At 41.6% G+C, this 111,137-nt stretch overlaps 11 protein-coding genes and 1 long non-coding RNA gene across 20 annotated transcripts; 6 read left to right on the top strand and 6 right to left on the bottom strand.

The window, feature by feature from the left end:
• Positions 1 to 3,794: 3,794 nt before the first annotated feature.
• On the top strand, positions 3,795 to 6,234 carry LOC124296765 (calcium and integrin-binding protein 1-like). Its single transcript, XM_046747111.1, has 7 exons — positions 3,795 to 4,223; positions 4,620 to 4,703; positions 4,813 to 4,916; positions 4,982 to 5,084; positions 5,171 to 5,318; positions 5,476 to 5,600; positions 5,794 to 6,234. Exons 3-7 carry the CDS (start codon positions 4,825 to 4,827, stop codon positions 5,902 to 5,904), a joined length of 579 nt encoding a protein of 192 aa, XP_046603067.1. The 5' UTR covers positions 3,795 to 4,223; positions 4,620 to 4,703; positions 4,813 to 4,824; the 3' UTR covers positions 5,905 to 6,234.
• On the bottom strand, positions 6,031 to 7,199 carry LOC124296756 (protein FAM166C-like). Its single transcript, XM_046747099.1, has 3 exons — positions 7,026 to 7,199; positions 6,779 to 6,943; positions 6,031 to 6,603 (listed from the first exon to the last, which is right to left on the bottom strand). Exons 1-3 carry the CDS (start codon positions 7,197 to 7,199, stop codon positions 6,337 to 6,339), a joined length of 606 nt encoding a protein of 201 aa, XP_046603055.1. The 3' UTR covers positions 6,031 to 6,336.
• A 134-nt stretch (positions 7,200 to 7,333) lies between these two features.
• On the bottom strand, positions 7,334 to 11,432 carry LOC124296743 (E3 ubiquitin-protein ligase TRAIP). Its single transcript, XM_046747073.1, has 9 exons — positions 11,119 to 11,432; positions 10,398 to 10,772; positions 10,128 to 10,229; positions 9,915 to 10,037; positions 9,035 to 9,248; positions 8,847 to 8,945; positions 8,551 to 8,649; positions 8,194 to 8,361; positions 7,334 to 8,070 (listed from the first exon to the last, which is right to left on the bottom strand). The coding sequence occupies exons 1-9, from the start codon at positions 11,229 to 11,231 to the stop codon at positions 7,882 to 7,884; spliced, it is 1,482 nt and encodes a 493-aa protein (XP_046603029.1). The 5' UTR covers positions 11,232 to 11,432; the 3' UTR covers positions 7,334 to 7,881.
• Positions 11,433 to 11,582: 150 nt separating this feature from the next.
• On the top strand, positions 11,583 to 17,246 carry LOC124296709 (translocation protein SEC63 homolog). 2 transcript variants are annotated; one of them, XR_006906443.1, is made up of 14 exons: positions 11,583 to 11,900; positions 12,479 to 12,581; positions 12,676 to 12,790; positions 12,881 to 12,986; positions 13,065 to 13,288; positions 13,372 to 13,533; positions 13,618 to 13,846; positions 13,935 to 14,080; positions 14,176 to 14,323; positions 14,407 to 14,905; positions 15,034 to 15,325; positions 15,431 to 15,604; positions 16,908 to 16,965; positions 17,106 to 17,246. XR_006906443.1 is itself a non-coding variant. In XM_046746996.1 (12 exons), the coding sequence occupies exons 1-12, from the start codon at positions 11,777 to 11,779 to the stop codon at positions 15,569 to 15,571; spliced, it is 2,289 nt and encodes a 762-aa protein (XP_046602952.1). In that variant the 5' UTR covers positions 11,583 to 11,776; the 3' UTR covers positions 15,572 to 16,376. The 2 variants fall into 2 exon arrangements, 1 of the variants encoding a protein (XP_046602952.1); XM_046746996.1 differs by lacking the exons at positions 16,908 to 16,965; positions 17,106 to 17,246 and having other exon boundaries at positions 15,431 to 16,376.
• A 9-nt stretch (positions 17,247 to 17,255) lies between these two features.
• On the bottom strand, positions 17,256 to 25,220 carry LOC124296717 (inhibitor of nuclear factor kappa-B kinase subunit beta). Of its 7 annotated transcripts, none has more exons than XR_006906444.1 (13): positions 21,384 to 21,956; positions 21,007 to 21,206; positions 20,719 to 20,877; positions 20,424 to 20,641; positions 20,240 to 20,344; positions 19,979 to 20,117; positions 19,705 to 19,893; positions 19,040 to 19,248; positions 18,647 to 18,934; positions 18,410 to 18,559; positions 17,899 to 18,192; positions 17,438 to 17,622; positions 17,256 to 17,326 (listed from the first exon to the last, which is right to left on the bottom strand). XR_006906444.1 is itself a non-coding variant. In XM_046747017.1 (13 exons), the coding sequence occupies exons 2-13, from the start codon at positions 21,493 to 21,495 to the stop codon at positions 17,559 to 17,561; spliced, it is 2,127 nt and encodes a 708-aa protein (XP_046602973.1). In that variant the 5' UTR covers positions 21,496 to 21,769; positions 24,792 to 25,220; the 3' UTR covers positions 17,351 to 17,558. The 7 variants fall into 7 exon arrangements, 6 of the variants coding, with proteins under 6 accessions (XP_046602973.1, XP_046602979.1, XP_046602990.1 ...); XM_046747017.1 differs by lacking the exon at positions 17,256 to 17,326 and adding an exon at positions 24,792 to 25,220 and having other exon boundaries at positions 17,351 to 17,622; positions 21,384 to 21,769; XM_046747023.1 differs by lacking the exon at positions 17,256 to 17,326 and adding an exon at positions 24,889 to 25,220 and having other exon boundaries at positions 17,351 to 17,622; positions 21,384 to 21,769.
• On the top strand, positions 24,663 to 28,239 carry LOC124296749 (bypass of stop codon protein 1-like). The gene is made up of 6 exons (XM_046747086.1): positions 24,663 to 24,792; positions 25,704 to 25,820; positions 26,334 to 26,438; positions 27,120 to 27,224; positions 27,444 to 27,686; positions 27,936 to 28,239. The coding sequence occupies exons 1-6, from the start codon at positions 24,748 to 24,750 to the stop codon at positions 28,143 to 28,145; spliced, it is 825 nt and encodes a 274-aa protein (XP_046603042.1). The 5' UTR covers positions 24,663 to 24,747; the 3' UTR covers positions 28,146 to 28,239.
• Positions 28,240 to 31,995: 3,756 nt separating this feature from the next.
• On the bottom strand, positions 31,996 to 38,330 carry LOC124308330 (uncharacterized). 2 transcript variants are annotated; one of them, XR_006908966.1, is made up of 5 exons: positions 38,251 to 38,330; positions 34,650 to 34,865; positions 33,636 to 34,152; positions 33,334 to 33,574; positions 31,996 to 32,269 (listed from the first exon to the last, which is right to left on the bottom strand). It is a non-coding gene; the product is annotated as an uncharacterized LOC124308330 (long non-coding RNA). The 2 variants fall into 2 exon arrangements; XR_006908965.1 differs by having other exon boundaries at positions 31,996 to 33,574.
• On the top strand, positions 33,733 to 37,901 carry LOC124308290 (serine-rich adhesin for platelets-like). The gene is made up of 5 exons (XM_046770911.1): positions 33,733 to 33,846; positions 34,730 to 34,846; positions 35,313 to 35,417; positions 36,840 to 37,049; positions 37,625 to 37,901. Exons 1-5 carry the CDS (start codon positions 33,802 to 33,804, stop codon positions 37,751 to 37,753), a joined length of 606 nt encoding a protein of 201 aa, XP_046626867.1. The 5' UTR covers positions 33,733 to 33,801; the 3' UTR covers positions 37,754 to 37,901.
• Positions 38,331 to 43,926: 5,596 nt separating the features above from the next.
• On the bottom strand, positions 43,927 to 58,253 carry LOC124308278 (cyclin-dependent kinase 5 activator 1). The gene is made up of 4 exons (XM_046770883.1): positions 56,630 to 58,253; positions 55,828 to 56,070; positions 44,802 to 45,098; positions 43,927 to 44,053 (listed from the first exon to the last, which is right to left on the bottom strand). Exons 1-4 carry the CDS (start codon positions 57,062 to 57,064, stop codon positions 43,958 to 43,960), a joined length of 1,071 nt encoding a protein of 356 aa, XP_046626839.1. The 5' UTR covers positions 57,065 to 58,253; the 3' UTR covers positions 43,927 to 43,957.
• On the top strand, positions 52,622 to 53,509 carry LOC124308298 (cysteine-rich venom protein 1). Its single transcript, XM_046770918.1, has 3 exons — positions 52,622 to 52,756; positions 52,982 to 53,115; positions 53,233 to 53,509. Exons 1-3 carry the CDS (start codon positions 52,702 to 52,704, stop codon positions 53,395 to 53,397), a joined length of 354 nt encoding a protein of 117 aa, XP_046626874.1. The 5' UTR covers positions 52,622 to 52,701; the 3' UTR covers positions 53,398 to 53,509.
• Positions 58,254 to 64,554: 6,301 nt separating the features above from the next.
• Positions 64,555 to 66,495, top strand: LOC124310286 (uncharacterized). Its single transcript, XM_046774098.1, has 4 exons — positions 64,555 to 64,801; positions 65,287 to 65,570; positions 65,687 to 65,817; positions 65,893 to 66,495. The coding sequence occupies exons 1-4, from the start codon at positions 64,555 to 64,557 to the stop codon at positions 66,038 to 66,040; spliced, it is 810 nt and encodes a 269-aa protein (XP_046630054.1). The 3' UTR covers positions 66,041 to 66,495.
• A 6,004-nt stretch (positions 66,496 to 72,499) lies between these two features.
• LOC124308285 (protein gustavus) lies at positions 72,500 to 77,491 on the bottom strand. Its single transcript, XM_046770897.1, has 5 exons — positions 77,230 to 77,491; positions 74,258 to 74,487; positions 73,791 to 74,121; positions 73,438 to 73,596; positions 72,500 to 73,349 (listed from the first exon to the last, which is right to left on the bottom strand). The coding sequence occupies exons 1-5, from the start codon at positions 77,252 to 77,254 to the stop codon at positions 73,210 to 73,212; spliced, it is 885 nt and encodes a 294-aa protein (XP_046626853.1). The 5' UTR covers positions 77,255 to 77,491; the 3' UTR covers positions 72,500 to 73,209.
• Between the last annotated feature and the right edge of the window lie 33,646 nt (positions 77,492 to 111,137).

The following is a 111,137-nucleotide window of genomic DNA, read 5'->3' as shown; positions in this document are numbered from 1 at the left end:
TGCGAGCAGTATATCTGTATTCGAGTGAATATTCTCCCTGTTCAGACTACGGCGTGCATGCTACCGGAGCAGGGGATCCAAAGTCACCGTCGGTCGTTCGAGAGCGATTTCCAACTCCAGCGGCAGTGCACCGCAGTTAATATAATTTGTAACGTCCGTTGCTGACAAATCTAATTGACAGATGGCAATTATTTAACACGGAGAAAGGCTGATGGTTGCGCTGAAATTGAGCTGTGAGGAACGAAAAATGTTCCGTTTTAAAATTATTCCAGTCGTGTCCTTTTTATTTCACCTGCCTCGCAGGTCTTCGTAAATGTGAAAAAACCCAATAAATTTAAAACACATCGGTCAAAGCTATTCGCCTCTATTATCAAAAACGATGCGAATACTTGTTTTGATTACGGGTAGCGAAAACTCTAGTAGGTACAACATCGATGGACACTCGAAAGCGGTATATGATCGACGTAAAAGCTGACCGTAAATTGGCTCTCCCACATTGATTGGCGCACATTCGTCGCGGAGTGGGTAGAGGTATTGAAACTAGCCTGCAACCCGATTCCAACACGTTTAATAATTAATTCTCATTCATCAATATCGGGGTGAAGCGGGTACGTCGCACCCATCAGGCGAAACTTAACACTAGACGAGAGTCGGCGGGTTGCGGAAGGAAGATAACCCTGAAGCGCCGTTTTGTTCGTCCGTTTCGTGACAGTCGGCGGTGTTCCATCCTCAAGTTGCACGACTTGCTCACGGAGATAATCTCGCTCCGCGTTTGCACCGAGCCTCATTTGGTAATGTGGCGGCTACTTTGAAGCCTGCCGGGTGATTCGAGGTCGAGGAATATGTACCTACGTGCACGCTTCTCCGTGAAGTCTTATCTCTCGGTTGGCTGACGCAGGATGACTCTTCGCCCGGCAGGAGTCCAGGTCCCTCGGGACGAGGCGAGATGCCCTGCACGTCGTTCCGGTACAGATTTCTCGCTCTAATGAATCATGCTGTTTGAAATCCTCGTATAACAAGGAACGATCATTTTTCCAGAGCCTTTTCGTCTCTTCTTTCCTGACAAAAAATTACAACTTTTATCAGGTACGACGAGAGTTGGCACAAAATATTTGGCGTCGGAAAATTAGGAGAAAACTGGCCGTGTTGATTTCTTATCCAAGCGCGTTAAAATTCGAGTAAAGTTAACGACAATCTCGAGTCGGATGAAATTTTTTTTATAGCTACATTATTTAACGTGAGACGGGTTCTTGAAAATATAGCGTGTACCTAAGCTTGAGTAAACTTCACCTTTAAGCCCGAAACGATGAAAATATTTGCAATAACCATCATATTGGTGGAATATATTTAATAAACTGACTTGTAGCTCCGTCGAGGATCTCTCCAGAGTTCTAGAGATTTGCTGGAATTTGTTTAGCTCTTAATTAGCAAAAGCTATTGAAATGGTGGATCTCGAGTTTCAAACTATCGAAGTAATATACTGGGCAGCAACTGATTTTACCCACCTAATTAAACAAAATCAAATTCAGTCTGAAACGGGTTAATTTTGTAATTTCCATCTATTTCCTATAATAATACTGATTATACATTACGCAGGTATATTTACATTACATATATATTCAGTCAACTAGGATGATTTCATCACACGATTGACTTGATATAATATCAATTAACATGAAAATTTAAGGTAGGAGACTCCAGCTTAATTGACGAGCTGTAAATACCTTAAAAATCTCTTGTCTTTAATTAAGGGGATTGTATACGTATACCGTGAAATTGAAGGGGATTATTTTTCACCGTAATTTGTATACCTCAAGGAAATTCTTCCGTAACGCAGTCTTGTTATATCAGATTATCCACCCTTTTGAAGTATAATTAGACGGTACTAAGAAACCATGAGATTTTGCCTCGAATCGCAAGGCGTTGGTAAAAGTAAACGCGTTCATATCGCGTACCGTTCGTCGAATACCTTTGAAACCCGGAAATCCAAGAATTTTATGCAATAACATCATCGCGTTGAGATCAAAGTGATGAATAAAAATTTCTTGTGCCCACAACAACGAACGCTTCTTTCCGAATATCCACTTTCGGACCCTTCAACACACTACCGGCTCTACTGACATCTACGCTCCCTTCGTATCGGTGTTTGTTCAAGGCCTCGGGGGATGACCAGAGAGGGCACTTGGTGGTCAAGTACACGGTAGATGAACACGATTCAAAGACTCCTGAGGCTGCGCTGCAAAGTCGACGGGACGCGAGTAAATGTACCGGCTTGGCTTCCTCCCATTCACATACGTACCCGCATACATTCATGTATACGTGTATACAGATATGCATATACGCGCGATAGTAAATGGACATATTCGTACCGTATAACCTGGAGAAGAACTGAAACGCCAGGAAAGTTAGATACGGAACTATCAGGCGCTAACATCCACAATATACTACACAACGCGAAATATCGCGACCGGGTTTGTAAGGATTCTCGGACAAGGAGTTCACCCTGTAGTATTACGGTGAAGGTATAGCCGTAACGTTTCGCCAACTTCTTCCAAGCTGTAATACGCGAATACGCGTTTCAATTTTGCGAAGAGTATTTTACGAGCAACTCACTGTAGACCGAAACATTTTCCCAACACCGTCATATGTTTATAAATTTTGGTTTACGGTCATTCACGCCCTTTAATCACACTTAAATCGTGCTCATTTCACGATTGCAGGACTCCAATCGATGCCGTAAATGAATTAATTGGTTTACGTTGAAGAATTAAATATAACTAAGGGCCGATGGAAAGTGCGAGAGTATTACTTATTATCGTAGGTAAAACAAAAAAAAAAAAACTCGAAAAAAGCTCTCGATCTACATCTGCCAGCCGTTGAAACGGTTCACAGGTCACAAACCAAACCGAGCAGTGGTTCGATGGGATGCAATAGACGTGCCATGACATATACTTGCCGTTGACACATCGATACATCACCCTCTATGGTTCTGGTCTCTCTGGTACCCTGCATGGTTTCCACAAATGCCGCCGTTCCGCAGCGAAGCGATATCGCAAATCGGAACGGCTTATCGACTTTGTTGGTCCGTAGAGTTTTTCCGCTTTCGCGATGATCGAGCTCTCAATTTTTATTTGTATTTTTCTTGTTGTCGTTTCCACCTCTATATGTTAGTTCATTGATAGAATTTTCGCAATTATTTCCAACAGCGAAAACCTCTCACATATTGAATGCTAAAATTTTTATGCAAAAGTAATTAACCGGATGCGGTGAATTAATTACCCGACTGATTGGACCGGGTGTGGTTTCTAACTTTCCCGCTATTAACTTCCGCATAAATTTATAAGTTATTAGCATTTGATTGAAATCCCAATAATCCCTGGTTGTTGATAAATTAATTCAAACTCCCGCGGCGATTTGTGCAGGCTGTAAACGCATTTGCCGTCTAGTGGAAAATTCTCTGTATTCGGTTACTAATAATTATTTCAAGTGGCCGTGCGGTCGAGTGATCAAATACCGCGTTCATACGATTTCCAGATAAGCCTCGGGCATTTCAGCTAAACAGGCAATTTCGGAATGATATTCCTCGGCTCCGTAAAGTGACCTTTTCAATGCAAATTAATCCGATACTCGTTTCGAGCGGTCTTTCAATTATTTTACAACTACTCGAGTAACTTTTTCACGAAAAACTTGGGTACAAGCCGAGCTACAGAGGCACTTGCGTCACGGCTCGTAGCCAGAGTCTGCAGCATGCTTCACGGCCTCGACTTTTATCCTCTTTATAAACTGGTGGCGTTCGGTCAATAGACGAAGACAAACCGGGAAACGGATTGTGAGTGTTATTCAAATCGAGCGAATGAATCGCCGGTGAGTCAGAGTAAAACACACTTGCAATCCCGCTCATCAGATATGAACACGCCGTCGCGATAAGGTCTTATCAGACACTGCGGAGCCCGTGGTTCGATTGGATAAAAGCCAAAGTAAAAAACACGCAGGTGAAACACCTCGCGTATTTGACGCACGTACTCGGGAGTAAAAACCACGTAGATTACGAATCAGCGAGGATGTGTGTAAACGTACGTGTTCGTGTGTTTCCTTTCAAGATAAATGTTGTCACACCAATCCGATATCTCGCTCTGTCGACTGACTAAGGCTTGTTGCGCATATTGTCCGGCAGTGTGTAGACATTTTTATGGGAGACATCGAGCATATTTTCCAACAGCAAGGTCTGTATCACACGCGTTGCAATGTATAAATATACTCGTGTCAATACCGTGCCTTATTGCTCCGATACACATACAAATACGTCATAACGTGTTGCGTCATAAGGTGGAGGTCCGGACGCGAACGTGCTGAAAAAATCGCGTAGATTACTGTACTTGTGAATTTTTTCTTTCTCGCAATTTCTTTGCAATCATTGCAGAGAATGGAATGATCAAATGGTATAAAATATTAGATCTGTTATCGGCTCGAATCGCATGTTAAAATGGAGAAAATTGTTGAGGATTCGTTTTACAATAAGTTTTCAACAACGATGAAAAAATAACCTTTTGACGCTCACCGCGGCGAGATAAATCGGAAGTTAAAATGATAAGGTGGTATTTTAACAATTGTATTACCAGGTGACGCATGACAATTGATTGCCCGAAACGGGGGAAAAGTTCGTCTAAATTATCTGCTCGGAACAGACTTTGAAAAATTAACAAGTAAGTGAAGAAATTATAGCTGGGTTTCGAATATTATCAACCTTTGTCCGAGAGGGTGGAGACTGTTAAACGTTAATGGTGGCTAATTTGAGGTTCGATTAATCCTCAGAAATCTGGAATCATGGGGAGCTCAGTTAGTACAAAACAAATTACCCAGGAAAAGTTGGAGGAGTATTGCCAGCTGACTTTTTTAACGAAAGCCGAAATCATGCAGTAAGTCGAAATCGCGTTCTCGTCAACATTGGAATACTGGAATAAAGAAAATGTCTTATTTTCAGCATTTACAAGCTCTTCAAAACTTTGGGACCGGAAGAATTGAATGAAGATTTTAAACACAGATTCCCTGTCGAACATATTGTCAAGATTTTTCCAGCGATACGGGTAGGAAATATTCAGCTACGTATATTGGTTTTATTTGCCGACAACAAGCCATTGTTAATTTGATCTTCTTTTTATCACATTTTCAGCATAATCCTTTCCGCGATTCAATCATGAGGGTCTTCTCTTCGGAACAAGACGGTCATTTTAGCTTCGAGGACACTCTCGACTTGTGTTCTGCACTTTCGGAAAACTGCCCGGAGGAGGTCCGAGCCGCTTGGGCATTTCGAATTTTCGGTAATGATCATTGTCGTCAAAGCGATCTTAATCGATGTGTTTAATATTTATAGTACATCAGTCTCAATGGAAAATTCGTCATGTGGTATTCGTGCATTGAAGGTTTTTTTCCACTTTAATATTTTTCAAAGACCGAATGATTTCCGTACTCTTTCAGACTTCGACGGCGATAATCAGCTGTCGCTTGATGATTTGATCGAATCTATAGAGAGATTAACTGGTTTAAACGAGAACAGCGAGCCTCGAATTGATCGGCCAAGTTCCGAGTACATTGCCCAAGCGGTGAGTACATACAGCTGCAGTATGTATACCAAAATCTAAAAATATGTGCATGTATCTGCATCGATTATCCCTTTGTGACATAATTAATTGCAGTTTAGTTTCCTTCCAAGATTTATCGAGCCGTATAATTCACGATTAAACTGTAAAAGAATTTCGATATATTCAGGGGGCTTTTTCCCCGTACTTTTTATAGGTGCTTCAAGAGATGGACATGGACCATACCGGAAGTATTGCGCCTCAAGAGTTCGTACACATCGTTTCCAGGATGCCAGAATTCACGCTCACGTTCAGATTCATGCCTTAGCTACGAGGAAAGCATACTGTCGTGGGTATAATTACGAAACAAGTCTATCAGTTGGAACGGAATTCTACGAGAGCACCGTGGTTTAAATTCCTACGTGTCAGCGAACGCCATGACTAACACACGGAATGAAAAGTACCGAAGTTTTATTGATTAAACAGTTTTAGTTCGTAATTACCGTTCAATTGCCGTAGAAAGTACATCGAATATTGCAACAGTTAGTGGATCAAAATCATATTCTAGTCAGGGTTATTCGTTACAAAATCTCTGATTGCGCGATTGGCTTTTGGATGAAAATTATTTTGTCATAAGTGTATTAAATTATTTGAAGAACGATGTAAAAATTTCTTTACCCTGTCGAAGCATGCGACTTCCTATCCCTTAGAGATTGCAAATTGTCTCGAAGAATCGACTTCTCTCGTAAACAACCAAAGATTAGCGTTTGTAGGCGATACAGTTGCCGGGAGAATAAATTCCCGGGAAGGCGAATTCGGGCATGTACGGGGTCTTGGTCGCCCTCTCAAAGGTCAGAGGAAGGACGGGAGGTCGCTTGTACTCCGTGTAGGTTTCCGGATGCTTGGAAAAGTAGGTGGGTACCAATGTCGGGGAACACTGGAACGGATACTCGTCCGCTTTGAAGAAGCTCAACGGGTGGAGGGATCCTGTATGGTCCTTGTACTGTTGACGATGCATTTGCACGCCCTGAAGAAAGAAATTCATAAATCCTGAACAGCTCGGAGACGAACGCGGTACCAAGCCTATAAATCTTCGAGTTAAGTGTCTGCGTTTTTTGGCTGTTAAACTTCGCCATTGATTTACCCTTCAGTTCTTCAAATTGAACGCCCTGAAAAGTATGTATTTTTCAAGACTGTCTCACCTTGTAGAGATCATCGATTTCCCGCATGCGTCCTGCATCAATCGTTGTGATGTTATTTCGTGGGACCGACAAGGACCTGTTGTAGTCACGAACTTTCGCGGCAGCAACTAAATCCGGTCTTGGACTGTAAGGGGTGCTTTGCAGTCCCCATTCGTAAGGTGGCATCTTTCTTGGAACATTGATTCATTAGGTTTGTCAATCGTCGTATTCGTTGAATCGTCGAATCGTCATAAGTGTAAAGGCTCACCGAAAACCTGGACAGAGTCTCGTTTCTGTAACTTTGGAAGTAGCTGACTGTTCCCCCTTCGTAGGATGAACCTCCGACTTTAATTGGCGGATGAGCGCCCATGTATGCCGGATTTAAAGAAGGAGGATAAAAGGTTGCCTGGTTCTCGGACAGATTTCGGTTTCCCATCACCATTTTTAACGTTTATTTTTGTTCAACTTGGATGAAGTTTGGTTTTGATTCACTCTTGCTCGACTTTAACATTTGATTGTACACTTAGTTTTTAAAAAAAATTTATTTAATTATCATGACCAGAATTTTATGGTAAAACTTCTGAATACGTAAAGAGTAAATAATACAATGTGTGAAAATGAGGGGTTAATTTCTAGGGTCAAAACAACGTCGTTTTTCACGTTTCATAATTACTCCCGCCCGTTCTATTGCGACCCTCTTACTTTCTGATTGCGACGAATCTGATTCGTAGAATCGCCACCAGGACGACGCCACCGCCAGGATTACCGACTGGTTGCATTTTAACTGAACACAAACTTTGGCAGATATCAAATTATGCCAGGGTAATAATCTTGGAGTATTATACGAAACACGGGTTGCATTTAATTGGAATACGTTAGCAATTCGCACGATTGTTGAAGAACTTAGAATCACCTGTAGCGCAAATTTGTTCAATTCACTTATTAAATAAATATAAATACCGATAATTGAGATTAAAAAATGATATAAGCATATTCGCTATTAGGTACAGATTGAATAATATAGATTAAGAAACATATATATCTTGCTTCAGTCTCCTAACTTCACTGGTATTGTTAAAACAGCTTGTTCATGTATGTACAGTTAAAAAGATATTCGGACCTTCCTATGTTAAGTCAATAAAAAATTTATCGAGCTTTTTATTGTTGTCGTTACTGGTTTTAGACCGTTTTACTCTGACTGACATCAAGTTATTCTTCTTTTTCTTACACTTTAAAATCGGACTCGGAAAATCATCGACTTTTGAATGTCCACCGAAACCGTCGTACTGCAGCTCCTTAGATTTTGCCCCTTTCTAAGTCCAGAAAAATTCGCAAACGTCACATCATAACGTATAAAATTCATTGGGGATAATACATGAAGCACTGAGATGTTATAGAAAGACGTATATTCGTGAATAAAAATAAATATTCTTTACCTGTGAAAGATCAAGTCTTGGTTTCTTTGCCAAAATCGAGAGACTTGAACTCGAGGGTCTAACTCTGCTACTCTGCCTCAATATTGAATAGACGCCAACACCTTGAGACTTGACAGGTAGATATGGCGACGATGCCTCATCGTCAGATTTTTTACCGCATACTGAAGGCTTTACATAAATCATACGTTAAATAATACACACACTTACCGGAACATTCAAGGCCATAAATATAAATTTCGCATTGCACATGTTGAAGATTGAAACTTGAATCCAAGATAAATCATACTTCACAGCTCTACAGAAACTGGGTGACTATCATAAACTAGTTATAAATGAAGTTTGGTAGAGCAAAATTACCGTGACGTCGGATTCAGGGGTATCAGTTATTACCAATGGTTTCCTCAATATCTTCATTCTTCTCGAAGTTGGATTCTGAACGGCATTCGATGAATCGTCCTTAAATTACATGAATATATCTGAGTTGTATTCTCATAAAATTCCACACTATTAATAAAGAATTAATCTATTCTAGAAAATTTTAATTCTGAAAATAATTGAAATCTGAATCATAGAGAGATCATACTTCATAGCTCTACAAAAACTGAGCAGTAATCATGAACTAGTCACAAAGAAATTTTGTAAAATAAAATTACCTTAAGGTTGAGTTCCGGGGTATCAGGTATTACCACTGACTTTCTCAATATCTTTAGTTTCCGTGGAGTTGGACTTTGGATGACACTTGGTGAATCATCCTTAAATTACATTATGATTATGTGTATTTTGTATTGTCAGAAAAAATCAGTCATTATTCGGTAGAATATAATTCTGTAACTGCAATTACTGTTTCAACATCGGATTCGATGCTAGCAGGTACTGTTGCACGCTTCTTAGAAGCCTTCATGCTTTCTGGAGCTGGACTTTCAGCAATATATCGCTGAATGTCTTCGCTGGTTCGCAATGTAGTATTGGAAGCAAGTTGTTTTTTGATTTCGTCGAGTTTTAATTCCAACGATTTCTTCTCATTCTCACAATGACTCAAGTTTGCCTCCAATTGTCTGGAACAGAAATGATATTTTTCGTGTTGATTAAAAATGACTAACATACATTGCTAATAATTGCAAAGTCTAATCAACGTTAACGATCATAATAGTAGATAAGTGGAAACAACATTTCATCTGGAAGGATCAGAAAATAAAAATGGTGGAGAGGAGAGGATGGAGACGGAAAGGACTGAGACGGGAGAAATTAAAAGGTAAGTAACTGTGGAGGTAATGAGAAAAGTGAAAACGAAAAAGAGTGCAGACATGGACGGAGTAAGGAACAAGACATGGAAATACACAGGTGAAAACGTCAGGAAGAGATTGAGAAAGATTATAGTGGAGATCTGGAAAGGACAAGGATGGCTGGAGGACTGGAAGGGAGGCGTAATATGTCCAATATAAGAGGAAGGGAAGAAAGCAAACACAAGTCACTGGAGCTAATGTGCACAGTATATAAGATATACGCATCGTAATGAAAAGCTTAAGTTTGAAGCGCGAAGGAAAAGAATAGAGCAAGCAAAGAAAGAAAAAAACGTGCTGTATATAGTATATATTATTGAGAATATTGTATGTAAGAACAAGTTGAAAGGCAGTGAGTAGATGCATCATTTATGCTAAAAGGGAATAATTATCTCTAATAATAAAGACAAAAAACTAACAAGTAACATAAAAATTTTATACCTGAATTTGGTTTCTTTGCGCATAAGATCGTTGCGCTCAGATTTGACAACAAGAAGTTCTTCTTGTAGCTTTCTGACTCTTTCTCGGATTTCTTTGCGCCTCTGTAAGCTGCAGCTCATTTCCCTGCAATGGCCATTTAAGTAAATATTCTTATAGGTGTTTCAGGTATCACTTGATTATTTGAATTCAGGTAGTTTTTTAGTATGTAATTACCGTTTCATTATGGAAAGATATGTAACAAGTGACTCTCTGTCATGTGATTCACTGAGCATTTTGTCTACCTCGACTTGTGAACCAGTTATGAGTGTTTGTATTCTGTAACCATAATAACAATTCATTAGGTTCAGTTTTTATTTTTTCTTTAAGGTTCAGAAGCCTGCATTGATAGAAGGCGAAGTTTATTTCATCAACTTGTGTGATTGTTGCTCAACATTTCTCTTTAAAAATTACCATAAATTGCACTCTTAAACTACATTTGCTTACTGGTGACATTGTTGAAGACATGCTTTCAACCTAACAACTTCTTTCTGAGCCGCATCAGCATCAGAGCTTTTTTCTTTCAAATATTTGGCTTGCTCCTTAAGGGCGTAAATGGCAGACCTGTGTTTCTCGATTTCAACTTCAAGTTTCTTAACTTCTGCCCGAAGACCGGTGTTTTGTGCCTTAAACTTTGCATTCTCTTCTCCGCAATTTTTAATATCCAAATCTTTTAGTTTGATTTCAAATTTCAAACTGTCAATTTTACTATGAAGCTGTCCAACATCTTCTCGATTTGTGTCTGTGTTCGAAAAATTGAAATACGCTCTGTGGATTGTTTTTTCTGTGACCTTTGTTCGGCATTGCGGGCAAGTCTTGGACCTGGCAAGGTTGCAAAAAATTAATAAACAAATTGATATAACAGTAGACAAGATCATAACAACAATAATGACCCCTATGTCCTTAGCCAAAGGACCCTGCGTTCACCGATGAAGAAATTAGAGTTAAATAACTATCTGTAGGTGTATTTAAGAACGAGAATTTTGTTGTAATAATAAAAAACGTATCTCTATCAGATTTGTCGCAAAATAGTGAATAAAAGTAAGATTGCAGATCAGCGCGGGAGACCGGTACACGTAAGGCCCTTTGTGTTGAATTATACTTGATAATATATGAGGTAGGTACGTTGAAATAACACATTATTTAATCAATTGTGAATCAATGATACCTTTCCAACCAGTGAGTAACGCATACAAAATGAAAGAAATGTCCGCATGGTGTGAAAGTTACATCGTCCGAGGGTACAAGAAGCTCGGCACAAATGCAGCACGTAATGTTCATCGTCTCGTCGATTATCAATTAAAATTCAGGCTACAGCCTAGGATGAAATGCCGTCGATCGGGTTATACATGATTGGTAAAAATACACCTTGTCACCTCCGATTTACTAAAAACGAAGTCGGACCGTTTCAACGACTTCGACACCGGGATCACAACACACCATTCAACTTTCAGATCTCGTCCGGCATTCGCTTTGCCTGAACGTAGCGGCCTCACCACTCTCGAAAGCAGAGATGCCAACACCGCAGCCAGGCAATAATTACCGCGAAATAACCAGAAATTAAATGGTTCAATGGTTACTTTGCTAGCTGATGAGTTGGCAGCTGCGTCGCTGGCATGCTGACACCCATGAATGACTGTGAATGACGACGACGAGTCGTGAAGATAGTGAAGAATTTGTACGCGGCGGTACGCGGGCGTACATAACCTCGGTCCTTATGGCATCGCGAATGTAGAGTATAGGATATTTATTCAAGTAAAGAAGGAATTAGGGTTCCGATTATACAAATTACAATAAACAAATTAAAGTAATTAAATAGATTTAAAATGAGTGGACAGAAATTTCAGTACGACGAAAGTGGCGGAACGTTTTTTTACTTCCTTCTATCATTCTTGGCTCTGCTACTGGTACCTGGGACATACTATTTGTGGCCACGTCGGCCGAAACAAGGTTAGAATATCAATTAACCTTCTATCCGGTTATTGTCTTCTCTTCGATTATCCTCATCCTTGTTTGTTTAGCCGTTTCGCACGATTTTCATCGCTCCGATTCGTTATAACGAACGGTGTTTTTCTCCGAGATCACCCGATACCATCGCGCGCGTGATTACTGGCATCGGCAATAATTGTGTCATTATGATCCCACCACCTGTATTCCTCATTCGATTTTGTAAACAGGCTTCAATGGCTTATTAGCGAAAGAACAATGACCCGCCCTTGAAATGGATTCAAGTTTAACCAATTTTATGCACGAACGCGTCTGGCGTTTATGCTTCTTTAATAGCAGCTGCATTAAGCTGCATTCCGATTTTCTCTTATGTTTTGCTCAGTTTGTTTTTGCTTTCCATAAGTGAAAAAATGTTACACGATATATCGGTAGATATTGCAACGCCTCAATTTAGCAAGCAAGCTTCTTCCATCCCAGTTTACAAGAAATCATCAAACTTTTGCTAAGGACATTTCATGTTTGCTGAGAAAAAATTCCACAATCAGAACCATTCTAATTTCACTATTTTTGTTTTCGAACAGATCCTGAACTTCTGTCGAGAGAATGCCAATGCGATGGATGTAAAAAGAAAAAGATCATCTTGCAATCAAGCGAGCCTTGGAAAGAAACTAAAGCGTTACTCACGTAAGATGTCTTTCAAACCGTTGAAAAAGAATGTATACCATATTGTTTATGTTAAAGAAGTAATAACATAGTGAAATACTTTTCTATATTGTAGGAAATCCCTCATCATCCTTGGCTGGGTCATTCTTTTATTATTGGCGTATAAAGTTTCCCAGTTTGACTACGAGATGGCAAACTTTGATCCATTTGAAATTTTGGGAGTTCCATCGGTGAATAATATTAACTTCTCTTTATTTCCTAAAACCCTAATCTATGCTATAGAATAATTAAAGTCCACTGCTAACGTCTTTTAATTTTAGGGGTCGTCACAAAGTGAAATCAAAAAAGCTTACAGAAAATTATCACTGATCCTCCATCCAGACAAAGAAACTGGAAATGAAAAGGCATTTATGAAATTAACCAAAGGTAATTAAAATTTGGTCCAGGAAAATATCAATATGTATGGTTTCAAACGTATTTATTATAAAATTTTACCTTTTACAGCCTATCAGGCCTTGACTGACGATGAAGCGAGAAAAAATTGGGAAAAATATGGAAATCCGGATGGTCCCGGCGCTATGAGTTTCGGAATAGCTCTGCCGTCGTGGATCGTAGAAAAAGAAAACTCGGTTTGGGTACTAGGGCTGTATGCTCTTGTATTTATGGTCGCGTTACCAACTGTCGTTGGAATGTGGTGGTACCGAAGTATCCGATATTCTGGTGACCAGGTAAACAGATTCTTCCCCTCACCTATTGCCTGAAAAAATAGTCCGTCTTTGAATACTCTGACCGCCTAAAAATTGTGATACAGGTGCTGCTGGATACCACACAACTGTATTATTTCTTCTTCCATAAAACCCCTTCCATGACATTAAAACGGGTAATTATGATTCTGGCTGCATCTTATGAATTCTACAAAGGGCGTAACAACGAAATTGTAGAAAGACCAGGTGACAATGAAGAGGTTCCTGCTGTAAGTTTTTCTTCTACCACTAATTGGAGAAGTTGTCACTTTTTTTAAACTATCGCCATTGTCTGACTGGTTTCGTTTTTACAGCTTATAAAGCAGATTAGTAATCTAGGAGCTAAGAACAAAGAGAGACCCTTGTGCTACCTTTATTCACTTAAAGCAAGAGCATTACTTCATGCTCATTTATCTCGGATGCCATTGAATCCGGAAACATTAGAGAAAGACCGTCAATATATTGTTAAAAAGTGTCCTTACCTCATACAAGAAATGGTTACTTGCGTCAATCAGTTGATATTATTAGCGTATGCCAGACGTAGTAAGTATAATGAACATAAAAATCCTATGTGTGATAGAAAGGTTTAAAATTACCAATGGTTGTTAACTTCGAATTATTACTCTTCCAGTTCAACGATTACCGAGTATCGAAACTATTGAAAACTGCATGAAGTTGTGCCCCATGATTGTACAAGGATTTTGGGAATTTAGAAATCCTCTTCTTCAATTACCCCATATTACAGACGATAATCTTAAGTACTTCCTTGCAAAAAAGGTATGTTAATCAGTCAAGGATACAAGTAACTGAAATTACCTGAAATTATGACATGACTTGACTACATACTGAATAACTGAATTGATTTTTTCTAGCGTCAAATCAAAAGTCTCCAACAGTTTGCGCAGTTGAAGGGGGAAGAGAGGCGTCAGATTCTTAGAGCTCTGACCGATAGTCAATATGAAGATATCATGAAAGTTCTTGGCAGCATGCCGTATATTGAATTCAAAGTTCGCTCAGAAGGTTTGTGCTGATGTTGATAATTTTCACTCACTATCACAAGAAATCCAAATATGACAATTACTGATGCTTTTTATTAATCATAGTCATCGACGATGAGAACCCAACTGTATATACAGCCGGAGCCATAGTGACAGTCACCGTGTCTCTCACACGTAAGGATATGAAACACTTGTTTGGTGACAATACTGTGAAGGAACAAACGATAATCGATGATAGCAAATCTGGTGCTGCTGGAGAAGGAAATGAAGAGCCTGTAGAAGAAGAGAATCAAACTCTTAAGAAACCTGCATGGGTGAGGCAAAGAAAGGGTCCTAAAAAGTCGAACAAAAAAGGTTCAAATAAGAAAGCACCATCACAGAAGGCGGTGCCCGTTCAAGCGCAAGCAACGGTAACTTCGGCTCAACAAAACAATACGCCAAATGCCAGGAGAAAGGATGAAGCTAAAGCAGAAAAAGACCCAAATAAGGAGGGCGTTTCAGATGCTAGTGACACTGAATTGGATTCGGAAAGAAGTGATGACGAAGAAAGTTCTCACGATAAAAAGGACTCTGCGGTTGATGATGATGATACTGAATGGGAGAGGTAAAATTTTTTGTATACACAATTATACGGTCATTGGTTAATAGTCCATTCTCGTTTTCTTGTCCTACTTTTATATTTCCGTCTGTACTGTACGATAGCTTATTTAAAATTCATGTTTGTTGTACTAGATTTCAGCAGAGAATTTCAAAGCGTGAAAAGATTCTAGAGGGCAGAAGCAAGCTCTCGCACGAAGTGCATTGCCCTTTGTTCCCAGAAGCAAAGCAGGAATATTGGTGGGTTTACATTTGTGATCGTAAAAGTCATACTCTGCTCACCGCACCTGTCCACGTGACATCATTGGCAACTTTTGAAGAGGTGCAGCTGCGGTTTACCGCACCCCGCTGGCCAGGTCTATACACCTTCACTGTATGCCTGCGCAGTGATTCCTACATTGGCTTTGATCAAGCTCAAGACATTAAAGTGAGTGAATTTTGGTTGTTTGAGGTTTTGTATTAATGCCCTGAAACGGAAAAAGAATTAAATACAAAATAATGAACTGTTAAACAATTACTTTTATGTTCATAGCTGGACGTGAAAGAAGCACCAGAGATACCAACAGAGCACCCACAATGGGACATATCTGACGAAGAAACAGCGGAGGATGTCGATGCTGGTGATGAACATTCCGAATTTACGACCGATGAAGACATCAGTGACAATGAATAAAGCTCATGATTTTCATTACACTAGTAAATTGAGGTGATGCATTCACATCTTTTTTTTAAACTTGAACCCTCTCATAGTCGACGTTGCGTCCCAATTCCTAAAACTTACCAACATAAGCAGCGTAGTCACGACAACATGCATGACACGTAAACAGAATATTGGTTGTAACACAGAGTTCTACCCGTACTCGTCTCTTCAGTTGAAGTATTAAACGAAGTTGGCACCTGGTTAGTTAGAAATAAAAGAAAATTTTCTTTACTCTTTTGTGTTTCTACCTGTCTTGGTATCAAAATCGGTCATCAATGTAAATCTAACTATACCTCCTACCAGATCGAGGAATGTCTACAAGAAGCAAGTCAATTAACTAGGAATAGCGTAATGTTAAATACGTTTATCTTTCGTTTGGTAGGCTACAAGTTTCGTTGGAATTTTAACAGATTTTTTCAAGTACTTAAATTTAAGGTAGCGTTGAAAATTTTAAATCCGTTCATGATTTTCGTATGAGTCAATAAAATATAAAAAACAAAAAATGTGTAACGAAAATAGCCGCGAGAGAATGCATCCCCTTAAATAATGCTCCAGAAATCAACTGTTCTTCACTCAAGACAAATTACATGGGAATTTTGTATAATGAATTGATTATGTTGGATGTTACGAAGGAAATTCGTATGACAACGGCATACAAATTTTCCCACACATGGGAAACAATTAGCGAATATTTATTTTATCATTGTTAATTGATTTAAATTTATTCTAGGAATTATGTGTGCACAACTTTGTAATAAAATGAAAATATCTATGTTTAGACAATGAGTTTTCTTTAAATTGTAAAAAATTAATTCTCCCAAAAAAAAAAAAAAAAAAATTCATGTCTGGTGTTTTATGCATTCATGATATTGCATCAGTTGCGGTTTTTATAGCCTTTTATTTTGATTGATAAAAAATTAGAAACTCTTCTGGTCTCAGTTATTTGAAACTACTCCAGGCAATTGGAGTGAATCAAGAGAAAGTTTAATAAAATGACAAATATATGCCTGGACCGTTCAGTTGTGTCACTTTCTATGAAATTGACAAGGCCTTATGATTCTATCAGTCGAATCATAAGTTCAGAACTGAATAGACTTTGATCGAAGAAAGAGACTTTAGATCGAATAGAGAAATGGATTTTTTACGTTTAGTAAGTGAAATTGGTCCGCCAATTTAGTGATAATTACACAATTCTCAACAAATCTGTAAAACTGAATTTTTCGTACATATATGTATAAGTATGATCAGACGTATTATGACAACAGAATTTGATAAAACTAATGTATTTACCTTTGATTCACGTTTACAGATTATCCTCGTTTGTTCCACTGCCGTTTTATTCAGCATTGCGTATGCTGCTAAAATTCGTAAGTACTGAAATTTGAAAACAAATCATAATCGTAGAAAAAAGTACAATACATAAGAACAAACAGACATTATTGGATACTCACCTAACGATTGATTTAGTTTTGAAATAAGGTGTGAAAATGTGATTCTCTCATAATAGCACGCACTCATGTTCCAAAACGAGTACGGGATAAAGTGACTAAAATGGATGCCCCGGTTTACACATTTGTCAAGACCGACAAGAAAGCAAACATCAAGTGGGGTGTACGGCATTATCTGCCCCGTAAAAACTAATGTTAATTATTGATTTGTTATAAAAACTCCATAGTTGTGGATAAATATTCACAATCATAAATCACGTCTTCTGTTTGTATACGTTATCTAGGGATAAGATATAGACAGGTGTTGCTTAAAAAAGTATTATATTTTTCGTATCAAATATCACACTGTATAAAATCAAAATTCATAACTGACAGTTTATAATAGACCTACCATCTAGCAATTATGTATTTTATGAAAAATCGGTAATAAAATATTTGAGTAAAATACAACGTAGTTTTATATACTTTTAACGTAAGTTTGAAAATTATTTTTTCTGTTTGATTTCATCTCTTTATGGATTCAGGTTCATTATTTGTTTAAACTTTTCATATGTTTCAGAAATAACGTCGAGCATCCTGTAAATAATATAATTATATCTTATTGTTGCTACATCGACGTTTTCGGTACAATAGACAATTTCCTACGACTTATTATACACGTGTCGAGGCATGAAGTATTGGGGAAAAAATGCCTGTGTGAAAAATAAATCTCAGCATGACTATTGAACAACATTTCTGACAGCAACACGATTCTGCAGCACAAACTCGATGGTTTTTTGCTATCTTTCCCTAATCAGTAATCAAGAAAATGAATACTTATAGGTAATGAATTACCACAAGATAAGTACTCACAGGTATCGTATTACCAAGTTATCATAGATAACATTATCACTGGTCAAACCATCTTCTTCATTCAGACTTCGTACGGAAGATTCCAATTCACGGTTATCATCAACGTTACATTCTACATCCATGCTTTCTAAATTTTTGGGAAAACTGGCCACTTGCTTGTAATTTTCCCATTTCTTATGCAAATTTGAAATTTGTTCTCGGTAAACACCAACCAATGCAACAGCAGATTCAATATACTTTTCTTGCATTGAGAGATCTTTTGCTGCCTGAGCCGTCGACACATGATCAATTTCACTGTAAAATTGAAAAATCGAACAGAAATGATATCAAAGATTTATAGTGCGTTAAGTGACTGACAGCAATAAACAAAGCTGCTCCTTTAGAATGAAGTCAAAAATTCACAAGTAATGTAATCATCATAATGAGTTATTGATAACATGTATAAAAACAAGTCAACTCCATTTGAGAGATTTTTCATAAATTTTTGGATTGTGGAAATTTAATAATGTACCTTTTTATATTGATGAGTTGTTCATTATTCATTAGATTTTTTCGACATTTCAGAAGTTCAAATATAAACTTGGCCATACGAACTGGTTGGTGCTTAATCTTCTCAGAGAGTATTTTAGAGTTTTCAACGATACCTTGTGCTTTTTCTAAACTGAGATGTGAAATGATATTAACGCAAAATATTTTTGCAATCCATAAATTTAATATTAGAAATAGTGTAGTGGTGTTCTTAACTTACAGTTCTCTGTATTCTGTTGTCCATTCAATATCTCCAAGCTTGGTTAAAATGTTTCGTACATGTAAAACTTTATCGCATTTTGCTTTGAGAGCATGGACCGTTTCTGAGAGAAATTGCAGCTTCTGTGTTAGATTTTGAATTTCGTTCTTCAATGTGTCTAAGACGTTAGTTCCATCATTTTGTATTAATTCACACATTGAGTGAAATTCTTCCTGGAGTAAGTTGAAGCCTGAGGCCATGTTATCTTTCTTTGATGATATAGTATCGAATTTGGAGTTGACTAGATCGCTGCAAATGATTAATAACAGGTATGGTTGTGGCTAAATTCATTGATGGAGATAGTAGGCCAAAGAATAATAATTATTTATTTTAATCGCATATGCAGTTACGAACATTTTCGTACACAGAGCCAATATGTAAGATCGAAACAGTTGAGCTTCTCTTTTTACAAAAAATATTGCAGCGGAATAGCACCGCTGCAATTCATATTTGGTCATTGTCATTCTTGGTGCTTCAATGATTTTTCTAACCAAATACGGCACTTCTGGATCAGGTATCTCGCTAAGCACACTTTCTTTTTTCGAAAGCGTTAATAACCTACCCTAAAATAAATAAAAATTCCGAAATCAGTGTAATGACTGAAATAATCGGTCTGAAAATGAGATGCAACTAAATAATTCTGGTTAAATTATTTAATAAGAAAAATATTTCTGTAATCATTCTTTTTAAATTCATCAACACAGGATCTTACAGAAGAGATTTGTCAACTAAAATTTCAATAGATTAGTTTGCGACATTATTGAAGTCAAGGGGCAACAATGCAAGCATTGAGCAAAATGGATGCGCTAACTAGTGAGGCAACACATGTTCAATGCTTCTGTCAATCTTGAAGGAAAGTGGCTTCTCCGATCCATGTGTACCTCTACTCTTTTTACTGTTTTCAAAGCCTTCAGAGAGACAACAATCTCAATCCCTGCATCATTTACAGAGGGAATCATTTAGAGATCAATAACTTTCCAATGAAATTTTGCAATTATTCTGAGCATTCAAATACTCACTCGTAGGTCGCTTAATTTTATAATCCCATCATCCTCCAGAAGATCACCATCAGGGTCAAGTAATTCTTGACTAGAAATACTTATTTGAGTATCTTGCTCGATCAAACATCTCAGTTGCTCAAGAGTGGTATCACTCGATATTTCGTAGTGATATATACGATAATGCGGTACACAGAAGACGTGAATCACCTGTACATCAAACAAAAAAATCAGCACAATTGATAAGTGGAAATCAATTTTCATTGAATTCTGATTTTTTATGTTTCAGATGTACCTTCTTGGATAAAATTTGTGCAAGCATGGAAAATACAACCACGATTTCGGTACCATTTTTCTGGCATTGCCGCCCACGTTTTTTTGGATCCCATTGTAGGACAGTTCTGAACCAATCTTTCAAAGCATTTCTGATGCATCTGATGCAATAGTATTATAAAAAATATCATTAGAACAATCTGAACAAAAGTATGCATATTATAACGAGTTAAAATAATTTCTTATTTTCATTGAAGATTGAATCACATGTGCATCATCTTACGGTGATATATCAGTGGGATCTTGAATATCTTGCTTATAAACTACGCTGCCATCTTCGTATTGGACACATATATCATCGTTTGATTTACGTGAGACGTGTCTCCTCCTGGGTATGAAAAATTGATAAATCTCAAGTGAGGAATATTTTCGAATGATTGCGGTATTTTCATTCGAAAATTTATTACCATTCTATAGGACTTGTTTCGTTTGGCAAAAATGGTCTTGAGCCAGTTATTACTTCATAAAACAGAATTCCTAAGCTCCAGTAATCAACAGAACAAGTATATTTTTCTGCCCACAATATTTCTGGAGCAACATAATATAACGTTCCAACAGCAGACGCGTGGATACTATCGTGTCCCAGTTCCTTGGCGTAACCAAGATCAATTAATTTGTAGATTACCTGTAAGGTGAATAATGATTTAAAGAATACTATCAATATAAGGGAACGGAATACACAAATATAAGTGGTAACATTACCTTATTATTCCTCTCTTGCAACACTACATTTTCAGGCTTTAAATCTCTGTGTGTTATTTTTTGACAGTGAAGGTAACTGATGGCACTAGCGACATCACCGAATATTTGCATGGCATCTGGTTCTGCCAAGCCACACCAATTTTCACTCTTAGTTAATACCTACAATCAATAATTGAAAAAGATGTCAGAAATTATTGCATACGAGTTGATTCAATTGGTCGTAAAATTTGAACCATTATTTTATTCACATTACTTTTGCAAACAAAAATATTTCAATAGCAAAATTACAAGTCTGAGATCTCCTTTTGAACAGTATTCCATGCAAAGTACAGGCAGTGGCCCTTCAACGTTTTTCAATTCATCTGGCAAAGGTCTAGTAGCGACAATATTTTGGTGTTTCAATTGATTCATTTTATTAACCTCATGCACCCATCGTTCCTTCTGCCTTTCAGTTAATTGAGCATCACCAGATTTACACTTCTTTATTGCTAAAGGTAGAAAGTCATCAGTACTAATTATTCTAATTAAAACTACGATAAATAATGTACTTATTACGCCTGATCGCTGTTAAAACTTAAGCGGCGATGCGCAATTTATACAAGTAAGTGTCAAAAGAGTATTTATCGAACATCCTTTTGTTTCAGGATCGGCAATACCGAGCTCACCTATTTTGTCCCCGGTATGAGTATTTCTCCAAAGCTCAACGATCCCAAAACCGCCAGAGCCAAGGATCGTCTCAGAGATCCAATCACTATCAGTATCCATTGCAGCTGGCATTTATTTATTTCACAAACTATGGTTTATACTATGTCGGTTAAGTGATCAGGATCGAGATGACAGGTGCACGTACAATAATGTTCAAAGAAATGAGGAATCATACTCTGGGTTACCTTACTCAAGTTTATTAATTCGCAGAATCTTTGGCGAAGGATAAATTCTTTCTTGGTTATGCCGCGCTTTTGTTTTCTATTTGACAACTCTAATCCTAGCCTGACGACGAAACGTCAGTTGGTTCAGTCATTTTACACCGCTGCAACGAGCCTTGACTAATCTACTTCATAGTCGGGACAGATTCTTAATATTAATTATTTGGTACAAGATACATAGCGGCAAAGAATTACACAGATTTTCCGAGGTTTCTCTCTATTTTCCGAGGTTTCTCTCTGTTTTCCGCAACATCTTATCACTCATTACACTACGAATGTCACTGACCAATCGTGTGACCCTGGTGTAACCGACTACAGCACCGCAGAGCAAACAGTTGAAACACAATTTAGCAGTTAGCTAGAATGGGACAAGCATATATTTTATACCAGGGTAGGATGTACGAAATTGAGCAAAGCGCTAGTCGGTAAGTTAGTAATTCAGTCGAGATTCGGTCGGTAAGGGAAAACATTGGCCGAGATTCGGCGAGTCACAGCGCTGATGCCGTAACGCGGAAATCGGCTCATCCTCGACGTTGACTGAAGAATGTGTATAAAGACGGATACCCCTGGTTAAATTTTTGTGACCAGTTTTCAAAGTTTACCACCTCCAAACGCCTCCTACCGCCTCCTTCCAGCTCCTCCCCCCTCCTACTATCTCCTACCACCTTCTACCACCCCTTAAGACCTCCTACCGGCGCCTACCACCTTCCACTATTACCGAACACCTCCAACCACCTCCGACCACCTGCGACCACCTTCGTCCTCTTCGTCCCCCTGCTCCTCCATGTATCCCATAACAGTAATATTCATAATTATTCCAGCAACTTTTCATTTGCTCTCTCGATCTTGAATTTTCGTAGGCATACAATCGAAACGCTGTTTTAGCTAATCGCAAGTGAAGTATCGAACTTTTAATACTATGTATGATGTATGATGTAGGATGTATGATGATATGATATGATGATATGATGAAAACACTCAGAATGCTAATAATCCAATTCACGTGAACAGGAACGGAAAGAAAATATCCAAAGTACAGCAAACAACAAACGGTGGAATAATAGAATATTGATGCTTCAGTGGGGTCGGTTAAACTCGGTAACTTGATTGCGAAACGAAGAAGAATATACGTATTTCATACAATTAGTAAAAATGTGACTTTACGAATGGGTGCGTAAAATCATGAAAATATTTTTAGTGTACCATTTTTTATGGATACAGAGACAGCAATTCTAGTATTCCTCGCTTATGTATTGTGTGAAATATTTGAACAAGTGGCCTCAATTACGTATTTCTTGGGGCCACGTTGCGTATTTGAATTCTAACACGCATAAACGGGAATCGGAGCGAGTCAGCGATAGCTGTGGAAAAAAAAGACCAAACATACGGATTCGAAAAACAAAATTTCCTGAAGGAGTCTGACCTCCAAAAGTTGCAGCACTTGGATTCGAATTCCGTAATTCCTTAATGAATTTTTTCAGGGAATGATAATCACAAACTAGATAGTACCCAAAAAATTGTGTCTCTCGAAATGTGATTTGCAACATCGCGTGCTTCATGGGGACGATATATCATAGAAAAGTGGACTAATTGAATGAAAAAATAAAATGTACGTACCTTGTTGTCACAAAAAAAAAAGAAAAAAAATCACTTTTAATTTAACGCCTGCACCACCTGCGCAAAGAATAACAAGTCGGGTGGAAAGTAACGTTCTGACGTGCGAATGTATAATAGTGATATTTGTCATTCGATGACGTATCACGATTTTTGGTACCATCTGTTCAAGTATTCTTTCATATAAGTTACTTCAAAACATTTGTTTTACCAATTTCTAAACTTAGATAGACTGTACATACACCAAGTCGATATGAAACGAAACATCCGTCAGAATTCACTCGACTCTGCAAAATTGTTTTCAATCCCTATTATATTACTTCTCTCGCTATGACAGGTTAGAAAGATTTTTTTGCTATGCAATTATTTGTTACATTCAACAAATAAATTACTGAAACAAAATATATTTCTCCTCTTTTCACGAAAAACAGTTTGTCGGAACCGTTTATTCCTTTTTCTTGTTACCTTATCCTTACTCAGTTGCAATTCGGCGCATCAAACTTATTTTCAGTTTTCCATTTGGCAATTATACTATCAAACTCGCTATAGAAATAATACTAGTGAAGTAAACATTCAACAGTTGAGATTATATGGACGTAGTTCGCGAGTTTATTTCGCAAACTGTTGAGAAGGCAAATGAGATTTTGTAATCTGCTACTTATTCAAGATGTGCCTAGGCTTATATATGATGTGACTGAAAATTGTCGAAGCAAAGCACGTTACATGAGTTTTGAGACTATCGTTTGTAAAACTATGTTCAATATTTGATGTTTTTGTGAATGATAATTACGTATGAGTAATGGAAAACCGGAAATGCGTTAATAGCGATCGAAGCAGTCATTTCTAGAAACTTTCCACTTGTTGCAGAGCTGCAAGAAATATCTAAAAATAATATACACTAAGCGTTCAATTAGAAAATGGACCCTATGAAAATCCCAAAGAGCGAAGTAGAAATATCGATACGCGGATGACTAATCTAATCGACCTAGAAAAAGGAAGGCGCAGCAAGACTTGAGAAATTAGCTACCCATATAGAAATATTGTGTACATCCCGATACTTCTTCTGTGAAACCTCCGAAATTCTAAAATCGCAAAATTTCCCACAGAACGATTTTCGATACCTGTTATATAGAATTGAGTAATTTCTCAGGCCAAATCTATTGTGTCCCGGGTAAAAGATTATTTATTTCTAAGAAATTAGCTATCAATTTTCTACATATTTATTACAGCTTTGAGAATTTTAAGCCGTAGTTTCAACCACTCCATTGTGCCTGCAAAATTTGATTTATAACGATCACACGGTGATACTCGAGATGAAGGGCTGTGTTTACGAGTTTATTCGCTAATTCCACGGTTTGCACAAGTGTTGAATTTGCGCACAACACCATGATTTCATTCCATATATAAGGAGTGCCGTTTTCGGCATATTATATCAAATCTCCGTCTGAATTCGATTGCCAACTATTCTGCTCAACCAAAGTCGTTTAACATGGGAAAATTCGTAACTGTTTTGTGCCTCCTGGTCGCTGTTACCGTAAGTAAAATAAAATAATGTTAATGATGGACGTTGATTTCAACAAACAAGAACTATGAAACTTTGCAAAATCGTCGCTTAATGATGAACTCTCACTTGGAAATCAATACAGTATCAATGCCTGTCATTTTTTGACAAAAATATGCGAAATTTTTCATTTATCACTCTCACTGTTCGTATTTTTTGAAGCAATCGCACTTTGTTTAGTAACATTTGTTTCTTTAACACCCATCCGAATATCATGCGATGTATTTTAGACTCGAGATTTTTTGCTGCGCGGTTTCAAGATATCGCATCACGTAGGTTAGTGTACCAGAACGTTATTAATAAACATTTTTGTTTTTTCGTCATATGTCCCAATCACCAATTATTCTCAACCTAAAATGGTGTTCAAAGTTTTGTGGCCGCAAGATGTTCGGCCGAACGCAGACTGAAACGTCGCCGATAAACACAATTTGTCCTCTACATCCGCAAACTTCATCACTGTATACATCACGGTTACAAAAACTCCTATCCAAATATGTTAATAACAGAACCTACTTTCCGGATTTACCCCGTTGAGTGTGAGATAGTTTTTTCTATCGTTTCTATAGATATTATTACTCCAGTTTTCTACCACGCGATTAGATGACCCTGTCCAAAACATTTTTTCAAAAATGTCAATGTCAGAAAAATTCAGTCGTGGATTTCGAGTACGAAACACCCGATTTCACTCACTGTCTCTTCAAAGAATCATCCTCACCAAGACGATAAGAATAATTACGACTTGACTAGACTGTACCGTAATTACATGTAAATTCACAGCTTGATCTTGATACATTCAAAAAAATATCAGTGTTTTTCGGCGTGCTTCACATCATTTGAGTCTTCGTCTTTGCACTTTTATTTCAACACCATACTTGTTTTCTCAGGGTATCCAAGGCTCGAGTCTTACCGATATTATAGCGGCGATGGAGTCAAGTGAAACGTCGTCAACTACGACGATATCATCTTTGATGTCCTCAATTACTTCAGAAATGAGCAGTGTGGTAAGTGACACTGCAATGTTGATTAAACAGTTCAAATTAGCTGAATAAACAAAAAGCTTACCTTTTTTGCAACGGTCATGATCGGATGATTGCATTCGTTGTCCTCTATAGCTCATTTTCAGTTTCGTTCATTAAATGTTCGAACATGTCGTACCCAGGTCAGCTTCATTTTAAACCAACATCAAAAATCCTGTTTAGATTTTTTCTAATAAAACCCGTTGACAAAACTAGCACAAATGTGGGTGTAATAAAAACAGTAGGACAAAAATTGTTGATAAAAAAATGTTCGTGTTCTAAGACAAATCTACATTGTTTACGTATCAGAAAGCAAAGATCATCACCGTATTGTAAAAACGTAACTAAAACATTTTGAAAAAAAAAAAGAAACGACAAATGCCGTTTCAGTTTGACAGCGATCAAAGAATTATGCATTTCGTAATTCGAGTACGATTATTTCATTTTTAAATTTTGAAAGCTTTTAAATGTGCGAATCTCGATGATTGTGATTTTCAGAGTAGCTCCACCGGCACAAGTTCTATTTTATCTACTATTACTACGACGTCAACCTCTGGAATAACGGCCTTCGCTACTGAAGTTGAGTCGGTGTTTACGGAAATGGTAAGTGACATTCTACTACAGCGATTAAACAGGAAAATCAAGACAATGACCTAAAAACTTCTGAAGACGTCAAACTTAACACGTGGCAAATCTATTCCATGGAGTCGACGTAAAATTTTATGACTTTGTAACGTCAAACTATGCATTTACGAATTGTTTTCCCTAGCGTAAAAGTAAAAGCTTTCTCGACCCGTGTACAAAAATAGAAAAAAAAAGTCACAAAAAACTATACACGTATAATGGTATCTTCATTTGCTTGAAAGTTGTTTACTATTTACTTCAACCGTTACGACTCATTTGTAGTTTCAATTTTTCGGGACGCTCGAAAACGGAGAAAAAAAAAAACCAAAAATTTTGTCGGCAAAATTAGAAAGGTTTTGAGGATTGAAGGGACCACTTTTATCAAGGTCTTCAAATCATTGCAGTGATTCCATAAAATTTAAATACAAAATCTGTATTACAAATACAAAATTATCTATCTATATATACAAAATAAATCTATAAATACAAAAACTTGGGTAGGTACCTGCAAAATAAATGTCGTAACATTCGGGGGGCTTCGCGTTATCCGAGGGTTACCTTAAATTCTTATTTCATTTCCATCGAAAATGCGTCTGATTCCAACGATTATGATGCTCGGAGTATCTAAGGCACGAATGGGATTATTTTCTTTATTCGCAGGCAACTGGGTTCAAATCTGCTTTGACCGCAGCCACATCATTCGAATCGGTAGCTAACGCAACCGCAGCCTTGGCGATTAGTGAAATGGCAACAGTTGTTGAATCGGTAAGTTGAAGAATGACTTACAAGTTGGAATAAATTGAAAATCCTGAAAAGTCCTGACGACGTAAAACCGTCAAATTTATCGCGTGGTTAATCGATTTTATAGAGTTGACATGAAATTTCAGGGTTTTAAGTTGCCAAACTGTATGAAAAATTTTTCACTAGACGTGACAGTAAAATTTTCATAAATTACTAATACGAAAAATTCATGCACCCAAACAGTATTCCGATTCGAATGTGGACTTGAGCTCGTGTACAACCTTAGTTACGGAGTTTCAAACAATTGTCTCTAATGCAATTGCTAACACAACCAGCTGCGCTAGTACCTATGTAACTAGTCTGAATACTGAGTACGACGCAACGGTAACTGCGTTCTCAGATTTCCTACAAGACCTGTATGATACGGCAGAAGAAGCGAACTCGTGCAGTACCGATTTCTGGACTTACATTTCATGTATAGCAGAGGTAAGTGCACTCTAATATTTCTGTAGTGCTTACAGAAGAATAAAAGTTATTAAGTTAATTTTTTTCAAAAACAATGCATGTGGCTGTTGTGAAGATTTGTGTGACAATGTTCCGTATGAGGTGAAAGTGGAGGCTACATGGTTCGGTGAGTGAATGTGAACGGTTTATCTCTGATGTGTGTATCTGGCGTATGTATGCGCGTTTGATTCCTACGTATGTGAGTCAGTCTAAAACAATATTTTTCCGCAGGTGGCTGCTGATATTACAGGCACGAGTGCCACTGACTTTTCGAACGTGATGATCAACGCGACCGCTCTTATATCAGATATGAGCCAATTAGAGACGGAATTGGAATCGTGTGGGCTTTCGTCTGCAGTGACGACGGTTCAGGATAATTTAGTCACATACACGGCAGAGTACGCAGAATGTGCAGTGAACTTGGGCGCCAGTGCTGCATAAACTTCTTAACAAGTTATACGCTAAATGACGATATAAAGTCCAACGTACTGTATATGTATTGAAGTCGGATGAATAAAATATAATGTCATTGCAATTTTATTCTCTCACACTCATTTTAGAACTTCTATTTTTTCTAATTTCAATTGGAATGACCGCTCGAACATTGTTTTACATTGATAAAATTTTATGCTTTTTAGGATATTGAAAATATAAAATTATTAATACTCAAAATATGAAGATAAACAAAATTCATTTACAACTGTGAGAGTTTTTTTCATCACCTAAGTAAAGATAATGATAAAAAAATCGTCATTCGAACAATTCCGATATACTTCGGCTATCCCTGTAATTACAACCGCCATTTCTAATGTATATATACATACATGCATATATACGTATATTTCACAGCAATCTAAACAACCGTACTCGTACTTGTTCATGCCAAAATGTAACAAACAATTGTTATTCTTTCAACTCTCACTAGCTATTTCATGTATTCGATAAGTAAATCTTATTGTTACTCTTTTATATGAATCATAACATATGAATCTATATTTCAATTTTAAATATACGTAATCTAAAAAAAATCCCGTCTACTAAATTTATTATTATTCATGAATAGTTAAATTGTTTAGATATTCTGTTACAGAAAAATTTTAGACAGTTAAATTGTAGAATTTAAAAAAATATTTCACTAATTATTTTTTCAATTCAACCTAGTATCACTTTATTATTATATTTGAAATTTCACGCACTTGCGTAAAAGCGTGAGATTTTTCCTCATCACGCGAGTAATGATTGGCGTACGAACGAGCTGCGTTCTGAAGGTTCAAGCGACGTGAAAAGCCATTATGTTCACCATCTGTAAAATTTCGTTTTCACGTAAATTGCTTACGTACACCGATAGAGAAGCGAGGCGGTTTGTGCGTCGCTTGAAATATTTCCAAAGCACCAAATCGACCTACTGCATACGCGCAGTTGCGGGAAATTGCAAATACTGCGTACCACGACGACGTCTTATCACGTTTCAGAATATTTTATACGGTAAATTAAAGAATATAATTTCGTCGTCACCTCCTGCGCCGATTCCGACAAATTTTTTCTCAAAACAAACAATTTCGGAACAATACAGTGGTATTTGATTTGGAAAGAACATAAGTGATCAAATTACACCGTACAGTCCGAACAACATGATTACAGTCCCAGATCACCGAGCACGTCGTTCTCCTTGCGCTGCTTGCACGCGAATGACGTCACGCGAGTCTCGCCAATGGTGAAATATTCGGACGGTCTAAGCGAGCTGCGCGTAGCGAATGCGCACAACGCTGGTTGGTGTTTGCGAAATTCCGGAAGTCAATAGCGTCGAGCGTACTATTCCAAAGACGGCGAACGGAGCCGAGAATGCAGAGGTAATGGCAGAGCCCTGCATTACCGACTTATTTACAGGATTACGAACTCTGGTTTGAGTGAAAATGCAAGCAAGAGATCAATCGAGCTACAGGACTATGCGGGGAAAAAGCTGTGAGCGTGTAGCGCATTAATTTCGTTAAAAGGATTAAGTAATTCGTGTTATTTTTATTGTGATGGATCAAAAATCACCGGGGGTGAATTTTCAAATTTACGATTATTTTTAAACAAGTCAACATTGACCTCTAATGTAGCATATTATATTATTGTACAGATATTAACGCGCAGAATTAATTAATCAATTCATTGTCTTAGGATGAATTAGCCAATTGAATAATTAAAATTCGAAATAATCGTTTTTTTCAATTGCAAATAATTTACACAAGAGTATGTTCTACAATACAATATATATGATCAGTAATTGAACATTAATCAATGTAGAATTAACTGTTTTTGTTACTAGCAGCACGAATTTACTGTACTGTACATAGCATTTGCGTGGCTTCGACTCATTATAGAATATATTAAATATTCACAAGAAAATATAACAAATTAGAGGAGCAAACAGGTGGTAGAATAATAGAATGTTTACGCTTCACTGGGCTTGATTGAACTTGGTAAATTGATTGTGCGAGAATGTATAGCGGGTATTACTAGAGTGCCTAGGTGAATATGCGTATGGATACAACCATATGCTAGGCTTACATATGTGTCAATGTTTGTGTGTTGCGAGTCTATGAGGGCAGAAGTACTCGCACTTTTCCCTTCACGACAGTTGGAATAAAAACTTCACCATGTAAGCGTGTGTTCAGTTCTTTCTTTATCCAATTGAGTGGCGACGAGAGTATAAACTTCACGCAGGTAAAAAAGATAATAAGCTGCAACAAATGTAGGATGAAATGGCTATAACTGAAAAAGCTTGGATAGCAGTACAAAAGAATATCAAGCAGTGAAATGAAGTTGAAGGAAACAGCACACAAAAGTGAGAAAGAAGAATTGGGATGAGTTCGTAGAGCGAATGGATTTGTGTTCCGGATCGAGTGAAATAACAGATGAAATAAAAGGAAAGCAATTTTCTCGACGCAAGTTGAAGCAAAAATGTAAAGTATTATCAAGAAAGGTTGTGCTTTAAGAAACTAGCTTAAATGATATTATTTGAAAACTTAAGAATCCACAAATCCGAAAGTGAATGAGACAGCATTACGGCAACGTTTTCGTGAAAGAAAGCAGAAAAAAAAATCGTGTGACAATTATACAGTTCATGGCAGGGTTACGTGCACTGGCAAGAGATCGCAAATTAGCAAACGAAGGTAAAGTATTGAGAGATTAGTTTATTACCGGTACAAAGCCAAAAACTTTGAACATCTCATGATTAAAAATAGAAATAACAAAAATTAGATGACCGAATCGCAACAGCTATAGCCACGGAAAGCGCCAATAGAGCGGTAAATGTACTCATGGAAAATAATTTGAAAAAGGAAGGCATATCTTCGAAATGGACGCCCTGAGAAAATATGTCTCATAGAATCTATAGAATACGAATATTTACTAATTTCTCACATATAAACGGTTCCCTGTCATTGACATTTACTGGGGACCGTAAGTATTCATTTTTTCGAAAACCCGATGCAAAATGGACCGCATGAAGAAATTTCGAATTAATGTTCAATTTCCTTTTTTTCATCGTACTGAAGCATAGTTAAGCTTTCCTCGTTAAGCTAAGCCAGGATTCAAAAAATTTTAATTAAAATGAATGAATTAAACAATAATGGGAATCACACCGATCATTGAAGGGAGCGGCGGAAAAAATTATTGAAACCTTTAAAAGGAAAATAAAAATTCTTCCGCATGAAGCTAAAACGGAAGAAAAAGCGATGAATATAATATTATTCGATCATGGACCGTGAAAACAACATTCTTTTAAACTCTCTTTCTCACAGATAAAATTAAATTGAGTCCACTCACACAAGTCCGCAGTCAAGCTGGGCTCGGAAGAGATTATTGAAAGACACTTAAATGAAATGCGAAAGAAACCAAATGATGCTAGCCGCGGTAACGAAGCTGCGCTAACAGTGGTAAAAAAACACACACCAACACTTATAGTAACAAGTGTGTCGAGAAGGTCACCACGTGCACACGTGTCTATTTATTTACTTAGCCAAAAATATTACATACATACTCTTTATATAAACAGAGCGATAGCGATTCTGATTCTCCAATATTCTCTGCAATATTTAAACAAGTGGCTTGATTAGTGCACTTGTCGGGGCCACGTTGCGTATTTGAATTCTTAAACACGGCGCGTGTATAAACGCGCACCGGATTGAATCGACGACAGCTGTAAAAAAAAGTAAAAAAAAAAAAAAAACAACCAACGAATCATGCTTAAATTTATTCCAAAAACAACATTTTTCAAAAGATAATATATTATAATATAAAATATAATTATATTATTGATTCGATGACGTATCAAGGATCTTCGTGCAATCTGTTCCAATCACCTTTCACATGCATGTTGTGTCAAGACATCTATTCGAATTTATAAATTCAGATTGACTGTACATGCACGAGGGTTTCAAAAACGTCACAAAGTCGACGCGTGTTCAACATATACGTCCGGATTTGCTCGACACTGCAAAAATTATTTTCCATCCTATTATCCAACGAAACTGTCGATACATATTCCACAGTGTCTCCAATTAATGTCTAAGTTTTCGCTGTGGAAAAAGTATAAACGCTAGAAATCCAAGTTTTGTGATCAGGGACAGAAAGATAATATTCGAAGTAAAGGAAAAAACAGATGGTACAATAATAGCACGTTGATACTTCAGTGGGGTCGATTGAACTCAATGTCAGTAACTCGGTTACGAGACATAGAATAATTATATGATTGGTAAAATGATGATAATACGATTAAGTGAGCAAAACCATGCAAATATTTGCAGTATACCTGTTTGATGAACAGAGCGATAGCGATTTCGATTCTCCAATATTTTCTGCTATATTTAGACAAGTGATCTGAATCAGCGCGTGCGTTGGGGCTACGTTAAAATTATACGCATCTGTAAGCGCGAACCCTATAATTAGATTCAACAGGTTTGATACCTAATTTCTCTCGCTGTTACAGACGTAAAAAATATTCCTTTCCAGTAATGCAATGGATCGCCTACTACGATAACTAACATCGATAAGAAAAATTTCGTTCTAGCCCAATAAATATATGTATATTTTTTAAGAAATGGGAAATAAAAGTTTTTGTTACCTTTGTGAAATAAATTGCTGGAATGCAATATATTTCTCTACTTTTCGCGAAAAAGAAATGCATCAGAATCATTAATTCATTACTTTTATCTTGCACCATCTGACGATCAGTCGTAATTTGGAGCATCAACCTTATCTTAATTTCTTCATTTATCACTACGACGTAACTCGATGTAGAAATAATACTAACGAAGCAAACATTCAACTGCTAAGGTTACACAAATGGCGTACACGAGTTTATTTTGCGAATTGTCGAGAAGGTAAATGAATTTTGGTGGTCTTCTACTTTTCCAAGATTCGCACAGGCTTAGATACAATATGATTTAATGGCTGAAATAAAGCTGGGAATTTCTATACGAGTCATGGGAAATCCAAAATGGATTGATACCGATCAAAACAGGAATCTTAAGAAAGTTGATAGTTATTGCAGAGCTGAAAAATGAAAAGTCAAAACAACAAAGTAGACTAATGTGATCGACCTAGAAAAGAAAATTGCAATAAGACTTGAGAAATTAGTTACCTGTGTTGAAATACTCTGTACATCTCGATTTTTTTTCTGAGATACCTCCGATATTCCTAAATCACAGAATTTTATACTGAACAGGTTCCATTATTCTCCTAGAATCGAATCGTTTCCTAGGCCAAATATCTGGTGAGCCTTGTGAAAGATTACTCATTCCCAAAAAATGAGCAGTCAATTTTTTACATCTTTAGTGCAGCTTAGAGAACTTCCTGTCGTGGCTTTAACCACTCCATACTTTCTGAAAAGTTTGACCCATGACGATTAAGCGGAAAATTTTCCCGACGAGGAACTATACTTACTCGCTGTTCATCCTCCTATTCCGGGGTTTACACAAGTGTTTAATTTGCACACGATTACGCTGGTTTCATTGCGTAGGTATATAAGGAGCGCGAATTTCGGCATATCGTATCACAACTTTGTTTCAATTCGACTACCAAGTATTCTGCTCAATCCAAATCGTTCAAGATGGCAAAATTCGCAATTACTTTGTGCCTCCTGGTCGCTGTTACGGTGAGTAAAATAAAATAATGTTAACGATGAACCTTGATTTGGATAAAGAAGAACTATGAAACTATGCAAAATGAATTATTAACACTTACTTGGAAATCAATGTAGAATTAATGCCAGTTATTTTTCACGGAAAATGCGAGAAACGTTTCTTTCGTTACTAAACATTGCCGTATTCTTTGTAGTACTGATACTTTGTTTATTTACATTCAATTTTTAACATGTATCAAAATATCAAAATGTTTTACGGACTTATGGTTTTTTGCTGTGAAGTCTTCCGATGTACCATTCAACTGATTCCCGTTCTCTCTGGGGATTATTATAATAACTTTCAGTATAATGGAATTTACTGTTTCACTTGTAAATGATTATACATCGTTTTAAATTGAGAGAACACGTGGATAAAATTAACAGAGCATAAACTAATGAATTTCTTTGCTATGTTGCCATTTACGTAATATAAAATGGGGTTCAAAGTTGTGTTGTCTGAAGATGGCCGACGGAGCTCGAACCGAAACGTCGCCGACAAAAAACAATTTGACCTTCGCGTCGACGACCTTCATTACTGTACATCAAAATATAATAATATTGGTCCCGAGATTTTTCAATTCACCCCGCTGGCGATGGGCGGAGGATACTTAATGGTATTTTTCTATATTGAGATGAGCAACATTTTCCCTTCAAACAATCCTTATTATCAAGACGTTAACAAACAATTATGACTTGGCACGATTGTACCGTAATTACATATAAGTTCACAACTTTATCTCGATGTGTAAAAAAACATCCATTGTCTTTTGGCGTACTTCGCATCGTCCGAGTCTTCACATTAGTCCCATTTTAACACCAAGCTAACTTCGTCTGAGCTCCGTTATTCTATTCTCAGGGTATCCAAGGCACAGATCTGTCCAGTATGTTGGAGTCGGGGACGTCAACTGCAACATCAGCGAATACGACGATGACTACGAAGTATACCTCAATTATGTCGGATGTTGACAGCGTGGTAAGTGGGACTGCAGTAACTGTGAAATAGGTCAAATTAGCCGAATAAACACAAAGCTTGGCTTTTTGCAATAGGGATAATCGATTAATTAAATGTCGAGTAGGGGTGTACTCAGGTTACAATCCAGCCTCAGAAAATTCATTCAGACTTCGGAAATAAAGTCCACTGAGAAAACCCACATGAATTCGGATAAAATAAAAATACTAGGAAAGAATTTGTTGGTAAAAAATTTTCTGTCGCGAGAAAAAAAAACACACACAATATTTACACATCAGAAAGTAAAAATTCATTATTATGGTATCGTAAGAACGTTACTAAAGCACTTTGAGAAATGAAGAAACGATAAATTTCGGTTTCAACCGATGCCGATCGAAGGAGTATGCATTTCGTAATCTGAGTGCGATTATTTCGTTTTTGAAACCTAGAAAGATTTCAGATTACAAATATCGTTGATTGTGATTTTCAGTCTGCGATCGATACCACGAGTAGTATTTCATCTGCTCTTGCTGAGGTGGTAAGCACGTCAGCATCAAGCCTCACTAATGACGCTTACACGAGATTTTTGGAAACGGTAAGTGACACTCTAGCACAGCGATTGAACAGGTAGATTAAAAAACAGAAACTCAAAAAGTCCTGAAAACCTTAAAGTTATCACGTGGCAAATCTATTTCCCAGAGTCGATATAAAATTTCATGGCTTCACCAGGTCAAACCATAAATTTAAGTATTTTCCCTAAAGTGTATGTAAGACTTTTCCCGGGCGACGTACGAAAATCGGAAAAAGATTACAGATAATCTGTCCATGTATCAGCGGGCATCTGTACATTCGTCCGTATGTTAGCTTATAAATTTAGAACTAACGAACCGATTTCGATTGTTTTGTTTTCTGCACATAGATACAACGTCTGGCTAGTCTTATAGGTTGTATTTTCAACCGATTTCATAAAAGAAGGTGGTTACCGATTCGTCGCGTATATATTTTTTATGTCTGTCGCGTATTACTGCTCAACGAACGGACGTATTGAGATGAATTTGTTGTCTTACTCCGCTAGTGGTCCCATGAAATTGTGAAAATGATAGTGTTCCATTAATAGCTAGTTCTGGAAAATTTGAATTTTCATCCCTCATGTGATACCCGATTCATCGAATCATAAGTAAAAATAAAGTATTCTGTCTTTTCAGGGATAAATTTTTTTTTTTTTTTAATGTTATTACCAGACCAATAGTTTTGGAGATATAACGATATGTGTAAGTCAAGTCGGAACGCGATCACACACTTATGCGAACGCTGTCTAAACTCTTACGAATAGATGAAAGTTATGTTCAACATTTTCCGAGGTCTCGGTGAGCTTTATAATAAAGTCCACGAAAACATACAGCTATGTCTAATGTTTTGCTACAAGAAGCATTTTAAAATATTCGCTGGTGGAGTTTCAACGGGCTGCTAGTTTTACATAAATAGAAGAGAATTGCAAGACCTTGCTGGTAATGGTTTCTTCGTTTCCTTGAAAGTTATTTACTATTTAATATAACCCTTATGACTTCATTGATTGTTCCAGATTTTTCGAGACGTTCTGAAAACTCTAAAAAAATTACGAAATAACCTGACGGCAAAATTAAAAAACTTTTGAGGATTGAAAAAACCACTTCTGTCAGGGTCTGGAAATCATTGGAACGATTCCATGAAATTTATAGAATTAAAAACAAAAAAACTTGACTTCTTTCAAGGGAAAATTCTCATCAACACGATAAGAATAATCATGACTTGACTCGACTTTACCGTAACATTTATACTTATTAGGGCTATAAATACAGAACTTGCGGTAGGTACCTGCAAAATAAAATGTCGTTGACTCTCTACGTGCTTCGTGTAATCTGACAATGAGTCTTTCCTTATAATCTTATTTCAACTCTACTAAAACTGCGTTAGATGTCAACGATTGTGATCCTGGGAATAACTGAGGCACGAATGGAATTATTTATTTTGTCTTCAGACGGCTGCGTATATTAATGGTTTGGACGTAATTGAATCATACTCTGCAAATGACACCTCGACGGCTGCAACCAACTGCGGTATCAGCTACGCAAATTCTACCACAACTGATTTCAACACTGCAGTAACCTACTTCACTACTTTCTTCGAAACCATGCAGGAAATGACACAAACCGCGCTCTCATGCAGTACCAATGCGTGTATGGCTGCGGTGAGTACAATCAAATTTTTCTGCACTACTCATATGAAAGAAAAATTTCGTTAGACACTCTGCACAAACGCCGAAACATATTTTTCCGCGTTCTCTTACTTGAATGGCTCAATCGTTCAGCAAGCTAGGGGAGTAGCACTTGTTTCATTATTGATCTTCTTGGAATAATTACTATTGAAGCACTGGATAAGTGAAAAAAATTACTTTCCATCTACAATGTAGATACAGAGTACTGCTAACAGAGAAACGCGATATTACGACGTTGTAAAAATATTTCATTATGCAATGAGAGAAATATTGCAAGTACATAATGTAAAAAATTTTGAAAACTTATGCAATATCCGTATGTAGCTGGTTAACAATTGTTATTAAGTTTGTTTGTTCGAAAGGCAATACGTGTGACGGGTGGCAATTTTGACGATTTGTATGACACTATTCTGTATGAGGTGAAAGTGGGCTCTACACGGTTTGGTGAGCGGATGTCAATGATCTGTCTCTTAGGTGGTGAATGTGGTGTATGTGGTTTCGTTTCTAACATATCATGTACGCCGGTCGAAAACGATGTTTTTGCGCAGGTGGGTACTAACATTACGGGGAATACTGCCAGCAGCTTTACGGCTGCGATGACCGCGGGGAAGGATCTGATAGATATCTGTGACGATTTATCATCACTATTGGAAACATGTACAGCTGATAATGACTAAGATACAACGGAGTAAATAAAATGTGCAGAGGCATTGCGTGCCTAGTAGTTCATAAACTTCTTCACAAGTCGTACAATAAATGACGTTACGACATCCAACGTAGTATATATGTATTAAATTCGGATAATAAAACACAATATCATTGCAACTTTCTTTAATGCATTTCACACGGAAACATGTCAATTGCAAGTTGACGACGTGAAAAATTGTGATCAGCATCCGAAAAATTCCTTTTCACGTCAATTGGTTACGTAAACTAGTAGATAGGCAAGAGGGCTTCTGCGTCGCTTGAAATATTTTCAAGCCGCCAAATCGATCTACTGCACATGCGCAACGGCGGAAACTGCAAATACTGCGCACCACGACAATGTGTTTTCTCGTTTTAGAATATGTTATACGTTAAGTCGAGGAATATAATTGTGTCGTCACTTCCTGAGCCGATTTTCACCATTTCTTTTCGAAACAATACAGGGGTATTTAATTTGTCAGGAACATACCTGATCAAATTATTCTTCACAGTCCGAACAATACGACTACAGTCCCAGAACACCAAGCACGTCGCTCTCCTTTCGCTGCTCGAACGCGGCTGAAGCCGCGCGAGTATCGATAATTGCGAGCAACTTTCGAACGGTGAAAGCGAGCTGCGCGTAGCGAGTGCGCACAACGCTGGTCGGTGTTTACGGAATTGCCGTTGTCCGTAGCGTTGGGCGTATTATTCCAAAGCTGGCGAGAGAAAGCCGAGAGCGCGGAAGTAATGGCAGAGCCCTGCATTACCGACTCATTTATACGATCGCGAACTTTGACTTAATTCGGACAATGCGGGAGAAAACTGTGAGCACAAGGCGCATTGATTTCGTAAAATGAATATTTCACGTCATTTTTATTACGATGGATCAAAAATGGCCGGGAGTGAATTTTCAAACTTACATTTATTTTTAAACAAATCAACATTGACCTCTCGTGTTACGGGTTGTATATTGGATTGTTGTACAGGTAATAATGCATCACACTACACAGGATAAAAATTCCTGCAACGCGCCACACCATTTAGGTTCATTTAAGTTCAGATCACAAATTATTATACTTTACTTATAATATGCGTAGAATATTATTTTGCTATCAGCATTTTTTGTTTTTCGTTCTGTTTTTTCGTAAAATAAAAAATACTAAAAAATTCAGACTAGATACGAGCTTCACCATAATAATATATATATAAGAAGCAAATTAACAATAATAATGAGAATAACGGATAAATTTAAAGACATTCCTATTATTTGTATATAGGTAATACTTAGTAGTTCTATCATCTAAAGTTTAATTGTCATTCTGCCAATTATTAATTAATTAATTCATTATCCTCGGATGAATTAGCTAATTGAATATTTAAAATTCTAAATCATCGTTTTTTTTGTTTTTTTTTTCAATTGCAAATGATTTATACAGGAGTATGTTTTACAATACAATATATGTTTGGTATTTCAGTATTAATTAATTAATGTATAATTAACTATTTTGGCTTGAGCTGAATCTGTTATGCTACAGGCAGCACGGATATACTGTACTGTATATAGCATTTACGTGGCTTCGACTTATTATAAACAATATTAAGTATTTATAACACCTCGCACAAGATGAAAATCGTTCAATCCCCTCAATCTCGCGATTAGCCTTCTTTCAAAAAGTTTCCTTCATTTTTATTTGTCAACGTTACCTCGTAACGTAACGTGTAAAATATCATAAATCACAGGCTAATTGCACCAAGCTCGAAAGCAATGACTACGGAATCGGACTAAATCCCGATCCCAAGGGACTTTCGACGACGATCGTATCCTTTTCTATTTATTTCGTTATTTTCCTTCGTCTTTCCGTTTCGATGACCCGAAGGTGCGAGTTCAAGAAACTTACAAATTTTTTGCGTCGGTCAGGAGCGGGATTTTTAATTTCCGATTAGTCGCCGTAGTCACTGGACGTTCAGGACCGAATGCTTCAGCCTGATTAAAAGTATACATTAGAGCGTAATATTAAGTTATGTACGCACGTGTACAATTTATGTATATACTATAATAATACCTACGCTCTTTCTCGACACTTAACACGTGGTTCACTATGGTAAGTAATATGTTGTTAGGTAGGTATTACAAGTACAATGTGATAAATGAACCGGACACCGTAAAAATAGAATATTCTGTTTGTGTTGAACAAGAAGGTAAGAAAACGTGGATTGTTTTCTTATTATTTGCTCTTTGTATTAGAAATTTTTTTTTTCCTTTTTTTTTATTCATCATTCTCATCATTCGATCATTAATATATGAAAAAATGTTATACCACTAAGAAGTCGTTTAATCGCGTTCGATACAGATTGCAGTCGAAAGTTTGAGAACATCGTGCAACCATCTCGATCATATATTCGCGACGGCACGGTAGACATGAGGGGTATTTTTTAACGCAATCTCAGGTTACAGGCTGCAAGTTGCCGGCAGATCACTGGGAAGAGGGAAAATGAGGGACGAGGACGTGGGCGGGTCGATAAATAAAAGTGAACGATCTCAATGTAACGTGAAATAAAAAATGGTTATAAAAAGTTTACGCCGAGATAACAAACACATATCAATCACAGATCAACGTTGAAATAAATAAATCACACTGGACAAGATCTTACAATACTAAAGTGCTTAAAATAATGAATACATCCGAAACGGAGAGAGACATGAATAACAAAACTTTGCATCCGCTTCGCGGGGCAGAAAATCGAAAGGGAAGATTAACATTCGGCAGGACTCATATCGCGTCGGAGGTTTGCCCGAATCGCATGTAAGAGTGTACCGTGCGTATATGTGTAAGTACGTGGTTTCTCGTACGGAAAGGTGAACAATAATAATAATAATAATAATGATAATGATGATGATGATTATGATAATGATAATGATAATGATAATAATAATAATAATATAAATAACAATACACCGCAACTCAGGTTGAGTAAGTAATATATGCATATATGCATCATGCTGGGCGTCATGCGTCGTGCGACAACAACCCAAAGTCAACGAATAATATCAAATCGTGATAACGCGGAATGGGAATTAGGTGTATCAAAGAATACCCTCGTTTCCACTTAATTGGCTAAAATTTATACTAATTAATATTGCACGCGCCGGCACTGGGCCACCTCGCAAACTCCTCGGGGCACCAACAACTAAACTTTACGAAACACGTGTTTGATTCGAGAACCGAACTTATTGTTAGCGATCACGACTCCGCCTTCAATCGGCATCGAATCTGCACCAATCATACAATACTTCTTTCATCAGCTTCGCCGCGTGTGCGTATAACGCGCAGTCCACGCTGCAAGCTCGGACTTTCATAGTTTCTTTTACACTTTTGTACATCGAATCGAAAACGAACAATATGGGGGTACCAATTACACTTTAATAAAGCCGGGCAGTGCCCGCTGTTCGGCAACGTTCAGCGGTTATATAATTTGCTTGATTTCTCTCTCAACGCAGTTGGATTGTTTCACTGGTTCGTGAGCATCATTGTCATTTTTTTTACTTACAAATAGTTGTCTTCTAGTAATTAATTAATTTTTCTCCTCCGTTTTCACCTCACTCGCTTATATAGTTTATTAAATTTTTGGTTGAACGTTATTTTCTTCTTCCTCTCTCTTTTTTTTTTTTTTTTTCTTTGTTCTTATTTCTTTTTTCTATCCTCATTTTCTCTTTCTCTCTTTCAAGTTTACGGGTTACATCTATACTTACGCGCTACAACTTGTCGTTATATCAATATTATCATCATTATGTTTATTTATTTCTTTGTTTTTTTTTTTTATTTTATTTATTACGAACTACTCGTCACCAGACCTTGTTTATTATACATTACATAAATATCGCCCGCAAACCGCGATCTATGCAGGACCAACCGGCGACGTGGATTATATATACCTATGATACGCGTCGATGGATTTACCGCGTGCGCGGTAAAGAGTTACAGAGATACGAAGGCAAGCACCGCAGCCTGAAAATATTCGTTTTAACGCGATATTACAGGTCGTCGGAGATTCGCCGTTGAGTCGTATGTCATACGACCATTTCACCGCATATATCGTAATAATATCGTAACGAAAATCGGGAGCACGGTGCGTGTTCAAGTTTCTGACGTTTCCGCATTTGACGCGACATACAGTTACGACAATTCGCACGTAGGTATATAATATCACGTATGTGACACGCGCATCGGTTGCGCATCGAGAGATGCAGTGAGAACTGCCCGCATCTACAATCACCTACAACTCAATGTATACAATATTGTATAATTTGGTTATAACATATCGGGTATAACGTTACACGTTTCTCGCTATGCGTAATATGTGTATATATGTATAGGTATAGGTAGGCCTTGCCGGTTGATTGCGAATTTACCTTTCTCCCGTAATTATCCGTCTTACACTCGTCGTCATAGATTCGCAATCAAACGGTAGTCACGTACTCGCACATCTCCGTCGACTCGGCGACGATGCTGTTCGCGAACCAAGGGTCCCCGTATTTCGGGCCCTCCTCGCTCCTCGCTCGGTTCGGTCCCCGCGTCGCGGTCTCGTTTTGCATTCTGTACCTCGGCACCTCCTCGCTGAGCGACCTCTTCGCGTGGTGCTCAACGGCCGGAACCTCGAGCAGGGCCTTACAGCGGATCAGCTGCGGCCGCTGCCGGCTGCGGGATTTCGCCTCCTCGGACTTGGCGCGTCGCACCGACGCGCAGGGATCGATGGGAAAACTGGGGGAGGGATGCTCCTTCCATGCACCCTGGTAGATCGGAAAAGGGGATATCTGGTTCAGGAACTTCCACCGGGCGTCGTCCTCCGGCTGCGTCGAGGGCTGCATGGGGGGCGGAAAGGAGGTCGGAGTCACGGGACCGAAGGGGGACCAGCTGTCCTTGGGGCGTTCGTCGTGCGGGCTGCGGAGCTTCGGTTCCACCTTGGCAGCGCGGACGCCGGAAACCGGCTCGTCGGTAATAGCGATTTCCGGAAATATCGGACGTCCGGTCTTCGCCGCGTCGACCGGCTCCGGGGAGAGCGTCTTCTGCTTGTTCTTGCAGATCTTTACCGCGGCCGCGTCGCCCAGCGACTTCTGAGCCCCGAGCCAGCTCGACCCCCGCTTCTCGAGCGGCAACGAGAGGTGCGTTTTACCGGCGAACCGGAACTGCTGCAGCGCCAACTTTCCGCAGCCCTCGTCAGGCCCGGGCTCGTCGGCCTGCTCCCTGAGGTCCCACCTCTTCGAGGTAGTCTGCGACTCCACCCTGGTCTGCCTCCTCAGCTCGCGACCGGCGGGCTTCGCTCTTACCTCCGGACTCTTGGCGTCCTTGACAGTCGTCGTAGTCTCCGCGTGTTTCTTCGAGGGTTTGACGTCCGGGGTAGACGACTGCGCGTGATAGACCCAGGACGCCGAGTGCTCGTGGTGCTCGGGTGAGGGGGAGGCGTTCGCCGGCGACAGGGAGAGCCGCTTGGCCTTCGAGCAGGTGCATCGGGTCTTCCCGGGGTTCGGAAAGACCTCGGGTACCTGGAGGGTCCACCTCGCGTCGCGGGCCATGCGGGTATCGTCGCTGTTGTGCTTGCGGAGGTGGTGACGGGGCGCCGCGGCGTCGGGGTGAAGCGTCCACTTGTCGGTCTCGGCGCTGTGATGCTTCCGCAGGTCGCCGCGCTCGGCCGGCCGCCTGTTTGCGTCCGAGGCGAAGCTGCCGCGCGGACAAGTGCACTTTGACCTTGAACTCCTGGCGATGTCGATGTCGGTCTGCGACGCGTGAAGCTCCCACCGGAAGTCCGCGTTCCCGGCTCTCGTTCCCCGCCCCCTGAACTCCCATCGCGGCTCCTCGGGCGACAGGAAACTGTTCGCCCATCGCGTCTCGACGCTCCGGTGCTTCCGCAGCGGCTCCAAGCAGCTGCATTTCATCCCCGAAGACGTCGCACCCTCTTCAACGTCGAGCAGCGGCGCCGGCTCTATCGCGTCCAGGTCCTCGATCGTGTACGAGGCGCCCTTTTTACGCTGCGGGGCTTGAGGACGCGGGTGCGCGGCACCTCCGGAGGTCGACGGTGACGGGGACGACAGGGACGAATCAGGCCGCGGATGCTCCTCCTCGTCGGCGACCCGGCGGTCAGAGCGTCGTGACGTCACATCCGTGCCTGGCGATGCGCACCAGCAGGTGTGTGTAACTCCGTCAAGCTGCCTTGGTTGGCACGGCGATTCCGGAGACGACGAGGCTCCGCTCCAGACCGCTGCCAGCCAGGGTTCCTCGATCTCCTGCTCCGCATGCCTGCGAATCACAGGAATTTTCTCAATTACCATCACAGATATCATTTTTCTCTTCTTGCTTACACAGAGGACACAGAATTTCGTCTGTAATATTACTATATGTATCTATATAGATACACTATAAAGGTAACAAAACTAACAGTCTTTGCTGATTGAGGAACTTGAGAGGTAAATGGACAGTCTGCCACCATTTCCTCCAAAGAAGGTTGGGTAATTGAAAAACACCATTTTAATGATAATAGCAGACATTCGAAATTGTTGACAAAGGTACTCGTGCATCGTAGGTATCCATAAAATTAATGTACGATATTTTATTACGAATGTATAAATAGGAAGACATGAAAGCCGTCAGCTTTTCACTCGAAAACTTATTCACCGATTGCAAAAGAACTGTAGTCATCTGAAAATCAATGGTTTATCATACAATAAAAATACTGAGTATTGATCACTCGCAAAAGATGCGGAATCGTTAGTTTTCAACCCAGGAGTTTGATCCTCAAACATTTAATGACTAACGGAAGTTAAAAAATTCCAACTTTCAGATATTTGAATGGGAGAATTGAATATCCGATAACAGAGACAACTCGAATAATCCAATGAAACTCGTTGAGCAAACAATTATTACGACGTTTCCCAATCTGGAATAAAACTTGCGACGAGTAAGCAATTTCGGTAAATAAGATGCAGTTGTAAACTTTGTAAAGAATATTGTCATTCCTGTCAAAAGTGCAGTGAATGTCCATACTGACCTTGAGCTCGGTGAAGATCTCCGTGAAGAATCCGGGTTCGCTGTTAATGCGAAGCATTTTAGCGCTAAGTCGATTGACGATCAGGAGACATCGGTCCCAGAATTTGTCCTTGTTGTCCTCGATAATGAAGGGCTTCAGGGGATAGCTTATCTCGTTACCCATGTAGCTGTAGCTCAAGTACAAGCACGTCAATACCGTCGCCTGGAGCTCCTTCTCCGAGGCTTCCTCGCCGTCGACCAACTCTCTAACCAGCATGTACACGAACACGACGTTCGCGGGGTTGATGAAGGCGACGTCCTGCCGAAGGTAAGAAGAAGGAGAGAATTAGAACGAGGCGGAGTCACTCTCGCCTGATTGCGAGATAAATCGTGGCTTCTTATTAATGAATTACGAAATTATTGCCCCTGGCTCAGAAAAGTCACGCGAAGACGGCTTCGTGACAAATTAGATAATTGGAAGAAACTAGTCGCGATAATTCCTCGGCCATCCATAAGGAGATACCTGGAGTAATTAAATTGATGTTGATAGCGCCGGGCAATCTAGATCCAATCCTCTTAAGAGCGGAGTGAAAAAAACGAATGAAATTTTTTACAAGTATCAAACACGGGGCTGCACTTTCTCGAATGCAAAAAGTACACGTCGATACGGTGAAATTGTACGATCCAAGGTTCACCGATCGTCTCGAAAATAGTTTCTATTTTCTCCTCCATTCATTCAATATCTGTCTAGTGGTTAAATATTTTGCAGAAACTGGGCTCTTTTCCCTTTCAAGATAAGTGTAATAATACGGTTCGCGTGCAGAGAAAGCCGAGTGAGCCCGTTTTATCGTGGCAGACAGAAGAGTGAGTCACGGTTCGTATGTCGCGTGTTTTAGAGCTTACAAGTCCAGCAGCAGACGCCTACAGCCTTAACGATCGGCTAATCAATAGCTCGGTAAACCCGAGTCGGGTTCGCCGCAGTATAATTTCAAGTATAATAATCTCCCGGCAAACTTTATCAATGGATCAAAGAATTGAAGAAACAAAAAGGAAAACTGCGCCATTAAAATTCACTGCTGCGCGTCGAATTGCGGTTCCGGCGAACCTCTTCGCCAGTTCCTCAAAGTTAGCGTCCTTGTTTCAAGAACTTTAAGGTACGGTATATGAAACCGGATGAAGATCGTGTAAAACTCGACCCATAAATTCAGGGAAGTTCGGATCGGTCGGCAAGTAAACAATCCCAAGATTCCTGCTTCGGAAGGGATCGAATCGACCCAATACATTCCACTCCCCTTCCCAGTTTCAGGTGCAATAATAATTCCGTAGAGGACATAAAAATGGTCTCTGCAACCGGCCGCACGAAAGCGGGCGAAACGATTCACGTCGCATCCGCTGCTGCGACCGCATTCATCTAGGGCATCGATCGTTCTCCAGGTATCTAGTTCATCCGGGACCACGGCGACAGGGGTATCCGCCCCACGAAGAGGAGAAGAACCGGTCTGCGCACCCAGCCTCCGGTGATCCATTTACCTGGCTGAACCTACTTAGTCTGGGAAAACACTCCGCGGGTGAAATTAACACGCGAAAACATTTAATTGAGACTCGTGCAGCGAGAAGCGGGCGACCGGAAATGCAGGGAAAACATCTCGCTAATTGGCATCGGCAAAAATAGACGGGAGTGCCCCACGTTTCTCATATACCGACGAAGAGATAGACGGGAGCAGATTTTTTTTCAGAAGATTCGTTGAAGTGTAATGGAGTGAAGAGAGAAGCTTGCGTACGATAAGGTCACATGACGAGTGCTTTCAAGCCAAAATGGAGGTGGGGCCACAAGTTTTATCGCAACAAGCGGTACACTCCGAGCTTCCATGATAGACAGAGAAATCCTGAGCGATCTTCTCAATTCGATAAAAGAGAGCCAAGGGGGGTCAAACAGAATTCGAGGTGGACCTTTCGACGTCCTCGAAGTCGGTGAGGCCTCTGGTTGACCCGACAGGATCGATGCCCCCGATACCGGGGACTCTAGCCAGCAGCCTGCTGCCGTCGTCGTTGTAAAATTTGCACGTCCTTGATAATTTAATTGCCTGTGGTGGCAGCGCCATTACAGGGTATTTTGATATCTGGTGTGATACAAAAACATTACACTTCGGAAGGATCCGTGGAACGGTGAAGTTACTGAGAACGATATCCGATGAAACATTATACTAATATTACTTGTCACAAAATTAAACACAGTCGATTAGTTACAATTAGATTCGAATACACAAAATACACGACAACAAAGAGAGATTCGTGTTGATCACTGCCAATCTGTTATGTATAATGAAATTGATTTGAGCTGTGACTTTAAACATTTGCCTTTATTACGATCAAAATTTCTCTCACGCAAAAAATTGTTTAGATTTAGGAAAACGCTGGAATCATGCTTCCGTAGTCAATGTAGAGTACGCTTCTTCTTTTTTGTTTTTTTTTTAACGACTTAAATCTACTTTGATACAGGGAAAACGATCAACAATTGATATTCTCGTTTCTTATATCAAAAACTTGCGCCTTGATCATGTTAAACTGCCGCTCTTGCGTGATCCGGCGAAATCTACTCACGTCTGTTTAACTTTGATCACCGGTACGAATTATTTCCCGGAGATAGCGGTTTCCCTGATTCAGCGGAAAACGACGCGCAGCCGGTGAACTCAACCAATCGCCAAGGAAATGGCAAGTAATTGATTTCTCGAATTCGGATAAAATAGCTTGGTATGATTTTACGACGTCTTCTCGAGCCTCGGCGACGCCGCGGAATCTATTATACGACAAACGTCCAGCCCATCGAGAACTAGTTACTGCTGCAGTTATCGGAGTATGACGTATGACGTACCTTTTGCCATGATACACGTAACCACTTGATGAGGTAGCCGCAGAACTTTATTGTCGTAGGTACGTAATATTAATCACCCTGCACTGTCGGAATGGTGACTGCGTATCGAGTGTGGCGTATTTATAAGTCATACATCGATGCCTGGGTGGTACAATTGCGGAATGCTTATACCAACGGCGCAGTCATGCTTTTCAGAATGTTTAAGGCAGGGCAGAGCGTGTTACCTGGAAATTTCCATGAGTAAATATTCAATTACATCACATCACAGCAGCTTTTCACCTAATTATATAAATTGGGTCAGCTTTGGTCACGGCTGGTGTACCGAACCCAGTCGCTTAAGAACAGCTCCATATTGCGCTGTTCTATTTCCGAGAAATCATGTATTCGCGTACTCGGAGCATGCAGGAGTCGAAAATGGAATTTAATTATTATAGATTAAAAAAAAATCACTTCGGCTTTGTTCGTTTTCTGCTGCAGGCACCTTGGTATTCTCATCCAGAAATTAGTCGGCTTTGAACTCGTACTGTACCGAAGGAAGCCAGTGAAAAGTTACCTAGGTTCAAATTAAACGACACGTGCCGGCTTCTGGATTTCAATAGTCAAAGTCACCGTCTTGGTACAAAATATTTCCTCATCTTCCAACCTTACGTCATTCGTTTCCGGAGATTATTTTTCGAAATTCGACTCCGTGTAAAAGCACACCTGTACACGAATGTACGACGTAGAGTCGATCGGTCGATATTCGAGGGGTTGGCGCCCTGCCTTTTCCCCTTTTTACCCTGCCTCACCCTGGACAACACCACCCTCGTTTCGGTCTCGAGTCACGAAACGTGTTGACGCGTTGCGTTGATGTAGATGCTATACCCAAGACGAATCAAAGGCCCGTAGAAGATGATTAATCGAAATTATCGACCGGCGACTCCGGCTTGAATCATATTATCACCCCCCTAGCTGAAGGGTGAAGGAACTAGAGGGGTTGTCGAGGAAATTGAGAATTCTTCCAAACCCTTAAGAAAACGGGATCGGGTTACAATATTTACTGCAGGGTGAATCATTCTGCTTTCGTTCGAAATAAAATAATTCAATTGAGATTCGGTTTTTACGAGGTTTCGAATCAGCGGATGGTCGGAGCGTGACGGTTCTTTTCGCATTTTTATCCTCCACCTGAAACTAGGCGGCGGACTCGCCACACGTGCGCAAGACATAACGCGGTATTTTTTTGGCTTCGCGGTTGAGCTGTCCAGCATGAATCGAGAACTGCCCTCTCGACTTTACGTCTAGCTCGCGTCCCGTGAACAGAGAAATTTGTTCCTTCACCGACGTCGACGACGTGGATGACCAGCTGCGCTGGATCGCAAAAATATTGATATGGATTCTCATAATTGGATTTTTCCCCGTGTTCCACGCTCTTTGACGCCGACCAGCGACGTTTGGCTTAATTCGCCTTACAGTAACGATGCTGCCGTCGATTTTAGTGCGCCATTCCGATCACTCATGGTGACGGGCGTGAGGTCACATACGATATATTTCCCAGGTGAATTGCAACTTTGACCAAATTCCTCCTGGAAGCCGCGTGCGAAACGTTCAGGTTACCTTGTACATCAACGATACGTTTTACATTGCTCACCGGCTATAGTTTCTTATTGTCTTGCGGCCCTGATCGATCGACTTAATTACTGAACAACCGTTGTATCGATCTGCGGTGTTTATTTATATACGCATGTACTATACTATTTTACATTATTCGCGCGAATGACGCAGGTTGGGCATACGTCATTTAAATACCTACATCATTACTTCGAATTTGAACACGATCAGGCTTTCCGACTTATATGCGAACAAAAGGTTATATCCTGAAAGGTACTGGCGTTGCAAAAATTTTTAGAAAATATAAGAAGTCTCGGTATCATTTTGGTGCCTAATAAATTCGTCAAGAATACGTTATTTGATGGAACTTGTTTTTATATTCTGCTATAAGTTTCATTACCGCTATCAATTGTGAGGGTGATATTTGACCCTGTAGCCAATCTAATTGTTCAGCAAAGTTAACTAAAAACTGAAGAAGATATAAGTGCAGTTGGATTTGTTTTCCGGCATGGTTATATACGGAAAATGTCTACCGAGAAAAAGTCTTCAGTGGAGGAATCTTGCGATTCTATTGATGGAAATGTGTTTGTTTCGTTTTTCTTTCTTCGTGTTGCAGGTATTGCAGTATTAATACAAGTGTGAAGTACATCGAATGATAATGTTTGCTTTTGATAGCAATATTTATTATTTTTCAATTATAAATTTATTGCCTTTTCGGTTAGAAAAATATGGTTTAAGCAGTATTTGAATATTTTTCTGTGGTGTCATTTTCAATCTTGATCATTGCATCATACGATTGTGTGAATACTCAAATGGTTTTAACGGATATATCGATTGTAAAAAATATTTTCATCACAAACTGTTGAGTGGCTACGACTGAAACGAACGTCATCATTCGAACTATTATATGAACAGATCTTGCACGTAGAATGTTTCGTGGTTTCCCGTGAGTTGAATGCACGTTAACGGGCATGATTATATATTTATATCTGCTTTCCAATCTACTGCAAGTCTTGCATGGACTTATACACAACTACCCAAACACCAATGTTCAAATATTGTTCGTGTATATGGTACAGATTTCAGGGAATGCCCCTCCGATGAAGTTTATCACCGTGCGCTAGTATTTACTTGGAATCATGTGATCGCCTTAAATCGGATTGCCCTATATAAAGTGGATGAGAAATGAGCGTTCTTATTATCGAACTGAAGTCATGGTTGAGGTCTATGAAAGACTACGCCTACAAATACATGCTAATCTCTGATGATTGTATCATTTTCTCCGAATAAAACTGATTCAACATAGGTATGTATCAATTTTTGGAACGCGTCGAGAGTTTACTTAATTTTAATTATTTCACTTCAGCGTCTATAAATACAGCGCGATGCGTTTGAGTTTGAGCTTTCCAGATTTGCAAAACCTTTCGGACAATTTGTTGCAAAAGTCACAGTGTTCACGGTTAAGAAGAAATGTCTTTGATCTTATGTTCGACCTATAATTGGCTGACTGCAATTACGCACAAAAAATAAGTCGTAGTAAAATGTCAAGTCAATAATGGAGGGTGTTTTGAAAGTTGACCATTACCACGTTGTTCCGGCTACGATCTGGGAATTCAGTTACGCCATCACAACATCCTATTCAACTTTAATTTAGCCCACGTATTTACTCTACCTGCGTTAACGATCCACTACCAATTAAATGATTATTCATGGAGCGTTGAATTTACACGGAACCTTGTGCGGTATTTTTATCTTATCACTTATACGGTACAATGTGTAATAGCACTGTGGAATTTAATTACGATACTCTCGTGTAAGCCATTACCCTCATAGATGTTGATATTCTACTCGAGCATGCTTTGAAACGTGTCTCTGTGAGTTATTTATATGGATGCTCACAGCGTTATTATTAATATTATTATTATTATTGTTATTATTATTATTATCAAATTTTACTTTATTCGGAATTCGACTTGACATGAACTCTTCAAAGACTATTTTCAAGTTCGAATCTTCCATTTTCCGAGAGTAGCTAGCTGGTATGAAAATTATATAACATCGTACATTCATCGTAACTGATCTTGAAAAATTTTACATCGGAATGCAAGCCAACGAAAGTAAGCCTTTTGCAATAAGCTATGCGATCATCGGGTCATTAACTTTTGAGAACTGGTATAGAAATTTCAGTAGCCGAAGCACCGAGATAAGAGAGAAATGTCCTCAAGCGACTCCGAAAAAGGACATGGAAAAAAAAGAGGCTGCGACTCAGGGGGGCGGGAGGTAGAAAACTGGTGGCTGCAGCTTTTTACACCTCCCCACCAACTCTTGGCAATAAATAAATGTATTTATAGATAACAAAAACAAATATGTACTGATTAGTAAGTTCATTTCTGTCGAAAGTCCGATAGCATTTATTACTTCGTAAGCCATCTAATTAAGTCGTATAAAATCCGACCCAAAAGCCAGAGTAGATTAGAATGAACTCAACCTCAGTCGCTACTGTGTATCTATATAGCCTGATAGCAACATTCTTTACGTTATATAGATGTAGGTCATTGTTCTGGCCTTCACAATTATCGCCACTACTTCTCATAAGCTTCGTTTCATTTGAAAAACAATTAATCTTGCAGAACGCATGTGCGTCGCCATTGTCCTAAACACTTGAACAACTTTGCGAACGAATCGTAAGGCGAAGGAAATTGGGACCGTGGAGATGTAAATTGTCACTTTATCTGTCTTATAATGTGAGAAACGATCGCCATAAATATGTGGCATCTTTAACATACGTGTGTATAATGATATGATATAAGCTAATCAGGATAATTAGGATAATACGGAAGGAGTTTGTGACTGCAGTTAAATACAATAAATAAGACGTGCTAGGGGTTGGATACCCACAATTTTCACCCGGCCTTGATTCAATAAACTTGTAAAACTATTACGTCACGTTGTTATCAAGAAAGCACATCCAGGCTGATCCAGAGAAGATTACGAACTCGTTAGTTATGTTATTCCGGCACCACATTATGTGGAAATAATTAGCAACACAACCAAGACATCTGTTTCCACTCATGAAATATGTAGATTCGCTTTTCCATCGCAAAACTAGACGATTTCATTTACCACAAAGTTTTAACTCAAAAATTTGCAACGAACAACTAAGATGCACTTGAGTGATTGTATTCGTACTTTCACATAAGTAACTTCAAGCCATGTTTTGGCACAACTGATGTTTCTGATTGTAGCAACTCCGTTGTACGTTCCGTTCGAAATGGATTGCAATAATAAATAATTATGGATGAATAAAATGGTCGCAATTGTACAAACAAAAGTAACGAAGACGACACTTCACTGTAAGTCGAATAACAGCTGCGTGGGCTGTTCAAGGAACATGTTTAACCGTGAATAAATTGAAAAAAATATCTCACCAGTATTGTCTGAACCGTGACAGACCAATGTCGACATGATACGTGGGTCATATGTTTGTTTGATTCTATTCTTACTCGACGTTGTCACATGTAAGTATTTCGCATTTTATTTCTTTCTTTCCACGCTCACTGTGTGAGAGTCGATTACTTTCGACTTCTCCGAATAGATTGGTCGTTTTTGTACGTCGAAAAGGCGACACGAATCACCAAAGAAATGTGAAAACATTAAACGATAGTTAATTATGATATAAAAAATTAATATCAAAAACGAACATGATATTGAGCTCAACTTTTTGTATTGCACAAATCTATCAGCGGCGAGTTTAGGACAAGACATAATATCGGTGCACGCCGCGTTACCATATTGCGGACCGAACACAATAACGACGAAATGTGGAAATCCATGTGAATTCACATGCGGTCAACTTAAGCCAAAATTTTGTCCCAAGGTAGGCAATCGGTTGTGTAATTTTAAGTAACAAATTATCACTATCATTTTTGCACAATCTTGATTCTTGAAAAATTACATCGACTACTAATACACGACCATGCTATTTATTCTTCAGGTTTGTATACGTAACGGATGTGTGTGCAAGCCAGGATACGTCAGACGCGACGAAAACGGTCCTTGCATTCACGAATCATGGTGTGCACTGGTGGCAGAGAAGTGGGATTGGATATACCGTCCTCGACCGAGAGCCAAAGGCGTAACAGCCGTGCGGCAGAATTAGTAAAAGCACTAACTGCGAATACTGTAAACGAAACGCATGCGTGAAGAGTTGTTGAAAATTTGTCTAAATGAATCCTTTCGGAAATGGAATTAAATATTTGGTATTTGAATAACGAACAGTCAATATTGATCAACTACTAAACACCTCTGCCACATTGATAATCACCGTGCGTTTGACGAACCGTGAAGTAAGCTCACGAGCCTCAATTAAGCTGCAGCGCTTAACAGCGACAAATAAGAGGTGGAAGGCTTTCAGCGAATGCATAAAATCACTAGTCGAAGTAGCATGATTTCCGAAGTGGTATCACAGCGAGAAAAGTAGGAACAGTAAAAGAGAGCTGCTTACTTATTCAAAGTGTAAACTTTTTGAACACGCTCCGACTGTCAGGCAAGTCTGGGCTGGTGATTCCGGCGCTTCGTCAAGCGAACGCTCATTCGCAAGCTGGTTAATTATGTGCAACTTGAAGGGCAGAAGGATCCCTCCCGCGTTTCCTAAACAACCTAAATTCCCTCAAGAATTCCCTAGCAGACGTAATTTGGCAAGTTCCAAACCCACGGGACTCGGAACGCGTAACACCCCTGCAGCTTGTACGCAGATGTGCTTATACGACTTACACAGCTTCGCGGAGCTTTTTCCTACGCACAAAGGTTGAATGCCCTTGTATCAGCTACGCATTTTTCCACACGTTCCCCACGGGGGGGCTGATCAGTCGGCTCTGTTCCACGCGCGTGTGCCCTACGTAATCGCGCTTTCTTACACACACGTACTCTACGCGCAAGCACCCGCGCTTTTGGCGTACAACGCACCACCACCCATAAGTCTAATTCCCGCGCACGTGACCCCTTCGGCATTTCTGCACACCCCCCGGAGTTTGGGGTTGCCGGGAAGGCATTGCCCTCTGTTGGGGCGAGGGTGGCGTCTGGCCCCCGGATGACGTCCCGTCGCATCCGGCGTTAACGAAGCTATCGAAAATTCGAGGAAATGCGGACGAAGGCTGCGGTTCGATTCGAAAAGCTCGAATCGCGCAACCTGTTGTATAGAAAATAAATATGCAGGTATCTACGTAGAGATTCGTGCAGAGATAATGATTGCGCTTCTTTTCCAGTTTCGCTCTGGCTTTGACTTTGATACGCAAGCTCCCCTTTCCCATGCATCAGTTTCCTCTTCGCAATATCGACGCGTCGACGTTAACGTAATGCCTGCGCCGTGGGGCGTCGCGACGTCCCTTTGCGGCTGGCGCAATACGGATGCAATTAAACCGCGTGTAACCGTACGGATGAAAGCTTCCCGCTGCGTGTTTATTCGCGTGACGTAGCAGCGCGCGTTGTAGCCTTTTAGGTGCACTGGGTAAGGGTGGCTGCACCACAGCTGCGAGAATACTGTGCGTTCGACCCTGATCCGCGTCACCTTGGTACTCGGTATGTACAACTCATCATCAAAGTCATCAAATTTTCACTTAACGAGCTCGAATCTCCCGCTATAATTCCCGAGTGTAAGTCACACCCAGCCGACGACGACTCTTGGGCTTGGACGTAAAACCTCCGAGATTTCGAGGACCCTTGTATCGGGACCGATAAGGACCGTGGCGCATTGTTCGTTCCGGCTAATGGGTTTTCGGTGAAAGGAAGCGGTGCTATGTACGAGTCGGGCTGCGGGCACCCTCTCAACGTCCGCGTCGTGTCGATTCTTCGGATAGGATTGCACGCTCCGCGAGACACGCGTCCCTTTCATCGAAACCAAGTCTATAACCAAGCGAACCGCACTAGGCCAAGAGTCCACTGATTACTCGGCGCAAGCCCCGACCACTAATCACCCCGGCTCGAAACGAGCTTTCCCGGAGCTCCCGAGCGCAGGGGATGTTGAGCTTTTGCAAATCTAATCACCGTTCGATGAAATAGAACAGTCGGCATACGGAGTGCGTTACATCAGCCGGTCTCGGACCGTCACTTCCAGTTTTACGGTCCGATTTCATCGCCGGTTTAGGGCTGCGGCCGATGAAACATATTGCTGGTCGAACAAACGCCGCGCCCCGTGTCGAGCGAAACGAGTCCAGGTCCCCGGGGATAACAGGGGGCATTTTGACCCGTCTTCTAGCGAGTGGATTCAACCTCCAGCGGCAAGGCTTGGGGGAAAAATTCGAACGACCGTTGCGCAGGCGCTGCTTTCGTAAATATTTACGATCCACCACGTCGCTTGATGTCGGACCATTAGAGAGATTGTTTTGTTGGAATACCATTAGGGACGATATTTCATCGGATTTACCGCGCTATCGACCCGGCCCAGTTCGACAATGCAAATTCAAAATGGGGTTCAGTTTTAACGAAGGCAACGCCCCCGGTTAACGTTCTCTGCACGCCGGTTATCCGCCCGGTCAATGCGGATCGTTTCGACTGCTCCTCGGATACTGTTTATCGGTTTTCTTTCACTGACCTGCCATCCCTGAAGTAGCAGACTCCGGTCGACTTTCTTTAGCCAAACGACCGCGTCGCCAGCTTGGAAGTCGCGCAACCGTGTGCATTTCCCATGCAGGTAGACACCGAGGCACTTGAGCAGCTCCGACGTCGAGGCCTGAATAACAGTCTTCCTCGGGCCGGGGGGCAGAGGTTTTTGGACCAATTTTTCACAGGTTGGATTGTGCGTCGTGTGATTGTTGTTTGTCACGGGTACTTTGATCTGTGAAAAGGGTGCCGGTTCTAGTGAAAATCGTGGTAAGCGAATCGTTATGGAACGCGATTAGTCTACGTGTACTCGTCAAGTTATTATCACAGTGTGCGCGATACGATCTGACGTTGATGAGTAATCTCGTGTCAATGTCATGCAATGTCCAAAGTCGAAGAACTAACTTTCGTTCGAGGCAATCGTTACTAGACGCGTATTTATTCATCGACGAACTAACGAAACAGTTGTAGATGCAACCTCGAATTAGTCATTGAGCGTCGACGCTGAATAATAAAAGTCTCGAGAACCGTCAATGTCGGAGTTGAGAAATTAGAGCAAGGAGGAAAAAAGAATTAAGAAATAAAACAATCACAAACACATTGCAAACGGGCTACGCGTTATCTAGACATTGATAAGGACTTGGACAACGTTTTAACGTCGCGCGGAGAAGGATGACGAGGCGAATCAGACTCATCACCGCTTATCTGATGATTGCGAGTTTACAGCGTAGGTACATTATAATACTCAATCTAAATATAATAAGAGCAGCTAACGTACGACGTAATTAACTCACCTGCGGGGTCTGTATGTTCTTGTTCTTATCAACGATGGGTATATTGTCGAGAGGCTGTCTGAAGGTAATGTTTTTATTTTTGTTGTCAAGTTTCTTCTTGTTGTTGTTGGTAGTGCTGAACCGTTTCCACGACAGAGCGTTAATGAACAGCGAGTGCTTTTTGAGGTTCTTGTCGAGGGCATTCTTCTCGGATATTATCCTCGCGTTGTCGTTGCAGTTCAGATTGATATTATTGTTCTGCAGCGAGTTGTTGTTGGGCTGATTCGTCGGCGCCGGCGCGACCGAGGACGTGCCCTTATTCTCGCGGTTCTTGGCGTTGTTCAGCTGTTCATAGTTGAAGTTGTTCAGGGTGAAATCGGCGGGGTGCTGATGGGCCGCGGTCGGGTAACCGGACCCACGCCGGTCCCGCGGACTGAACGACAGCACGGTCCCCATCTTCTTGTTTTGGGCCCTGGCCGCGGAGGCGAGCTTCGCCCGAGTAGGTACGGCGAGGGCTTGGGGCTGTTGGGGCGGGGGCGGCGGGGGTGGTGGCGGCCTCGGGGGTCGCGGGGGGCTCGGCGAGGACGCGGTTAGCGGTAGGGGCGGGGGCGGGGGTGGCGGCGGCGCCTGCCTCGGCGTCGAAGTCCCGCTGGGTCCCGTCAGCGAGGGTGCATCCCAGGGCTCAATGGCCTCCTCCACGGCGGGACCCACCACCTCGCTCAGCCGACCGCCCAGCCTGCCTTCGGTCTTGAGCTTCGGGCAGTTAATATGGCCGCCCTGAAGAACGGAGAACCCCGGCTGCTCGGAGACGATCAATACCCAAAACCCCTAAGCGAAACGGTTGCGGGCCCTCGACGTCTTGGCCTCGTGGCTGTTGCACCCTGCCGCACGATACTCGGAACCCAAGGCGGTGGTCCTTCCTTGTGCAACCTGGGGAAGATGCACCGCGGTACAAGGGCCCCGGCAAAATGGCGATCGCGCGATCGATTCCCCTTCGCGAATCTCTCGGCACCCGCCTCCGGTTCCTCCGCCTTCTTCCTTCTCCTTGGAGCTCACCGCTGATCCACTCGGCTACTCTCGCTTCCTCCCCCAACGACTGGGCGGTTTGCGATTTATTTTAGTTATACCCTCTTCTCACCACCGATGGGCTTCGATTATAACGTTCTACGGTTCACCTGTACGGTCGAGCGTTTACGACGAAGCACTGCACTTGTTGTTTACTACGGGTGACACGGTCGGCTGGTCGTTGGAAGGCCGGCGCGGTCATGCGAGAATGTTCTGCATCTTTGTTGAGTATAAGCGATACTCGTTACACGCTTATACGAGTATAACAACTCTCTATCACAGTCCTCCGCACGGTGTCAATAAAACAATAAATTACTCTCACTATATCACAGTCTCTGCAGGCGTAGAACGAGGAGATGATAATCCTTAATATGTGCAGTAATGCGACACGCGGTGATCGTCGGAATACTCTAGAAGCACCTCGTCGTCCGCTCGCGTCAACGAACTGCACTTGCTCGGTTTCACAGCGCCGATGATAGCCTCGAGGGCGCTCCTCAGGAGAGCTGCAACTTCTGTCAAACTGTCCTGTTGGTGTGGTTTCGTGTCCGCCAGCCAAGACGAACGCCCCTCGGTGTGCTCACTGCGCGCGCATTCGTTCGATAACGCGAACGGCCGCCGTCGCGGGCATCAAGGGTGGCGGGGGCGTAAGGGAGCCTCTGGGGTTGGAGAGACGAGGGTGCGGACTCACACACCGACGGCTCCTTCGCGTCCGTGAAGATATGGTTTACCTACTCACCGACGACGCTTTTTCAATCCACCACCATCCCCGTCCTCGCGGTCCGCCAGAAAGAGAACAGGGAATGTCGAAAGCACCAAAAAACCGGACGTTCCGTCAAATTCTCGATGTACCACGGATTAACGTGGATTTCAATCTTCTTCGTCCCACGCGATTCCTCCGAGGCGAGCAAAAAGCTCTCCGCCTCTCCCAGGCTCCTAAATAGCTAAAAACGACGGTAAACAAACATCGTCTGACGCGCGTAGTCTGTAACTATACGTCGGAAATATAATTGGACTGAATCACGGACAGCGACTGACACTTCCGAGGGAAACGACCAACTCAGAAATTACGCACACCTATATTCCAAGCATCGTATCGTGAATAATAATACTTCCTCGTAACGATGATCGCAATCAAAGTTTCGCCCAACAGGCCGCTCGCGTTTATCAGAGAACTCCGTCACTGAGTTTGGTATCCGAACTGAACCTCGGGTATGCGGCCGTAATGAAAACGGGCCTCTGTCGCGGGCTTCTACGAGAGATTTAATTATCCTTGATTTATTATTGATATCGTGGGAGCCCCGCCGTTCCTCCAGCTCAGCTCGCGCTCCCCCTTCTCGATCAGGGAACCACTAGAGCAGTGCTTCGTCTTTAGAAAAGACGGAAGATATCCGCAACCGGGGGAGCAAGAAGTGTCGAAAACAGACTCATAAATCAAGATCTCCCCTCGAGTCCGTTTTCGCAACGTCATTTCAGCCGTTTCGTCGCAGCGTGAAATCGGAGGACCCGAGACACAGGCGCATGTCCTCACTTTGACGTATATGTGTAACATGCACATTTCGTTTCAATTGAGCGGTTTTTTTTAATCAGTATTTTTCGTGATCCTGCTTTCAAATCTGTATTTTCCTGTGATTTTTCATCCATACGAGTACATTTACGATCCTCTGAAAACGGTATATGCTAAAGAGATAGATGGTGATTTCCAGTGATAGCAAGACACGTATAACTCTATCTTATTATCTGTAGGAAATTTGATAAATCTCGTTCAAACACCGTGCTGTGTTTGATCCGCATGTGCAGCTGTGTATCCGGATTGAAAATTTGCTGTCAAGATTTGCAACGGCCGATTAATTAGCGCGATATGCGGATCTCGACAAGCCAAATTCTCATCGAGTGTACGTGTAATGAGAAGAGATAACATAGGATACCCAGCCGGAATTAATACAGTCATGTGTTTATTGCGTGGCTCAGCGGATCGAGTACAAAATAAGCTAGACTGGGTCAGGCAAGATGGTGGCTTTCGCGCTTCGATACGGAATGTGGTAGTTTTCCGGATTAATCCGAAGCTTGACGATCCGTGAAGACCACTAAATATCGGACACGCCTCGCAAAAGGGTCGATTTTATCACCCTCACAAATTCCGACAGCACACGATGTGTTTTTTGTATTCCATTCCTGAAGCTACACGACACTCTTTACATACAGTTTTATATACAGCTTTGCTAGGCACTTCTAAACGCAGGTGTGAAATCCAATTTCCTCGTAGCACTCGAGTATTTGTGAAGACTACAATGGGGTGACGGTGTCTTCTGAAATCGAATAAGAATCATCGCCTTTGGAGTTTATCGATAGTCTTGAGTGAAAAGCTCAAGTTCGTAAGGATTGAAGAAAAATTTGAGCTCACTCACTACAGAGACCAGGAATAAAATAAACTTCGAGTCACTTTAATAAGTGAAAAATAAACTATGTAGTCTGAAAACATGTAATTGCTGGTACACGATTAGTGGGAATAATAATTTAATTTACCTAAATTCATATGAATACGACTACTATGATAACACGTTATAAATTATTGGAATGTGGCATCGAAGCTCGACTTGCTACCGAGTTTTGACTCACTCGACGAACTGGAACTTTGGACAACCATAAGGATCCGACTTATTCTCGGTCACTGTAGCGTCAGCTTAATCTCGATTATTACGGCACGTAATTTAGGTTCCACGTAGAGACGCACAGATGGCTGTCAATTTTAGGTGAAAGAGGCTTTCAATTGCGAAGTTCCAATTACGTGAAAGCAAGGAATTGAGAATTCAACTCCTTCCTTGAGTATCCTCAGCTGAAAACTTCGTGGAAACCTGTTAACAAATCTTGGCCGAACCTTGAGCTTAAGAACTGAAAGGATGAAGGACGTCCATAAGTGTTATACGTCCTTGTACTCGGACGCACGTATCTAGGTCCAGGCCACGCAACTCAAATACCCCCGTTTAAATATAATATAACCTCCTTTTTCTCGCAAGGGTTGCTCCACGCTGGAACGACAATTACGTTACATTGTTGCGCAAAGAGCCTGTCGCTCACTTTTTTGGTAGTAGGTATACCATTGAGCTTCTTTAGCCTGAATAGCTGCACGTGGCGTGCTCATCGTCGTGCCCTCTTTCTTTGCAGTCTGACGACGATTAAACCTCGAGGGAGAGAAGAAAAGGCGGTGTGGTTTATGAATTGAAAAATGAAATATGTCCAACGCGACTTTGGCCGAACATTCGTCACCCAAGGCTTGAAATAAAAATAAAATGGTAAAATTATCGAGCAGCTTGTGCGAAATTGTGCTGGGGTGGATTAATTAATGATCCCCGGTAACATTTACGCAGGATGGATAAACCCGCTCGGGCGTGATTTCCCGACGAAATAACATTGGCCTAGATCTGGAAAATCTGCAGGTAGAGGTAAGTTGGGTGGATGGTTGGGTGAAGCCGAGCTGTGATATTATTATATCCCGGATAGTTAATTACCTCCTCAGGCTGGCGGGGCAAAACAAAAACAAACCGATCAATGCTCAACTGGCTGGGTTGTCGGAGCGACGGAAGTGAGAAAAATAGGGTCGTGAAACTCGGCGAGTCGATTATCAAGAATTTTTATCCCGCGTCATATAAATTAAATCATACAAGTTAAATCGCATTAGCGAGCCTGTATTCGCATCGCACCGTGCAGAACTTTTTCACTGAAACTCGGTCATTACTACGATCGGTTATAAACCAGAATCCCGGAACTTTTGCTATTTTTTCCTCCAATCACAACTAGCGGTAATCCTGACGGTTCACAGCTATTTGAACAGCGAACTGCCTCGCGTGTTTCAAAGTGGTAATAGCCCGCTGCGATCAGACACAGGATTCAGCGTTAAAGCTGCTTCCGATCGGAATCCGTTAGTTGCCGTCGGTTATCCGACGCTTTCACTTTGCTGGGGTAAACCAGATCGGAATGATAAGAAGAACGAGATGAGCTCTGATTCCTAGTGATTTGATTTTTCAGGTTCTTCCCTGTTTTGCGGCTACGGAGAATTGGGCTCGTATTGGAAAATTATATTACACTTATTTTTTCCGGTAGCATGGTATTATACAACTGTTGAGTTCTCGAATTTCTTTTTTTTCGATGAAATTACGGGCATGCGAAAGGAAACCGTCGCATGATTTAAATAGTTCGCCAAGAATTGAGATTCGAGATCCGCGCACAGAGGTAGAAGAACAAGAGGTTCGATCAGTACGGAAATCGCAGGTGGTAGAACAATATGAAGAGGGTTGAGCACGGTCTAAAAATACACTTTTCCGATATATCGACGCATCGTGGTGCAACTTATTCCGCGGATGTGAACAGCTTCTGACCTCGATAACAGATCGGGTACACGGAATGATTTTAATGATACACTAATGACTACGAGACGAATTTCTGACGATTATAACGACATATCGTCCTGGCAGATAAATCTGTTTCATATCATGTACCACCCCGCTGATATATACGTCACTCAAACAGCCCGACAGCCAGGAATCCAGTTCAGAAGATTCCTGAAAATCTAGCGACCGTCTTGGTCAACCCGAAAGAAATAAACTCGCACATTCTTCACATTTAGGATGCTGTACTGAAGTACATCTCTGAGACGTTCTTTCCGTCCGCGGTCAAAATTCCAGTCCGAGAACACGGGTGGATATCCAGTTCGTACATCTATCATAAGCTGATCTCAGAATGTGAGAGGTCACGGTAGGGTGATTCGTAAGGAAATGGAAGTGAGCAGAAAAGTGTGTGACATGTTAGGATAGGTGTTGAAAATTTATCGAAAGACTGAGAAAACAGTTGATAACCAAAGAGATCGAATGAAGTCGTATATAAATTGAAATTTAAAACGGAACTGAGAAAGGAAATCAATATTCATGAACGCTTAGTTTTTGCCCATTCTAATGTACAATTAACGTGTAATGAAAATGGCAAGTGAATTGGTGGGCAAAAATTAAAAATAAAATAGCAGGCTGATCAGCAGGAACAGCGATAATTTTCCATACGGTCGATAATCTGATAACATCCTCCAACTTTGTGTTATATTTTCAAAAGTTATGAAAACTTCTTTCCAAAGTTAACGGAGTGTCCTATGTTTCAAGTATATCTAAATTAATAGCACACATTCATATGATTTTTGAAATCTTGACTGCTCATTGACTTTAGAGGATCAGGCGACGATTTTACGCGGTATTAATGTCTTGATTAAAAAATGAAATAAATTTCGTAAAAAAAAAAAAACCAGTAGAAATTAAGCATGGCGAGGAAAAGAGAAGTGAAATTGGTACGAAAATTGTCTAAATGTTAAAAAAGAGACGCGGACTCCACAGGGGCAGATTTAGGCATAAAACGAAATCGCGGCGATAAGGGTTGGGTAATCCTCGTCCCAAGATTTCCGCGATTCTTCATTGATTCGGAACGAGCGAAAGCAAAGATTCGGTATGCGCCGTCAGACAACGTCATGTATCAGGTCGTCGGCGTGGGCGCATGGCGTCCGTCCCTCTTGCCGCCCTCGCCTCGGCTCCAGACAGCCGAACGTTGCGTCCGTCGGGGTGTGCAGCCCTCGTCCTTTGCCGCCCCATCGCCATAGCAACCCCTGGAGTTCAGACTCCCCATCCACCGGAATCCCATTCCAGAGCGGCGAGAAACCCGCGGGTGAAAAGAAGAACTACCTATCTAACCATCGCCTTTTACAATCTACGATACGGCGTAGCCTTGAATCCCAAATCTCCGTTTTCGCCCTTGGGCAGAAAAAAAATGTGGTAATACTACCCGCGACGGATAAGACTCGGCATTTTTTTCGCCCCCCCCCCCCCCCCACTTTTTTCCTCACGTGAAATATAACGCCTGTACTTGAGACCGCTGGTCATTCTATACGAACATGTCGTTACGGGGTAAAGCTGGTTGTTAAAGGACACAGTCGGAGTTGTATAAAATTGGCGTACCGTGTCGAATTCGATAAAGTAGCGTAAGCTTTGATTTTTGCAGACTGACTTGAAAAGTAGGAGGACGGTAGATATTTGCGTATCGAAAACGCGGTTCGCTGCTTGTCTGTTTTTTGTCTTCTTCGTAATCCGCAACGTCATTGGCTGGTTTTGCGCATGATAGCCAAGATATTTATTACAGGTTCCACTGTTCTTGCCGAGCATTCACGAGCGGCGTTGAAATCATACACATGCGGTGCAATTCATGCTTGGTTGTGCTCATAAAGTAGGTATTGTCAGTTACGAGGGGTGGATACCTGGCAGCCAGACTCGGAGTTGGGTGTCTGAAATCAATACCTCGTATAGCATATAGAGAAGTTCGCATCATCGGCAAACTCTTCGAAAAGCTGAAGCAGAATTAACCCTTGGAAACCCGAGAGATGACTCATACGTGTCCAATCGTACTTTTCGATCTCTGTCAAGTCGTTTCGTAGGAACACCTGTGTCGTCAAGACACAGAGACGTGCAACTGGGCGAGGAGCCGGTTTCTCGTATTTTTAAACCGTTCGAATGAGAAAAAAAACGGGACACAATTGACGGAGAAACTTTCGATACTTCTCGAGCAGGTCCGCACGAAACCCTCGAGGAGAAAAGGCCGAGTTCATGCCCATTTCACTCAGTCTGTTCAGCGGAGTGAAAAATTCTATCCACTCAAAGAAATTATTTGCATTTACCCGAATTGTCCCAATCGGACACAGCGGAATATAACAAGTTACCTTACGGAGTCTGGAAATACGCTGGAACAAATTGACGAGTGATTAAGTGCCTCTTGAATTCTCAGAAGAAGCCGTTTGATCGCCACAGGGTGACATTCGTCGCAGTATTCTTCGAAGATCCGTACAAAGCGCGATAATCATGACTCTCGGATTCTCGTGGAAAACAGCATCGCTCAGCTGCTGCTGTTTCGCAATATTCTGCTCGGCTAACGATCAGACGCAATTTACCACCGTGGCGTCTCCGCAGGAGAGTCAACTCGTCGCATCGAAGGAAAACAAAAATCCCGACGGCGGCTGGACTTGGAGTCAACCGGACACGTTGTCATCAATCATTTCGGAAACGCAAACTCCTCCGCCAAATTTCGTCTCGAGTCATTATTTGTCAGGCAAGTAGAAGTGGCTAGTTTTGAAGGAGTAAAATCAATGAAAAGAGTGTTGTAGTTACGTATAAATTCGTTGAAAATTTTTCACCCTTTGCCGATAGTGTGACGCGGGTGTTGTAAACGGCCGTTAACGTTCAATTGGGGTTTGTTCGATGCAGTATTTATTCTTGTTTTTTTCACAGCCACGTTACAGTGCAGGTGAAAAGAATTTTCCGGCTTGATTGTAAATTTTTGCCAATTAAAACGGACGCGTTGTAAACGACCCGGGGTGTCACAGCACCGCATGGAAAAATTACGAGACTGATTAATGAGACACGAGTAATATAATTTTTAAGGTCGCGAGTGACGTCGTATATGCTAATCGCACAAGCCTCGAAGAGTCGTTATTTTTCTCTGCGGCTGTCGGCCACCCGTTCACCTTTAATCAGTTTGTTTACCCCCGTCATTTAGCACAGATTATCCTTAATCGAGAAGTAATTTAATTACAGGACAGGGCTTCAATCGAAACGGGGCCGTCGCACTGAGGTCGGAATATTTTCCGTACCCGTACGAAGTCGGTCCTCCGGTAGAAGACGCGCATCCTGTTTTTCCAACCCAAAACACTGAGAACGCTTTAGCGTCGATTAAAAAGCATTTTGCCATTGTCAGTTTCATCGGGCTTCTTCTACTCTTCGCCATAGTCCAGAACACCATATCTGCATCAAGAGAAAAAGAGGCCCTATCTTTGCGGGAAAAACGTGACGTCGTCGCAATCCACGGAACGGATCCCATGGTACGAGGATTGGGGAATCCCTCTTGACTTTCCTGAAAAATAATCTTCTCTTGAATTACGGCCAACTTGACGACAGACGATGATTACACGAAATTCAAAAATTGGTGTTTTTTCAGCTCCCCGAGATCGAAGACGTCTTGAGCGAGGATACCAAGATACGTTGCATGCAGCGTACTCTGTGTCTTGAGAATAAAAAACTTGGTCAGCATTTGGGAAGAACTGGCAAGCTTCTGGCCAAATACTTGACGTAAGCTGTAGTTTTTGCATTTTCAAACGTCAAGCGTGTACATTAATCATACACTGTTTACTCATGGCATTGCAGACGAACTGTCGAAATTTCTTTGGAAGCTTCTTCCGGCTGGTACAGACTCCTTGAGGATGCCAGCCAGGCGGGTCTTCGGGGCGAAGACTGTAGAATCCTTTACAGGGATTGCAGCCCCGCTGAGGATTCGAGACCAGAACTAGATTAGATTTTGAAGAAAACAATTTTTTATTCGACTTCGACATTCGTTATTATACGTGACTTTAATTAAACATAGAAGAAGAGATAAACTCAGTTTACCTGGTCGCAGAAGGCCGTCATCTCAGATGCTTTCGGATTTTGTCCGAAAGTATACTGAAATGATTTGAAATTGAGTGAAATGAGATAAACTGCCCCAGCAAATAATTATACGATATGCATTGTGGCCGATCTCAGTTAAGTTCTGCAGGCAACCGGCTAAAAGGTCAGATTTTAAATGAATCTACCCTATATTCAAAACTTTATTTAGCTTTCTATATGTGGAATGGAAGAAAGTGTGAATTCATTCCAACTCTCGTACCGTTGAAGTAATACGATAAACAGGGTTGGGAAAACTGGGTCAAATGCGAATTTAACATTTTTCCCAAGCGTTACGTCGACTACCTGTACGTAATACATCAATTTCACTAATGTAAGTTATCTACGGAATATACTTTAAACTACGTTACTTAAGTTTGTTTTATTTAATACAAGCATGCGTTATACGTACTTGGTTTCTAGAGGGCTCCAAATTTTCGAATATTTTTAACACTCATCCAACAATATTTGCGGTATATCTTGTTGAATAAAGTTTTCGTTTCTTTCTCTTCTTCGGCAGCTCTGCATATCAGGAAAAAATATGAATTGAAGAAAATGGGGCACAACTGTTATTTTCAGTTTCATGTAATAATTCATAGAACTTGTACTTGGGTTTTTCATAAAGGGATTTTCACATTTTCTATGCAAACAAACTTTCCTGAATGCCTATAAATTCCTTTGAACACGACGTTTTCAAAATTCGTAATCAGTATTCTAAAATACAATCAGTGAATCACTAAGAAATGGAAAAAGTTGGACGTGAGTTGGAAAAATCTTATAATTTCTTAACCTCGCGCTAAAATTGGGTCAAAGGTGTGCTGACGAGACCGATGAATGGTTTTAGCAGATGTCAAAGGTTGACTCTCATGTCCATTTTTCTCCTTGCCATGATTCGGAGGTGATCTGCGATGAAAGAGAAGATAAAATAAATAGGGCAACTAAACTGAAGGATCACACGGAATATTGAGTGCAAAATTCCGAGAAATCACGAAAAAATCAACAGGTTAAAGCATAAGTAGAAGAATCAGATACGGATGATTATTGTTTTTTTTTTTTTTTTTTTTTTTTCAATTTTAATTACAATATGCTGTGATTTTTTTCAGTTTTTTTTGTTTTTTGTATTTCTTTATCCGCTACAAACATCGACATCCAGCCTGAACTATTATACAGCAGTCTGCTTGCACTTCACACACTTTTTCATCACTTATTAAAAACCTACATTCGTCGAGCATTATTCAATTATAAAAAAATATCAAATCACGAACAGAACTGAGATAGTTGATAATAATTAACTAAAATAACGCTATTATTATTATTATTATTATTATTGTTGTTGTTGTGGTTGTTGTTGTTATTATCAACATTAAGTTAGGTAGGTATTACATATCAGTATTTGTCTCGTCTAATTCACATTATGTGTCCGTATCACTACTGCAATACCGCATTAACTAAATCGTTACTTACAGATATATACATATATATGTATATTTATTGAATATACACACACATATGTTGTTGTTGTTGTTATTATTATTATCGTTATTATTAAAATTAGTCGTGAGATCGCTTGTTGCAATAGTCCAGGCTTAATTTAAAAACATAAAATTGTTAAATATACACGTTAAATGGCGGAAGATCTTGAGAGCTCGCCTCGTCGCTTATATTATATGTATGTATATATACGTGTGCGTGTGTGTGTGGGTATGTGTGAATTATCATTACACTCTCATGTATGTGTAGTTAACAAACTTTTACCAGCCAAATTTTCCTCGGAATGCAAGCAGGAGAGACCAACTCCGAAAGAGCTGTCGCCCCCTCGCCACCTAAGGCAGGCTTAATATCTTACCGTAAATATCTCCCTTCCGTCGCTCTACTTTCGAACTTCGTCTATCTTTTGCATTTTCAAAAATTAGACACAGGTCTGACCAGGTAGGTATAATTATTGTACAGGCAGGTGTGGTATTTCGTCAATTTGATTATTACTAATAATTTATTTATTCAGTGTGTTTTTTTTTTTTTTTTTTTTTTTTTAATCATTTCTTTCCTTCTTTTCTTTATTTAATGTAGGTACGAATTTTTAAGCATTGGTATTTATAATATACGGCACTTCAGTAAGAGTAAGACGGTTCATTTATCATCAATTCATAACGAGATTATCATAGGGATTTCTTATAAATGATCATTCATCACGTAGTAATCACAGGAAAAAAGAACAAAGTATAATATGGTAAAATAAGAATGAAAAATACTTTCCGCGCACCAATTTTCCACTATTAGTATGCGTACTGAGATGGAACTTTCTTTTATCATGTTACGTGCAGATTTGTAACCACGAAATTTTTCCAAGTTTCACGGATTCCGTTAATCCCCGTAATTGTAAAAAGAAATTGGAGTAAAAGGTTTAGCTTCATTGTTTTGCTCACCGTCCAATCTTATTGACAACTCAATTCATTCGTTCTCAAGTCTATTTGTTTATCAATCTTTCAGATCTCAATATCGTATGGATCGTGATTCGTGGAAAGGGCGAGGATAAATAGCCAGATGAAACATGTGTTATCGTTAACAAAATTGAATAGAATTTTGCCAAAATTATACTTGAAAGACCTATTTAAGGCAGTGATACACGAAACGTCAGTTCACTTAACTTCGGTATATATATATATAGATGAATTAGGGTCACAGCATTAGTTTAAACACAGTTAGACAAATGATTGCATTTCCACGTCCATTACTAAACTTGATTCCTGCTTGCATCCCCTTACACATCGTGATGGGTTTTGCCTTCGCTCGTTATTATGATTATTACGATTATTATTATTATTATTAACCATTATTATTAATCATTATTATTATTGTTATCATCTATTATTAATCATTATTATTATTGTTGTTTTATTGTTATTATCATTATTATTATGATTAAATTATGATTATAAAAGTATATTACTATATGTACACGACTTACAAAGTAGTGCTCGAATTACTAAAATGCGCGAAATTCGATATTTTTGCTCTCCTCCAAAGACTCGGCAAATTCCCTGTTCGGAATGGCACTGTCATAGTTCTTCACCTACCGATTAAATGCGTATCTTGCATATCAGCTGAAATTGAATTAAAGAAAATATAAATAAATTAAACACGCACAGACATCTAAAGCTAAATAACGACGACGAAGACGACAGCGAAAACGAGATCGACGAGAGTTTTTCCTGCGAGTTCTTATGGGATATTGATTATTATCACCGATTTTAAAGGTATATATTCGTAAAGTTTTTTCACACGAAATCCGTTGTTTCAAATCGAAGCTTAGAAAAGAAATTGTCGTTACTTTGCAAATTTAAATAAAACTAAGATTACGCTGTGTAGAAGAAAATTGGATAAAGAATGAATTGAATATATACCCGCACTTCTGTATACCAAGAACTCGCAAGAGAAATAACGTATTAATCCGTCGTGAACTTTTGAATATGTTTCTATCAATATATTTAATTTCAACGTTATCACTGAAGATAAAGTCTAAACGTTGAATATTCCGTACTCAAATATTCCCCGAAGAGGCTCTGTAAAGAATTCTGGGTGAAATATATCGAGTTCACCAAGCGATCATGAACACGATATAATGCATGTACGTGTGCATTGAGAAGAAGAAAATATAAAATTATGCAGTACAAGAGAAAAGCAGAAAAAACAACATCACGAAAAAGAAAACACGGTAATTTGTTGCTTTTATTTATTTCTTTATTGATACCTTGTTTAAAGTATAGGAAGAGCGCGGCCCAGAAAATCTTTACAAGCCGCGCATTCTTATCCGTTTATGCGATTTTCGTATTTATCATGCTAATGGGTTACACAATTTTTATTTATTTTTACTTCAAATTTATCGCTGATAGTCGCATTGACACGTGTATTTCTTTTTTGTCTGATTTTAAATATACTTCACTTTACCATTCATCATTTAATCTACATAGTCGGCGTCAATCAACCCTACGATATAAAAGGAATTCATATTAATTATGCCGACTATCGTAATTACTTAATTAATTAAACTATCAATTAATATAATAATAATGACAATAATAATGACAATAATAATAATAATGATAATAATAGTAATAATATGTACAACGTGATCATGCCTATTTCTGTTCTTTTTTTTTCTATCTCATGCTCAGATCGTGAGACGCGTCGAAATATTATAAAATAGTATATTATTACAATGTGTAAGAGTAGTAATAATAGTAATAGTAGTAGTAGTAATAAGTATGTTCGTGACTTTATAATTTATTTATGCTACTATGTGCATTGTTTGTTTTTTTCAAAAGTCGTCAAATTAAAATGTTTTTCTTTCTTCTTAGGCTCATGTACGTCGGTGTCATGATGATGATTAAAATAACAATAAAAAATACGCTTAACACGTAACGTATTTTACGAATTATTATTACCATCATTATTCGATGAGCGCGTATCTCAGTATTTACCACCGTTGTCTGTTTCTTGAAGTAAGAATTCTGACAATTTCCGAATGGCTATTCGTCGCGATGCCACGAGCCGTTTAGCAATCACACGTCATTCATTTAAAAATCAAAACACAGGTTGCGAGCACGTCATACTCTCTCAATCCAACAGTTGCGATATCGCATCGCCGTCTCAAATCTGTGTTGTACAGCAGATAAAAAAAAAAAAAAAAAAAGATAAATAAAAAAAAGAATTTATATGTTCTCATCGTAGGACAGCTATAAGTTGTTGATGCTGTTAATTTTCTATTGGTATTTGTTACATTACGGTTTACGTTTTCACCGCTTAATTATGCACGGATGGATAGTCGTTAGGTTACACTGACGTAGGTTTAGATCGATGACAGTTTTAATTCGTGTTCGGAATTCTGCCAATGCCCATGTTCAGTCACTTTGTCTTCTAGCAGCAGTAGCAGCAGTAACAGCAGCAGCAGCGGCGGCGGCGGCGGCGGCAGCAGCAGCAGCAGTAGTAGTAGTTGTAGTAATAGTAGTAGTAGTAGAAGTAGTAGTAGCAATAGTAGTAGTAGTAGTAGTAGTAGTAGTAATAGCAGTATAGTATTATTATTTATTATTATTACTTTTTGTATTTTTAGTTACTTCAGTGTAGCCGAGGTAATAATTTTTTTTATTTGCTATTTCATTTTTATTTTTTTTCTATAAGAAATTTCACCGGATGGTTGATTTTTGCCTTTCGTGCAATAGTCTGTCGCCTATACATATATTTTCTCTTTCGATTTCTTTACCACTCTCTCTCCACTTTTATTTCTCTAGATATCAGTCGCTCGCTCCCTCTTCTTTTTTCTCGCTCTTTATGCCAACCATTTCCTTCAATCTCCCGTCATTTTTGACTCCTTGCTAAGATTTACCACTGCAGTTAGTTACATCTAGAGCATACTTATAAAATACTTGAAACAAATTTGAGTCCATTGAAAAGGTGGCTCAGGCGATTTCAGCTGCAGTTGTCACACTACTACACACAGATTTCATTTTATAATTTTTTTGTCATCTTCTCTTACTCTCTTCCCTCACTACTATTCGTCGTTGCTGGTCATTCCCGTTAAAATTACAAAGTTTGGTTTTATTTGGGTCATTCTGTTTGGTTTTTTCTTCTTTTGTCATTCATTTGATTAAAGAAACTCGCGCTTTGCGGCATCCGGGCTCGACTAAGTCTAACTTTTTATTTTACTGGCCAACCGTGGAGCGCCGCCGAGTTGCTGATCAAAAATGTTCGTGTGTTTTGGTATCTCTCCCTCACCTCCGAACCGGTTTTACTTGTGATCTGCCCCACACATCACCTTTACGCGAACGCGTTACAATTTTGGCTTTTCTCGTTTTTTAAATCTTCATTTTTCTTTTATAATCTAACAACGTATTAAACAAAAAAAATTAAAAAAAACGCGGATACATGTGATGTGAAGCGTCCAACGCCATCCCGTTGGTGTAATAACAATTAATAAATGCTCTACGATTTTGTTCGTAAGGACAACATAAAACAATAATATCACCTAATAGTTTAGCTTTTTGTGCATACGTTTCTTCAATTAATTCATTTAATGTTCTTTTTTTCTAAAAGTTTTTTTCTGGGTATTTTTTTTCCAACAAATTTTCATCTGTTCTTTCTTCACTGTCTCTTCGGCGAAGTGTACTAACTTCCTTCTTTCTTTTTTTTCTTTGTTTTTTTTTTCCGAAGCGTTCGAAGGAAGAAGAGTAATTCTTTACAGTAGATGTAGGTATCAATACTGTTTTCCATAAGACCTTTAATGCCACTATAATTATCTGACAACACTTGCAACTGTTGCTGATTCATTTTGTTTTCCAATTCCTTCAACGTGTATAAACCCAATTTTTGATACTATAAATTTTGGCAGAGGAAAATTCTCTTTTTCTTATTAGTTAGTTCATTTCTTCTTCTTGTTTTACTTTATTTTAACCATTTCTGTTAGATATTTTAGACAGTCGTCTGGAAGATTATATATATATATATATATATACCATATAACTGTGTATGCACGTGTATATGTATATATATATATATACGTATACACACACACATACACACACATGTATATATATTTGTGTGTATGAATATATATATGTATAGAGGATCCTACGCACGTTGTGTGCTGCTGATGCGTATTATCGAACACTATAAAGAGAAACACGACAGACTAGACTTAATATTAATAATCGATCTTCCTCGATTGACCCAACTCCCGACCCAATCCAACTCGAAAAACAGAAAGAAACAACAAAATTACAAAAAGAATAAAGAACTTTGGAATTTCGATTCAGTTTTTAGGTGCGGCGTGTGTGTCTTGTCGATTAATGACCGTTCGCGACACACGTGGTCTTTTTTCTAAGGATTCAGTCGATCAGAGGCGGGAGAGATTACTGTAAATGCTTCCCGTTGCGTATCATCGGCAATGGTACTATCATCATCTATTATCTCTGTCACTTCATGGTTGTTGGTATCGTGGTCGTAATTGCTGATGCTGATGCGAGATGAAGCCGGAAGATCACTCTGTGGTTACCTTCTGTCCCGGTAGAGGAGGTACGTTTTTATTGCCTGGGGCAGTCTTAGCTCGTTGATTCTGACCTCTAGTCTCTGCTTACCGACCCGTTTTCGAATTACTCTCCGGCAGAGGTCCATCAGGGGTAGAGGTTCGGCTGTAAATTCAATGAAAGCGCGATGAAGTTACTTCTCTTTGAAGTTCGGTAATGAATGATTTGAAATAAATATTACTCCGAGACTCACGATCAAGGCCTCCGATGTATTTCATCGTGATTTCACAATGTCCCCAAACTGCTGAAACTATCGGATGAAGTTTCCTTCCTTTCAGTCCTCTGAATGCTACTCCCAAGTACTGACCGTCTACAACGAAGGATAACGTACCTTCGTCCATGTCCAGGACCACTGAAATTGTACTCCCGTTAACTATTGTGGTAAAAGTTTGCTATTCCTTTTTATAATTACAAAATTGACCAAACTTGACGATTTACTTTCGCAAGACTCAATAAGCACGGTTCGAAATTGTGCCAGTTAAATCCTCGAAAGCTTTGAAAACATTGAGAATAAAGAAAAGTAGATTTGATAAAAAAAAAGCTCACCCAGAAATTTGTCAGGAACGATGAAAGTTTCATCCGGTTTCAAAAGGGCAGGATACGTCACTCCGTTATTGTTTTTCGCATCGTGATAGAGTTTGTTTCTACCCAGATCCCAACCCCAGCTGAGCTGATTGTTGCCCACTAGACTTTGGTAGCCGACACTATGAAGGGGTGCTTCCGCGGTCGCCACACCGACAACAGCGTGCGTTCCTCGCTGTCGCGTACTCCAGTGTAATTCCCACACGTGGAGACCCTTCGTGTACCCGATGCGCCCTCGTATGCAATCCGTGCTCTGCGCTACGGGGTGGCGATGAAACGTCAACTTGTCGTCATCCTGAAATTTTTTTTTTTTTCTTTAAACTCCGATAAAACCAACTACACTGCGGAATGTTGAGAAGAGTGAAAAGGGTCATTTTCATCCGGGAAAGACGAAGGTATCCTCTATTCTGGGAATTTTTTTCGAAACCTACCTTGACGAATATATTGAGACTACGGTCATCGGCGTTCCAGCTATGACTGATCTGCGTCTCTCTCGAAGCGGGCGGCATGTCGAGGAGGACATCCAGGCGAGCTGGACGCGAAAAATCCTGCGCCAGTTCTCTGGGTACAACAGGCTTGTACGTGACTGCTCCGCTGCCAACAACACCTACGCCGCCTCCAGTTCCCGCACCGCTGTCACGTGTCACGCTCTTCACGCCGCCTGTAATTCCACGTATGCATGAATTAGGGAGACCAAGAGTGAGGGGGGGAGAGAGAGAGAGAGAGAGAGAGAGAGAAAGAGGGATGGAGACGCAAAAAACCGGAGGATAAAAAATTGCACAGCTGCCATGATTCTGTCGCCTAGACGTAGGTCTAGTACATACAGACTATTGCTATTTCTTCGTCGCTTTAATACTGCAATATTTTTGACGAAAGCATATATTCCATGTACGTGCGATACGCGCTCTCTCTTTACCTATCGTTCCGAAGGTCCCGAATTTATGTCACACATGCACCGATCGGGAATGTCAGCATTTAAGCTACAGCGCGTAGAATATTCGTTGAGAGCCTTCATTTTGCAAACACAGTCTGCCAATTACAAGGCTGCGCAAACATCACTGTCGACATATCGGTACCTGTACCTACCTATACGCACCTTTGCACGTTTCCACGTGCCCTGCTTGCGCCGTCGTTAACGTTATTTTAACCCAACGTATTTGCGTGAGTTTCGCTGTCGGTGGAACGTGAAAGAGCCAAACGCGCTTCTATCGTTTTTCGAGACGCACTTATCGGAGTGAACTTTTGACCGAAATTGAAATATCTGACTCTCGTACGGCTGACACGCAATGCGATACTGCATACGTTAGATTTATGTTTCTTTTTCTTCAGTCTCGCCTGTTTTATGTCTCATTGATATGCCAGATATTTTCCGACTTGAGCGTATGTAAAACGAACCAGCGGAGGCATTCACGCTCGTGTCCATATTTCAAGCACCTGTCCATCGGGCGCCAAATCGAGGAAGTAGGTGACATTTCATCTACGATAGTCGTCAAGATGACGACCGGTGTTTCTGATACGGCAAAAAATTTGTCAATCCTTCAGTTGCACCGACGATGAAACGAAACCTGTACTGCCGCGATCGCAAAAGCGAATGAAATGGGAAATAATCGACAATTTCTGTTGTACGTTTGGCGAGAAATTGCTGCTGGGTAGGAAGTGTTACTGCGTTATCAAGCTCGACTTACAGACCTCGTTGTCTCCAGGTTCACGAACTTCGATGATCCGCTCGTGTCGATTTCTCATTCAGCTTGTCTAAATCAGGAATTGGGTTGTTGTGGGTCGTGCCAACCATCACTATCACTATCGTGACTATTCGTTACTCCGAGGTTTGCGAATTATGATCATGCGTTTCAAAGATATAATAGTTAAATGTGAAATTTATGTATAAGTTGCTCGTAGATTTGAGCGTCGATGTGAGCATGGTTTGTAAAATAAAATATGGTATGATCTGTGAGAATTGTCAATAGAAAAGTATTGTTAACTATGGTGTTAACTGTGTAGATCGATTTGGAAGAGCTCTTTTATGGCGATTGCACGTCAGTAAGTTACGACGCAGAGACGATACCGCCGTGATTATCGGCTGGGACGTAACGGAAGAATCGATTGCGGTTACGGTCTGAGGGTGACCAATGAAATTCCGTGGTAAAGGAACAAACAGAAATCACAGCATGATAGCTTAGTCAAAAAAGATGTGAAAAAATACCTATCTGTAGTAGAATTAATTTAATACACAGTAACAACAAACTGTTCAAGAACCACCCGAGAGAAAGTATAACAAGGATTCAAAATACCTGATATATGAGAATTTAGGGCAGGACGTGAATCGAGGAAAACTAAGGTACAGTGGCACGATTGCACAGGTCTCCGTCCGTGAGTTTGTACATCAGGAAAGTGTCTCGTAGAATCCCGCCCTCGGGGTAAAGAAGCCGGGAACTCGTGGTTCTCGAGATCCCTCGGAAACCGTAGTATAACGTATAATATATCTCTTTGGAAGAAGAAGGTCGACGTCTGAGCCGAAGGCTGCAGGGCGAGAAGGAAATACAGGGAGGCTGAAGTGCGGTACTTGCTTGCGCAGCTGTCTCTGCGGTCTGAAAGGTTCGAAGGGTCGAACCTTCGGCCGAGGAGGGTAGTCAACCCTCCGTGCAGAAGTCTCTTTCGAGGCCCCGACGAACCCAACCCCCCACCCCCCGAGCTCTGACCCCGTGGCCCATCTCGATTTCTGGGGTATAATAAACTAGGCCCTGATCCTCGCCGCAATCGTAAATTCTTCGATACGACACCACAGCTGGAAGGTGTCAAGGCAGCCCTTGATGTCGACTAAGATTAACACCGATCCTTCTTGCACTCTACATCCTCCTTCTATGATGCATCGTCTACGTGTGTATTGTTATACGTAGTACGTAACAACGAGAAAACTTTCACAAAGGTACAACTCGTCGACTGATCTCTGTTCGATAAAATAAAAAAAATAAAAAAAATTTTCAACAGTTCGTGCATCGTAAATTCAACCACAGACGTTTGGAAACTTTAATATGATGTTAGAGTCAATCGCAACTTTCAAAATGCAATCCCGTCCGTCATATATACGCTGTTTCCAATTCGAACATCGTCATATCATACATAACACGCTGAAACATATCATCCAAGTTTAATTGCGTTCCTCGATTTGCGGCAAAAAATCACATCTCCGATTCGATTCCAAACTACGCGACTTTTCAGAACGCGCGCGGGTACACACTAAATCTAATTTATAAAACTGTGATTATTTTCCGTGTTGATTTCCTCAGGGGTGACTAGCTCTTCATGATACCGCAAATAAAACCATACGTATAACGTATAAATCCGAGCCACCGTAATACGGATCGGAAAAGTTTCTTAAACCCAATCGAATATATAATCTGACCTGAAATCTTTTGGCCCATGTTCATGCCACGGTGGTGGGATCGATGGTGGGGATGATGCCGGTGATGGTGAGGGTGGTGACGGTGATCGCTGCACAGCTTCCCCGCGGGCAGCTTGTGTCTGTGGTGGCGTGTCCCTGTCGTCGTCGTCGTCGTCGTCGTCGTAGTTGTGTGGTGATGGTGGTGGTGGTGATACCCGGTGGCCGGTGGCGTAGCACCCCCGTCCAACCCGCCTCCTCCGCCTCCGCCTCCGCCTCCGCCTCCCCCTCCTCCGCCTCCTCCCCCTCCGCGGCCTCCTACCGCCCCCCCGCTTCCAAGACCCCCGCTTCCCCCGGTTCCTCCAGTTGCCCCAGTTGCCCCGCTGCCGCGGCTTCCGCCCCCGCTAACGCAACGACTCGCTTTATACCTGTAACAATGGTCGAAAAAACAAACGTCAGTATATATATCGCTATGCCGGGTTAATGTGGGTAGTTGCCTGTAATAACAGACGCAATATCCAGGTGTCAAGACGACCCGTAACCTTTATAAATTCAACCATCGCGTAAATCAACAGCTGTAACACGTTATTAACGAAGATTATGTTATAGGTCGTTTTTAAGGATGTATTGTACAAGCCGATAAAAAAATTCAAGATTTAAAATGCAAAAATGGCAACGTACTGTCATTTTTATTTTAAATGGATTACAACCTTCACATTTAGAGCTCTTGCAATTCATATATAGTACGTTGAAAATTCATTTAAGAATGTGTTTCATCGGCACTTAAACGTAGTTGACAAACTCAAGCGTATACGTAAAACTGTAGGAGACTTTTTATGCACGAGGCTGAACCTAGCAGCTGGAATTAACAGCCGAACGTTTTAATGTTCAATCGAATAAGGTAGAGTTGAAGACCAAATAATAAAATTTTGTGAAATACCATGAATCTCCGATACTTTTATAGAATTATCAGGATAAAACTGAGCGGCATTTTTATATTTACAAAAAATCCAACACGTTTGGCTGCTAACTCTAGATGCTAGCTTTGGCTTAATTTGTTATGCAATCGAGCTCAAGTTGCACGACTAAAAATTGATGATTCCAAGTTGAAATTTCATTTCCAATGATTCACAGTGTAAGCTCGCTTTAATCAATGTTACCGCACAGCATCGGTAAATATTTTCTCACTGCACGTACAGCGAAGGTGGATTCTGTGCATGCAGCACGTGTTACAAAGCACGCGGTATTTTGCCATCCGCGATTTATACAGAAGCAATTCGAGACTTTGATTACATCGGGTATACAGCAAGTTTATATCCATATCATTTCACTACGTTATACGTGCAAATTTCAACTACACCTGAGCGTTCGCAGGTTACATTGTTATGCGTTGAATTTAATACGCGAGATCAGGTGTAACGTACGTCACAGAGTTTTCATTGTTGAAAGTTATCTATTGTTGTACGGTATTTCAAACGAATCACCATATTGTCCGACAAAGTTAGCCCACGTCAGAAGGTTTTTATATTATCCAAGAGCGGAGTTTTCTCCTGGTTTCGGCTGCAACGGTGTCGAATTTTGTTACGGAAAGTTTCTTCGCAGAAAAGATTAAGACGCGAAACTTTGGTACATATAATATTACATAGAATGCCATTTGGAGAATGAAAAGACCGGGACGGACAATCGTTCTTCATAAGTTTTTTCCACTTTATATATTTCCTCTTTTAAATGATAAAAATAAAATAAAAATAAACTGAAAGCCTATAGGAAATAAAGACGAATGTTGTGAAATCGTTTAATAATTGGGTACATAGCATACTTTTGAAAAAAAAAAATTACAAATAAACTGTACCGAATGAGAAGTTTCTTTAACGAAGCGTTAAAATTTCAGTTTAATCATAAAAAATAGAAACGCTATATGCGGTGTCGAGACGGTATAGAGAAGAAAATGAATGAAGAAATAAATTGAAAAAAAAAAAGAAAAAAAAGTGAAACAACAGTCCGTGCAAAGGTTCCGTTAGATTGCTGATTGCGAATCGAATCAACTCGTCTGTGGTAAGTGAAAGGTGAGCAATTAACTTTTTTTTTTTGTTTTGTCTTCCTTTTTTTTTCACTACTCTTTTCGCAATGATGCACCTCGCTTACGATCGGTTCGACATTGTGGCATTGTACGGCAGATTCGTTATTCGGCATGTTTGAACTCCCTAAAGCATCTAGAATTTTCATTAAACTGTACCAAAAATATATGGAATAACCAAACGATCGGACAGACGAGAAAAATCTGGTGAAAATAGGATAAAACTAACATCACAGTCTTGTGTAAAGAGACTGTACGTATAATAGCAGTGAGATAAATATCAGGGACAAATGTCAACTCACTCACTCTCTATAATACACTTCTGGGCCAGATTTTGTTACCTTGACCACGTCTGGACTTCGCGTGCTTGCGACAGCCACATCTTGCACCAATATCCGTCCATAAACGGGACGGCGAGCATCTCGCAACTTTGAGAGGTCGCACAGCAAAATGCCAAATGACAAACTTTCATATAAATTTGTTACCGAAGGGTTTATAATATTACATTATACATTGTATTTGTTTTAAAGAACGAGACTAAAACTATGAATTTGCGTGTTCTGATTGAGTTTTAAGGAAAAAGGAAATAAAAAAAAAAAAAAAACTATATTCACGGACAACGCGTTACTGTAATTTCAAAAGCAAGAGTTGGTGTTTCCAGTAAATACTAACAATCAGTTTCAGAGACCCATACTATGTTTACTTCGGTCGATATTAAACTGAACTTTCCTCGCGTGTTTCATTCTAAGAGAAGCACCCGGTATGTTGCATTACGTACAGACATCGTACACACACGTCTCCGAATGAACAAGGATCACACACCAGCTGTAGGATTCCGGATTTGCACGGTCGCTCCATGGATGAAGGGGGTGAAAAATAAGGGTAAAGGGTCGATGTACCTGAGACTATTATCATAAATTAAAGGCATCGAACGACAATCACGTGGTTGAAACGCGTCGTTGCAGAATACGATTTGCGTAAGAGAGAATATCAGAGATCGGAGCCGATTAGTACGGCATTGAACAGATTGGGCTGCACCGATGCATGCGCGATTTGCAACTAACAGGAGAATCACTCGGCTGACACAAACCGGCTAGCCTGCCGTTGCTGTTACAGTGACTCGAACAGAGGTCATGCTACTTCCGTCAGCGCTCACTTCCGGTCACGGATACCGAGTGACCAGCAATTCCGGTCAACTTTGCCACAGTCAGGGGCAGGGTTTATCCAGACCGTGGCGATTAAAAGAAGGAAACGGGTAAAATCTGCGACCTCAAGGCTTGCCCTAGTCGTCGTCATCGGTTGTCTAAGCTCCGCGATAAAAGTCCCAACAGCTAACGTCATTCCATTTACAAGTTAAAACCGTTGCGCTTATATCGTTAGTTTTGCTTCAGCCGCACGAGGCTCTGCCTCAAAAGTATGCGGTGCAACCAGATTAGATAAGAGCCTCGGTCGAAACTCGAAAAATATTTTTGCAACAGTTATTCCATATAGTGTAAAGTAGCCGCGTCGTTAAGGAATATACACCGGCAATTTCCAATCACCGTTTGACCGTAATGAAATTCATGTTTTCCAATAGTCGTAAACGTATACGAGAAACGAGCCATCTTATCGGCAGATCATTTCCTCGCATATGAAGTGCGGATACAAGTGAATATTTGCGAAAGCGAAGAACAGAGTCAGACAGGATTAAATACGCGTGAAAATATGGCCCGCGTCGTGAGTTTGCATCGTGAAGTTTTCGTGACGAACTCACGTTTATTTCAAAATTTGACATTATCTTACGATTAAGTGAAATTTTTCATGTTTTTTTGGCTTCAATGTGTACAAAGTTTTCTAGGTGACTGGAATATCTGATAGAACGTAACGGAAGGATTCCAACTTTCAACTTGCGATGAACCGCACGCAGTAATCGATGGTTAATAAGTTTAAAACTATAGCGTGAAATAGTTTTGGAATAGACAAGTTGCGAACTTTTGCGAGCTTTTCTGTCATTCTCTGTCTCTCTCTCTCTCTTTCTCACTCTATCAGCAGAGTGACCAGACCAAGTATTCACCGTACAAACAGATACAGTTGTCGAATAGTTTTCGACCTCTGAACAGTACGTATGAGAGCTTTCCTCCGTACAAGGGTAAACCATTCAAAGTCAAGAGATTGTTAACTTCGCGTCTTCCATTTCTTCTTCTATTCATTGCACCAAACCAAACGCAAACGCAATCAACTTCGCACGAATACATAGATTGGATCTCCGATAAGTGTAAAAAAGTTTACACGATAACTTTCCGCGCAGATTTCCAATACGAAAATTAGATCATTATGCCAGATATATTTTCCATTTATGACGCAATTGCGGTTCCAAGAAAATTTAAAAAAAAAAAAAAAAACCATCCGATTCTACAGTCCAGCGATATGCAACCCTGCAAAATTTTTTCCACCTATCAACGAGTTGAAAGATGATTATCCGTTCCCTTCAGTTTCGCGCGACACGATGCATTCCGATAACAGCAAATTGACGATAATTATAAAAAAAAAAGTTTCTCCAATCTTGTTTTCGATGCGGATTTGAAAAAAGGCAAAAAAAAAAAACAAATAAACATATAAATAAAAAATGATGAAAAAGCTGAAAAAAAATAACAGACAGTGAAAAAAAATGCCACGGAACCGCCAGTGGGTTTTGGGCTGGGTGAAAAAGCATGGGACTGTGGCAGGGGCGCGTCTGGCTGCGGTATTGATCGGCGACTCCCCTCGGCACCGCCGCCGCGTCCCGAACCATCCAGAACCACCCCCACAACCCCCAAGCTCCCGGCGCCCCCGCCCCCCACGCGACTCGAGCGGCAAAAATACCCCGGGAAAAATCCCCGACGCGAGGCATACACTGTATAGGTATATGCAATGTACGCGTGTATTGTTGTTGAGAGATACCCAACCGTTGCGTTCGAATGGGATCGTCGCATCGGTCGGACGGTGGTCGACAGGACGCAAAAAAACCCCCATAGATTCACCACCACGTCCCTCACCCCCGGGCCGAGGGGCAGCGCTGTGCGGTCGATGGGATGTAATGAATTTGATAAAAAGCGAAGTAGAAAAGAGATAGGAAAAAAAAAAAAAGTCAAGTATTTAAAAAAGAAACGAGATTTGAAGCGTTACGGTTACGACTGACGGAATTCGCCGCGCTTACTCATAAATAAAAATAAAAAAAAAAAAAAACTCATGGGACCGACGTTTGATTTTTCAAAGATAAATTTTTAATTATTTGTACCTAGACATTAAATGCGTCGCGCACGATGTGATTAAACCAACCGTCGCTGTTTGTTGAAAGCGATATATAATACTTGCATGTTTTTACTTTATTTATACGAGCGAATTCGATCGCGAGGGGAAAATATGCGAAGGCAATTTTTCTTCTCCCTCCCCACTTTGCAAATCTTACAACTAACCCCATTTCAAATAACCCAGAGGTATAGGCCAGCGGCAAAACTACGTACTGACACAGGTGCAGAAATGTAAGAGATTAAATCTCCGTTGACAGGTGTCATTTGCGTCGATTTATAAAACTTTCAAGTAAATAAAGTACGACGGAGTTGCAGTTGTTATATATTACTATAGTCCAACGTTTGAAAGCGTAGAAACATGTAACTTTGCCGCGAGTCAATTATTCTTTGAGTTATTAAGCGTGTGTTAGTATCGGGTAACGGTTAAAAATTGCTGCTCTCAAATCTTTGCAATCAGGTGCAACATAGAGCGATTAATAATAATTTTTAAACTAACCGTAATTAGTTGTTTCAATAGAAGGTTCGTTTCAGTCGGATTTATAATATTTTTTCCGTGTGTTGCATCAGCGATTAATTGTACACAGCCGTGCGATACTCGGTCGTGTTTCATGAATCTTGAAAACAAATTAGTAATCTTAAAAAACCTCAATTTAATTCTTGCGAAAAATAAGATGTGTCCGATAATTCCAGGAAATTCAATGCGTTCATCGACGGTTTCCTTCGCTTCTTAATTGTCACATATGCAAAACGTGCTGGAAATTATCGTCGTTTCCCCGGTGCGGGGCAGTATTTTTTCTCTCAAGTATTTCGCACTGACCGCATTTCAACAATATACAAAAGCAACAATGACGTCGGAATGTCAAGAGCGAATGTAAACCGCAGAAACTCTGCAAAGCGCCAAGCCTGCAAGTCTCGCTCAATTTTGAATCGAGTTATAGGGACAATAATTGATCAAACAACATGCCAGGTATTCGAAGCACAGTTTATACACGGTGTTATGTACATATCTAATAGCACGAAGAACGACGAAGGAACGAACGAACGAACATTAGTGCCAACCCTTCGACACGCACCGTAAATAAAGGTGCAGGCAGGGACGGAAGGGGTGGAGGGCTGGTAAAGGTATACCCAATACGGTAATTCCCATAATTCCTCCATATCCTATTTCCCGTATTGGTCCGATTTGGTATCACGCGATGCGAGTGGCTCGAGCACGTCGATTTAACTCTAAATTCGTATCGCGTGTCCCCCGTTTGTAATACACGAGGTAAGGTGGTACCAACCAAGATTCCAAAATAATTTCTCCGAGAAGAAGAGTAATTTCAACATTTCACTTCGGCTTCGGTCTGACAAAAATTTTTCATAGCTTCCCAATTGAAAAACGTCAGGAAGCGGTACGTACAATGGATATTACATTGTCGAGTTCGTCGTTTTATAACAGCTGATGCGGACGGGCTTCTCGCACCTGTCAGCCGGCTGCGTGCACAAAAGGCCCAATTGAAACAACGGGGCCTGATGATGGGCCGCCTTAACGCTGTGACCGTGTAGCAATGCACGATTAATGGAGAGATTGTAGAGTTAGAAAGAATCCGTCAATCTCATCTCACCACTCCCTTAACAATAACAGCGACAGCAGAGCCACTCCCAGCACCAGACGCTTCAAACTCAATTGAAATTGACGAGACAATACCTTCAGATTAAAATACATATAATCGATATTTTTACCGTATTACATTTTACCACGCCATCCCACGCTCTGCGCGCGTAGTTTGGATAGCAAAAACGGACTTGGAGACTTTCAAGGATCAATTCTTAACTCGAAACAAAGGTGTTTCGATTCTTTGATCCAACGAATATTCGTCCCACTGCAGTCGGGGAATCACAATTTCGGGCCAAATCCGGGTATGTTTAAAAGGCTTCAGAATATGAAAGTTGGAATGCAGCGCACAGAAAGGGGTGTGTGAAAAAAACTGATAAAAATGTAAGGTGCGTGATTGCCCGAGGAGAATACCCGGTCGACTATCGAGTCATGCAAGACAGACGTCGACCAGCTGTTTGTCACGGCAAACATGCGCCTGCGTAGAAAAAAAAAAAAAAAAAGTGCATAACGATTAAAAAGGAGACTGCCGTGAATCAGAGAACGTTTCAAAACATGGTCGGGTCGGGTTATAGATATTTCGCAACATAACCGCATATATGCGGCAGCAGCGAGCGAACCACGTCGAGTTCAGCTTCAAAGAAATCGGAAAATGTACCATGTGTTTAATACATGGAAAATACTACAACTACGCCGACACTCACTCGCGAAGTAGCCGTAGTTGGATCGGTTTATCCTTCGGATAACCTCTTCTTCGACAATTACATTCGTCGTTATACCCCCCACGCTACACGTGTGTGTCTTATTTATAAATACATTAAACACATACTCGGTCCGATCGTCGTCGACATTTTTACACACCTGACACGCGCCAACGGACGACGACGACGACGACGACAAGTACTGACTTACTACCTATACGCGACCTTGTTCCGACGACTAATTTCAAGAGATTGCTTCGTAAAAACCAACGCCACGTACCCGCGTACACCAGTTATAATCACACGTATAACATCCGGATGAGATCAATGTGCAAATTCAAGTTAAATATTACAACCTCCACGGACCAGTTAGCTAGCAAAAAATGGGAGAAAGGAAAGAACCTGCGATATATCGCATTAATTAAATGTAACCCTGCCGGTGTGGAAGGATAAAAACCCGATCGAGCCCTGCGAATTTCGCAGTTCCAAGGGCGTGCGATAATTTTATATCTCAGACGTTCAAATTGTCCGCTCGACCTTAGCAATACGTTCTCTGTTTAATCTACCGACAGCGTATAATCGACGACCGACGTATTATTACAAACCCAGCGATACAAATTTGGCGAGAAACAACTTTTGTGCCGTGATGACGAAACGTTCGTCCGTCCATCCGTCCGTACGACCGGCCGCGATCAAATAGGATCCGTCCAGATGTCGAAGATTTTATCAAGGTTTCACCTTCCGTCGAAGGAAAACTGAAAGGTGCGCGATTGCGCGGGTTTCTGGCGCGTTGAATCGTTGCGACGCGGTTCCCCCTTCACTCTGTCAAGCAAGGCATACGCACATCTACGTCTGGCATCCTGTATCGTATTCGATGCACGCACGCACCTTGCGCATGTTCTTTTCCTCGTCTTTTGCTTTTTCTATACCTTTTTACCTCTCCTCGACGACGTGACTTAGTCTCGATTCCTCGTCGCGTGTAGTTCGCTAGAACTTTGAAGAAGCGTTCGAGTTGGCAAATCGCGACACGCGTATCCTTTAGCGTTGGCAACTTTTGTACAACCTCCTCATCGCGACTGGTATCGAGAGGTTGAAATTTCAGACGCGTTCATATCGCGTAAAACCGGTGACACGTACGTCGGACGAAGGCGGGGAGTCCTGCGGAACGCGCGGTCAAACACTAAAGAAACTACTTATACCTAACCGTGATGCTAGACAATGAACAATGTACATTGTTACCAACGGAATCATTGTTAATCCTCAGTCCTCCTCCTCCTGAAACCGTGTTCACATAATTAGGCTGTAAACGGTCGAAGACAATCACCATTGTCTCTCCCTTAACTCCCGAAGTGGGGAAGAGAATTAAATCGGGAGAAGACACGGGGTACATCCAGATCACGGGACTTCCAAACTTGATGTCGATTTTGGAATCGCGTCGCAAGAATTCCTCCCGAATAATTTGCGGCTGCAGTTGCCGCAGTTGCCGCGAGGATGCTTAACCGCCAACGAATTATCATCGTAATTGTTGTTGTTCTTGTTCTTGATTTGCACACATTCGCAAGATGGCGGCAACGCTAGCAGCGCTTGGTAGCCGTGACCTTGTCTGGTCCCGACCCAACAGCCTGCCGCAGCGCACCATTTATACCGGAGTAACACACATCGGCATACATATGAGGAGGCTGCCGCGCGATCGCCAAAGAGTGAATGTAAGTAAAACCGAATGAATAATGCCTCACGCAGACGCGTTTGATGCAGCGGCGAGCGTGCTTTTCGCGACGTTCGCCAAGGCTGCGGGAAAAACGGCGAGAAATGCAGTAACTGTCGGCAATAATACACCGAGGATTGTTACCCAATTTATTATAATGCCATTATGTTACGTATGTTTCGAAATGAACGTGCAGTGTTTGAAGGCTCGTTAGTTAGTCTCTCGGTGAGACGCAACAATGTGAGTCCAATTAGTCAACGCCCGATTGCGAGCTTCAAACTAACGTATCTGTACCATCGCACACATGGTGCGTGGATTATACCTACAGATGAAACTTGATTTCTCCTCGACTCCTTCGGCCAGCAAAGATCAAGGTCAATTACGACTCAATAGCTAAGAGTCTGGCACACACACGTCACTCGATCACACCAATAAACACCTCGCGTTGTCTCGACCTCCTCTCAGGATATTTGCCAACGACCGTCGAGCGACGAATGGTGCATTCACAAAAATGCACGGTACGCGGTAACATCGAATCGGATATTCATTTCTGTTGGTAGGCCCCGAGTAGCTAATAATGAGACGAACCTACAGAAATGTCCATTGTCCAGGAGATCAGATAACTACTTTCCACTCGCTCCAGTTACCTGTCGCACCGAACGATGCGTATTTTCGCCAACGCCATCAATCGCTTCTGAGATAATATCGTGTCAATTTACGCACTCATGTTTTTTCTTCTCAATCAATAATACGTCTGCCTTGAAGTGTATCAAATTCGATGAAGTTGTACAGAATTGATACTGATCAAGCGAACTATGACAATAATATGACGATGCGTGAACGGATGATGATAGTCGAAGACAAGCCTCGAAGACAAGCCTTCATCGATGTACCCTAGTTTCTTGTCGTTGTTCTTAACACTCGACTCTCGAAAAAAAAAACAACAATAATTTACAAAAAACTAAATAAATAAAATAAACAATGACAATGTGACTACCTATGAATCTGTATTCCGCCATTAATCTCCCCGTGAACATGGAAGTTCCGTTGACGATCAGTGTCACTTGGAATACGTATAGAACGCAAAATTTGAGTACCCATCAAAGTTTCCTTTGTCTTGGGCATGATTCTGCATGAGTTTGAGGAGGGTCTGTAGTTCCCTCTCGACGGTTTGAACAGTGAGAAGAGGAGGGAGACGGAGGAGTCATGGCAGAGGAGAGGGCAAGGCAGGGGCGGGGGAAGCGAACGGAAGCCACGAAGCTTTGCCGCAATTCCCCGCGCAAAGGTCTCGCGTTTCACAACGCAACGAGTGTAACTTAACGTTACGCGTTGATCGTGGACGTTGTCGTAGCACATACAGTAGCTGCCGAGCAAAGCACCCCGCATGCGACAACGAGGTACTTGTACTTCCTACAAGGGTCCTCGGTGACCATCGCGCTTCCTGGATGTGCGACCGAGGGCCAGAACTAGCCACACGTGCCAGGTGCATACCTCTGCCACACGGCATACAAAATTTTCAGGGTGGGATGGATGGGACGTTTTTACACCGCGCGTCCTTCCACCGGATGTCTGCGACGCATGCGACATTGACACTTGGCTCGACGCTTCGTTATCCTGGGCGATGATACCTCTTGATGAGAAGCGTCGCTGCCCAACGCTCGACGGCGAGTTTTCCCTGAATTAATTCTTCAGGCCGGAAATATCCTTTTGTTGCACAATGAAATTTATAAGCAGGCGAATTTTCTATACTTCAAACAACAGGACAGAACTTTAAGGAATGGAACTGGGATCGGTAAAAAATGATCGAAAGCATGTGGCTCTTCTGTTTCCTGTAACAACATTTCCGCTCTGACGAAATATTATCAATCACGACGGTCGGTTTGTTGTAGCAAACCACATCGCTTTAACGGATTTTCCGTGTATTCCCGGTCTCTCGTTTTTTCCCCGTCAGGCAATACCATGACACTAATTCTCCGACATTCTCTTTGACAGTAAAGAAGTGATCCGATCGGTAGAGAACAATGAAGCACAGCGGAATAAAATCAGCGAGATGTACGATGAAGAAACACGAGAAGTTGTTAAAAACCAAGATAATAATTCGGTGCACATGTTGCGTGTGTAGAATCGAACGCACGAATATGGTCGGTACCATCGTGTTAGCATCGTGTAACGTGTCTGGTGGCCGTGAATCCAGTGAAAGTATTCCACGATCGCTGCAGCGGAGAACAGCCACCACAGCAAAGCATCGCACACAGAGCTATGCGCAGCCAGGCAAGTGAAAATCGGTGTATCGTTGGCAAGCTGACATTAAACCCACACACAGACACACACACACACACACACACACATACAAACATACACCGAGTTGAAAACTTGGCAAGCGCGTTTGGTCGATTGGGCTTTGTCCTTAAAGTCTGGCAACGGAATATGGACTGGAAGCGAACGACGGCGAAGAGAAAGAGAAGTAGGAGTGTAGATTTGAGGACTGTATGGGCCGTAGGTCGCTTATAATTGTCCATCTGGCGGTCTAAGGCCCCGTTCGCATCTCCGTCACGATTAGAGAGACGTCTCTAGCACCGGACGCTACCAATAATAGAACCACTACAGCGCACGAAACACGCGCGCAGTGCGCGCGGCGCGGCGTGGCGCGAACAAAGTCTCATCCCCCTCCTCTTTTCGCTCGGTTGAATGTCGCGAATCGTGATCACCGCACCTAGGTTCATTCATCGCCGAAAGTGGTAGCATGGCAGTTAACAAAACGCGTTTCGGCTCACAAAGGGGGCACCAGGTATCGGAAGGGGGGACCAGTAGCCAGGCGTCCGTTAGGCGTTCCAAAAATTGCGTCTGGTGCCGCTGTTCGAGTGGACAAGAGGAGGCTGCATGGAAAGTACCAACGAGGATCTCGATCGGGGAGTCGCAGAACCCTGCAACGACTTTAACACAATCCACTCATAGGAAGCTTGTAACTAATTGAAGAGAAGTGGTTACGTCATGCTCCTCGTAACAGCGCCAATTCGAAGTAGCCGCCGTCAAACCAGCACTCTGGCGAATGTGACCATTTTACACTCCCAGTCATTTTTCATTTTAAAAACGAACCGATACCTCGACTGGTCCACGCGATGAAGACCAAGAAGCACCAACGTAAGGTCCCGTCGCGATAGGTCCAGGGCTCGTAATAAGCTCTGCAGTTACCAGCGCCGTCTTCTCCCTGCAGTCCATAGGAAGCGTGTGGCGTACCTGAGAGGCTGCTTTTGCGCATGTCAGGGGTCTAAAAGCGGTACCCTGTTCCAGGGCAAGAGCCTTGAACCCGCAGCAACGACAACGTCATCGAGGCCTTTGGAGCTTGGAGCCGGAGGAAAGAGACCAGCGGCACCCGCATCGCTCGACGAGGGGCCTGCCGTACGGGTCCATTGTGAAGCGTGAACTTCTCTCAGGGGCGAAATTGTGCGTCCGATAGCGCGTTCCGAGGACAAAGACGAGAGAACCGTGGTCTGCTGGTTCCTTATACAGTTTCTGCGGGAGTCCCTGTAACTCCTGAAGAATAAGAGAAAAATATTTGAAAACCGATCTCCTCTCCATTTCGTCTAGATCGGGACACACTGTAACAAGTCGTGAAAGCGACGAAGGTTGTCTGCGACTTGTATGACGAGCAAAAAATAATCAATTTTTATGGTACGTCTGAGCCACGAAATATTACATTTTTATCTTCTTCTTCTTCTTCTCCAAGGTGATATTTTTTGAGGCTTATTCGAACCCTCGAGCAAAGGACGAAGAACGCGATAATTTTTCACCTGCACATTTCCCACGAGTCCTCAGTTTCGCGTCACAAGTCATCGAGATTTCATTACTTCCGGGAATAAGTGGCAAAGTACTTTTGCTAACCCGTGAGCCGTGATACATTTTTTGGTATGAAGAAACAGGCGACTCGTTGTTTGCCGGTAGTGAACCACGATCGTTTGGTGAGTGTTTTTTCGTCTTTACCAAATTGTTATTTCATTTTATTTTCCACAGTTCGACACCGAGACTGCCTGGTCTCTAGGCTAGGCGAGGTCATTGGCCGAGAACGAAATGCCGAAAAGCATTGGAACGCGCAGGTATCCGGAATAACTTTCCAGTTGGTATTACATAGTCCGATTTTAACGCTGCGAGAGCGGTTTCAACATCCATACGCGAGAGGAACGGTATTACGCATACTGCACCTAATACTAGCCTCGGGTTCCTGGTCTCTGGTTTCTTGTTATCACGTATCACGTTCCGAACTTCGGTGTGTAAGGCACTCAAAGCTGCTGCTGCACGTGTCTGCACGACTGGCGGAAATGGAAAGACACCCGTGACTGAATTATACAGGCGAAGAACTGTTTACGTTCACTTAACACCTCCGCTCTTCGTTCAACAACGAACGCCCAGCGACAATCGAATCGAGTTTATTCCAGGTGGTCGACGAGGAGCAATGCTTTGACCTTGGCGGCAGATACCCTGCACCGTTGCATTCCTCTCTCTCTCTCTCTCTCTCTCTCTCTCTCTCTCTTTCTTGCATCCTATCTCTTTCTTGCATCCTATCTCTTTTTATCGGTTCTTTTGCGCTTCTTTCATCGTCCCTCTGCCCATTCGTTCGTTCGGTCCTACGAAGCGAGCGAAGAGTCCCACGACCCTTGGGTTGTCTGACAGGCAGACAGCAGGCTCGATGGCTGACTTGGCTGGCTTGAATTCCCTTCTCTCCCTCGTGGGCTACCATCAACCGTTCGAAAAACATCAGACCTCCCTTCTTTCTCCCTCCTTACCGGCCAAAGTATCGGATCAGACAAAGGAAGAACGGAGCTTGCACAAAAGATCATCAGTCTGAAGCTGGCTAGCGAGGATTCACAGGCGAAGAATAAGATTCTTTTTCGAAAGGGAGGATGCACGTACGTGTGGATTAAATGTACAGTGTAGGTAAAACTCCGGTTTGCAGCCAACTGTATCATCATCGTCTCCTCTGCAGCAGCAGCAGCAGCGCCAAAGAGAAATGACTCAGGAATATCACATACACAAATCACTCGCACGAATCTTATGGGGATAGAACAAGCTAACCGCTTTTTCATCCTCTCTTCGATTCTTGCAACAAAGAATCAGTTCAGGCGTAAATATACATACATATAAAAATACGCACATCGTTCAATATCTTCTGTTCCAATGGAATCGGCTGTTCACAATGATAACACCTGTCTTGCGTAAATATATACCGTGTATGCAATGCACGTATATATAAAATCCGCAGTGTCGATTAATCGGCGATTGACTACGATAAGGCGTGTTCCGTTCAGAGTGCAGATTACGATTAAACTTTCCGCCCGTATAAGTATACATCACTCCCAATTAATTCCGGTATTAAATCTATGCCGAAGACTATCGATGAAACTGTTACGACGATACCGCGAATGGATACCGTCCGAATTTACCAGCGTAATTTTCATCCCATAAGCGTCGATAAGATGGATAAGAGAAAGAAAGGAAAAAAAAAAGGAGAAAAACAAAAAATAGAAAAATAATCACAACAAAAGACTGAAATCAGCGACTGGGTTCTCAGGCCGGAGCATTGGAGAGGAAGCCAGTCGCACAAACACGTTTTATCGGCCGGGTTGCGTCAAGCCTCGAGCATACGGCGGCCCCCATATCGGTCGAAGCCCTCGAGCTGGGCGTCGTATTAGATACGGCGATAACGGACAGAGTGGCTGCAGCAACGGCATAGCGGCGGCGCATGTGCAGCCTGCCCCTTTGCGACATAGTAATACTTGCGAGGTTTTCTTTTGATGCTCGCCGTTTCTTTGACGTCGCTGCTGTTGCTGCTGCCGCTGCATCGACGGGGATAGAATTTCCTCAGGATCGGGATCGCGAGGTAACCGACTGCAGTTCAGCGGGAGGAAGGAACGAAACGAGTCGTCGTTCTTGCGGAGCGGCAACAAAGCCTCCGCTCGACGCATTAAACCAGCAAACCGAAGCCGAGACAAGACGAGACGAGACGAGACGAGACGAGATGGTTTAATAGTTTCGTAAAAACTGACCGTCTTGAAACTACGGTAAGAAACTGGGAGAGAATAAATGCGCTGCATGGCAGCCGGGCGTCGCGACGCTTCGACGACTCGCCTCGAGTTCTTTGCTCGCGCTTTGTGCGGACCGAGTGTGCGTATACATGTACCTACTTCCAACTAACGAGGGAAGATAAACCGCAGAGAACTTCTTTCGACGTCGAAAATTTATAACCAAAACATGCCAGTCTTTCACAGCGTTTCAACTCACTGTTATCAGTTTCTACAATGTTCACGATTTATTAGCAAATTGGTTGATAGAAGAGGAAACAAAAAATAAACAGTCGTTTCTAAATCGAAGTAGAGTTTTCTTCATACCTATTTCTGATGTATTCTCGATTCTGGAGAATAAATTCCGGCACTGAGCTATGCGTCAAGAAATTTGTCTACTGTAACGAGAAATATCAATTATTGCAAGGTAAGTAGGCGGTTTACATACGTAACAAAATAATTCCTTTTACGGGAGTGTTTAACCTGCGTTTCCGATTACGATTACGATCGAAAATTCGAAATTTTATCGACGCGTGAACAGTTTGGTTTTTCGACATCGGGGGAGGGGGTGTTTCTGTGAAAGCGGGACCACCATTGGCAGCAACTAATTAGCGAATAATTCACACATCGATGTATCGACAAATTTACGTACGTGCAAAAAGTTTTGCGTAATTATCGGCTAGTGGATTAGAATATGCGGGGTAAGGGTGATTTTAGGCGGACGAAACTGATGTGGATCGACAGCGATTGATTAGAGAATAAATCTCGCGTTGGAATATTTCGACTTCAGCTTCACTTGCACTATTTTTACGGTTGAAGCAAAAAAATTTGTTTTTCCGCAATCAAAGAGCGTTTAATAATCAGCGACGAATTCTTCAATTTGTAAGCTTAACTGAGGTGATTAACAATAAGATTAAGCGGCGACCTGCAGGTCAGCTTCAAGCGCACGTCGATATCAATATTTCCCACTACTTTTTCCCAAACTCCCAAATACGTAATAAAGTTTATCAACTGCGTAACTTTTTCGCACCGATTTGCATATTCATGAATTTTATGGATAATTTAAATAACCCATTATTATTCCATGGATTCAAAGTGTTAAAATAACCACGCGCGAATGTCAGCTGCGAAATAATTACACATCTATTAAAATTTTAGAAATCTAATATTTGCAACTTTTACCACAATACCAAACCTCACCATCTAATTTTCAGTCTCTCTCTAAATTTTCTCCGTAAATTTTTCTTATTTTATTCCACTCCGCGACACGTAGGAAGACGAAAATTATACAGCGATTATTCGTGAAACGAAAACTCGTCGTCTTCGTCGTCGCAAAGGTGTGTTTGCACATATGTATGCATGCCTGTGCGTATATGTGTGTTTGTGTGTGTGTGTGTGTGGCAAGAGTCGCGCAGTTTCACAAATGGGTCAGCGAGCAGAGCCCGGGTGTCTGTCTGTCTGTTTGGTAATATATTTGCCGTCGCGCTTACGAAAACGTTCTCTTTGCGTGCCGGAGCCAACGGCGCGTGCTGCTGCCCCGAGTCGTGTGCGTCTCGTCTCCGTCGTTTAAAAAAGTTATTAAAGAAGCGAGGACCGCCAACGCAAGGGCCAAGTCCCGTCCAATTTTCGCGCCGCGTTTCTCCGTCATCCCATTCAAACACCGGACTCCATTTTCAGCCTCCGTTACAGTTACCCGCTCCACAGCACGAGTGTTTCCCACGGTTTCTTGTTCCCTTGATTTCTCTCAACAATTTTCGTTTAAAATTGGCAAATTTATTTCTGCAAGTCTTTCCATTCATCGCATCGATAATGTGAGAATATACCTGTACGGCAACGGATAACACATGACTGGCGGTTTGCCACATAGACGACCGGACTTCGTCGCCCACGTGCTTTTTCATGCCGCGTCGTCGTTGCCCGCCAGGATAAACTTCCCGCGTCGTGGAGTTTATTTTATCTTGCGTCACGCAAGCGACGAAAATCACGGAAATTTCAAGCAACATTGGCGCGTAGGCAGCCGGTCATTTGCCTCAATTCAATTTTCAACGGTCAATTTTCTATAATATCGGCAACGGGAAACGAAGAGTAACGAGTTTTGACCAGCGTGCAATGCGATGTTAGCGTAGTTTGGTACACGCGGTAAGCGATGTTAAAACCATCAACACAAATTTCGCAACATCTTGCCCGACGCCTCTAAATACACATTACGGTCCCGTATCCATACCTGACATATTTGTTTTTCCTCTTTCCAACGAATGCAAAAGATACATTTTATTCTATTTGCTTAGTTCGATCCATCCACGGTACGTATACCGTATTTTTTTCTTCTTTTTTTTTTCTCACCGAGACGGGCGATAAACTCAAAGTCAATGGGAACAGATGAAAATTTCTTTTGCAGAAATTTTTCACGCCTGCGTGTATAATCTTTCAATAATAGCTATACAACGAATAATTATAATTTTCATATAACCGGTAGCTCGAGAGTGAAGGTAGAAGAATAAATAAATCGTTATACCTCTTGGTTAGATTATTAATTAACCTACGCAACGCTTTGCGTCGTCTCGTCGACGGCTAAATCGCGCTAAAAGAAATACTTTACGATCGACCATAGACGATGCGTTGCGAATTCTTCACACGTGGCGAAACATCTTCGCTCAAAGAGTAATTAAGTCCAACACTCGCGTAGATACACATTACATACAAACGATTTTGGCGGTCGTCGCAGCGTTGCGGCAATCAATGAGCCCGCTGCACGCTCTATTCTTCATCAACGGAGATCGTCTCGTCAAAAGTATTTAAACTCTGGCGTGATAAGGTTTGTTTCGACGATAGAATTTCAACGAACAATCTTTCAGAGAGATGGCAAAAAAATTGGAGCAATCGTATAGAATAAACCTTTTATTTTTCTTGTAATTTAGCTCGAACAAATTTCATTTCGTTCCATCACAATGATGTATCAATTATTTGTATCCGTTATATTCCATTGTAGTTATAAAGTAATGATTTATTTATCAAGAGGTTTTGTATGAGAATAAAATATCATCGTTCAATCAGAAAATTGATTGTTCAACAGGTTAGATGTAATTTGATTTTTTTTATTTTTCATCACGTACGACTGACAGCTCATCCGGCCGCGTCGATCGTACGAGTATTTAATTCGGTTAGCAAAACAAGCAAGAAACCGTGACAACTAAGAAAGCAGTTATCGTTTCTGCGGGCGAAGAGGAGAACAGACGGATCTTACAATTAGCCGCGACGCCTCCGAAATGTCTTTCACTTTAGAAGGTTGGAATGTTCAGGATAGTTGGACGCCTGCCTGCCTGTTCGCCGTTTGCTAAACCCAGTAGAACGTCGTTCCCTGGTAGCTAGGCTAGAAGCATGCCTCGCCTCACGATAATTTACATGGTAGTTCGTTCCATCAACGATCAGCGACCGTCGACGTTATCCAATAAAATAAATCCCCTAGAAGCGAAGTATGTACAACAAGAAAAAATAAATAAAAATTTACCGATACTAACGTTCGCGAGAATATAGGATCTGATAGTGAGTAGGCGTTGGAAAGAATAATTATCATTATTATTATTTATTTATTCCGGTTTTCGAGTATAGGTGTTTATATTGAAATTGTTGAATTCGTCGAAGTTGGTCAGTTTTTTTCGGCTACCCACCCATCGTAATCAGAAAAATATTGACATCCTACAGGCATTAGGCGTTTACATGTTCGCCATTGCGGAGTAAGTGATATCAGGTATTTATATCGCCATTTACAACTTTACGATATAAAACAATTTCTTTTTGCAACATAAATGTTTGACTCTGCTACGTATTCCGTAGAAGCGGTTGCAAGCAAATTGGATGTCCGAGTCACGTCCAGACTTGCGCCATGGATTCGCATTAACGGACGACCGGTTCCCGTCTAATTAATAAAGTACAACGTGCCGCTTCATAGAAGCAAGTTGCTAACTGGAAGAAGGGCGACGATTGAATTGAACCAGCTGCTGTTGGGGGCTCTGATCTGTTGTTACGACGACGAAACCACTCGTCGTCGTCGTCATCGTCGTCGATGGTTTATAGGTAGGTATAAAAGCCGATGGACAAACAGTTTGGAGTATATAGCGTTGCTATTTTCAGTTGCAAATAAAATAAAACTCGACCGCCTATACCTTTTTCCTCTCATCCATTGATTGGTTCAGAAAAACGCACCTATAATTCTTCTGATGTATGCAGGTACATGCATAATATACACGCAGTAGTATCAACATATCATTTCCGGAATTCCATCAAATTCTGAAAAATGGGAAACGGCGGCTCTGCACCCTAAAAATTATAATGTCGTCTCGTTTATAATCCGCTCCCCCCTAAAATCTCTAAAATTATCCACCGACTCGCAACTGCTCCAAGTCGAATTCTTCACGTTCTAAAGATACCGAAAATCACTTCTTTTCATTCGTTGATTACAATTTTTACAAATTCTCAAACATCTGAAAACGTACATCTGTGAATCGAAGGTTATTAATTCTACCTTCCAATTTGGCTACACCGTTGCCATGAATTTCTACAAAATGATGAAGATTTAACGGATGTAGGTACTTGGAACCGAAACAGACACCCAAGTTCGTAACGTGTCATCTGTTTTTTAAGTGCGCAATCCGCGCGTTACGTCCACCATTTGTAGCGATTTTACAAGCTGGCTGATTAGGGTCCGATTAGCGTCATCGACAGCCGCTAATCTAAATCCATTAAACTCGCGGGTGCAGAGGGAGAGGAGGGCTACAAACTATCTTGAGTTGCCACGATCAGCTGACCGTTATCTCCAGCCTCGGGATTGGTTAGCGAAATTAACGTATATCTATAATATTTTGCTCGTGCGAAAAGGTTACGCGATATTATTGTACGTATACGCCGAATTTTGGCGAGAGTTTTTCAAGCGTGTATAAAGCATTGAGTGAATGGTTTATTCTCGGAGAGTAGAACGACTCTCGCTGTCCAATCGATCAAATTTCATTCGAAAAACGTACGTCGACTGCAAAGACATATCGAATACGTGCAAAATGAATTAACCTCCCACTGTTTCTGCCCCCCAAAAAATATATATTATTACTGGTATACAGAAGTGTGTGAATTTTTTACACGCAAATTTGAAAAATTGAGATTTAGACTGTACGTAGAATTTCAGTGGAAAAAAACAAAATGATGATACTTCGATACTTTTGTTCAAACTTATTATATTCTTTCAATTCCTTGCTGCTCCGAATGGTTTCCGAACATAATCCTTGATTCGACCGTAATATTTAATTCCGAATATGTGAAAATCGCCCGACAATTAAGACTCCCATCTGCGTGCCAAATGTTTTTTAAAATTCAGCTGAAACCAAACTGCGACTACTACGCGATACGGTCGCGTGGAATTCACACATGTTTCCTTTCGTTCCCGCGTTTTTTTTTTCTTCTCTTCTCCTTGAAGATTGGATGATGAATCGAGAATATGCATCCGGTCTACGCGCGAACCACAAGACATGACGAATCTTAAAACTCGGTTAATTTAACCAATAAAATATCTGGGTTCAAAAATAAGAATTTTTTAGATATCGTTTTGTTTTTAATTATACACGTATATTGATATATGTAAAACGTCGAGTTTGCGATGTAGGTACACGTGTGCCACGGTAAGACTAGCCTGTAAGGTATTTCGAGTGAGTGTCCGTCCGTCCTTCCTCCTCCCTCTTCCCTCCTCGCTCCTCCGTCCTCCCACCTCCGTCACCGACATGCTTCGCGTCTTCCCGAAGCACAAAGCGTGCACGGATACATCCTGCCAAGCAGGCTGTCGGTGGGACTGAAGCCGGGCCGAACCAGCCTCGACTTTGTCTAGATGACGACGATGAAGACGAGGACGGTGGATATGGGTGTGGAATTCGAGGCACAGACCGAGCCTTTGTAACCAGTTACAACCGGCGTTAAAGGAAGGGAAAATGACAGAAGTAGGAGAAGAAGAGCAAGAAGAACAAGAAGAAGAAGAAGGGTGCGTCAAGAAGAAAGAGAAAAATTGCGGCGAAAAAATTAATGCGCATAAACACTTGCGGGTCGAGATTATAATTTTAAATGCACATAACGCGTTGGAACGGAGGAAAAAAACGTAGAGGTGGTTTTATCGCGTTTATTGACCTGCCACCGCCAGTTTCATACTTCTTTACACGCCGCTGAAACGAAGGTCAGTGTCTCGACTTCACCTGGGCCTTAACCCGGAGATCAAGTCGTCTGAGGCGAATCGTCGTCAAGCTTTCCGATATCGAAACTGCACCGAATACATAAATCTTGAATCCCTGAATCTACTCGAAAGCCTTTTTCATCCCCGTTTGTATTCTGATTACTCCGATCCAGATATCGACGATGTTTTACCTACTTTAAGGCCTAAAATTGGAAAATTCGGGATAATGCTTATCCGTGAAGGATATATATCCATTGTCTTTGTCAGCGGTACGATTTTTACGATCGGTGGTAAGCGATTGAATTATGAATTTTGGAGCGAGGTTCGTCGTCGTGGCAACGATCAATTTCGCGGATGATAAATAGAGGAAATGGGCGTCGATCGTGCGGGTTTAGTGGCAGACGTGTTATTGCGTTACACGTACGTGTGGAAGGAAGAGGAAGAGAAAGAGGATGTGGGGGGGGGGGGGGGGGAGGGGAAGGAGAATTGCCCGTGGTTCACAGTCGTCGTCTGTGGGTAGCTGTCGCTTGTGTAAAACGCATCTGAACCTTGAAAAAGGCGTGTGTAACACCATCCGAATAAACACTACATATATACAGTATATACACATGTCCAAGTTGCAAAATAAAATTATGACGTTATGTTATTATTTATTCTCGACATCTTGGCTTTTCTAAAGGATTCGGCCCTGGCAACGACGATCGAATAAGCCAACTTTGTGAAACGCGATATAATTCTTAATACCGTACGAGATAAAAATACAAGACTGAAGTTAGTAACGTTGACGTAATGAAACATTCGGATTAAAATTCACTACTCAGAAATTATATATGTATGTATGTAAGTGACTTTGAAGTAGTCAAGTTTTTCAAAATATGATTACGTTTTACCTTGATTCTTATTTACTGCATTTCAAAAATTTCTAAAATTGTTGAACAACGATTTTTTTCGAAACGTGAATCGTCATTATCGTTGCAATAACTTTACTAACTTCAGCCTATTATAAAAGTTCCTTGAACGGCTTTGCGTTTGAATTCAACCAAGGTATTGGCGCAGATTTCAAACAATTACAAAACAAAGTTATCGTCGTTATCGTTCGATTCTATCCAGCGTTCAAGTCACAGAACAGCCGTTATATATAATAAACAATAAACTTCTATCAACTCTCTGAAGTACCTGACCGGGTCACCCACTGAGGCTTGGTTTCGTAGGTGTACATACCACGTTTGTTTCCTTGCTTTCCCGCCAAATATTTCTTTCGCGCAATATTCTTATTAAACACCGTACAGGCAACGAAACTTTCGATATACTATTTTCAAAAACCGAACAACGTTGTCGAACACCGTAAATCGAAGATTGTGAAAAACGTAGCTTTGTCGTATGCACCTTTACAAGTTCAGATCACACTGCCTGCTGTTATCGGTTGATTTAATCTCTGCGTTGGAATAATAATAACAATCACACGTTATAACGTAAACAGAATAGATAAACTTATGGAATGAAGGAGAAACGAAAGCAGCCAAAAATTATGTATTATTTTTAACACTAATCACTTTTCATTAAAATGGAGAGAAAGGAACGACGGCGTTCATCATCTCCTACTCGCACAAGAATCACCGAGCAGAATATCATACGCTGTATTTATGAAAGCAATTTGTGGTAATGAAAAAATAACCTTTCGGTCTAGCACTTACGTTCGTCGCGCCTTCACTGCCCAATCCATATCGCGTACGTATCCAACTGTTTCACAATTTTGTTTATCGTTTTTTTTTTCTATTTGTTTTTCTCTCCCCCCCGCTCCCTTCCTAACTCTCGCCGATGCTGCTTGCGCGTTTGGGTATAGGAGTTTGTTGATTTGTGAAATAAAAAAAAAATAATTAAAAATTCCCCACTTTTTCCTTTATATTATTACAAATACCTCGTTTCTATTGCACTCGCGGAGACACATAAAAATGAACACACACACACACACACTTAGGAGCACCACTTCCTCCGTATAATCTTGTTACTTCTTGTCGTATCTGTGATTATTATTATTATTAATATTATTATTATTCTTGTTGTTACTATAATTTCTCATACAATAACAATCATTAACCACCGCTCGATACGTAAATTAACTCACGTCGCACAGAACTGATGATAAAGTTGCTATTATTACGTTCTATGATTAATAACAAAATAAAATACAATCTCAAACATAAATCACAAATATCATTTCTTCTTGTTTCTCTCATTTATTCGATTTACTATTGTCGTTATTATTATTATTATTTTTATAAGACGACGAAACACACTGCAGAATAAATCAGCTCCAAGTGTTTATAATCATGTTGACGAATATATCGATAACGTTGTTACATCTTTCCTTCCACATTGGTTGGCAGTATAAAACATGCATGAGTGTGTATGCGTGTGTGCGGGGGAATAAAAGTGAAGAGAGAATGGGAATAAAAAAAAAAAAAATTAACTATTCCGACAATCACCACGCCAAAATATCCCCCTGTCTCAGGGCCACGACGCTGCCACTGTGACGGCCCAGCGCTGACTGAAGGCTTCGTAAGAACCGCGGCGGCGTCGCGCGCGCATCCAGAGAGGCGGCTAGTCAAGGAGGGGCGGCGGAACCACGAGGGGTGGGAAAAACGGGGAGGGGGGTGGGGTGGGGGCCATGCGTTACGCACAACTCCGCGATCCTGGGACCTGGACAACTCCCGGTGCCGCGGGTTCGCCGGACGGACGGTTGCATCGGGTTTGTTGTAATCGAAGGATCTCGTGTTGGGACTTGGATGGAAACGCTGGTGTCGTTCCTCGTACCCTCGAGACCCGGGAGCAGCTTGGCCATACTTGAGGTAAAAGGAACTTCTTTGGATCTCTTGGAGTTGGTCGTAAGGCTCCGAGGTTAAACCAATGACAAATGCCTCCGCTGTTGCTGACGGTGAAGGGAAAGGTGAAAGCACCTCGTCGACACGAATCGAAGGTCTGTTGCCTCGCATGCACGCATGCATGCTGCTGCTGCTGCTGCTGCTGCTGGTGGTGATGTTTGCTGCTTCCTTCATCCCGTATCACTTTGTAGTTCGAAAGTACTTTTGTTATTGCAGAGTATATCGTATTACCAAAAGCACCTTTCGTGCAAAATTCTTGTGCCAAGTAGTATTACATATGGAGTAGAGACTACATGCCGGAAAAAATTTACCGCACATATTCGCAGTCCTTTTATATTGTTCGATGAAGAAATTGAATAGTGTACTTTATAGTTGAGGTTAAAACCAGAATTACAGCGAGAATTTTCGATTTTTAGATGCTATATTATACCTCATATTGTACGCTGAACGAATAAAATATGCTAATTACATCCAACGTCTTCACATTTTATTGGGTATCAAATTGACGAGAATGATTTTCACGTCGAGTTAATCTATTTGTTGGGTGTAATAAAAGTACGGAGACCAGTAATGACCGCCAATAAAACCGATATAAAACCATGTACTAACGCAACCGTCTGTTTTGCGTGCTCAAAACTCGTCTTCGTTGCAAGAATTTAGAAACGACTCCGAGCCGCAAGTCAGTCGTCAACGACGACTTGACTGGAGTTCGGGACGAAGAAAAAAAAATCTCGGCTATTGATTTTCTCGCTCAGCTGACGGGAGCGAGTCGGCCAGGCAGCCCGAGAACCCGCCCACCCAGGAAAATCCGATGCTGGACCTCCGCCGTCCAGCGGATGACGAAAGTTCCAAGCAATTTTTGTCCTCGAAAAGCGCGGGACGTTCAACCGTCTGGTTTCGCTCCTGGGTCGCCTCGCACGTCGACGGCTCGAGAAAATATCGAAAAACCGTTGTAAACGGTCGCGGTACCACGTGCGTTATCTCATGCGGAGTATCAGCCGGGCCGAGAACCGGGATAGGAGAGTGCCTGGGCGATAAATACACGCCGTTTGTCCGGGGTAAACAGTATCCGTATCGTCGCGTCGGAACGACACGTAACGAATGCACTTCGTGTGCCTATGACGCGTGTGTAATTTCACCAGAACCACATGATTCTTATATTCTCTCATTTCTGTATCGATTCTGATCGCCACTACGCGACGATTCCAGGTCGTAGTCTCAGGAGGTAGTTTTTTGCCTCCCGAGTAAGCAGCTTTTCTATCGGTTCGAAACCTTCGTTTTATTTTAGACGGAAACTGACTGCGTGTAGCTTGTTGTTCTTTGTCACACACATAACCAATACACATTGACGGTACACTTTGAGATCCGAGTTTTGTTTTAGACGATTAGAGGTTATTGAAGCTTGACTGATCGAGTGCGACGTCAGGGGATGGTTGACATCCAAACTGAGGATTTATGGGTGAGTCGGTGATTGCGAGAAACACGCGATTAGTACCAACACCGTAAACTAAGTAGATCAGGAAAATTGCATCAGGAGGGTCTTCTTCGGACGGAAGTCCTTTCTTTGCATTGGCCCAAGGAATCATGGGCCAGGATGTCTTAGGTATCAACACGTAGACCTAAATTCGTCGCTCTCAGTTCCTCCTTATCGATTTACCGTATTCCCGGTGACATTCAAGCCCGACCCGAGTCCAAAATTTGAACCCAAAACGGTTCTGCAAGATGTCATTTGTGAGTGGAAACAAAGACGCATATACGAAGTAAGCTTTTGCACCCATAATGCCCTACACAACACTACCGATAGTGCGTCGAACAATGGAAATTTGCTATCGGCGGGATTCGCAATCGGCATTGTCGTCCCTTCCAAAATCCATTTGCATCTACCCACCGACGTCCGACCGGGGGTCCGTTCTCCGGCGATGGTAATGGACTCGTACTGATTGCTCGCAACCCTCATTATCTCTTCTGGATTATTTTTATTGTTGCTTGCGTATTTTATTTTTTTGTCTTTTCACCTTTTTACTTTTTTGCAACGTTCTACGAACCTATTAACTGCACGTGCAGGAATTTAATTAGCTGGAACTGAAAAACCAACGCTCGACGCGATAGTCTAGGTCATTATATCATCTACCTTGTATTATACGAATATTATCCCTCTAAATATAAAGGGCCTAATATCTCGGTCGAATAAGACTCGAACAATATCTACTCTATACTTTCTCCTTTTCCACGTTTTCGTTGTATTTCGGTGTATATTTCACCTACAAACCGTTGTTGGACATGTTCGAGAGAATCGGACTTCATTTGTAGTACTTTACGTGACGGAAATTGAACAGCAGGAGGTACCGATTTTCTAACGAATATGTCGATTTTCAGGTTTCGGTTAGCGTATAACGCTCGATGTGTGGATAATAGTATTAATGGATTATTCTAGCAATTCTCCAAACGGTTTTAGACTCTCTAAATATGAGTTAGTTATAAGTCTACCGCCGCTGGAAAACCAATCTGTGTACGTAAACTGAAAATGAGTCGAATAATTGTGTGAAAAGTCACCGACTCGTCAGTGTGTATACTTACACTAATAACCAGTGATTATTCATTGATTTAAATTTACCAACCCAACAAAAGTATGAATTTAAAATATTTCAGATCCATGTGATGAATTTGCTAAGAAGTGCAAGTTTAAATGTTTCCTCGAAATAAAGAATTTCCAACACTCTGTTGCAGTATCGCCAAGTACGACAACTTTTTTTCATAGCAACTACCGACCAGATTTCAGTGGTCGTAACAAAATCTTTACGAAAACTAGTCGAAGCCCGGTGTCATTTTACCGGTTACCAACAGCGTTGCGGGGTCAAAAACCGAGATCCGGAAATTAGGAAATACCAATCCGAGGACGCGGCAGCGGATGCGTGGATACACTTTGATGCCTCGGAAGCAGAAGAATCCCAACAAAAGTGTCTCTCGCGATTCCCACGGTGGTTGGTTGCCGCGCGGCGTCGACTGACGTCGATGAAACGGCCGAAGCAGACGTGCGCTGAATCCGAGGAGCCGAATTTCCGAACCTGGCATTCGCCATCGCAGAACAAGGATCGAGAGGCTCGCTCCGCGAACCAGGACTCCTGGAGGTTCGCGGTCGCTCGGTCCGGTTTGGTCCCCAGTCTCCGTTGGCGTTGGGAAACGGCAGAGTGAATGTCAGGCTGAAGGCCGGCTTTTGTCAGCTCCCGACGACGCCGAGCGTCGGCCAACCGGCTATCCACGGTGGGTGGATCCGAGTCGTGCGCTCCTTGCACGTCCGATATGAGATGGTCCACGGCATCCCGCAGGTGAGGGACGAGGGTTAATGTCGCTCGAATTTCTCGTTACCCAGAGCAGAATCCAGAACAAGATTCGACGATGAGACACTCGTCTCTTCCAAAAGTGAGCGACGAGAGTTACGAAGAAGTTGTAAACCTAATCGTGAACGACAACTCGCCTTATCGGAGAGCATTGGAGCACGGAAAGCGAGGTGGAGTCCCTCCGTCCGCAGGTGACGGTGCCTCGTTGGCGGTACGGTGTTAATTGGTTTCCCACGTTTCGCGCTCCGCAGTTCTGAGTTCAGTAATGGCCAAGGTTTGCTCATATGCAGTTTCATCTCGTTTCTTCGCATGCCACGAAGGAATGTGCAAGGAGCTGTCGTTTGACTTGAGTAGGCAAGTTTCCTGGTAGCGAATGCGTCATGGATGGTGCAGGTGCCGCGCGTATTTTGTCACCGTGTCGCGATGTGAAAAATGCCGGAGGAGCCTGATGGGATTATTACCAATGTTGGTATCAGCCGGAGACTTAGAAGTGGAAAAAATTCAACGATCGTAATTGAGCTGCATTGAATAACCGATGGTGAAATGCTCGGTAGTGACGGAGAAGTGAGCTGCTCCATTCAGAGTCTCGTATGTCTGAAATCAATTTTTTGTTTGTATCTCATTGAGATTCGTTCGTTTCATCTTGATATCCCATAAACACGACTTTGTCCCGAAGATCACAGGGGCGAAGGAAGAACCGTTTTTTCGCCGTAGATGAGCGAGCGAAGGCGACGGAGCCTCTAATTCTAATAATTGGGTACCTGCATCGGTCGATGGGTAGTCGAGGATACCGAGGGGTGCTCATCCCTCCCTCCCCTTTCCCGCTGAATTCAACCCCTATTTCCTGCTAGGCTGTTATAATAGACCGAACAGTTTTGCGCTTTAAACTGGGTGTATAGAGCAGCTCGCGTTACTCCGAACCCTCCAGTTCTACAGCGTGAGTTCGAGCTGTGTCGAGATATCCGTCGCATACGGGACGTACCTACACGGCACACACTCGCACCTGCCGTGAAAGTTTGCCCTTCCTTCGATCTTACATCGCGTACCCGGTCGGCCGCCTCTCGCTTCGCGGGTACAGTCGTAGACAGAAATTACTATCGAGTCTCCCGTGTCTTTGGCTCCTCGGCCAACTTCTGGAGGTGTCAGAAACAGCTCAAAGTGCCAAAAGAACGCGGCGATGCCTAAATGCAAATTTCGCATTGACATTGAGCGACAGGCAGCAAGGAACGTAACTCCCGTCGTGGTTTGTATGGGTCGACGTTTCCTAGCAGGAATGAAAACCGACAAGGCACGGAGTCGATTGTTGGCACCAAAGGCGTAGGTACATAATACGCGGCGTGTAGTTACGTCACGTTTACTGCACGCAGACGTTTAAGTTGAAAAGGCACTTGAAAAAGTCCTCCAAGGTCCCAAGTTATTCGATTGTGATCGCCGGCTCGACGCGTGGAATATTTCCTTTCCTTTCCTTCTCTCTCCTCTGACACTTCTCGTTCCGTTCGTTTCTTCTCCGAATGTACCGCCCGAGTACATTACACGTACACCTACATACCTATATCTAAGACACATCGGTCTCTCGCTTACCAGTTCATTGTCCTAGTGCTCCACACCGTTTCGGTCAAGGCCCAAGGTCAAGTACTTCTAGCAATAATTTCATATCGGCACGTTGTAGATCTGCGCTATTTGAGTGAATACTCGGTCAATTTCATGCATTATTAATCCCGCTAAATGCACGGGCAAGCGTGACATACTCGGTACGCCCGATTTGCTCCATGTGTCAGTCTGGCAACCGGTTGAAAGGCTTCTTGTACCAAGCCGCGATATTATTGATAGCCGATTACTGTTGAGTGAGCTACGCGATAGATTTCAAACTCCAAAGTCCGATACGTGTCTTCTGTCGGTATTATTTTTTTTCTCCTTCCATCATGCTGGGTGCTCTCGTCGCAAATCCGGGTTCGACACATTCATCCTCAATTCTCCGGGAGGATCGAAAAGCGCGGCAACCGGTCTTACGAGGACGTGAATTACGACCGTAAGCCCGAGTCAGTTCGGGGTGGTTTCCCATCGTCCCAACGAACTACAACGACCACCACCCCAATTTTGCACATCCGACAGCACGGAATCGGCGGCGCACACCGGGCAGTTAGATCGGTAGCATCAGCTGTTCCGTATCATCGATTTCTTCATCCTGTTTCATCATCATCCCAGGTGTACGCACAACGTACGTCACGGCACGGCACAGATTGTCTCTCGGAGAAGAGGTACAAATAAGCCTTCCGATCGCGGTTCACGACGGTTCACGCGAGCGAGGTCATTCGCATACGAAGAATAGGAGGAGGAGGAGGAGGAGGAGGAGCAGAGAGGGGCGGGAGGCGATGATGAAGAATGAAAAAAGCCGAGGAGGAGAGCACAACAGCTGGCGCGTGTTCGTGGCTCGTACCAACAAGGCTTGTGCGAAGCGAGTGCTCTGCACGTTGTACCTACCTGTACGTACAACGTACTTGCCGAGAGAATTGCAGGCATACATACGTACATACGTACGTACGTTGTATAGAGGGAATAAAGAAAGAGCGGCCGTCTTCGAGAAGGTGTTGCGAGGCAGAAAATGGAAATATTGTAGTGAAACGGGCGCATGGCCTCGCCGAGGAGACTTGGTTGTTATACGGTACGCGCACCTCGCCTCTGGAGGCTCTTTGTTAATTCTGTGGTAATTGCTGGTGAGAAAGGGTAATGGGAAGGAAGCCATTGTCCGTTTGTCTGAGTGGCAATAAGCGCCACAGTTGCCGAGCGAACGACGTACAGGCGGGCAGAGCTTTCGTCGTTTAATAAGAAAAATAAAAAAAAAAAAAACAAAAATACAATCCGCACCACGCGACAATGCGGCAAGTATGCGGTGCGACTCTGAACAGTAATAATTATCCCTGAAACGTGAACGGAAATTTCTAATTTCGTCGGTTTCCAATTCCGGAACGAATCGTCAAGTCAACCGCGACAATGCAGCCGGCCATTTTCCGTTTTTCTTGTCCAATGCTCTTGAAAGTCGATATCGTCTACCGGCTCACCGAAGACTGGCGAAAATAATCAAGCGGTTCGAGAAAACGAATGCGCTGAATATTCACCCAATCGATTACCGTTGAGGGGAGAACCTGCGGCTGGGGGATGCGAAAAGTATGGAATCTTTTATATACGCGTTACTTTCATTTTAAATTAAAGGCACTCAGAGGCACGTTCATCATTGTTCAATTGCTTGGTGAAAGACGTAAAATGCCGCTGTACCGATGGCGCTTCGTCCTGGAACCATGGTCCTTGTGAACAGAATTGGCGCTCATTTTGTTAATTCAAATCGCACGCAGAGTGCCGATGTGCAGAGCCATTTGGATCGGTTCGCGACACTTTCTTCGTCAAAATTTGAATAGAAATTACTAGGTACGTATAAGAATCTCGAAGAGGCTGGCGAGTGTTCGCAGAGTCAAGTACTCCGAGTACACTGTACGCATCTGACACCAAAGAATGGTCTGTTTATCAATTTTCTTCGGTAAAGCAAAGCGTCTGTCAGGTAAATTATGCGAATGTAGAAATGACTGGAAGAGTACTTTCGCAGTGCGTGATGCTGAGTAGTTCCAACTCTGACGGTGGAGTTTGATGTTTGAATCCATGCATATATGGATGTGTTTACAGATGCCTGTGGAACCCGTTATTGCGAGAAAATTAATTCCGCATTTCGGCAGAAGCGGCTTCATATTGCGCGGGTCGAATATCGGCCGAACGTGCTTGAAATATGAAATTGAGTAAACACTGAACGATGGTGACTGTGCAGTATGCGTGTGTGGCGATTGGATGACTCGCTGTCGAGACGACGAGTGATCGCATCGCAATTTGGGCGAGATGCAGCGTTGGATGTTGAACAAGCTTCTTCTCAAAAAGAATAAAGAAGAGAGAAGAAACGGAGATAAATAAAACATTTCTTACCGCCAACGTCACGCTGGGAAAAAACATCTGCTTACCTGCAACAAAGAGGGGAATATCGTCAATAACAGTCGTTAAACGCGCCGCAGTGTGTGAAAATACGAAAACACTTTACTTATACGTATTACTGTGTCGTAAACACTAGGTGACAAATAGAAGCTGCAATGTAACGCCAATAATGCAATTCATTATTGCTGCAACGCCAAGTTATCCGAAGACGAGATATACGTGCATACGATTTGTAGCTTCGTGCGGAGAAGCTTTAATTTTATAAGAACTTGGGTAATAAATATTTTCTCACGACTCGAAGTTCTATTCGGCTGCGGATTTGAAAAATCGACAAAGCTCGGGGAGGATCTCTTTGTCGCGGTCTTTTCTATGTTCGACTATCCGAATGTTTTTCTTTTTCCAATTTTTTCCCCTCATGAAAGTCCGCTCACACTTTTGTCAGTGGATGCGAGGGCGTAGGGTGCGGACGCACTTCGGTAGGTTCGCAACAAGATGACCAAATCCTAGGGCCCTCTTCGATTGATTGTGAGTGCTCATCCGCTGACGCAGGTATAACAGGCGGCAGCTGTTGGCTGGGGTAGCGGCGCGCGAATAAGATCGGTTGGTTGGAACCACCCACGCCTTCGGTCTTCGGGTGACAGAAACCTCGGCAACAGACAAGACGTCCAACAGACGACGGACCACTACGGGACATCGCTACGGGAGAGTTTTGCACAGCTGTCCTTTCGCCGGAATTTCGAAAACTTTTCTCTTTATCTTTCCATCCCCTCGTTTCGTAGGGTCGCCTTCAAGATACCTGGCTGATGTAATCCAGCCTCGAAAGGTTCGTCAAAAAAGTAAGGTAGATCCAACACCGAGGGATAATATCACTTTGCTACCACCCGAGTCGACGGGGACGTTGCCGTTGACAAAGAGTCTCCTTGGACTGCAAATTGCGCGGCAATTTATCGGAAATTTTGGAAAACGGAAAAAGCTTCGTTCGCTTAACGGGTACAGACTCATTGGTAGCTAGTGACAATAGAAATTATTCATTGAAACGGAGAGCTGGGCAATAATACGGGTTAGACTGTTGCTAATGGAACTGCAGGCTGAAGGAGGAGGTAGCGGAAGTCAGGAGGACCGGTGGGTGCGGTAGAAATGCGCGTAAGAGTTAACACGTGTGAACTGTGATGAATAGGTAACGAGAAACGTAGCTAGTAGAAAAGCAAAACACACAGTGTTAACACTGGGAATCCCTGATAAACGAAGTCTATTATATCATCTTCTCTGAAATAAAGCACGTCGTTTCGAACCCTGCGCACGGACGAAATTTCTCCACATAGAAAATGATTCGACGTCCGTTGATCGCGAGCTTGAATCGTCTTCGAATCGATAAATAAATTACAAAAGCGTTTACAGCGACGAGCTCGCATGCCCGCGACAACCGTTAGCCGAAGTTGCGGTGAAATCGAGGATGCGTTCCGAACGAAAAGTCCCATTCGCAGGACAGGAGCGATCCTCCGATCGGGGGTTCGTCCTATTTTAGCATCCTTTTTACAATTATAAATTGGCATCGATGCTTGGTGTAACAGGAGAGATGATGCTCGTATCAGTAAGTATACAAACCGTGTATAATTTGTCGTTACGTAAACGGGAAGTGGGCAGTCACGAAGTGGTTATAAGGAGATATAGGTGCTTTGAACGCGTGTCGTTTCTGGACAGGTAATCTCTGCAGCCGGTAAGTGTTGTCCGTAATGACACCAAGGTCTTGGCAGCGCCGCGGTGTCCTTCGGATGTTGTTTCAGAAAAACGCCTATTCGCTTCTTTCGTACGAGGAGAAGCGGAGGAAAAGAAGACGGAGAAGGAGAAGGAGAAGGAGAAGGAGGAGGAGGAAGAGAGGAACCCAGCAGTGTTGTATCACGTACTCGGTCGTTGCGACATTGCATACACGTACGAACCCAACGTATCGCTGCACAGAGTCAGGCCGCAACCAGCGTCCTATCGACGCACGGTTCCATTCCCGCTGACCCTGCAATCACTGCTTTCGTCTGCTGATGTCATACTCTGCACACCGCGATTTCCCGTGGGATTTTCTCGCCCGAGCTCTGTGTTTGACGTCTATATGCGCAGCGGATACCGTACGAACGAACC

This window comes from Neodiprion virginianus, chromosome 1 (genome assembly GCF_021901495.1).
Source record: "Neodiprion virginianus isolate iyNeoVirg1 chromosome 1, iyNeoVirg1.1, whole genome shotgun sequence".
In the NCBI taxonomy this organism is placed as follows: domain Eukaryota; kingdom Metazoa; phylum Arthropoda; class Insecta; order Hymenoptera; family Diprionidae; genus Neodiprion; species Neodiprion virginianus.
Note: the sequence above shows the minus strand (reverse complement) of the source record. Positions and strands in the feature narration are given on the sequence as shown.

What these genes read in the sequence shown, in the direction of transcription:
- LOC124296765 (XM_046747111.1), top strand. Translation starts at nt 4,825, where the DNA reads ATGGGGAGCTCAGTTAGTACAAAACAAATTACCCAGGAAAAGTTGGAG. An exon ending in AGATTTTTCCAGCGATACGG is followed by an intron (nt 5,085 to 5,170) that starts GTAGGAAATATT and finishes TCACATTTTCAG; the next exon opens with CATAATCCTTTCCGCGATTC. An exon ending in TTGGGCATTTCGAATTTTCG is followed by an intron (nt 5,319 to 5,475) that starts GTAATGATCATT and finishes GTACTCTTTCAG; the next exon opens with ACTTCGACGGCGATAATCAG.
- LOC124296756 (XM_046747099.1), bottom strand. Translation starts at nt 7,199, where the DNA reads ATGGTGATGGGAAACCGAAATCTGTCCGAGAACCAGGCAACCTTTTAT. An exon ending in AGACTCTGTCCAGGTTTTCG is followed by an intron (nt 6,944 to 7,025) that starts GTGAGCCTTTAC and finishes GTTCCAAGAAAG; the next exon opens with ATGCCACCTTACGAATGGGG. An exon ending in AAATCGATGATCTCTACAAG is followed by an intron (nt 6,604 to 6,778) that starts GTGAGACAGTCT and finishes TTCTTTCTTCAG; the next exon opens with GGCGTGCAAATGCATCGTCA.
- LOC124296743 (XM_046747073.1), bottom strand. Translation starts at nt 11,231, where the DNA reads ATGAACATTACGTGCTGCATTTGTGCCGAGCTTCTTGTACCCTCGGAC. An exon ending in TATCTTTCCATAATGAAACG is followed by an intron (nt 10,038 to 10,127) that starts GTAATTACATAC and finishes TGGCCATTGCAG; the next exon opens with GGAAATGAGCTGCAGCTTAC. An exon ending in CCCCGGAACTCAACCTTAAG is followed by an intron (nt 8,650 to 8,846) that starts GTAATTTTATTT and finishes ATGTAATTTAAG; the next exon opens with GACGATTCATCGAATGCCGT.
- LOC124296709 (XM_046746996.1), top strand. Translation starts at nt 11,777, where the DNA reads ATGAGTGGACAGAAATTTCAGTACGACGAAAGTGGCGGAACGTTTTTT. An exon ending in AGTACTTCCTTGCAAAAAAG is followed by an intron (nt 14,081 to 14,175) that starts GTATGTTAATCA and finishes GATTTTTTCTAG; the next exon opens with CGTCAAATCAAAAGTCTCCA. An exon ending in GATGATACTGAATGGGAGAG is followed by an intron (nt 14,906 to 15,033) that starts GTAAAATTTTTT and finishes TTGTTGTACTAG; the next exon opens with ATTTCAGCAGAGAATTTCAA.
- LOC124296717 (XM_046747017.1), bottom strand. Translation starts at nt 21,495, where the DNA reads ATGCCAGCTGCAATGGATACTGATAGTGATTGGATCTCTGAGACGATC. An exon ending in CACAAATTTTATCCAAGAAG is followed by an intron (nt 19,894 to 19,978) that starts GTACATCTGAAA and finishes TTTGATGTACAG; the next exon opens with GTGATTCACGTCTTCTGTGT. An exon ending in TAAAATTAAGCGACCTACGA is followed by an intron (nt 19,249 to 19,704) that starts GTGAGTATTTGA and finishes TATTTATTTTAG; the next exon opens with GGTAGGTTATTAACGCTTTC.
- LOC124296749 (XM_046747086.1), top strand. Translation starts at nt 24,748, where the DNA reads ATGGGAAAATTCGTAACTGTTTTGTGCCTCCTGGTCGCTGTTACC. An exon ending in GCCTCCTGGTCGCTGTTACC is followed by an intron (nt 24,793 to 25,703) that starts GTAAGTAAAATA and finishes TTGTTTTCTCAG; the next exon opens with GGTATCCAAGGCTCGAGTCT. An exon ending in TGGCAACAGTTGTTGAATCG is followed by an intron (nt 27,225 to 27,443) that starts GTAAGTTGAAGA and finishes GCACCCAAACAG; the next exon opens with TATTCCGATTCGAATGTGGA.
- LOC124308290 (XM_046770911.1), top strand. Translation starts at nt 33,802, where the DNA reads ATGGCAAAATTCGCAATTACTTTGTGCCTCCTGGTCGCTGTTACG. An exon ending in TGTCGGATGTTGACAGCGTG is followed by an intron (nt 34,847 to 35,312) that starts GTAAGTGGGACT and finishes TGTGATTTTCAG; the next exon opens with TCTGCGATCGATACCACGAG. An exon ending in CCAATGCGTGTATGGCTGCG is followed by an intron (nt 37,050 to 37,624) that starts GTGAGTACAATC and finishes GTTTTTGCGCAG; the next exon opens with GTGGGTACTAACATTACGGG.
- LOC124308298 (XM_046770918.1), top strand. Translation starts at nt 52,702, where the DNA reads ATGATACGTGGGTCATATGTTTGTTTGATTCTATTCTTACTCGACGTT. An exon ending in CTTACTCGACGTTGTCACAT is followed by an intron (nt 52,757 to 52,981) that starts GTAAGTATTTCG and finishes CAAATCTATCAG; the next exon opens with CGGCGAGTTTAGGACAAGAC. An exon ending in AGCCAAAATTTTGTCCCAAG is followed by an intron (nt 53,116 to 53,232) that starts GTAGGCAATCGG and finishes TTTATTCTTCAG; the next exon opens with GTTTGTATACGTAACGGATG.
- LOC124308278 (XM_046770883.1), bottom strand. Translation starts at nt 57,064, where the DNA reads ATGGGGACCGTGCTGTCGTTCAGTCCGCGGGACCGGCGTGGGTCCGGT. An exon ending in TGCTACTTCAGGGATGGCAG is followed by an intron (nt 45,099 to 55,827) that starts GTCAGTGAAAGA and finishes TACCTTCGGCAG; the next exon opens with GACGTCGCCTTCATCAACCC. An exon ending in AGATCTTCACCGAGCTCAAG is followed by an intron (nt 44,054 to 44,801) that starts GTCAGTATGGAC and finishes TGTGATTCGCAG; the next exon opens with GCATGCGGAGCAGGAGATCG.
- LOC124310286 (XM_046774098.1), top strand. Translation starts at nt 64,555, where the DNA reads ATGACTCTCGGATTCTCGTGGAAAACAGCATCGCTCAGCTGCTGCTGT. An exon ending in TCCACGGAACGGATCCCATG is followed by an intron (nt 65,571 to 65,686) that starts GTACGAGGATTG and finishes GTGTTTTTTCAG; the next exon opens with CTCCCCGAGATCGAAGACGT. An exon ending in CTTCTGGCCAAATACTTGAC is followed by an intron (nt 65,818 to 65,892) that starts GTAAGCTGTAGT and finishes ATGGCATTGCAG; the next exon opens with ACGAACTGTCGAAATTTCTT.
- LOC124308285 (XM_046770897.1), bottom strand. Translation starts at nt 77,254, where the DNA reads ATGAACATGGGCCAAAAGATTTCAG. An exon ending in GTCTCAATATATTCGTCAAG is followed by an intron (nt 74,122 to 74,257) that starts GTAGGTTTCGAA and finishes AAAAAATTTCAG; the next exon opens with GATGACGACAAGTTGACGTT. An exon ending in CGTTCCTGACAAATTTCTGG is followed by an intron (nt 73,597 to 73,790) that starts GTGAGCTTTTTT and finishes GTACAATTTCAG; the next exon opens with TGGTCCTGGACATGGACGAA.